The sequence below is a fragment of the Oryx dammah genome, unplaced genomic scaffold (genome assembly GCF_014754425.2).
Source record: "Oryx dammah isolate SB20612 unplaced genomic scaffold, SCBI_Odam_1.1 HiC_scaffold_17, whole genome shotgun sequence".
Taxonomy (NCBI): domain Eukaryota; kingdom Metazoa; phylum Chordata; class Mammalia; order Artiodactyla; family Bovidae; genus Oryx; species Oryx dammah.
The window spans coordinates 28,226,718-28,348,613 of record NW_024070201.1 but is presented as its reverse complement, the minus strand read 5'-3'; the positions used below and the strand labels follow the sequence as shown (position 1 = coordinate 28,348,613).

Here is a 121,896-nt window from a genome sequence, read left to right as displayed (position 1 = left end):
AATGCGCTTTAAAAAAAAAAAAAAATTTAAAAGAGCCCCTCCCATTTTCATGCTGGAGCTCTCTCCAAAATGGGTACACCGAGTGGTTCGGGCTCTCGCTACCCCCTCTTCCTACTGTGCACTCGGGGATGGGGAACGTCTGGTTTTGGTGCCTTTCTGCAGAGAGTTGGACTGTTTCTGCCGCTCGGGCACTGGGGCCCCGGCGTGCTCCGCTAACGAGGCGGCGTTACAACGAAGCTGAAACTGGGTGGCTAACGGGGCCTGGAGGGAAGAGGCGGGCAAAAGCGCCCCCGCCCCTTCTTCCTCCGTTCTCTGCCTGCCGCTGCATGCAAAGCAGACCCTAATATATGCACGCGGAGGGAGGGGGGCTCGCGAGCACGTTTCTGATTAAGAGAGGGGGAGGAGAAGAGCGTTGGGCATTATGATACACTGGGTGGAAAGGGGCCCGCCGGCGGCGAGCTCTGTGCGCGGGGTTAGTGGGCAGAGGGGGGAGGGGGAAGGAGGAGGGTTAGGGCGGGGGATGCATATCCACCCCGTTTACTTTATTGCGGGAAAGAGGGGAGGGCGCCTCAAGCTAGGCGTTAGAAGCCTGCGAGGCTGGGAAAGCACAGAAGGGAGGGAGGGGTTTGTACTGGGAGAACTTGCGTTGGCTGAGGCTGGGGGATCGATACACAGCCTGCAGGCCCCGGGGCAGCCTCCATCCACCACCCCCCCCAACCCCCCGGCCGAGGTGGAGTTCGCTGGAAGGTCACGCAGCCTTCCCGGACTCCCGCACCCGTACGGCGCCCGGCCAGTAATATAACAGCCTGGGGCGGTGAATTTGGGGAGGAGGGGGAGGGTCGTGGTGAGCAGGTTGCAATCAGCTCTGGCCCTCTGGAGGGTGCTCTGCACGCCTCCAGAGAAGGTCCACGGCCTCCTGGTGCTGAAAACCTACGTCCCTCCACCCGCGAAACGTTTGTGCTGAGCGAACGATGGGGTGGGGGCCTAGAAGAGCGGAGAAAGGGAGGAGACACAGGCAAGCTTCAACTCCCCCAACTCGTCCCGGATCGATCGTGGTTCCAACCGCGCAGGATGGAGCCCAGATGGTTTGCAAAGCGCGCACACACAGAGCACACACACAGAACCAGATTCCGTTGTTACATCGCGTGGTTTACTAGGTGCAAAAAGGGTGGGAGTAGGGGAAGAGCCTCTTAAACGGCAGCCCCAGGACTCTGCTAAAGGGCATAGACACCCCATTGTGGACTGTTTCTCCATTGCAATATATTTAGCGTTAGGCGCTGGGGGTTTTGCTTCAGTATCGCTGCTCTGATCAGTTACAGATTGGCGACCACGTGGATTCCCGCAAGCATCCTGATTTGTTCCCCCTCTCACTCTCTCTCGCTTATTTTTCTTTTGTATTTGTCGTCCCCCCCCCTTCTTTAATATGCATAACGGTCTACAGAGGTAATAGGCAGGGGACTGACTGACAGGCTTTACAAAACTGTGTCAACAGGATTTCTTCCCGTCCCCCACCTCTGAGAATACATAAACCTGCTGGGTTCTGAGTAACCTCTTCATTTCAAACATACTTCTTGGGGCACAGGTGGGAGGTCTGCAGGTTCAGTGGGGACAGCAGGAAGGAAGAATGTCCCTGAAGATTGTGTTAAGTCCTCAGACTCAAGCCTCCAAGTAGAAAACTCCTTGATAAAATCATTGATTTGTCTCTTTGCCTCCTGACTAGTCCAAAAGGAGCACGAGCAAGTCAGAATTTGGTTTATTGTTGGAGCTCTTAAGGCAGAAAGAATAACATCTGTTGAGTGCTTTCTGTGAGCCTGAGTGCTTTATGCACGTTCAGTTCTCACCAACCCTCCGAGATAATTCTGATTTGATGAACGTGGAAACTGATATATTGTCCAAAATCACAGGGCTAGTAAGTAAGTGCAAGACCAAATCTCACTGGGGTCTAACCATACTGCTGATTCCCCGAAAGACATACTATGCCACCTCACACTCATTAGGATGACTTTTTTTTTTTTTTTAATGGAAAACAAATGTTGGTGAAGATGTGGAGAAATTGGAACCTTTGTGCACTGTAAGCAGGAGTATAAAATGGTGCCACCATTGTGGAAAACAGTATGGTGGTTCCTCAGAAAAAAAAGAATTACTCCAGCAATTCCACTTCTGGGTATATAACCCCCTAAATCTTGAAACCACAGTCTTGAGATATTTGTATACCCATGTTCATGGCAGCATTATTCACAACAGCCAAAACATGGACACAAACCCAATATTCATCAACCAATTAATGGATTACCAAAATGTGGTATGCTCATACAATAGAATATTATTTGGCCTTAAAAAAGGAAGGGAATTCTGAAATATGTTACAAGATGGATGAATCTTGAGGACATTATGCTAAGTAAAATCAATCAATCATAAAAAGATAAATATTGTGTGATTCCATTTATATGGAGCTTCCCAGGTGGCTTCCCTGATAGCTCAGCTGGTAAAGAATCTGCCTGCAATGCAGGAGACCTGGGTTTGATTCCTGGATTGGGAAGATCCACTAGAGAAGGGATAGGCTACCTACCCACTCCAGTATTCTTGAGCTTCCCTGGTGACTCAGCTGGTAAAGAATCTGCCTACAATGTGGGAGACCTGGGTTCGATCCCTGGGTTGGGAAGATCCTCTGGAGAAGGGAAAGACTACCCACTCCAGTATTCTGGCCTGGAGAATTCCATGGACTTTATAGTCCATGGGGTTACAAAGAGTTGGACACAACTGAGCAACTTTCACTTCACTCCCAGGTGGCACTAGTGGTAAAGAACCTGCCTGCCAATGCAGGAGACATAAGAGATGTGGGTTTGATCCCCGGGTCAGGAAGATCCCCTGGAAAAGGGCATGGCAACCCATTCCAGTATTTTTGCCTGGAGAATCGCATGGACAGAGGAGCTTGATGGGCTACAGTCCACAGGGTCACACAGAGTCAGACACGACTGAAATGACTTAGCAGCAGGGTAGTAAAAAATGTAAAGACAAAGTATAATGGTTGCCAGAGGATGGAGTGAGAGGAGAATGGGGTGTTATTGTTTAATTGGTAGACTTTCAGATTTATAACATGAAACGAGTTACGGTGATGGATGTGGTAATAGCTGCACAACAATGTGAATGTGTATATATATATATATATATTTTTTTTTGGCTGTACCAGGTCTTAGTTGTGGCACACAGGATCTTAGTTGTAGCATGTGAAATCTAGTTCCCTGCCCAGGGATCAAACCCAGGCCCCCTGCATTGGGAGAACAGAATCTTAGCCACTGGACTACGAGGGAAGTCCCAACAATGTGAATATATTTTTTAAAAGAAAATATTCTATGCTTTACTCATAAGTTACTGTAAACTGCATGTGCTTTATTATTTTTTATTTTAAATTTTAATTCAATTTATTTTTCTTGAATACCTAATATATACATATGGTTACAAATTTAAAGAAATAAAATTTTCACTCTACTCTTAACTTCCCTCCCCTTCCCTCCCATAGTTATACCTTATCCTTTCTTAGTGGCAACTAAGGTTATCAGTCTCTTGTATATTCTTCAAAAGATAGTCTATACCTATGCAAGCAAATACAAACAGATGTTTTCCCACAAATGAAAGACTATCAAACACATTTCCTGGATTCTGCTTATAAACCTATCTTAGAAATCATTCCGATCAGTAGACAGCATTTCCTTATTCTTGAAGGGGGCTGTGAATAGATGAAGCATAATTTATTTAACTAGTTCTCTGTTAGTGCACACAAGTTATTTCCAAACTTTCAAACAATCCTGCAGTGTACAACCTTGAACATATCTTATTTTGCAAATGTGTAACTATATCTGTAGTATAATTTCTAGAAGTGGAATTGCTAGGTCAAAAGGTATGTACACTTATAATTTTGATAAACGTTGCCACATTGTCCCCTGTAAAGACTGAGTTGCCCCCTTGTTAAGATTGTACTAATTCATACTCCCAGGGTTCCCAGGATGCTCTAGTGGTAAAGAACTCACCTGCTAAGGCAGTAGACTTAAGAGACATGGGTTCAATCCCTGGGTTGAAGATCCCCTGGAGGAGGCATGGCAACCCACTCCAGTGTTCTTGCCTGGAGAATCCCATGGACAGAGGATACTGGCAGGTTGCAGTCCATGGTGTCCCGAAGAGTCGGACATGACTCAATCAACTTAAAGTGAAAAGTGAAAGTGAAGTTGCTCAGTCGTGTCCGACTCTTTGTGGCCCCATGGACTGTAGCCTACCAGGCTTCTCCCTCCGTGGGATTCTCCAGGCAAGAGTACTGGAGTGGGTTGCCATTTCCTTCTCCAGGGGACCCAGGGATCGAACCCTGGTCTCCTGCATTCCAGGCAGACACTTTAACCTCTGAGCCACCAGGGAAATCAGCATGCATGCTATTCTTACTCCTACCACTCTAATGGCAGAAAGTGAAGAGTAACTCTTGATGAGGATGAAAGCGGAGAGTGAAAAACCTGGCTTAAAACTCAACATTCAAAAAACAAAGAACATAGCATCCAGTCCCATGGCAAATGGATGGGAGAAAAGTAGAAACAGTGGCAGATTTTATTTTCTTGAGCTCCAAAATCACTGCAGACGGTGACTGCAGACATGAAATTAAAAGACGCTTGCTCCTTGGAAGAAAAGCCATGACAAACCTAGACAGCATATTAAAAAGAAGACACGTTACATTGCTGACAAAGGTCCTTATAGTCAAAGCTATAGTTTTTCCAGTACTCATGTATGGATATGAGAGTTGGACCATAGAGAAGGCTGAGCACCAAAGAACTGATGCTTTCGAGTTGTGGTGCTAGAGAAGATTCTTGAGAGTCCCTTGGACAGTGAGGAGATCAAACAAGTCAGTCTTAAAAGGAAATCAACCTGGAATATTCATTGGAAGAACTGGTGCTGAAACTGAAGCTCCAATGCTTTGGCCACATGATTCTAAGAGCCGACTAATTGGAAAAGACCCTGATACTGGGAAAGATTGAATGCAGGAGGAGAAGGGGGGTGATAGAAAGTGAGGTGGTAGGATGGCATCACCGATTCAACGGACATGACTTTAAGCAAACTCTGGGGGACAGTGAAGGACAGGGAAGCCTGGCGTATTGCAGTGCATGAGGTCGAAAACAGACATGACTGAGTGACTGAACAACAATCGTATGCTCAGATTCAGTATTTGTAGTTATGTGATCTTGAACCAGGCACCTAAGCTCATGATGCCTCAGTTTCCTAATCTGCAAAATAAGAATATCAATGAAGACTGAATGACCTAATCCAAGTAAAGTGTATTCTCTCTCACTCAGATAAAAACACTTTCTTAGTCACTGGTGAATATATGTCCCCTCAAATAAGCAATTTCCTTTCTCCAAACAGGTCCCCAATGGAAAACATTGTGTTAGTTGTCCCCAAAGTCCTGGAACTAAGAAAAGAATGGTAGCTGGGTCATTTAAACTTGCCCATAGGAAGACTTAATCATCACCAAATGGCGGACAGTTCAGAATCCTTGGATGTTGCTTTCTTTGGTGAAGGAAGGGCCAAGTCCGTTACTCTTCTGTGGGTTGCCATTCCCTTCTCCAGGGAATCTTCTGGACTCAGGGATAGAACTCAGGTCTCCTGCATTGCAGGCAGATTCTTTACAGTTTGAGCCACCACGGAAGCCTTCTGTGAAGGCACCTATTCCATTAAGGAAGCAGTGGTTACATTTTGCTACTGCCCCTTTCATGAATTTCCATTCCAAAAGAATTAGGTATAGCTATGTCTATAACTAAAAGGACTTTAAATAATTGCCCCAGCATGAGCAGTTAGCTTTCTTTAAAGGATTAGGCTGTAGTCTTGGCCAAAGGCAAAGACTGGATAATTCGGGGGCCTTGAGCTCTTTGGGAACAGGCACTGCATATTGCTTTGCTTGGTATCCCCTATGCTGAGTAGTGTCTGCTGCTGCTGCTGCTGCTGCTGGTGCTAAGTTGCTTCAGTCATGTCTGACTCTGTACGACCCCATAGACGGCAGCCCCATCCCAGGCTCCCCCGTCCCTGGGATTCTCCAGGCAAGAACACTGGAGTGGGTTGCCATTTCCTTCTCCAATGCATGAAAGTGAAAAGTGAAAGTGAAGTCGCTCAGTCATGTCCGACTCTTAGCAACCCCATGGACTGCAGCCTACCAGTCTCCTCCGTTCATGGGATTTTACAGGCAAGAGTACTGGAGTGGGGTGCCATTGCCTTCTCTGTGAGTAGTGTCTATATCGGCTCAATTAATGTTTGTGGAATAAATGACCCTTCCCAGCTTCACTCTTGGACCTTGGGATTTATACCCAAAGGGTTTTATTTTGTCAGAGTTGCATGTGCTGGCTTTTCATTAAAATACATTTTATTTAAAATCAGCTACATTGTCTCCATTGGAAATTGTACAAAGTGAGTATCAAAGAGTGCATCTCTCAAAGAGAGAAAGATGATAGGAATAATTCCTATTTGATTATTACCGCGTCACCTTGTTGAAGCTTGAAGGAAATGTTGCACTAAAGCGTTTCCTTTCCCTTTCTTCCTGGTCACCTCTAACTTGTACTCTTATATAGTACTCTTCTGGCTACTTTGACCACCTGATGAGAAGAACTGACTCAATGGAAAAGACCCTGATGCTGGGAGAGATTGAGGGCAAAAGAAGAAGGGAGGTGGCAGAGGATGAGATGGCTAGATAGCATTACTGACTCAGTGAACATGAATTCGAGCAAACTCGGGGAGACAGTGGAGGACAGAGGAACCTGGCGTGCTGCAGTCCCTGGGACTGCAAAGAGTGGGACAAGATCTGGCAACTGAACAACAACAACAAAGTAGTCTTCTGAGTGGTTTCTCACCTTCAACCTCTGTGTGCATCTTTATTCAGTGAGCATGTACTGAACATCTATTTTGTAACAGCGATTATGTTAGATCTGGAGGTACAAAGATGCTATGTTACAAAACTTCCACAGAAACATGAAAAGGAAAGAGGCCTTTGAGAACCAAGGCTTCAGTATTGCCCAAACATTAGGTACAGGAGGCAAAGTGTCAAAAAATGACTGGCCAGGGAATTACCTGGCGGTCCAGTGGGTAGGACTCCACCCTTTCACTGCTGAGGGCCTAGGTTCAATCCTTGGTTGGGGAAATAAGATCCCACAAGCCATGAGGCATGGCCAAAAAAAAAACCAAAAAATGACTGGTAAGATCATATTAAGGAGTTTGGAATTTATTCTAGAAAGATTAGGGGGAAATGGATAGATTTCAAACAGGGACTGACATGATGGAATTTATGCCACATCACTTGGCAACTGGGTGTAAGGAAGCAGGCTGATGTTTAAACTAGAGGTAGAAAATGAAGTGACGATATTTCTGACCTCTTCCCATGGCTTCAGACTCATCTGTCCACACGTAGTAGTCCAGACGAAGCGTGCATGGGTAGTGAACATAACAGGAACGAGCACAGCTTCTGGAGCTACTTAGCAGATACAATGACTTTTGGTGTCCATTTTGATCTAGAGGATGAAAAAGGGATTTGTCTCAGGTTGTCAGCTGGGTCAATCCAGCAGGTGGTGATACCACCAACTAAGAGAAGGACAACAGGAGGAGGAAGGTATTTTTGCTTGGAGATGATGAGCTTGGTTTTATTTATTTATTTTTAAAATAAATTTATTTACTTTTATTTTGGGTTGTGCTGGATCTTTGTCGCTGTGCGGGCTTTTCTCTCATTGCGGTGAGGAGAGGGCTACTCTTCTTTGTAGCTCACAGACTTAGTTGCTCCGCTCCAAGTGGGATCCTCCCAGATCAGGGACTGAACCCATGTCTCCTGCATTGGCGGGTGGATTCTTGACCACTGAGCCACCAGAGAAGCTTGGTTTTAGAACAGTGGAGTCTGATATCCTGTGAGATCTGCAGGTGGAGTTGTCTAATAGGCAGTTGGAGTCGTAGACTAGAGCTCAGGAGAAAAATCTAAACTTACAGATTTGGGACTTGGAAGTATAAAGAGCGTTGCTGAAACTATGGGCAGAAATGAGACCACACAGAAGGGTGTGTGTGGCACACAATGGCAAATGGGTCAAGAATAGAATCAGAAGAAACCTATCTTCCTATTGGATAAGCTAACAAAGAGTAGCCAGTGGAACGAGACTAAGAAAGGATTCTCAGGGTGGGACTTCCCTGGAGGTGCAGCGGTTGACTCCATGCTTCCACTACAGGGGGAACTAAGATCCCACATGTTGTACAGCAGAGCCAAATATATATATTCAAAAATGAATTATATATAAAAAAAGAATGATCCGTGAGTAAAAGAGGGAAGCCAAGGGAGAAAGAGCTTCAAATGGAGGAGCTATAAACAATGTCAAACATAGCAGAGGTGCCCAAAAGCAAAAGGACTGTAGAGTGTTCCTTGTGGCCCCAGGGAAGTCACAGGTGAGCCCTGTGCGTGCAGTGCCAAGGAAGATGAGAGTCTGGAGTCGGATGTGTTTGGCTGAAGAGAACAGGGAGAGGGCAAGAAGCTGGTGGAGGCAACTTTGGAGAGGCTCAGCCATCAAGGGAAAGAGGATTTTAGCTGGATCCCCTTAACACCTGGTTAAGAGTTTATTTCTTTTTTAGCTATTATTTTGGTTATTATAAAAGTAACATACACATAGTAAAATTTTTCAAACAATAGGAAAGAATAGAAAATAAGAAGTGTAAATATACTTTCCTTTCCTTTCCTCAGAAAGGAATCACCCTTTTAAGTTTGTCTATTACTTCAGAATATAAACAAATATATATTTATTCATTTATCTGTATGGGTGTACACACGGACACACTCACATTCTTTTTTACTCAATGTGGTTGATTATACCATACAAACTACTTACTATGCCTTATCCCCTAATCTTTTTCACTTAACCATACGTCCTGGAAGCCTTTCTGTATCTTTCCAACCTTATCTCCCACTCTCTCTCTAGTTCACTCTGCTCCTGCTGCTCTGACCTCCTTGCAGTTCCTGGAACACACCGGCACACTCACACCTTAATGCTTCTGCACTGGCTGTTCCCTCTGCCTGGAATGTTCTTCCCCCAGATATCCTCTTGGCTCACTTGCTCACTTCCTCGGATCTCTACTTAAATGTCACCTTCTCAGAGAGGCTACCACTGTCATTCATGATACCTTACCCTGTTTTGTGTTTCTTCACAGCACTTGCATCTCCGGACTTGTTTCACACCAGTCTCCCCCACAAGGACATGCACTCCATGAAGGGAGGGACCTGGTCCACTTCACTGCTCTGTATCCACAGCCTAGAACAATGAAAAGTCACTCAGTCATGTCCGACTCTTTGTGACCCCATGGACTGTATGTAGCCCGCCAGGCTCCTCTGTCCATGGGATTTCCCAGGCAAGGATACTGGAGTGGGCTGCCATTTCCTTCTCTAGGGGATCTTGCTGACCCATGGATCGAACGTGCGTCTCCATGTAGGCAGATTCTTTATCGTCTGAGCCACCAGGGAAGCCCATGCTTAGAACAGTACCTGACCTTTAATATGTACTCAATAAAGTAGGAAAAGGCATATACACCTGGCATAGTATCATATTATGGATAACAACATAGTGATTAAGAGTGCAAGCTCAGAATTTCCCTGGTGGTCCAGTGGCTAAGCCTCTGCACTCCCAATGTAGGGGGTCAGGGTTCCGTTCCTGGTCAGGGAACTAGATCCCACATGCCCCCAACTAAGACCTGGGGCATCCAAATAAATTTTAAAATAAACAAATATTTTGTTTTTTAAAATAGAGTATGAGCTCAAACAATTTGGGCTCTAATCTTTATTTCTCAGTAGGAGGGTACCCTTGGGTAAGTGAAAATGTTCCCTCCTTGTAAAACAGGACCATACTAGTGCCTAACTTCCTGGATTGTTGTGAGGTTTAATGTGTGAAGATATGGAACATGCTTAGAACAGGAATGGCATGTAGCAATTTTTTTTTTTTTTTGCCACACTGCTTGGCTTGTGGGATCTTAGTTCCCTGACCAGGGAATTGAACCTGGGCCCCAGCAATGAAAGTGCCAAGTCCTAACCATTGAACCACCAGGAAGTTCCCAGCAAATTGTTAGTAAATGTTCACTGTTCACTGCTATAATTGTTAGTAATATTCTAGAAAGATAAAATATTAATAGTAGCTGCAACCTCAGTGAGCTCCTCTTCTTGTCTTTCTTCCATTCTTCCAGCCTGTCTTCACATCTTCTTCATGGCTGCTTCCTCTGTCCTTCACCCGTTAGATGCTGATGTCTCCTGAGTGCTTTTCGTTTCTCACATTCTCTTAGAGTGAACTCATGGTTGTAACTACTACCCCGGCGGGAGAGCGCCCGAACTGCTACCCCAAACCGCACTGCTCCCCGAGGCCTAACTCTGGCATCCAGACTGCTTTGAGTATTTCCATTCTAATTACTCGTTAGGTTGGATGACTCACTGAAGTGTGGGTTCCTCAAGGGCAGGAATAGTTCCTTGGTTATCTTTGTCTCCGCTTCTCTAAGGGAGGTGCTCTTGGTAGGGACAGTTTGTAGGTGCTCAGAGTCTAGTGGAGAGAAACAGACAACAAACAAGTCACCATCGTAAGTCAACTGGTGACAAGTGCTATGTAAGAAGGATGAAGAGGGTGGAGAACTGGGAGAGACTAAGGTGCAATTGTGTATGAAGGCTGGCCAGTGGAGACCTTTGGGTTAAGGGGCTATTTGAACAGTGTGCTGGGGAAGTGAGAGGGTAAACTAAATGATGTCTGTGGGAAGAGTGTTCTGAGTATAAACTGAAAAATGCAGATGGCCTGAGGTGAAGTGAGTTTGGGACAACAAAGAGGCCATTGTGGCTGGAGTAAGGTCAATGACAGGAACAGTGGGAGAAACGAGTTGTGCCAAGTAATGGGCAAGGGGGTGCTTCAGATCCCACAGAGAAGAAAATGAGATGATGTGCTACCGGAGGATTCTTAACAGTAGACTGACAAAATAGTCAATTTATACTTGAAAGGATCACTTTGGTTGTTGGTATAAGAATAGACAATAGAGAGGCAAGGGTGAAGGTGGGGAGGTCTGGTAGCAGGTGACTGCTATGGTCCAAGTGAGAGGTGATGGAGTCTTGGCCTTGGGAGGTAATGTGGAGGTGATGAGAAATGAGCAGACTCCAGATATATTTTGAAGACTAGAGTAAGGGTTTGTTGGGGGCTTCCCAGGTGACACTAGTGGTAAAGAACCTACCTGCCAATGCAGGAGATATAAGAAATGTGGGTTCAGTTCCTGGGTCAGGAAGGTCCCCTGGGAAGGCATGGCATCCTACTCCAGTGTTCTTGCCTGGAGAATCCCATGAACAGAGGAGCCTGGCAGACCACAGTCCATAGGGCCGCAAAGAGTAAGACACAACTAAAGCAACTTACCATGTACACAGGATTTCTTGATGTATTAAATGTAGGGAGTGAGAGAAAGAGGAGAAGCAAGGATGAATAGATAAGTAAATGAATAAACAAATTATATATGTATATTCATTATAGAGTGATACACTATAAGGGCTGCCTAGGTCAGAAAATAAAGAAAGGGGAAATGCTAGGAGAATTAACAGAAGAAAGAGGATTCAAGATACAGTCACATACTTCCATTCACTTGAGAAGAAGTGTAAAGAAAGATAGGTCAATAAGTTGAGAATGATTAAAGGGAAAGTATTTTTTCTTTTTTTTGTTTGTTTTTAAGATCTGTAGCTTGAGGAGTAGTATCAATGAAAAAGGAAAGAAAAACTGCTTAATGAAGATGCTGCCAAGTTTCTGAAAAGAATCACCTACATTCACACCCTCACTTCCTTCCTATCTTCCACATACTCTACAAACATCATCATCTGCCCACTCACCACCTGCATTGAAACCACTGCCATCATAAACTCCCATGGCCTTCTAGTTGCTTAAACTGATGGAGACTTTGTAGTTCTTGTTGTACCTGGTCTGTTGGAGCATTGCTGAACTTCTGGAAGCTCGCTTCCTCTTACACTCTGCTTCTCCTTTTCCTCCTACCTCTCTAAGCTCGCTATCTCAGATCCCTTCGGTGGCTTCTTTTCTCTGTCCATCCCTAAATGTTGACGTTTCTCAGAGTTATGTTCTCAATCCTCTTTTCATTATTTCATTCGTTTATTCAAATACTGAATGCTGACTACATACCTGGCGCAAGTTGTGGATGCTGGGGATATGGCAATAAACAAAAGCTACAGAATCATCTGCCTTCAACTTCTGGAGCTTACCCAGTCTTCCTAAGCAATCTCATCTCATTAGCCAGGCCCCAGGCCCCCTTGACCCCCGTGCTTGTCACTTCCAAATTTACATCTCCAGCACTAATAACTCTTTTTAATTTCAGACACACAGAACCAACACTTGGTCAGGCATCTTCACTTGTATGTCCTTAAACTAAATTTCTGTTTACCCCGAAGTTTGCCTCTTTCTGTATAGCCTCCACTAATTACACCACTGTGTACTCCCAATTGCTCATTTCTCTTCAGGATAACTGCAATTAGTTCCCAGTCTAATCACCCTCTGATAGAAGACTGATCTTTGTATTATTTGTAATATAAGTCTTTGAGGTCTTTAGGTAAGTCAGTGGACCTACTGAGTCTCACTTAAAATGACTTTAAATCCATGCAGTTGAATGCTGCTAAATTCCAAAACCCTTCTCATTTTATCATTTCTTTTAATATCTCCTGTATATTATCAAGGCTGAAGTTCCTAGTATTAAAAACATTTTGCTTCTCTCCAGAACTACTTTGAAAAAATTCACTAGACTTAACATTACCATATAATTTTTGTTTTATTTTTTTAACTACAGGCAGAAAGAGGGTAAAACTGAACAATGTTCTCCTCCCACTGAGATGTCTATCTTTTCTTGAGACATGCTTAAAACCTAACTAAATGGTCTGAAATTGGTTTGGGATTCCTTTCAGTCACCAATGCTAACCCACCTTAACAAACAAGACTAGAATTCAGTTGGTCTAAATAAGAACAAATTTTATCCATAGATGGGATGGAAACTTTAGGTGAGGATTAAGGTCATGGCCAAGGTACAAGAGGAGGAAGTCTGAGTTAATTATAACCTAGGTTCTTCAGTCTTAATTCTAGGAAGCTGTCCCTTAGCTAGATGGACAACTTGTTGATTGAGAGATATTCTCAGAGGAGGTGGAAGCTACCAATTCCTGTATTCTGAGATCAATTTCCACAATTGAAGATATTAGCATTGAAAGACTAAAATTTATTGTCACTTGAAGAAGCCCTTTGAGTCACAAGCATTTGGTTATTTTCTCTCCAGCAATCATGACTGTCCTGGAAAATGTCCCAAAGGTAATTTTTTTCAAGGCAGGTTGTGTAAGGCTGTTTTGATATGTTTTTTACTCTATAGTACAATGCATGCATTATGCTTAATTTATTCTTACACTTAAAAAAATACCCACTGTATATCTTTTGGTAGATAATTAAGGTAAAAAAACCAAACAAACAAAAGCATGAGAACACAGCCATCACTGCACAAGGCAAAGAATTCATAACCTGTGACACAAAAATGTAAGTCTGCTTTAAAAGGTGCATTTATTAATATCTCTAATGGGTGCAGTTATACACCAAGTTTAAAAACTGGAAATTTATTTTGAAACATGGGTAGAGACCTGGTAGTTAAAGGATCACTGGTTAATTTGACTTTTAAAATAATTAGGATTAGCATTTAGCATTTTCTTTTTAGCCCTATTCTCTTCTCTGAGTTCTGTCTAATAACATCTAGAAAATCCTATTGCTTAAGACCCAGGAAAAATTATGGGACTCTAAAACAAATGATACATTATGAATCATCACTTGTTCCTGCTGAAGTTTGAAGTGTCTCCCATATGAGTTAGAGTTCAGATGTAAGTTTGTGAATAAACACATAAAAAGCAAACCATCCCCCTCTCCCATTCCTGCCCTCTCGGTGCAATAACCAGTTTAAATATCCGAGCATAGAGAGGATGTAGTTAAGAGTTAGGAAACCAGGAATCAGGTCCTGCATTCCAGTTCTCTAACCCTGATTCACTCATCTCTGGCCAACGTTCCACTTCATTTCATTCTGCGCTGAAAAGTGAGGAGAGTAAAATTTTAAAAATTTCTAAGCTAAGGGGCTTCTGCTAACTTGCATCAGGCCTTTGCCTTGGGGGAGACTGGCAAATAAGGAAAACGTAGCAATAGATGCCATTTTAAGAGAAAAGAAAAAGAGTTGTGCTGCTGTGTCCTTTATGTAGGCCTTCCCATAGACAGCTTTGAGAGCCTTGCTTCTCTTCCCAGTCTTCAGAGGCAGCTTTCTTCTGGGATGGGTGGATGGGGGGCCAGATGGTGATGGTGGAGTAAACAGACTCCAGGGTCTCAAATCCAGGGCCATTTGGCTTGAGTGTTTACCGTCAGTGCAGTGGGGTGAAATTTGGAGCCTCCAGTGAAGTGGAAATTAGTTTCCTTCATGTAGCAGTAACGTGGCTATCATGCAATAAGGCATCCTTCTACTAGCAATATTCAATATTCAGATGACGTCATAACAGGATTCAAAGGCAATGATGGTCAAAATATCACTGTTGATAATATTTACTTGGCTAACATTACCTTAAAAACAAAAACAAAAATCCTGGGCTTATATGGCTTTCTTTCTATGCCTCCGCCTGAAAGGTCATTAAAAACGGTAACCATTTTTCTACCATCATGTTGGAATTCACTGTTATCTCAGAACTATATTTATTCACTTGTTCTATTAACTTCCTTACCCTCTTGAGATCTAAAGTGAGATGACGTCAAGGTAAAAACGTAAGTGATCCTTAGGGGAAACAATAGCCATTTTAACAAGGAGGCTGTAATTCAAAAACCATACAACAGTGTTTTAATCGCTTTTGGATTTGACAGCACTGATTGAATGTATCACAACTTCGAGGCTCTAAAGATAACCTTTTTTACTTTGTGCCATAAGTTCAACATATAATTCCTATAAAAGTCCTTTCATAGTTTGCATGTGTAAATCCTACCAGGAAGAGCGTGGTGCTACAAACTTAGGTATGATGTGCTTCTTTCAGCTCTATGAAGGATATAAATCCTGAAAGGCAGGTGTGGCAGAGAAAGAGGGAGTTAAGATGATCAGTGCCTAAGGAATTTCTAGGATTTTCAGATTTCAGGCTAGGTCTTCTATAAAGGAGCTTCTGCTGCCACGCTCTCACTCTTCCCTCTGAGGCCTTATGAGAAGGCAGTCCTGGGTTAAATTAACCTTGCTTGGTAGTGAAGGTCTGCTAATCAGAGGTCCAAATCTCTGAGGTTCAGAGTTAGAGGTTGAGATGCAGGAGTGACTCAGCTGGCATCAGCTTTGTAGCAGTCTGAGCCTGCAGCCTTTCAGGAAATGAGTCCCCCAGGCCTGCATCTCCCTCTGTGGCAAACTGCCACTAAACTCTGCTGTTTATCAACCTAGCACCAAACACGGTAAGTTAGAGTTTGCTGATTTACTGTTTGAAAACCTATGATATACAAGCCAGATAGATAATGTGACAGGCTAGGATTACAAAGCTGAAATAGACACTGTACCTTCCTTAAAAAGCTTATAGTTTAGCAATGGGAATAACAAATGTTAAATGTGTCATTAGGGTACAATGCTATAAGAGGCCCAACAGGAGGGCAAAGGGAAGCCGTTTACGAAAATCAGACGACTTCTCAAAGTATGACAGAGATATACAGGTAAAAAGAGGATAAAGGCAGAGGGAATAGCATTTATAAAGGTACATATTCATTAATGGATAAATTAACTTATTAATCACATCTGTATTGAGTGACTATGTACTTAAAACTTGGGATGTATCAGTGAACAAAATAGATTTTTAAAAATTTCTGCCCTTTTGGGGTTTGCATTTTTTAGCCAGGTAAATCAATAAACATAACAAACCGGTAAATCATGTGGAATGTTAGAAGTTGAAATTTTTGGAAAAAGGCAGGGCAGGAGAGGGGTATTTGGAGGGAGGTTTCTGGCAATTTTAATTAGGATGTTTGGGGAAGCTCACACTGAAAATACTGAGTGAGGTGAGGAAGCCAGCCCTGGGAATACCTTGAGGGGGAGCATTTCAAGCTAAGTAATCAGTAGTACTAAGGCAGGAGTTGCCTGGTGTGTTTAAAGAAGTGCAAGGGGGCCAGTGGAGCAACATGAGAAAGAAGGTGGAGGGAGGTGAAAGCCAGATCTTGTTGGGCCTTGTAGCCTACTGTAAGCCTACTCAGATTTAGTTTTGAATCTGAGCAAGGCAGGAACCACTGAAGTGTTCTGAGCAGAGGAGTGACATAATCTGACTTACCTTTTGATAAGATCACTTTGACTGAAGTAAAGAATGGACCACAGACAGGAATCTTGGAAGTGGGAGGCCATGTATAAGGGCATTTCAGCAATCCCTGTGAGAGGACAGCACTTTGGTGTTAGCAGTGGAGGTTGTAAGAGATAGACATATTTTGAAGGTAGGACTTCTTGAATAGGACTTCTTGAAGGATTGATGTGGGACATCAAAGACAGGAATCAGGGATGACTCCAAAGGTCTTTAGCCTGGGCAACCAGGACAGAGCTGCCATCAGCTAAGAGGGAGAAAACTGTGGAGCTGGTTTGGGGTGGGAATGGGGAAGAAAATCAGTTCAGTTTGGATATATTGAGTGTCTATTAAATACCAAGTGGAGGTGGAGAGGCATATAAGCCTAGAGTTCAGAGGAGAGGTATAGGCTAGAGCTATAAATTGGGGAGTTGTCAGTTAATATGTGTCAAACCCTAAGCCTAAATGAGATCTCCCTTTAAGGGAAGTTTTTAATGGAATGATTGCCGGGGGCGGGGGGGCCAGAACTGAGCCTTATGTTTGGAATAGTTCAAAGGAAAGGAGACCAGAAAAGGAACCTAAGAAGTGAACAAAAAGCAAGGAAGGAGGAAGGCCAAAGGAAAGCTCTGGAAGTCTATCAGAGAGTACATCAAGTAGGAGGAAATAGCTGAGGCCAATTTTACTGAAAGATCAAATGAAATGAGTATTGAGAAGTGACCCATTTAATGTGTCAGAGCTGTTTCAGTGGAGTGGTAGGAATGAGTGCTGGATTGGAATGGGTTGAAGGGAGAAAAGGATTTGGAGACATTGAATACTGATATCTTTTGAGGTGTTTTGCTGCAAAAGGGGGCTAATTTTGTTAAAAAAAAATGGGTTAGATAATACGTATATACACTCTTAGGAACAACAGAAGGGGGAGAAACTAATGATGTAGGAAAAGGGCAGACATGATAGCAGCACAGACCTTGAATAGAGGGAATAGCTTTAAAAAGGAGCATGATCTAGGCAAGGTGAATATTTATGAGTGCAGATAGCAGTAAGTGAGATGATGCTGTGGGAGTCAATGGAAGTTCTCCAGTTGTTTCGGTTTTCTTAGTTAAGTAGCAAGCCAGGTCATCAGCTGACACAAATCGTAACCCAGAGAAACAGTGTGGTTGTCAGGTAGTGCTTAGCACTAAGCGCCTTCTTAAGGTTTTGATCATGAATATAGTGAGACTAGCCACCTTGGCTGTTTCCTCCAGCTGCACTCAGCTACATGGGTGCAAGTACAGACTAAGACTAAGCGGATTTGGCCAAGGATGTGGTTTTGGCAAATGAATACAACAAAATGAGAGGCAAAGCAGTTCAGGGTTTAAGACAGTGATCCTGATAGACTATGGAATATAAATAAACTGGGTAAGGAAGGAAAAGAGGACATCAGGTGTGAGGGAGGTGTCAATTTACTGATGGTCATGGTGACTCCAAATTAATAGTTGGGCTATTAGAGGGAATGGGCTGGAAAGATAAGTAACAGGTGATCAGAGAAAGGGATGTGTGAAACTGGAACTATGGAGTGGTTGAATTTCTTGGTAATGACAGGAATGAGTGCCCAAGGAAGGTGAAGACATAACCGTTGGACTTTTGGAAGCATCAGTTGTGTCAACAGTTCTCAAACTTCAGCATGCATCAGAAATTAGAGAGCCAATTGAAACAGACTGCCAGATCCCACACCTAGGTTCTAGGTAGGGCCTGAGAATTTTAAATGTTTCCTTTCTCTGAAAACTACTGTTCCATGTATATGTTGAAATTAAGCAGAATTAAGACAGAAATAGTTTTGTAGAGTGACATAAAGTCAGGAGAAAAAACTTACCAAGAAATATAGAGCAGCCTGGTGAGTGGTAGAAAACTGACCATCAGGGGCAGTGGGTACATAATCTGAAAATTAAAGCTTCGAGCCTTATGGGGACTGGTTAGAAACTGTGGCTGAAACCCTGATTGGTGCCAGAATGAGATTAAAGCAAGGCTAAGGCATATTGTCAAGGCTAAAGGCCTGGCATGTATTTTATCAGTATTTTAATAGTATCAGGGCCTTTCATTTGGCAAACAGGCCTGGTAAGGGAATCTCTGGTGGAATTGGCTATTGTATTCATCTGAAAAGTGATCATGGTCATACCAATTTATATTTCAGTAGAAATGAAAACCACACTAATTAGGAAATATTAAGTCTCACAAAACTAGGTATCACTTTACCTAAGATTAGGTAGCCTGGTATCTAATGGGACAAGAAAGCTTAAGAGCTTGATAGCAGGGCAAAGGACTGGGAATATACAATATAGAATGGAACTGTGATTCAATGGAGGGAAGTATATAAGGAGTAAAGGAGGGGCAGAGACTATGTGGGATCACCCCTGGAGCCCAACTGTGGTCCCACTGATTATGGGATCCTAGTCAAATCACCAAGTGTTTCTGATGCTTAGTTCCTAACTTCTTAAGTGGGTCTACCATTTATGCCACGTGCCTCAGAGGAAAGCTGAGGGCTAAATGAGATAGTGCTGTACAAATATGAAATATTTAAAAAAGGCAAGCTATACTGAGCTATCCTTAGAAATTTGGGAAGCATATATACATCCTTCAATGCGTTTTCATTTCCTGTCCTTAACACAGCCCAATCCTTAATGTGGCACAAAGACACTTTTTGATCTGGTCCCCACTATCTCTGGTCTCACTTCACTACTCTCCTCTGTAATTGGAGTCAGCTGTACTGTGATCTCAGAACAACCTCAAATGCACCAGATCTTCTCACTCACTAGTTTTGCAAGACTGTTTTACCTGCTCAGTATACTTGTTCCATTCTTCTTGGTTCTTACTCTTCTGGTTTACTTTTTTTTAAAATTTTAACTTCACATCTTTTTCTTTCTGGGTTGTTTTATCTTGAAGTCGCACAGTCGTGTCTGACTCTTTGTGACCCCATGGACTGTAGCCTATTGGGCTCCTCCGTCCATGGGATTTTCCAAGCAAGAGTACTGGAGTGGGTTGCCATTTCCTTCTCCTGGTTTACTTTAGATATTAGGTCCTCTGACAGCCTCCCTTTGCTTGGGACTCTGGGTTGAACTCTTCCATTCACACCTTGTACTTTCTTCATTACAGAACACCACGTTACCCCAACTGTATGCTTAGAGTAACCAGACCAAGCTCTGTGAAAGTTAAGTCTTGTTCATGAATGTTTCTACCATTTAGCATACCTGGATTTAGGAAGTGCACCATAAATATCTGAGGTACACTGAAGTTGCCAATGGCAAAAACCTGACACAAAAAACTTCAGTCAAAGACAGCCTGAACAGCTCTGTGCTAGGAGGGAAGACATTTGGGGTTTAGGAGGTCAAAATTAACAGGCCTGCAGAAATGGCTGCTTCATGGAGTCCACTGCTATTTTAACACAAGAGAATGCTCTACATACACTGTTAGCCACCATACACCAGAGGTGTGCCAGATGGCAGAGGAGGAGGAAGTAGCAGTGAAGTGAGTAGTAAATACTTATTTTGAGGACTTTCTGGTGTGACCATGTGGTCAAAATAAAATCACGTTACATACCATGAATCAACTATGCTCTGTATGTTCTTACTAGTGCCAGTGGACCACATAATACCTTCAAATTAAAAAAAAATTAATTGCACTACTCACTCACACATGCAATAGAGAAACTCATGAAAATCACCGTTATTGTAGTAGGGTTTTCTCAGTCTTCTGCTATGCATATTTTAAGTTACTGAATGCTTTTGAAAAGAGGTAGTTTCAGTTTTGACCACCTGCAGTAAGCTAGGCATTATCTCACAGTTCAGAGTAGCAGTGTCTCCGTGGAGAGTTCTTGCCTATTATGAAGAAAAGCTCTGCCCTTTACTGGCCGAAGCAGCAGTGTTCTGAACTAGCTGGTGAATTTGGGATTGACTGGATAAAGGTTCAATACTGTTAAAGGATTAATACTATATTGTGAGCCATGCTTTTCCAACATGCAATCACTTTTTGGTTATCAACAGCTGCGATTCCATGTTGTGCAGTGGCTGCAAGAGAGTCACCACAGATGCAGAAATGTGCCAGTGAGCTATTCATAGATGGTAAGAACCCCAGGAAATGCCAATGAATGATTAAATCACCCCCAATCCTCAAAAAAATGGCTCAAAATAACAGACTTATACCAATCACTTATATTTATTTCAGGACATAATATACGATTTAGACCCAAGGACAGTACTAAATCATAACCCTGTTAAATATCTACAGGATATTTTATTTTTGCGAAGATAGGTCCTTAAAAACTGGACAGATTAATAATACAACAAATATCAAAATCAGATGAAAAATACGTTATTGCTTTCATTCCCTCTGTCCTAATGTTAAAGATGTTACAAAGATACACAGATTATCATCATGCTGTTCTTTTGGGAGGCTATATTCAAGCTGACAATAAGGTGTGGTCAAAGGGATCTTTCTCTGATTTTTGCAAAGAAAAACAGCCCCAAATGTATTCTTAATGCTACGTGATTTAACTGTATCATGCTTGGCACACGGTATTATTATTTCTCCTACTGGAGCAAGTTTTCATTTTCTCAAAGCCTCCCCCCACCCAGCTTTTCTAGAAACAAAGCTTAATATCATTTATTTCAAGCTTTCAGAATAAAGTTAACCTCATTTATACAGGTACCAGGTTGGTATACTCATATATATCTTTTCCAATTGCAGGCTAAGCAAAGGCATGCATTTAGAACTGTATTAATACATTAAAGCAAAAGGCAACCGACTTAATTCAAGAGAAATTGTGACCTTCCATGTCATGTTTGATAGAGAAAACACTGATTCTGACACATTGTCTTATTTTATTCAAATAGCAGTCTGTTCACACATGGTCCAAGAACACTTGAATAATAAAGCAAATATAATCACATGTTAAAAACTGGTCTTCAAACATCATAGCCAATGATGCCACGCTTGCCTATGATCTCGCCAACATAAAACCACATCCACACCTCAGTGGCCACCAAACCATTCAGTAGAGCTTCCTGAAAAAAGAAGCACAAGTTTTAATGTACTTTTTTTTTCTTATATATTTAAAACTATTCTTTTCCAGGATTAAGTGACAGAGAATATAAGGATGCTACTCAAATTAGAGGGCAGTTTTAGTCAAAGTCAAAAATTATTGATGTTAACTTTAACTGCTGAGAACCCTTGAACTTTCAATTATGTAAGGTAAGTAGTCCAGAGCTTATAAATTCTTTCAAAGCATTCTTTGAAGACCTGAACTGACTTAACCCTTTCATTATTAGTTTATGAGACACTTTATGAGCCCTGAAACAACCCACATCCTGGAAATAGCTGCCACATTTAGAAAGGGCATTCATATGAAAGGATGGCTATAGGAAGGCAAGTCTCTGAATAGACATTTCTGTCTGGCCAAAGAAAATCTGTTGCAAGATGAAGTATTCTATCTTTCCCTTTAGACATCATTTTTATTCATTTATTATTTGGTTTAATTCTTTCCAAGTATTCAGCAGTTACTCACACAGATGAGTATTTTATTGCCCTAAAAGAAAATGTACAGAGTTACAGAAAACAGTGTTTCATACAAGCACATCTTGAAACTCGTTGAAAAACAAAACCTTTCCACAACAAAATTGGGCCTTTTTCTTTTAGCACCTGGAAGTGAATTTTCCCCTTCAAATGAAACCAGAAATACTGGAAATCTCTTGAAAAACAAATATATTTTCTAGAACGCAGGTTCTAAAGCCAGCAATAATTTATTTAGGCTTTTTGTATCCTGTGCTTAGATCAAGCAAACATAAAATCCAAGTTCTAATTCTCTTTTGGGGCGGGGGGTCGTGGTGGGGGGGGAGTATGCCGAGAGGCATATGGGATTTTAGTTCCCTGATCAGGAATCGAACCTGTGCATCCGACACTGGGAGTATGGAGTTTTAACCACCAGTCTGCCAGGGAAGTCTGCAGATTCTAATTTTATAGTCTTTAGGTTTTATCTCCACCCTTCATATCATATTATATGCTTCTAGGTTTTGGTGTTTTTATGTCCCATGAGTGTTAGTTACCTGATTGTGAAATAGTCCAAGAAATCTTTTGGCCAAATTGGGGGAAGTTTTAGGACTACAGACAAAAAAGTACAGAATCAACAAAGCAAGTCATCCTATTTTAATGCACCAACCCCAAATAGGAAACAAAAAAAAGCTACCCAGTAAAAAAACCACTTCTTCATTATAAAATTATTAAGAATATAAGACATACAACAGTCCAATTATTTCAACCCAGATGACAAAGTTAGAAAGGTAAATATCTTTCTCCGCAGTCAAAAAAGAGATCATCTCTCATTATGCTGGTTCCAGCCTCACTCAAAAATACATATATTAATCAAAACAATCAGAGAAATCCCAAGGGAAGACATTTTCTGTATGCACATACGTTTTCATTTAGCCCATAGTTACCTTAACAGTGAGCTGTTTGAAGCTACCAGTTTTAGCACTGTTGATAATTTTTTTCAAGCTCTGAATTGCTGTAGGGATCTCAGCAGGGGTTGGAGGAACCAGCTCAACCTTGGCATAGTACCAAAACGTGGCCAATCGAGGCTTCGAGTAAGTCACAGCAGCTGGAAAACAAAACAAAACAAAAAACTAGGATGAACTCACTAGAGACCGAAAGAAGCAGATGTGTGGGCTGGACACAAATATTTATTCATGCATCACATTCATTCACCACTTATACCAAATGTGCACCCGGTGTGAAAAGTCAAAGCTGCTCCCTGGTAACCAGAGGCTTTTAAAGATACAGAACACCTGTGTCACAAGCCAGTTCAGTCAGGCAGGAAGCTATAAGTACATCCAATTATGCCAGGACCTCACCAGTGGCCAGCACCAGAGTACTGGTACTTCATCTATTAATGGCAAATCTAGTTAACTACAAAGTTACTAGAAGTTGGATTCAAAAACAAAAGAGCAGCAATGTAACCCTATTTTCCTGTAGAGACAAGAAACTGGGGGGCGGGGGGGGGGGGGAGTGGTGAAGGGGAGGGAAGAAACTAAGTAGAATGGCATCCTTAGGAATAAGATTAAAACTTGTCACAATATTGGCCACAAATCCAGATGGAATTATACCAATTAGTACCCATTTTGGGTATCCTCATCAATATGTGCTGGATTAACAAAAGCACAGCTGCTCTTCCTTCAAAATACCACAAATAATAAAAATAAAACCTACATGTATTGTTAGGAGCAGCCAAAACTTGAATCTGTTATTAAGCTGAAATTCCCCAGTAATAGTAAACAGTATTTATTATTGCAGGAAAAAAAAGATTTTTAATGAGGTTAGATGGGAGACTATGGTAGTGATTCAGCAGGAGAAAGGTATTTTACATAAAAAATTACAAGACAGCATAATAAAAATTGCACAAATACATAAGCATCCATCAAGTGTCTGCTGTTCAAAGACTGATAATCCAAAGCTCCTGGCACTTCCCCTATAATTAACTGCCTGTATTTAGGTATTTCACTACTCTTAAAATTACTATCTCCATCATCCCCTGGCTTAGGGCCATGGGTAAATCTTTAAACAGACACAAAGCTCTAATAGAGAATTCTAAATAGAACTGCCAATGCCAGTAAGATGGTGTTATCAAGGAAAACAAAGTCTTAACAGTCAACAAACTGTCTTTAAAATTATCTTCAACACACAGATATAATACTCTTAAAAAATACAAACAAATCAGTACAATATATAGAAATGCTGTACTTAAGTCAGTAAATTTGCTTCTCAGGGAGCACAGGTTAAAAAGTTTGAGACTGCTTTTATATGTATACAAGGGATGAACAAAGAATAAGTGAATGAATGGTGGATGATGGCAGCTAGGTTTCTTACTAAAATAGAGGGGTTTTAGATGGGGGGAAAAACATATCCAGTGGTTCTGGATTAGAGTTGGAGATATTCAGTATGAATTCATGTTTAGTTGACATACAGGTGGATCGATATAGAAGCAATTACAGTAAACCCTTCAACAACATGTGTTTGAACTGTGTGGGTCCACTTATATGTGGATGTTTTTCAATAAATATGTACTACGGTACTTCATAATCTGAGGTTAGTTGAATGAATGGATGTGCAACTGTGGATATGGAGGGCCAACTGTAAAGTTATATTAGGATTTTCAATTGCATGGGGGTCAGTGTCCCTAACCCCCACATTGTTCAATGATCAACTGGCGTGTCTACACACCCATGGGTGAGTATACAGATGGTCCCCAATTTCCAATGGTTCAATTTACAATGAAAGTGATACACAATCAGTAAAAATGAATCTTGAATTTTGATCTTTTCCCAGGCTAGCCACAGTGGGTACCATACTTTCTTGTAATGCTATTTCAATGGTGGGTACTGGTAGCAAGCTGCAGTTGACAGGCAGTCATGTGTTATAAGGGTAAACAACCAACACACAACCATTCTGTTTTTTCACTTTCAACACAGTGCTCAATAAATTACATGAGATAATCAGATTAAAAAAATAATAATAAAAACAGGCCTTATGGTAGGGGATTCTGCTTAACCGTGGGCTAATGTAAGTATTCTGAGATCAAGGTAGGCTAGGCTAAGTTATGATGTTTGGTGGAATAGGTGTAACACATGCATTTTCAACTTACAATATTCTGAACTTGGTGATAATTTTACTGGCATGTAATTTTATTACTAGAGGAATACCTATATACAAATACCTCCTTGTCCACTGTCAGGGCCTACAGGCAATGATATTCTAGTACAGCCATCCCCCCTTATCTGTGATTTTGCTTTCTAGTTTTACAGTCTGTAAATATTACATGGAAAATTTCAGAAATAATCTCTAAGTTTCAAATTGTATGCCTTAGTAGTATGATGAAATCTCATGCTGTCCCTGCTCCATTCTAATGTGACATCACAATGCCTACATCATGTTCCCCACCTCATTCCATCACATACACATTATAACATCTCACTCACAAGAAGGGTGAGTACAGCACAGAAGGATTATTTTGAGAGAGAGAGAGCCCATGTCCACACTTTTATGGCAGTGTTAGTCGCTCAGTCACATTTGACTCTTTTGCGACCCCATGCACTGTAGCCCGCCATGCTCCTCTGTCCATGCGATTTCCCAGCAATACTGGAATGGATTGCCATTTCCTTCTCCAGGGGATAATCCCGATCTAGGGATCGAACCCAGGTCTCCCACATTGCAGGTGGATTCTTTATCTCCGGAGCCACGAGGGAATTCCTGTGGCTTGAAGCCCTGAAACCCTTTATCAGAGTATTTTATTATAATTGTTCTAGTTTATTATTGCTGTTAATCTCTTACTGTGCCTAATTTATAGATTAAAATTTATCATAGGTATTCTGTGAGTAAAGGGTGATTAACACAGTCGAGTAGCAAGGAACATACCCAGTATCTAGATCTTAGCCTCAAAATGCAATTGTCCAATAAAAGGAACTAGGGGTCCTTGGAGAAAGGGCAAATTCTAAGGCTGGGGCAGGAAATACACGAGTCTGGGAAATTTCCTGGCAATCCAGATGTTAGGACCCAGTGCTTGATGGGGCCCAGGTTCAATCCCTGCAGGGGAATTAAGATCCTGCAGGTCATTTGGCATGGCAGGAGAAAAAGTCACAATTATCTCACAATACTGGAAAAGTACAGGGGGATGTCAAAGGGGCAGAGGTGCCAAACTGACAGGGTTCTCAATGGCCAAAGCTGGAACAATCTGAGCAACAAAATAAATAATGTACTACTGGAGATACAAGGTATGAAATAAATGTACATGAGTCCATACAGTATGGACTGAACAAATATTAACAAATGGGGAACAGACATATCTTTCTCATAGAAGAAATTCTATTTAAATATATGTAGATATTCCCTCCTATAGGAGAAAGAATCCTGACTCTGCCTCCCCCAATTTAGTTACTTTCTTCTAAAGAACAGAGTATGGAAAGGAAAAAATAGTATCTTTAGGAGAAACCTAGTGAAACTGCCTTAAGTGATGAGAGCTAACTGTACTAGTGAGCACGTATGGATATCACTTGTTGATGCATCCTGACATGTGATTAGGGGGCTTCATGTCTGTGGTATTCTTTCTTAAAATCCATAGCTCCATGGAGCTTCCCTGGGGGCTCAGTGATCAAGATGCCATGTTTCCTCTGCAGGGGGCACAGGTCTCCCTGGTCTTGGAACTAAGATTCCCCCAGGCCACCAGGTACAGCCAAAAAAAGAAAAAAGAGAAAAAAGAAAAAAAAGTCCATAGCTCCAGACTCATCATGACCAAAACACCAGACAAATCCAAATCGCGGAACATCCTTATAGGATAGATACCTAGACAAAGACCTACATAAATACCTTGAGACTGTCAAGGTCATGAAAGGTAAGGAAAGACCGGGAAAGTGTCACATACACAGGAGACTAGGGAGACTGACAACTCATTGCACTATAGTACCCTGGACTGGCTCCTCCTGGAACATAAAGAGATTAACTGGAAAAGCTGGTGAAATCCAAATAAAGTCTCCAGTTTAGTTAAGTAGGAAAAAAAATAAAAACAAAAACCCCCCAACTCTATGATCTTTCTTGGGGAAGTCTGATGAAAAAAATCACTTATTTTTGTAAGCTTCTTTGTCCTCCAGGAGAATTAACAGATAAAATCAGTAATTTTTTTTAGATATTTAACATTGATACCACAGAGTTAAGTGACAAAGCAAAATGCAGCTCCACTTTAACATTCTGGCCCAGCTGAGTTCTCCTGAGTACTTCTGAAAGGATAACAACGTTTATCTTTAAATTATTCATAATAATAGAGGAAATGGTTGATATAGTTCACAATTAAAATTATCTTCACATTACTTTTCTTTTTGTAAATTATTATTAAAATTAGTTTGCAATTCCCCAAGACGCTCCACCAAAAAGATGTGAAAGCCATGGAAAGTGCAAGTGAAGTCGCTCAGTCCTGTCCGACTCTTTGGGACACCGTGGACTGTAGCTTACCAGGCTCCTCCGTCCATGGGATTCTCCAGGCAAGAATACTGGAGTGGGTTGCCATTTCCTCCTCCAGTGAAAGCCATGGAAGGAGGGTAAAAAATCCATCTGAAATTTGTGATTATAAATATTAGCCTCAAATCCATAAAGTCCAAATAATGAAGCCACTACTACTTCTTGTATTATGTAAAAAAGTAGAGCTTTATGTTAGTCAAGTTGCAAACGTAAGTCCTTTGGTAAAGTGTGTAAAATGATAGTAATAGTAGTGGACCATGGGTTTCTGTAGGAGAGGATCAAGTATTTATAGTATCTGACACTGTCAGGCCTTCAGTAACTCATTGTTCCACTGCTGATGAAGAAAAGGGAGGAGACAATGAATAAGAAAATACCGACCGCAGTAAAATAGGTTCAAAAATTTACACGTATTAAAAAATTCATTCTATTCACTTTCATAATCAAATCTGAGCGAAGCCATTCAGAGATGTGCTTCAACCGCTTACTAGAATACAGCACTTACAGCACATCTAGGGAAGAAGCTTCTGTCTACTTAACTGATCTCATTTGGGGGATAAAATGAATAGCTTACAGACAAAAGAAACATTTACTGAGAAGACTACTACTCTGGGCTGTGACTATTCAGGGTTGTTCTCCAATACAGCGTTCCACCAGTGAAGGACGCATTCAGCTTTTTCAGAGTATCCCCACGAACGCTAAGCAGCGATAATAAACATTACTGTTTACACATATCCCTTTCTGTGTTTACCGGAGCAGGAATACTCGACCGTAATGCTCAGTTCCACCTAAAAATTGCCTTAAAGGGGAAGCATTTCAGTATCTGGTCAAAATAAAAAGCAAAGGCAAATGTTTCGAAGGTCATCCACCCTTAGAAATTCTGCAGCCTTCTAAATACTCCAATGAGAAGCAGACAAGCGGATGGGACCGTATTTCCATGCTTTCACGTGTTTCTGCCCGCCGTCTCCCTCGCTCTCGCAAAAAAAGCCATCCCTTCCGTATTCCTCCTCCTGGAGGTCGAAGGGCGTCATGGCGGCTGCAACCGGGCAACTCCGGCTGTCTGCACATTCCCTCCCCTCACGGTCGCGGTCAGAGTTCAGAACCTCTGGGTAGCAGAGAGAACCCAAGCCGCAGGCCTGGCCAGCGGGAGTAGAAAAGAACCGCAAATCTGTCTTCTCCCTCACCCCGCCGCCCCCCACCCGCCAACCCCTCCACTTCGGGCCCGGCCAGCGGCAGCTCCCTCCAGTCGCTTGAGTCCTCTCCTCGGGCACTCGCAGGCCTCCCCGCCCGCCCGGCTACCCGCGCCGGCCGGCTGACGTCTCGCTCACCGTTGACCAGCGCCGGGGCCTTCTCCGCGAGGTTACGGACAAACTGGGCCATGGTCCTAGGACGGAGAGCCCGTCACCCCGACTGGCCGGCTGAATGTCACCCGCCTGGAAGGACCTGCCGCAGGACCCCGGTCCGCTTCCAAGGTCAGGCCTCCCCTTTCCGCGCCGGTCCGAGATATGTAGGTGTCCCACTGTCTTTCCGGCGCCCAGTGGGCCAGTTTCTTTTCTTTAGTCACAGAGGAGAAAGTGGGTACGAAAAGATGAGATCAGAGAGCACGTAAAATACAACGGAATTCCGCGGAAAAGCAGGCATTTCTCTGGGCAGCCGCTCGCAGAGGTCCGGAAGGCCGGCGTGAGCAGGGAATGCGCATGCGCCATGCGCCTCCCGGGCAGCCCGAGGCGCAGACCTTGGGTTTTGGGGGTGGGTTTGCAGCTTTTTTGAGAGAACGAGAAGAGTTAGGACCGGAAGGCACAGCTGCAGTTTTTCTAGGCCAACGTACTCGTCTTACAAAGGCAGAGAGGGTCCTAAACCAGACACGTAAAGTTAGGGGCGGAGCAGGCGCCACAAACTTGCCACCTCAGCCCATTTTTAATTGACCTTTTGTAATCCCTGTCTCCCTTGATTCAGGATTGGAATCCAGTTCCCCTCATTCCCTAACCAGCCGCAAGGAACTGTGCAGATACAAGGGACAAAATCACATTTACTGAGGGCCTCCAATCTGTCAGCCTTTTTGGAATTTAAAGAAAGCCTGTGTGTTAGGTAGTGACCTCACTTAAGACGGGCATTGGTAAATAAATGGCTACAGAGCCAGTGAGTGGCAGCGTTGGGATTTGAAAAGGTGGCAATGGAAACAGAAGAGGCATTAGTACAGGATTATGTGTGGTGCTGATGTGGGAAGGTTTCTTAGAGAAGGGGATCCTTGGGTTGATATACAATGGAACAGCTATGTACTACAGAGCTGAACTTTGTGGTTAATATGACTGGAAGAAAAGATATACGTAGGGATGTGGCCTTCGATGAAGAAAACAGAATAAGTAATATACCCGGGGAAGCGTAAATAGAAGTAAAACTCTGATTGATGGAATAGTTAGAGGTGAAATGAAAAATCAGACTGCTATCAATGAGTCAGGACAGTGCTTCAGCAAAGGAGTGATTCAGTTGCCTGGTACTCCAGAGAGGTAAAATTAAGAATTAGAAAATTAATGTAGCTATATAGAAACATTAACTAAAGCAGGTTCAAACAATTAGGACAGAAGCCAGAGTGAATGAGTGAAGAAATATGGCTATAAAAGGATAATGGTCAGAAAACCAAATATGAGTGATAGGAAAATCAATGGAGATTAAAGATGGAGAAGTGGGATTGACAAGATTCTGAATGAGACCGGAAGTTGGAGTGATTAGTCTTGGAGTCTTGGGGCCTTTTCCACAGATGGGATGATGGAAGTTTGAAAGTGGAAATTCTGCAGGCTGTGAAGTAGAAGGCAAGGTCATCTGAGTGTGAAGGGCAAGTGGGAGGGTGGGAGAAAATTTACGAGGTTGAAATTTGGACTAGCTGTTGAAGTTAAGGACACATAGAAGGGTTGTTAGGGAACATTAGGGACAAGTCTGCAGTTGTACCACTCTAAAGATGGTGTTACTTTTCTCCAATAGTAGTCTGTGGCTGGGATACTGGAGCAGAGGGGAATGCTTGGGTTAATCTGGGCTGAGGTTTTACATAGCAGGGGTACAGAAACAAGGGGCAAGAAAGCGGAACTTGATAGTGAATGATTAGAATGAAGGACCTGGGGGACTTCCGTGGTAGTCCAGTGGTTAAGACTCTGAGCTTCCAATCCAAGGGGCAAGGGTTCAATCCCTGGTTAGGGAACCGAGATCCCACATGCTGCAGTGTGGCCAAGGCAAAAAAAAAAAAAAGACCTGGGCTTTGGGCCAGATGAAAAAAAGTGAAGCCAAAAGTGATCTGCTTAGGAAAAAACATGCCCCAAGACTCATCTGAAGATAACTCCAAGGTCCAGAGGCCTGGTAAGGCAGGTTAGGTCAGCCAGCCAGACATTTGCTACCACCTTTTTAAAAAAAGTGATGTTCAGAGCCCTGTAAGTTTTCAGAGGGATTTCTGAAACTGCTCCTAGGTTTTTAATACTATAATAAAGGAAATGATAACCAAGGTTTTAAGTCAGATGTTCATTTATTAAATACAGGCTTTGAACAAACACCCCCAGGCAAGTTTGACAAGAAGTAACCTTCCTGGAATGTTTCAAAATAGTTATGTTGATCAAGTTTTATTTCAATCAATCTTTTTGTCATTTTGTTCATTTTCTTTGTTTCCAGGTTCTTTTTCTTTTCCTGTTTACCAGTTAGAGCATGTGCATTATTTCCTCACATGACATCAACAGTGCAGCATCAGCCTCTGGCTTGTAAAGGCACCCAGTAGACTTATGCTCTGTGCAATGGCTGCTTAGCAACCAGCATCAAATAAAGTAATGAAGCTTTTGTAGAGTGTAATACCAAATAGCAACTGGCACCTTCACCTGCACCATTAAAAAAAAAAAAACCTTTGAAGTTTCTTTCGGTTTTCACATATCCATTAAAAACTATATTAAAAACAAACAAATCCAGATTGCTTGATAAAGCCTACTTAAATAATTTTCCAAGTTTAGTATTACCCTCTTAGTAAGCAATACTAGAGCTTCTTAAAGTCTTCATTTTTCTATCATACTCTAGCAAAGTCAACACACAAAGCCAGGTATGTCAAAAAGTCTGCTCTAATAGATTTAGAGCTTGCTTCTGAGTTCTAGACAACACCACCCCTCTTTAAGCTTCCAAGTGTCCATATGCACCATGTTGTACCAAGAGGAGAATTTTTTATAAAGTCTCATTTTTGGGATGTTCTTGAATTATGTCAAGGAAAGGAAAAAGGCAGAGGACACTTGGTTTCCTTACCCATAGTGGCCTTAAGCTATGCACTTGCCTTTGTGATGAGTCAAAGATATTCAGCAGCATTCATGGTGCTATAGCCACTCATAAAAAGTTTCAGGAAAAGAGCTTTAAAAAAAAAAATTGCCAGAAAAGACTTAGAATCTGAAGACTTAATACAGAAGTGGAATACAGACACAGATACAAGAGGCAGCATAAGGTTGTTAACTAGAAAGCTGCTGGGAACAGCTGCCTTCTGAGGTTTTGTGCCCGCTTTTTCCTTCCTTTCTCCTATAAAACTCTGGTCTTTTCCTCACTTCTTTTAAAAGTAAAAATATCCTATTTGATTGGGTTTGGAAGATAAATGCAAGCAGATTGAAGCTTATTTTATACAGTTCATTCTCAGAGAAGTAGAAGATAATAAATAGGAAATGAAGCTCATTTTCAGAAAATAAACAAATCCTGTCAACCTGTGCCTTAGAGGCCCAGGGAACACACTGAATTACTGTCATACGTTCTGGTATTTGTGAGAGTCCTGGACTGCCTTTTTCACTTATAAGCACAATGACAGGCAACATCTACTTTTTATCTAGTGTGGGATGCCCTCTAACTTCAGAGTTTCCTGCTGGAACCATCAAAAACACATCAAGGACTGCTTGTAACAACTTGAATTGGATTACCATAAAACTACTGTCTTACTTCAAAGAGGCTATGGTTAACAATAATGTCCTTGAAGTGAAGCAATGACCTCTACTTCTAGATCATATCACTCTTGTTGTATTTTTGAGTTTAGAGGGATACTGGTATAGACAGTCCATAGGGGAATGAGACTTACTCAGCATGTTAAGCTGCATGATTTAGTATGGAGCTCAAGCTCAACTTGTAAAGTGAGGGGCCCATCCACCTGCTAAATAATTATATAGGGCTAAGTGGATATTTAAAATGGCTTGTGGACACGGTTGTGCTCAAATTCCTGTTCTGTTAATTGATGACCTAAGGCTGAGTTAGAAGCAGCTCTTATCAGGTCATAAGCCCAAATGAACATGAACTATATACATTTTACAGTCTCAGAATTTTGTCTAGAGTAAGTGTTAGTAAACACGGCCACATACTGCATACATCTTACCACAGAAGAGACAATATAAAGTGGTTCTCTGTATTACACTAGGCCAATATAAAAAAGTACATGGTATATATATATATATATATATATATATACACACACACACACACACACTGAGATACACTGCTGATATTAGTGTCTTGAAATGACATGTCTCATGGTTACAATATTTGTTGCCTAACTTTTCTACACAAGCCTGGTCCTTGATTTCCAGTAGATAAAAAGGGCCCCAACAGCCTTTTTTCACCTTGGAGTTTTCTGAATAAAGTGTCAAAACTGCAAATTTGTTCTACCAATCCTCCTAAAAATATTATAGGGCTAAGTTTTCTGTGTAATGACAACTCCATGGAGGAGTGTTTGCCCTCCAAGGTGTATCTGAGTTACAAGAGAACACAAAACTGACAGCTACCCACCGAAGTTGCATAAGATTCCTATTTTCATCTCATCGGTCATCTTATTAAAAAAATCTACTCAAACATCAAGGTATCTGCTTTTATATAAAAAGTTATTCTGTAACAGTGTAGAGCTGTAACAAGGAGAAGGGCTGGGTCATGAAGACTAACTAGTAAAAGTACCTTGATAACACAGGACTTTCTGATATCAGCTGTCACTGAAATATGTGATATCATATACTTAAAAGCAGTGCTCACCAAAGATGTTTGAGCAGTTCTTGGAGAAGAAATAGTAAGGAGGCAGGAGGTTTTAATAGCTGAAGTTAATATAATTTAAGGTAGGAAAAGGGAGAAGGAACAGGAAAAGAGGAAAAAAAGGTAAAAATTAGTGATGATTTCTAAGTGTGGTGATGCTATAAGAAGTATAATTTCCTGTAAGCTAGGTGCGTTGTAAAGTTCTTAGGAATTTTAATTATCATAATTTGAGCAAGAGCAGTTCTCTAATTCAGTAAAGGGAAAAAAAAATAAAAGGCAAGAAAAAGGAAAGGAACAGAACCAGAAAGAGAGAAACCACAATTGTTTATCTACACTCTGGGGTTGGTTTTTGGTTTGCTTAGGTCACAGTATTTATTCAAGTTGCTCCTTCTGTTGTTGTTTCCTCTCTGCGAGCCACCGTTGGATTTTTTCTTTCAGTTCTGTGTTTGGCCGGATCTGGTCCATGGTGAGGGGACTACGGTTAAAGGGATCTGTTTGGTCACTGGGACAAAGAGAAAAAGGGAGACGGGGTTATTTCTGTAAGTTCTCACGTCCTCAGCCAAAAACAGAACACCTGGGCATCTCACCCTGAGACTGAAGCTAGAGGGTATTACTATGATTCTGAATCGAGTGCTAGCTTGAGGTTAGAAAGAATGAGATAAGAGAGAGAGTGATTTGGGAGAGGTTTCTTTGCAGATTATTTACTTACTTTGTCTCTCTGCTTAACAAACATTATCTCAACATTGCTCTTCAGATGGTGTGTATGTGTGAATGTTAGCTGCTCAGTTGTGTCTGACTCTTTGTGACCCCATGAACTGTAGCTTGCCAGGCTCCTTTGTCCATGGAATTCTCCAGGCAAGAATACTGGAGTGGGTAGCCATTCCCTTCTCCAGGGGATCTTCCTGACCCAGGGATCGAATTTGTGGCTCCTGCATTATAGGCAAATGCTTTACCATCTGAGCCACCAGGGAAGCCCTGCTCTTCAGATGGTATTTGATTCCATTTCCCTAAGAGAGAGGCCCTGGACAATCATGTCAGCATAAAGAGCTGTTTGGAGTTTTAGTGACAGACTCCTGAAACAGTATAAGATGTTAAAGGATAAAGCTTTGTAGACTGACACTTGGTTTAGTTAACTAACTGCTCTTCAACTAATGCAGATTATGGCTTCCTCCCAGGTAAGATGATTTATAACATTTTAAAGGCTAATATATCTTCTTTCTGTATTCTGAAGCCACACTAAAAATATAAATTCTCAGTGACACTTTGGAAAAGACATACTGCCTAGCACAGCATCATGCATACAGTGAGTGCTTAATCACAAACCATCAAGCAAAACATCCTTTTTTCCAATATTTAAAAAATATTATTTCCCTAGATCTGGGTCAGCTAATATAACTTCATTTTAAATAGGCAGAGTCTCCCAGTACCCATTTCTATCTAATGTTGTACTTAGAGGAGATACTGAGGAAAACTTGAAGTCACCATGGCTGAGTCTTAACAGCTGGAGCAGAATGTCCGTAAACCCATATGATGAGTGTAAAACCTGAATTTAAAAAAAAAAAAAAAAAAAAAAAAAAACCAACCCCAAAAACCTGTCTTTTATATTTTTACAACTAAAAGTGAAAGTGAAAGTTGCTCAGTCGTGCCTGACTCTTTGCAATCCCATGGGCTATGTAGTCCATGGAATTCTCCAGGCCAGAATACTGGAGTGGGTAGCCTTTCCCTTCTCCAGGGGATCGTCCCAATCCAGGGATTGAACCCAGGTCTCCCACATTGCAGGTGGATTCTTACTAGCTGAGCCACAATTTCAAGTTAACTTATACTCTAGGTTGACATATTTTATAATAAATATTGACAGGAATTATTTCCTTGAGGAAGAAGAGGTTAAGGTTAGCACCAGCATTTAACAGAGTGTCTTATATCAGATGTTGACATCTTTAACAATTACGTGATATACTTCTACCAAAATGCTTCCTCCACACAGCACATTAATAAACTAACAATCTGGGGTACCTACTGGGCGCACAGTACTGCAGTAGGAGAAAAAGATGACAGCAGACAAAGGTACATGTGTACTCCTGAGGCTGCTTTTGGGGGCTGGCTCACCTGAGCAAATGTCTGGCAATGGTGGATCTGTCCACAGTCACTCTGGAGGACGGCAGCACCACAGGGTCAGACATCAGTGTGCTCATGATGGGGTCCAGGAACTCATCGCAGGCATCAGCATAGGTCTCCTCTTCCTGCTGTTGGAGGTCTGCTAGGGACTGAGCATAAGAACCAGCCAGTTAGGGGGAATTAACAGAAGCAGCTAAGTTCAAAATGCTCCGTGATGATTCCCTAGTCTTAAGGGGTCATTAATAACCCTGTACAGAGACAGGACTAATTTTTAGCTTTATGGTCTAAACAAGCCAAGATGGATATTACAGGAGCAAATTTAACATAATTTAGCCCCAACTCTGAAACTTCAGTCAGTTTGGCTCAGCTGCTAGTGGTCATGACTGGAAATGAGTTTAAGTGTTAACACGGAACAAAACAAAACAAAACACCACAGACAACATCCATACTTCTGACAACAGCTCTGTTTTAAGGGGATGCGAGGTTGCAGGAGTTCTTATTTGCATAATTACAGAGTCATTCATGCAGTCTGTGTATGAAAAGCAGTTTCCGGTTTTAGGTACAAACAGGTATAGGAATTTAAAAGTGGCTTCAGCATTTGATTCCTTCATGACTCTAGCTCCTCAGGGATCCATCTGCCTAAGCTCTAGACAAAGATGAAGCCCAATTCAATAAAAAAGTAACTCAATGAAGGGAAGACTGTTATCAATTAGGAAGGTTTTCCATTAGACTCTGCCATAATTTTTCCTTTTTCATAATTGTTAATGAAGCTGCTCCCACCAAAGGGATTAGCTGAGTACAATATAAGTATTTTAATCTTTAAAATGTATGACTATTCTTATATAAGCCAATTACGGAGAACAGAGAAAAAATCAACAAAAATCAATGACTAGAAGCTACTAATCTTGAATTCTACTCTAAAAAGTTCTGCGTTAATATCACAGATTTTCAAATCTATTGGTAACCCTGTACAGAGTTTTCATAAAAACAACCTATTAAAAATCTGTTAATTCTTTTAGCAGAAGCTTCTTATTTTTCTTTTCTCACCTTCATATTGAAAAGAATAATACTATTAAAGAATGTGGTCGTTTTACTTATCGACTGGCCAGGAGGATTCATTCATTTATTTATATTTTCTCAACACAATGCACTTCCCCCCATGCTGCTGCTGCTAAGTCGCTTCAGTCATGTCCGACTCTGTGTGACCCCAGAGATGGCAGCCACCAGGCTCCCCCGTCCCTGGGATTCTCCAGGCAAGAACACTGGAGTGGGTTGCCATTTCCTTCTCCAATGCATGAAAGTGAAAAGTGAAAGTGAAGTCGCTCAGTCCTGCCCGACTCTTAGCTACCCCATGGACTGCAGCCTACCAGGCTCCTCCGTCCATGGGATTTTCCAGGCAAGAGTACTGGAGTGGGTTGCCACTGCCTTCTCCATTTCCCCCATAAAGTTGGGTAAAAAAGCAAAACAGCTGAGTTGACAATATGATTTTTATTGAACATGTTAATAAGCAAATTATCGTCCTCACCTTGATTCTCTCTGCTAAGTTGCTGAAAGCCACAATCATATTCCCAGGCTTATTTATTTTCTTCAGGACTCGAACTGTCTGTGCAAAGAGAGTTGGGGAGTAGGAACGGCCATCCTTGGGAACAGTGGCACAGAAATTTTCCTCGTCCCTGGAAGGTCAGCATCAGAAAGAAACTAAGCATCACAGGGTAGATCAAAGAGGGCAATAACAGAGGGCTTGAGGAACAAAGTACCCCATCACTTAGGTATCATGAATGTTCTTTTGTAATAGAATGATCTCTTCTAATTTTTAGGAAGGAAGTCTTATCAAGTATCTGGTGACCATAAAAATATACTGGTTTAAAAAAAAAAGTACTGCTTTTCCAAACAATGAAACAATTAGTAAAGTTTACCTTTGAACAGATCAAGGCAGAATGCTGGAAATTCTAAATAACATCCCACAGGTCATACGAAATCTCATGATTTAAAACTGCAGAAGACTACTTCGTCAGCCAACTTGAAACAAATCTTTTCTACTTCCACATAATCACCAGCTAGTTATTTCATTCTATTAGCAAAACCCTCAGTTAAAACATGAGCAACCCCTCTGGCCTGCCCCATTTAAATCTCAGGTACCCAAGATTTAAGTAGATGGTGCAGATATCTGAAACGAGCTGCTGGGGTTTGAAGTCAAATTCACTGAAATCCTTGACTTTTAAGGCCCCCATCTTGGGGCCAACCAGGTGCTGCAGGAAGTAGTTCAGCATGGAGATGATGCGCTCGGCCAGGAAAGGATGCACAAAGAGGGACTTGATCTCTGGAAAAAAGCCAAAGCCTGTGAAAACCCAATCCACTAGAAATCTTCAACTTACTGTGTCCTAAAGTTTTACTTAGAGACCTCTGGGGACTGCCTTCTTTGAAATACGTTTTCACTGCAGTAATACTAGAAAATATTACATAAGCAAAGCAAACAAAATACAAAAACAACCACTCAGAGTAAACACTAGTTACATTTTGCTAATATGTCCTAGCTTTTCTGTCCATATTTACACACACATACATTTTTAAAACACAGTGATTATCACAGTATATATACTCTGTAACTTTTTCGTTAACAGTATCATAAATATCTTACCATTTATAGGTTCCAGTGCTGCCCAACATGGCAACCACGGGCCACATGTGGCTATTTAAATTAACTAAAATTAAGTAGAAGACTCCAGTCTCTCGGGTACACTAGCCACACAGCAACTGTTCAATGGCCACGTGTGGCCAGCAGTGATAGTACTGGACAGTACAGATTTACATATTTCTGTCCCATAAAGTGGGCTTCCCAGGTGGCTCAGTGGAAAAGAATCTGCCTCCTAAGCAGGAGAGGTGAGTTTGATCCCTGGGTTGGGAAGATCCCCTGAAAAAGGAAATGGCAACCCACTCTAGTATTCTTGGCTGGGAAATTCCATGGACAGAGGAGCCTTGTTGGCTACATTGGGGGTAAAGAGTTGGACATGACATAGCAAATAAACAACAATCATATAAAGTACTATAGGACAGTGATGATTTATACCCTTTTTAACAACCACATATGACTGCACCATGAATTATTTATTTCCTCTATCTTTGTTGTTGGATATTATGATTGTTTTAAATTTTTTCCTGTTAAAAGTATTATACTAATTGATGAACTTCAATGTGTATACATACATCTTTTAGACTTATTATATCCTATAACAAATTTGTAAGAAACTGACTGCTAGGTCACTAATTCCAAAATAATTACACACATACATGCCAAGTGCAACAAGCCAAGTAGAGTACAGCTTGGTTAGCATTGCTGGTTCTTAATTTTTCCATTTTAGTCATTATATATTGACTCTACTACTGGTGAAAGTTTAGTTCATATTCTTGTCCTTCTTCTCCTAATATGAATTTCTCTAATATATAAGCAGATCTTTGGAGAAATAATTTAGATTTTTTATTAACAGCATGAAAATATCACTTACAGCAGAGCCACACAGTATTCTAAAAATTATATAAAGTAATAGTAATAATTATATATATACACACACACATATACCTTTTTTTGGCTGACATAGCAAGATACTTTATTGAAAAGGGGTGCACGGGAGGAGAGCAGGAGGGTAAGGGAACCCAGGATGACTGCTCTGCCATGTGGCTCAGTCTCAGGTTTTATGGTGATAAGATTAGTTCCTGGGTTTTCTCTGGCCCATCATTCTAACTCAGGGTCCTTCCTGGTGGCACATGCACTGCTGAGCCAAGATGGATGCCAGGGAGAAGGATTCTTGGAGGGGGTAGAGCAAGTGGCATCTCCTTTTGACCTTTCTCAAATTCTTCCGATTGGTGGTAGTTTAGTTCCGTGCTCCTTACCAGGACCTCCTGTCATAAAATAACTCACGCCAATTCCTACTATGGTGCCTAGACAGGGTAGGCAGATTCAGTCAATGTGTTTCCCCTAAGAACTCCCAACTCAGAGACTTCATGCTCAAGATACTTCTTGGGAATTGGGGCAGAAGTCTCTTTGTTCTGTAACTAGTTTCAGCTGACTGCTGCTGCTGCTAAGTCGCTGGAGTTGTGTCCGAAGCTGTGCGACCCCATAGATGGCAGCCCACCAGGCTCCTCTGTCCACAGGATTCTCTAGGAAAGAATACTGGAGTGGAGTGGGTTGCCATTTCCTTCTCCAGTGAGCTGAGAGTGGGTATACTTTTAATAAAAATTTTAAATCATTTTTTTGCTTACTTTCAGAGTACCTGTCATTAAATCTTTCTAAATTCTCCACCAGAAATGTAGAACTCTCAAAAACAGTTTTTAGAGATGTTTTTTGGAAGTTTCCATTCATCACTCCAATCTGGACTCCAATTTTATAGGCCTATAGTGTGGTGGTCACACAAGCTACCTCCACCATCAGCCTGGGAACTACCTTTGCATCTCTCTTATGGGATTCCACTTTCCTCCTTCATTTTGACGGAGTGTTTCTCTCTCTGTAGCTTCTCAAGAAAGCGTAAATTGGAAGTAAATTTGACACTGTCACCTCTGAAAATTTCCTTACACTTACCCTCAAACTGGATTGAGAGTTTGGCTGGCTGTAGAATTCTAGGCTGAAAAGATAATTTTCCATCAGAACTGTGTTACAGCTTCAAATGTCACTGTTGTGACATTTTGATGCTTAAACCATTGCACATTACCTGATTTTTCTTGGGGACCTTTTAAGATCTCCTCTTTACCCTGATTTTCTAAATACCTCAATGATATACCTTAGTGTGGGGGTCTTGAAGATTCCCTGTGCTGGGCACTTGGGGGCTCCTTTTGATTTAGAACCTCTTAGTTTTGGGGAATTTGGAGGGTTTTATTTCTTTGTTCCCTTTCATTGTTCTGAGACTTTCTAGATTGATATTTTCTTCTTCTTTCTCTTCTAATTTCCATCTTTTCTGTTCTGCTTTCGTTGAAGAGTTCCTTGAATTTATTTTCTAACTGTCCTACTGACTTTTCAAAATTTCTGAAGTTGTATTTTCAATATTCAAGAGCTCTTGTTCTTTGGATAATCTCTGGTATTGCCTCTTTGTTCTTGTCTTATGTATGCTGTATTTTTTTTCATCCCTCTGAGACTTATAAAGACATTTGAAGGCGTTTTCGGCTATTATTTGTGTTAAGAGGATTTTCTCAAATTCCTGGTGATCCTTGGTTGTTATTTCATGTATGTGTGTGTGCGCTTAGTCACTCAGTTGTGTCTAACTCTGTTGACCTCATGGACTGTAGCACGCCAGGCTCCTCTGTCCACAATTTTCCAGGCAAGAATACTGGAGTGGGATTCTCCAGGGGATATTCCCAACCCAGGTCTCCTGCATTGCAGGGAGATTCTTTACCATCAGAGCCACCAGGGACGCCCCCATTTCATATATAACCAATATAAATTATTAATGGAAGTTTTTACTTTTAGATACAAAGTCTTGCAGTGTGTATTTTCTACTTACAGCACATCTCATTTCTGACTAGTTGCAGTTTAAATGCTTGACAGACTCATGTTGTGAGTGGCTACTGAACTGGACAGTGGAGCTTCAGAGGGAGTAGAGATAAATGTCTCTGATCTACCACATTTAATCAGAGATCAAGGATATTTGTTCAAGTCAACACAAACACCCCCAAATATATTTATATGGCTATGTTGTCCTCAAGAAAAATGACACTAACTTATGCTTTCTGGCAGCTGTGTGAGGGTGACCATTTCCTCATTTCCATGTCAACAATGGGCAACATTCTTTCTGAAGCTTCTCTAGTGATTCACTTCTTCTCAGACTGTGGAGGAGGATACTGTCACCAGAGCCTTAGTGGGGCTGATCCCTCAACTGAAGCATATCTTAACCACCGCATTTTTGGGGAAAGTAGTGTGTTGTGTCTTTACCTGATGTCAGAAACGCAAGGGTACCGATTGTTTCATTGGACATGATGTTATGGAAACGTGCTAACTGTCCAAACATCTGTAGGCCAGCCTCTTTCTCTCGGCGGGCTTCTGGAGTCAGACTATCCCATTCACCTCGGTCCTTCTCAATTTGCTGAATCTTTATCTTGCTCAAATACTACAGAAAGCAGAGGTGGAATGGATCAGAGGACAAAGTGTATTGAAAGGAAGATGATATTTAAGAGGTCCTATTTAAAATCTAGTCCACTAAGCTGGGAAAGCCAAGGACTACATAAGAGACAGGAGGCTTTATTAAGTTTAAAAAGAAATTGTAGAGAGATTTCCCTGGTGGTCCATTGTTTAAGGCTCTGTGCTTCCAATGCAGGGGGCATGGGTTCCTGGTTTGGGAACTAAGATCCTACATGCGCATGGTACAGCCTTTAAATAACTTTTTTTTTTAAAAAACTGTGGAAACATTGTTTCAGTCTGGGGAGAGTAATGGGCTATTCCCCTGGAAATATTATAGTCTATGAAACAGAAAGGAGGATAAACAGTATATGAAACATTGATAAAAGCAAATAGGCTACAGGGAAAAAAGGCTGACCCCTTCCTGAAAGAAGGAAAACAAAACCACCCTCCAAAACTGCTTATCAAAAAACAAAGCTCTATCAAATATGCAAGATGTCTGGAAGGAGAACCATAAATATTTAAAGCCCTCTATTTCTCATTACTCTTGCTGTTGCAGCAAGCATGTTATGCTTATAGCCCATGGAGATGCCATCTGTGTCATTCATTCTGTCATACAGCTTTTGCTGAGAAAGGTCTGTTTATTACAGGACTTGTTTTCTAAGGTAACAGATCTAAAAATCTTCAAGTATGGGATTATGATCAAAGCAGAAGCATTTTTTTACAAATTAAATACAAGTTACTGGGAGACTGCTAATCAACACGAGGTGTGTGTGGGCTATCTGACAGGCTACCCTCATGACTTAACTGCTCTGTCTCCCTCTGGGTCACTGCCCTGTCTTACATCTGTTGCAGATAAAGGGAATTTTTATAGGAGCAAGCAGCAGCTCCACAAGAGATGGTTAAGCTGAAGGAGCTGAGTGGCCTCTGGTGTATGTAGTAAAACTCATGTTTCAGATAGAGCTAAAGATTTGCGAAGCAGTGCACAAACGAAAAATACTGATGATTTGGAGTCTCTATGTGAAAAAAATTACCCAAACCAGAGACTTTCTTCAAATAGTGGCATAAAAGTCAGAGTCTTTTAGGAAAGAGGGATAAGGATCATTGCTTTGGTTGGTCACTGTTACCAGTGTCTTGCAATGGAAGAAAGCTGAAAGTCACTAACTGAATAACAATTCTCTGATTTCTTTTTGTAGTGCTAGACTGATTAGTTGGGCCAGTCTGACCTTTCTTTCACACTTTCTTTTCCACTCTGCCAAAATCTCATCCTAGCTCATAAGGCTTCAGTGACCCTTGATCTTAGTCTCTAATGGAAGAATATCTATCAAATTAAAACAGCAACGTTGGCAGTACATTACTACTTGCAAAATTTTGGTGTCTAAGACAGGTACTTGGGGCATAAGGATTGCTCTGTCATGACTAAGAGGTAAGAAGTATGTATGATGGTATAAGAGCAGTTAAATCTGTTTGTTTTACCTGTATGGCTTCATCCAGAAGGAAAATGGCATCATTCATTAGCAGGTTAAGAAAACGGAGGAAAAGTGGGGGATTCATGGCTTCTAAATTCTTAGAGGCATAGTCAGCCAAATCCTGTAAGACCCAGCCCAAGAGAAAACCAGTTTAGTCTTGAATCACAACTCACTGGGGCTTATCTGCAGCAAAGATAACTCAGTTTTGGTTTCACCAAAAACACTCTCACCTTAATGCTCTCTCGATAGGTATCTGTTCCCCACATGTACTTGAGGATGGGATACATGGGGCGGCGGTAATTAAACTTCTGCTCAAACTGATGGGGGTCTCCTGGAGTAAGGCAGAGCAAAACATCAGCAAAGCCAGTGGCGTTAGAGAAAGAATACGAGCTTATGTCTATCTACAGACAGATGGCTATCAATCCTGTCTCTTTGTGACCCCACAGACTGTAGCCCACCAGGCTCTTCTGTCCATGGGATTTCCCAGGCAAGAAAGATGGAGTGGGTTGACATTTTTCTCTCCAAGGGATCTTCCTGACCCAGGGATTGAACCTGTGTATCCTGCATTGGCAGGTGGATTCTTTATCTCTGAGCCACTGGGGAAGCCCAATGTCTATGTGTAGCCATTTTTAGAAAATTCTGAATATGTTAAGGATACTGGTAAAGCCAGTCCTGGGAGTTTATAAAGATCTAGAGTTGTAGCCAAGTGTTTACTTATTTCCTTATTGACAGAACAAGAAGGAGACAGATATAAAGGATACAGACCTCAGAAAACGATGAGGTCTGAGCTGCAAAATAAAAGCCAAGGGAAACAAATGCTTTCACATCCAAACACAGAGTGCTTATCTGACTCTGAATGAGGCCTCTGAGCTAGCCATTGTGGCAGTGACAGCCACGTGCAGCATCGGCCACCAAGTAATCCCCACATTCTTCACGGATAACATCCCAACCGTGGGGCCAACTGGGTCCTGATTACTCTGAAAAATCAGGCCAGGAGCTGAAAATCTGAGGCTTGTATAGCTTTTGACATGCCAAAGGTACCACTAGAGCTTTATAGGCTGGGTCATATAATAAAGGAGGAGTGTGGGATTTGGAGTCAGAAGACTTTGGTTTTCCTTCTGGGTCCATTTAATGCAAGTCTCTTAAATCTTTTTCAACTTCTACTTTCTCAGAAAATAAAAATTATTATAATTCACCCTTGGGACTTCCCTGGTGGCTCACTGCTAAGACTCTGCATTCCCAAGGCAGGGGAACCAGGTTCACCCCCTGGTCAGGGAACTAGATCCCACATGTCTCGATTAAGAGTTTGCATGCTGCAACTAGATTCCACACATCACAACAAAGACTGAAGATCCTGCAAGCCACAACTAAGACCCTGAGCAGCCAAATAAATAATTATTTTATAATTCATCCTCCAGTATTACCACCAGAGTTGTAGTGGCCATAAAATGAGAAAAGTGAAGCGTGTATTGTACAGCTTCCTATATATATATGTGCATATATAATAATTAAAATTTACATATACTATCTCAATCATCACTTCAACCCCATTTTACAAATGAGAAAATAAAGTCTCAGAGGTGAGCAAGTAATGAAGTCCAAATTCTAATATAGAAAAGCAGTCAGTAAAATGCTAAATATCTCTTTAATGTTAACTGTATTTATCAACGGATGGTAGGACACTCCCTTTAAAGGGGTCTTAAATAACTGCTTTGCTATCTTGTTTACTGGTTGAGATGGGATAATGCTTAACAGCATCTCAGGGTTAGAGCTCAAAAGGCCATGAGAGAAATTAGGGAATGTTTTCTGCTGTTATTCTTAATCTAACAAACTGTAGGAGAGTTAAGACTGTCTGGACAAGATAAAAGAATATGTCAATCAGCACACTGTCTTACTCTTCACCATTCTTTAATTTTGAGGCAAGAAAAATATAAAGACTCAGGTTTTAATTGGACAGCCTAATTTATTTGAATATGAGTCTATCAAAAAATACAGTAAAGTTATTAAGAGTATATGTCTTTCTTTCTTAAAGTGAGATAGATCTGATTCTACCACTTAGTTGTATGACATAAATAATCTCTTTTGAGCATCCATGTCTTCACAGGGAAACGGGAATAATACAGTAAAACTTTCCTGTATTTTTGGAAATTTTTACAAGGTGGTGACCAGGAAACAATGTGAAAAAAGCACTTAGCATCAAGGTAGCACATGGTAGATATTCAGTAAATGATGGCTTATGGTATTTTCCATTTAAAAATTGATTAAGCGATGCATTAACTTCTTGGTTCTAGACTGCTTTACCTGTAAACTCAATGTCCACAAAGACCTTGATGAGAGCTTCTGCAAGGTGGGATGCATAGGGAAAGTTGCAGAACACACGTTTCCGGTGGAAGACACTGGATACTAAAGGATTTGTGGTCTGATCCATGTGGGGCATCACTGCTTCCAACACCTCAGCCAGTTTGGCCCTTAGGTGGGGATTCTTCATCCTATGAACAGGGCAGAAAGCAAACTGAGCACGCAGAAAACTTTACTCCCAAATTTATAACTGTTTTTCTCCACATGAGGAATCAAAACAGCATATCATCAATAATATATGTACAGAGAGTTATAGGAGAAAACAGTACTAAGCAGTTTTGAGTCTGTCAATTTCTTGGGGATATGCAGAGTATATCATTCAGTTCTTAAGATCACAGCTTACCAATAATGAGGGTGAGTTTGTAAGTTTCCATTTAATGCTCTGCCATTCTGTTTATTTCTCTTTAATGCATCCCAGGTGTGCCTAACACTTGTTGGTTCAGAACGTCTCACTAGGCCCATGCAGTTCAGTGGAGGAGTGGGTTCTGTCTACGTCTCAATGACATATCTCAGGGGACCATGGCTCTGCAGAAAATTCTCACTTACGTACACATTGTTTCCTTTGGTCTACCACCACCAGGAAATCAGAGAAGCAAGGCTACAGGTCAGTGAGCATCTTCCTCTGGGAAAGAGGACTAGAAGCTGTGACTGGGAAGTCTTGAGATCATAGAGCGTTTACCCAAGTTTACTGCTCATCCAATTCAGGACCGCAGAGCAAACTTCGTTATCAGACATTAGAAGATCATTAGCACCTGGCAAGTTCTCTGGCATGAAGGTTAAGTATTTTAACCAGGGACTAGCAGGGGAATTCCCATCTGGTACCTTATATGCAGGTTCAAATTCTCTGTGGGCAAAGTCCTTTGTTTATTATGCCTCTCAAGTATGGGATTTTGGGCTACTCATAAGGATAGTCAGGTGATTCATTAATGTTAACATAACTTCTGAAGGCAACCCCTTATGATTCAGGCTTGTTTATTTCTTGGCTTAGAAGTCTTCTGAATGTTTCACAGCTCTACACTGTGACAGAACCACGCTTTCAGCACATCACCTTTCTATGCTTCCAGTGAAAATGGTGATAAAATGAAGGACATGTTCCAAGGAATCTGCTGATGTCTCCAAGATGTCATCGGCAAAGCGACGGAGAAAAATGAGGAAATCGCCCAAGTTATCTGCAAAAAATTCTGAGAAAGAAAATTTTCACTGGAATTAGCCAAACATCTGACTCTCTGTATTAAGCAATATTTAAATTCTTCTATTTTTCTCTACTTAGTGAAGGTTTACAAGAACCCCAAATGTCTTGCAGGTACTAGGAAGGATGATAAGTTTAAAAAATGCAGAACCTCCTTTGAATGTAAGGCAATTTTTAGTTTTATCCAAGTAAATGGAAGAACAGTAGAGATATAAAACGCTGTTAACACACCAGTGCAGTTTAAGAAAGTACACCGATGGATATAGATTCCACACTCAAGGTTAACTGTGAGTTAAAATAACCCTTTAGGTGAAGAATCTTGAATAAAGATGAAAACATTAGATGACTATGGTCATCAGTCTCTGGGGTGCTCCACTGATCCTAGCCCTCTTGTATTTATGCCTTTGTATATCTCCTCCTCCACTACTCCAGAGATGATGGCATGTCATTTCCATAATTAGGTTATAAAAGTCTACAGCTTCCATTTTTGTCCCCTGATCTGAGAGACGCCAGCTGCCATACCATGAATAGTTACTAAAGAGAGTCCTGTGTGGCCTGGAAAAGAAGCCAGCAAGCAACTGCGATCTGCCAGCAACCACATGACTAGGCTTGTAAGCAGATCCTCCAGCCCTGGTCGAGTCTTCAGATTCCTATGGCCCTGGTGGATAGCCTGGCTGCAACTTCATGAGAGACCAAAGTCAGGACCATGCAGCTAAGCTGATCCTGGATTGCTGACCTGAGGGAACTGTGTGTAATAATGTTTGTTGTTTGAAGTTGCTATGTTTGGGGTAATCTGTTACTCAGCAATCAATGAGTAGTACAGGGATTAAGAGCATGTAACCTGTACCAAGGGGAAAAGAAGTGCAGGGGGATAAATTAGGAGTTTGGGATTAACACATACATACTACTATATATAAAATAGGTAATCAACAAGGACCTATTGTATAGCACAGGAAATTTCTCAAATTTCCCAATTATATGGAAAAAAAAATCTGAAAAAGAATGTATGTACATATATATAACTGAATCACTTTGCTGTACACCTGGAACCAACACAATATTGTAAATCAACTATATTCCAAGATAAAATAAAAATTAAAGAAAAAAAATGTAACCTAAATTTGATGGACAATATCTGCTGACCCCTCAACCAATATAACAGACATACACACTCTCCGTTCTGGGTTAACCAAGAGGAGATGACTTTTTTTCCCTAAAGACTAGCACAGGCGGGAGGGTTAGACAGATAAATTTATAAGTTGAATGACAAACTATATTAATGATAGAAACTAACAGCTCTGAAAACCCTGACTGCACTTCACCCTCTGAAGACTATTTTCTGATCTGCAGAGCAGTGGCAACATAACTGAGGAACCAGCTGTCAGTTCTCCCAGGCTCTGACCAACAGACATTATCTACGAGTTTGAGTTGTTTCTCCAAAAACAGCTGAATGATAGCTAAGGTAGGATAGTTTGTGTATTATACTTCCAGAGTGACCCAGTTAAACTCAGATGCCTATAAATAGGAAGTTCCTAAGGGAGAGCCAGCTCACCTGGCACGTAAGCCAAAGAACTGTAGCCATCTGGCAAAGGAAAAGTCAGCTCCATCAGCTGTGAGCCCTCGTTGCCTATGGCCAGCTGAACCAGGAGAACAGCCATGGACACCTGCAAGTTTAGGCAGTTTTGTAGCATCTGCGGCTCACTCATGGCCGTCTTGGTAGAAAGATAGATGGTCATCAGTCGTTCAAACTGCTCCCGGAGGTTGTCAGCAGCAGGGCTGGAACTTTGCTGAGCGTCCCGCCAGGCTACCTGCAGCCGATGCAGATTCTGGTTGATTTTTACCATCTGATCATGCAACCTGCCCTCAAGAAAGCAGAAGAGACTGGGTCAGAAGGCTCACATACAGATGGTTGAGTACAGACTGTTTCTGAAAAACAAATCCTCATATATTTAGGATGTAGGGCTGCAGTTATGATGACACAGGTCTCACAAAAGTTACTGACAGGATGGGGCTGGGAGCAGAGCACTGGGAAAATGTTACTCAACATATAGTTAGTTGCCTTTGGCTGAAATGCACTATCCAAAGAACAATGGCTTGGCTGAGCAGGGTGTAGACTGGGCTTTTATTATGTACGCTATATAATGATTAGGCAAAGTACAAGACAGTTTGACACCACCCAAGGGCAATGATTGTACTTGGATGTGGGTATATGGACAGTCTTTTCATGGTTAGTAGAGAACTAAAGCTGGTGAGAATGGAGTCCAGATTTAGCAATGGTGGTGATGGTAGTGGTGGTTTAGTCACCAAGTTGTGTCCGACTTCTGCAACCCCATGGAATGAGGCCTGCAGGGCTTCTCGGTCCTTGGCATTTCCCAGGCAAGAATACTGGAGCGGGTTACCATTTCCTTCTCCAGGGGATCTTCCTGACCCAGGGATCAAACCCAGGTCTCCTGCACTGCAGGCAAATTCTTTACAGAATCTGGACACTTCCCATATTAGCAATGACCACATATAAACCAGAAGCCACCTGGAATGCAACCTAACAGCAGCTTCCAGTCCTCAGATGGTCAATAAAAACTAAATGATTCTTCAAAAACGGTCATCCAAATGTTCTCTAATGAAAGGAAGACCCAGAGTTCAATGTCATGGAGAGTTGTGTCTGCACGTACAGTCCAAACTCATTCTCTCTGGCCCTGTGGACGTGTCTAGTGTTAGCTAGCCAATGAGAAACTAGATGACTTTCATTTTGTGTTTTAATAGGTTAATAAATACATTGTAAGTTGTTATCTACTGTCTCATTTAAAATATCAATAACAGAGAGAGAAAGTATCTCTAGTAAAGACATAATTTCATTTTTTGAAAAATCTGATGAGCTTTGAAAAATGCTGTTTCATTTTAAGTTTCCCAAAAAGGCATTAAAAATTGCTGTCCTCAATATGCCTTCCTATAGACTATCACTATGAGTGAGTAGCTATTTTCCCCCTTATTTATAAAATGCTTGTCACAATCAGCTAAATCAGAGGGGGAAAAAAATCATAGAATGACATGCGGTTAGCCAGAACCAAAACATTTTTGGAAGTTACACACCTTAACTTTCAAATTTTCACACATCCAGAATCCTCTTTGATACACAGATTTTTATGATTGTTCTGAAATCTCTTAAAACATTTCTTTTTGTCAATTTTGTCTCTCTATACCATAGAATAAAGCTTTCTCTTTTTTCATTAGGCATAATAAGTAATGAAAATTGAAGAGCAGAATGTGAAATACTAAATGAAAATTCCACTTGTGTGGAAGACAAAAGGAAGATAGTGATTTAAAAAATGTGCAGATCAAGAGAAATATATAGTGTATCTTTACACTATATTTATATAATATAGTGTATCTTTAATTTTTAAAAAAGTTTAACAGGTCAAAAATGCAAAATAAATTCAAGGTACATGGATAAAGCCAGTTGATCTAGACACAAATTAATGTGTATAATGCCCTTTTCCTATTAGATCCTAATGTAAGCCTTCAGAATAAAGTGAGATTGTTAATGCTACAAAGTCGCTTCAGTCATGTTCGACTCTGTTCGACCCCAGAGATGGCAGTCCACCAGGCTCCCCCATCCCTGGGATTCTCCAGGCAAGAACACTGGAGTGGGTTGCCATTTCCTTCTCCAATGAGATTGTTATAATACTCACTTTTAACCTTCTGATATCAACACAACCAAACAGTTCTTTCCTAATGACATCAGAGGAGCTACCTGTGAAATCCCAAGTACAAGGTGTACTCTGTCAGGACAAGGTTCTCTGTTACAAGGTTGTAGTTCTGGGGAAACTTTGGCTCCTGTACAGCTGGAATCAAACAGGTCTCTTTGTCCAAACCTCAAAGAAATGAAAAGGAAGAGTAAATGTCTTGCCATAGACATCTATCTTGGCTCCAGTGTCCCCTTATTCTAGTTCAACTTCCATCCTGCTTCCAGTGAATTGAGTAATATCTTCTTAAAAACAGATCTTGTAACATTCCTACTCTATTGGTCTAAAAATGTCTTTTAGCTTCTGTCTATAGAAATGCAGTTACATCTCTTTAGCTTTGTCATGAAATCACCAAAAATGAAAAGGAATGATAGACAGCACTGCAGATTTTTCCAGGAGATAGGTAATCATTTGTTACTATTCTGTGCTTTTCTGTATATAAGATTATTTGCTTTTGAGCATGTTACTTTTATAATTAGAAGAGTTAAAAAACTGGAAGTACATAATAATTAAGACTGATTCATTTTGAGTGGTAGAACTAAGAGTGGTTTATTACCTTCTTTTCACTTCTCTGTATTATTTTTCTCCAATCTGGCTTCAACACTCTTCCTCCCTAGGTTTATTTCCTGCCAGTTTCCATACCCCTTCCCCCAGGTACCCCATGTTCTAGCCATGTGGAGCTTCCCATGTTCTAGCCATGTGGAGCTTCCCACTGCTCCTTAGTTGTTACACAGCTCTGTACCTTCATAGTTGTTTCCTCTATAAAAGGGACTCCTTTGCTTGATAAACCCAACACGTTTTTCAAGACTCAGCTATGAAGACCTCCACCTTCTGGAGATTTCATCATTTACTCACTTCTCTGGATTCCTATAGCTTAGCCCTAGACTGTATTATGATGATCTGTTACCATATCTGCCTCCTTTTGGAGCCTTTGAGTTCAAAAAGGACAGGGACTGTCCTTTATTCATTTTCCTAAGAATGAATGAATGAGTGAATATCCAAGTCTGCCAAATTCAGAGAGAAGGTCTCAGTAAAGCATAACATCTAAAACTATCAGTTTTTAAAAGTCTATCTTTTAAAAATTTATAATAGCTTTTCTCTTTGCCTTATCTTCTTTGAGAAAGAGGGACCTTTGTGGAACAGGATATGGAAGTGAAGACCTTATGTTACACACACAGTTTTGAGAAGACCAGCTCCCCCCTACCTCTCATGTGTACATTTTTTATTTTTCGTTCTTCATCATTCAACTCCTTCAGGGCACAGTAAGTAGGATTAAAGGTGAGGATCCGAGAGGATCTGGGTTTGCAAAATGGCTGGCATAGCTTCAGGAGAGCAGCACCCAGATTCAGAAAGAAGGCATCCGAGGCATACATTTGGAAGAAGATTTCTGGCATCTGATTGGCCCAAATCTTGGTGCGGCCTGCGTTTGCATGCAAACAGTTTCCAAGCCAGGACAAGATACAGTGTTTGGTTTCTGGAGAGAGCTGGAGTAGGTTCTTCAGCATCTGGTAGATCTTTTCATGGAACCGAGCCATGAACTGTTTAACCAGAAAACACAACCACAGAACATTCCAGTTGCACAATCCTAATATTTGTTACTCTCAAACCTTAGCCACTGGTGATTTCCAAAAATACATGAATCCTGATCTTTCCCTTACTCTCCCTGTGCCTTACCCTGCCCCTCCCATTTCTGATTAAAAAAAAATAATAATAATACTTGTGGGCACGTGTAAGTCTTCCTGATGAGCTGCCAAACTACAGCTAGCATTTACATAGCTTTGGAGTAGGGGCAGTAGCAGCAGCAGAGTAGGGGCTGGTAAAGTTTCTCTTCTGAAGGCCAGATGATAATTATTTTTGGCTTTGTGTGCCATATGGTCTCTGTAGCACCTATTCAGCTCTACCACTCTGGCATAAAGTCAAGCCATAAACAACACACCGAAGTATGGCTAGGTTCAGTACAACTACTTATAAAAAAGGCAGCAGGCTGGATTTGACCACTGCTATAATTTGCCAACCTCTGCTTTAGAAAGGTGTGATGACGGGAGATTTAAACTGCCCCCAATTCAACCACTGATTGCCGTATGTTGGCCAGACTTCTACCATATAATTTATGCTAGGAAGCCCAAACAGAGATGACATAGGGGAAAGGAGGAAAAGGAAAACAATTTGGCTTTTAAGCTGGAGTTCATTCAGAAGATTTTAGGAGCTGAAGTTTTAAGAAATACCTTGGTGAGGAAAATGAGAATTGAGAGCAGGAGACTGTGCTACAACATGGGGCAAAGAATAGTAGCAGCTTATTCTGAACCAAACAAGGGTCTGTCCTCTGCTCTTAGCGTGTAAATCGTTACACGATTATGGTAGAGAGTCACCCAGATCAATCTGCTTTCCCAAAAGGCTCAAGCAGCCTTGTCTGCATTTGCTTCCTGAGGAAACAATACTTAAGAGATTGGGGAATGGAATGCACCAGGAAACAGCTCCACCTGATGAATGTTGGCCTCTTGTACTTTGATCTCCTGGGGACTGGAACGAGATGGGTTCAGGAAGTAGCCATGATTTTCTATGACTCCCGGTGTCTTTAATAAGCAGGAGATATTCAAGATTACTCCTAGCAAGGTCTTTTGGTACATCTGTCCATTACTTGGATCCTTGGGCTGAATGTAGTCTACAAAAACCTGTAGGAAAAGACAAGTCCTAGTCAATTGTCTATATGATGAGGTAAGTGATGGGGTGAGAGAGCTTCAAAGAGTTAAGACTATACAACAACCAGGACTTCCCTAGTGGTCCAGTGGTTAAGGATCCACCAATGCAGGGGATGGGGGTTCGATCCCTGATTGGGGAACTAAGATCCCACAAGCCACACAGCATAGTCAAAAAAACAAAACAAAACAAAAAAAGACTATGTAACAACCAATGTACCTTTCTTATACAATAGGTAATATTACACTGCCCTCAGGACAGGGAAGCATAAGCTTCCAACTCAGCTGAACACATGTGAACTTTCAGACCTACCTTGGCCATATCCTTCTGCTTAGTGAAATAGAGAAGAATGTCCAGATACGCGTACAGCAGAATCTGGCAGAGTTCTAGATCTTTGATTCGGCCCAATAAAATGTCAAACACTGGAATCATGACTTCTGGAAATGTTCGAACTTCCTCATCTAATATCAAGGCTCCAATGACCTCATCCAGAAACTCAGCTACACCTTCAAAATCTGATGGAAGACAAACGAGAGAAGGCCAAAGGAATTTCTATATGCCTTTACACACAGCTCTTTATTTTGCTGAACTTTTGATAATTCTACTGGTATTGAAACCCATTTTATTCATTTATGCTGGAACCATAGTGGCTCTGAGGCCTTTTAATGCAATCAGAGGAATGTTACAGAAATCAAATGCAGACGCTCACAGATCTTGCTTATATACTCACGGCCTCCTAGGGTGGCTTCTACCATCAAATCTACCAGCTGCTCATGGATGTTTTGGTCAACATAGATCTCTGGGGTGAGAAGGACTGTTCGGGTATTGGACACAGTGAGGTTCCTGCACTGTACTGCAAAGGGTAGTAGGTTCTCTGGAACTTTGGTAATCTGGAAACAGCAAGAGAGGGAAGATGCTAGCTCTGTGACCTGGCACAAGGGCAGATACAGCAAACAGAAGGGGAAAGACACTGTGTCTCAAAACAATAGGGCTTTGCTATGGATGCTTGAAAAGCCATGAGAGTTCATTCCTTGGATTAAGGAATCACCTCTTGGAAATTCTATTGCTGGAAGTGATCAAGCTTAGTCTACTCTGTTATACACACCTCAGTAGAAATGAATTTATCAGATTTTTTTTTTATAAAGGTGTGATTTTTTTTTTTAAAGACGTTTGTAGAAAGAATAATAAGAGGCATTTGTTAACTGGGGAAGGGGAAGACCCCAAGCCACAGAAAAGGAGAGATTAAAACTTCAGAAAACAAACTAACAGGACCTCTGATATCCAGTTCCAGATACACTATGATGTATACAGATTAATATAAGAGACACTGATCCAATCCTCTGGGTTACGCCATACCCAAGAGTACTTAATGGCAATGATTTCTTTACCTCTTCCTTGGCTCTTTGAAAGCAGGAATAAAGGTAACAAAAACTGTGCCTCTCCCCTGCATCTCGATCAGCAGAGAGATTCAATGTTGTAGAAGAAGTCATGTTAATCAAGTGGTTGCCTGGATCTTGAAGTAATAAGCGAGTGAAGACAGCCTATTAGGAAAAACAAACAAACAAGAATACTAAATCACTGCAAAGTTAATGTAACTTTGCATTACATTTTTATTTATTTTACATAAATAAATACATTTAAAATTTTTTATTTATTTTTACATTTTATTTTTTTACTGAAGTATAGTTGATTTACAATGTTGTGTTAGTTTCAGGTGTACAGGAAAGTGATTTAGGTACACACACATATCTATTCTTTTTCAGATTCTTTTCTATTATAGGTATTATAAGATATTGAATGTAGTTCCCTGTGCTATACAGTTGGTCTCTGTTGTTTATCTATTTTGTACACAGTAGTGTGTATCTGTTAATTCTAAACTCCTGATTTATCTACCTCCATCCCTGTCCACTGCAAAGTTAGTTTTAGAGTATCAAGACATAAAAGATAATTTTGACACAGGTAATTATGAGAATCACAGAATGTAAAAGGGAAAAAAGGGCAGGAATATAGATGCAGACATAGAGAAGGAACTTGTGGATACAGAGAAGGGAAGGGGAAAGTGGGGTGAATTGAGAGAGTAGCACTGACATACATACTACCATGTGAGAAATAAAACACTAGTGGGAAGTTGCTGTATAACACAGGGATTTCAGCTCAGTTTCAGAGAGGTGGGATGGGGAGGGTTGGTGAGAAGGCTCAAGAGGAAGGGGATTTATGTATATTAATACTTACAGATGATTCATACTGTTGTATAGCAGAAACCAACACAACATTGTAAGGCAATTATCCCTCAATTAAAAAAAATTATGTATACAAATTTAATTGTTTATATTGTTATCCTAAAGCAAGCTTAAGTGTCTAGCATAGTCCCAAGCACAGAGTAAGCATTAAAAGAATATTTGTTGAATAGTGTGGAGAATGAGAGATTAAACTTATATGTGAAATCTACTACTCTTCATGATTGCTGATATCACTCAGACTTTATATAGACAGTTTAAATGTATGAAGTTAAACTACAAGTTGTCAAGTGTCTTCCCTACCAAACTTTCATCCGTTTAATATTAATTAAGCACTTGTAAGGTAGAATGTAGTTTTGATTTTGAAAAAGATATAAAGAAAGAGAGGGGCCTTGGCCTCACTAAGTTAAATGTCTATGGGAGAGAGAAGAGAGGTACATAGAAAAGCCACTACATGGGATGGAAAGAGACAACTCTTGTAAGAGATGCAAGAGATTACTGTAAGTGCCCAGAGAGAAAATAACAACTTATACCTGGTGAAACTTTGTAAACAGGATGACTTGTTAACTGTGTCTTGCAGGATGGGTAGATTTGGATATGGGACCGTGGGTAGATGAACAGACCCAAAAGAGGGACAACCCAGACGGTTTAAGAGACAGAGCTAAGAAAGCCATGGTGGGAGAATGGGGAGCAGAATTCAGCTGCATGGCTGACTTTTACTGAAGGCACATGAAAGGAATGGAAGAATGGTACCTGCTCTACGTTGTCCATATCAAGCCAGTCTTGATCTTCCAGGTCTCCTGCCATTTCTTCCAAATACACACACCGGCTGGGGATGCCATTCCCACTTTTCAGGCTCGGGTCACCTGAGAAATGGTTTTAGTCTGATAGGTTAAGAATAATGCTTCTGCCTTACACAGACAACTGATCTTGACAGCATTTCTCTAGAATCCGAAGTTTGACTCAGGTAATATCAGACTGATCTTGACACACAGAACAGTATCTACAGATTTAACCCCCCCACCCCCACCCCAAAGAGCACGTGCTTTGTTATAAACCTAACATCATGACATTTAAAGAGTGAATCCCAGACATCAGCAGTAGTTTGGGGGTTTAACTACAGATAGGGCACAGAGGGGAAACACTATCTAATTTTTCTTGGGGCTTGCATCAAAATGCTTAGATCACCTCTGAGAAGAAAACAGACTTGGCTACCACTCCCATAGCCCTTTCAAAGTAGAAAAGGCAGCAGAAGCTACACAGTCCAGTCAGAATCAAAACAGAAATGAAAGTTGTATGTGTGTCAAAATACTGCTTTAACAAAAGCTTCCTTGAAAATATAAATAAACCCTGTGTTCCTGGGAGTTTGGTGGGTTTGTTTAACCATCAGATACAGTAAGTTTCTAAGAGTGAATCCTTAGCCCAAGCAGGAAAGGCAGAGTAGTGAATCCATTTGGCTACAAATCTGTAACTCACTGTTGTCCAGAGTGATGAGGAAGATCCTTTGGATCATGTGATTGATGTTGAGTTGCTCACATATTTCCTGCTGTGAACGGAATGAGCGGCTGATCTCAGCCACAGAGTAATCAAATTCATCCAGGCTCTCTGACACACTATTATCCGAGTCATCTGGGCTGGCTGGGAGTTCATCTGCCAGAAAATGTAAGTCATTAACAGTTACAATCCTCTCTTTAAGAGAAAACCAAGTATACATGATAAATGTCACCAAGTGGGGGAGGTTAATTTTGGATGTTAACTTATTAGTGAACATCTCAAGTCAGTCAACATCTTGTTTTCTTTTAATTAAGGTATCATTGGCATATATTTGTTTCAGGTGTACAACACGACGATCTTTGTATATATTGTTAAATGATCACCACAATAAGTCAGGTTAACATCTGTCACGGTACGTGCATGTGTGCTAAGTCACGTCAGTTGTGTCCAACTCTTTGCGACCCCATGGACTGTGCAGCCCATCAGGCTCCTCTGTCCATGCAATTCTGCAGACAAGAATACTGGAGTGGGTTGCCATGCCCTCCCTCAGGAGATCTTCCCAACCCAGGGACTGAACCCACGTCCTCTTCTATCTCCTGCGTTGGCAGGTAGATTTTTTACCACTAGCGCCACCTGGGAAGCCCCTATGTCACCATAAATAGCTACAATTTTTTTTCTTGTGGTAAGAACTTTTACGGTCTACTTTCTTAGCAACGCTCAACTACAAGTGCAATACAGTGTTGTTAACTGCAGTCCCCGTGCTGTTCACTGCATCCTTATGCCTATTACTGGGAGTTGGTACCTTTTGGAACTCTTCACCCATTTTGTCACCCCCAACCCCTGCCTCTGGCAACCCCAAATCTAGTCTTTTTTTTTTTTTTAATATTCCAGTGTAAGTGAGATCATATGGTATTTGTCTTTCTCTGACTTATTTGCCTCAGCACAATGCCCTCAAGGCCCATCTACTGTCCATCTGAATAATGCTGCAATGAACATTGGGGTGCATATATCTTCTCCAATTAGTGTTTCTGTTTTCTTTGGATAAACACCCAGAGGTAGAATTGCTGGATCATATGGTTACATTTAATTTTTTTAGGAACCTCCATGCTGATATTTTCCACAGTGGCTGAACCAACTTACAATCCCACCAACAGTGCACAAGGATGCCCTTTGCTCCACATCCCTGCCAACACTTATTATTTCTTGTCTTTTTGATAATAACCATTCTAACAAGCATGTAGTGGTTTTGATTTACATTGCTCCAATTTATGATGTTGAGCACTTTTTCATGCAGATGTTGACCATCTATATGTCATCTTTGGAAAAATATTCATTCAGATCCTCTGCCCATTTTTAAATTGGATTGTTTGGGGTTTTTTGTTATTGAGTTATATCAGGAAACATCTTAAGTACAGAATTCTGAAATCCCTGGTTATAAAATCTACCATATTTCAAAAACGAAGTTTTATTTTTTTCTACTCATAGTTAATTGTATTCCACAATGCCAAAAGTAGCAACACTATCTTCCCTACAGAATCCTAGTGAGCAAAGAATTATCTAATAGATCAACAGGCCTTTAATTATATTAAATACATGGCTTTTCCCTGATTTTTAAGAGAACACATTTTTGTTACCTTACAATTTTTATTTATTTATTTTTGGCTGTGATGCTTGGGCAAAATTCTCAGATGCAGAGTTGCTTCAGTGTGGTGAACTGAGCAAAAGTGAAGCTCAATACAGGAGGTCAAAGGTTTTGTGAGAGTACTAACTGCTGGAGGAAAACAGGTTAGACCTGGTGACCTGGCAAACTCAGTGTAAACAAACTAAGACGATGAGGTGCCAAAACAGTAACAGAAGGGCATGCACCTGACATGCTCCCACTGCAATGCCCCCAGTCCTAGCCAGCCTTATGTCTGCTTATGGCCAGAAGGATGAGTGTTCAGTTGCTCTATTCCTATACCATTAAGGTCTCCTCTGAATTCCAAGAGTGACAGGTGCTGATTAGCAAAATTTCCCTCAACCACATACTTAAAATCTTTTTCTCATTTCCTTATTTTTCCAATTCCACACTCTTCAATCTCCTACAATCTCCTAATCCAAGGGTTCCCATTCTGAGCCTATATTTTAGAAATCTGGGAAAGTTTTCAGAGACTGAGACGCAGAGCTTCCTCTTTCCATCATGTTAAGAAGGTCAGCATTACATGTATTTCTTCTCTGTTTCATCTGTCTCTGTCTACTACTCATCTGTCTTGCTCTCGCTTTTTTATTCAATCTTAATCAGAGAGTAAGGCCATATGTACACAGAAGTGTACATATCTGAACACTTCTGAAATAAACAAAATAAAGGCAAAGTATAAATGTTTCTCCTTTCCTAAAAATAAAAACACATTTTTTTTGGAGGGAGGAGAAAGGGAGCAATTTCTGGCCTGAAAGTTTGTGCATATGCTTAGAAAACTAATATATTTGGGAAACAGCATCCTAATTCTTCTAGTTCATATATTACGTATAGGGAGGAAGCTAGGCTTGATCTTTACTTTGGTCCCAGATGAGGAAAGTCACTTTTCTAATTAGTAGGATGTCCTAATTTTTTTCACATGAAGGGTAAGGGTCAGATTTTCCTAGAACTCTGTTCTAAAAGCAGTAAGCTACGAAAGTGTAATGAAAGAAGCATTTTGCTTGAGATAAGGCTCTGAAGCACTGGGCTTAAGAACAAATCTCATTTCTCTATAGGCTGGAAGGCTCTAAGTCTTCCTTTAACACACCTGCTCTCTACAGTTGCATGTGACTTGTTTCCCACACCTACCACTATAACCTCAGTTTCCTATGTTTTTAGCATCTTTATTAAGTATCTTTCGATAGATGATTTGTAAAACAAGAAAGCTTGACAGCTTTGGGAGCATGATGGGCATCTGTTACTCCAGAACCACCTGTTCTCTGGTCTTTTTAAGCCAGGGATAGGACAAGGAGAAGTCCCCCAAACCAAACAAACAACAAATACGAACAAAATACCAACTTCTGCCCTAAACAGAAATTCCAGTTGCAATTAAGGACCCAAAGAATACTTAATTTGGGAAGACCCCATTCTAGGTCATCTCATCCGCTGCTCTTGGCTCCTCCACTTACCAGATTGCTGCTTCAGCTGCTCTTTTTGGATTGCTGCAAACTGTTTGGCATCAGCCAAGGAGCCAAAGAGAGCAGCAAAGGGGTTACTTGAGATGTTGTTGTTATTCTCCTGGTCTGTCATTTCACTTTAAAGTATCCTCCATCCAGACCTAGGGGGAGGGGCTACAGAAAGGACAGGTATTAAGACGTGGAAGGGCAGATAACACAACAGTTGTGATAAAATCATAGTTGTTTCTTTTCCCATTTCTTGACTATGGTATATTTTAAAAGGCTTTGGGTAAGACTTGCCAACTTTTGTTCCAAGATTCAAGGCGTTTTTGGCAAAATGGTTACAAACTGACCAACTGGACAAGCTGACCTGATTTGGGGGGGTGGCTAAAACCAAGAAACTTAAAAGATGCTCAGGAATGCATTTATCTATTGACATGTTCTATTTGCTATACCTTTTAAAAAAAATAGGTTAAATAGAGAGGATTATTAAAGTCAAAGAGGAAACGGAGCTACTAGTTGTAACAACAATGTGGCACTTAAACATGACAAAAACTATGGATTTCTCATAAATCTCTAGGCTGGTTGACTAGTTCTCATTCAGGATGAGCATACAGTGGTGCTTGTGCTTGCTCAGGCTTCTGTGACTTATGGGTTGGAGCCAGGAACTCTTCAGCTACACACAAACTAAATGGAAGCCTATATGTCAGAGGTGGAATTGCCAACCAGGATAGGAATCAGATTAGGAGCATACCATGGGTTTTAAATCTATATTAAGCAATCCATCTCTACTTCCTGGCTTATGACTACTGATGTTTCTTCCTCCAAGAACGAAATGGTCTTTGCTTAATTCTACATTTAATCTTCCCTGTTTATCTGGTTTTTACAATATTGAAGAAACACAATTCCTGGTGTGTAATATGAAATAGATATATACCTCAAAGGTATTTAGAGGAGCTGACTGAGCCTGCATTTGCACTCTTCTGATAACATTTCCTCATCCAAGCGCCAAGGGGGCTCAGGGGTATAGCGGGATGAGCAGAGCTCCCTGAAAGGCTTTCTCCCCCTTTGAAATTTTAAGGCCACAGCATAGAAATACAACCCTGAAAAGGGTGAGAAGAGACAAAGGGTATGAATATTCTGCTTACGAGGATGCCGAACTGCTACAAGGACAGAGGTTCTTAGAAGCAGTGGGGTCAGGGATACAAGGCAGGAGGAAAAAAGAACATTTGGTTTACCTTTAATTGAGGTAAGACTCCTTACGGTATCACACTAACAAAAGCTAATACAAGTCAGAAAAGTTACTCTTTTTTGGAGAGAGACTATAACACTTCTTGACAGTTCTGAGGCATCTCTACCTGTTGCTTCGTGCTCCTCTGTTGAGCTTTCTGCCTAAAAGCTAATGATTACTGAGCTGTAATGACAGTCTAGTCTCGTCTCAGCATGCTGCTGGCCTTGACTACTTCAAAGAACTGAAAGGTTAGATGTTGCTCTATGTATTTTACTTTTTATTATGTATAGTTTAGTTGAGCTTAATCATGCAAAAAAGAAAGATAGCATACTTAAAGTTGGAATTAACAATCCTTGCGAGGTCTTTCCTTCCCTTTAAACATTGCACTGTTGTTCAGTCGCTAGGTTGTGTCTGATTCTGTGACTCCAGGGACTGCAGCATACCAGGCTTCCCTGTCCATCACTATCTCCTGGTGTTTACTCAAACTCATGTCCATTGATTCCATGATGCCATCCATCCAGATCGTCCTCTGTTGCCCCCTTATCCTCCTGTTCTTAATCGTTCCCAGCAACAGAGTGTTTTCCAATGAGTTGATTCTTTCCATCAGGTGGCCAAAGTGTCGGAGTTTCAGCTTCAGCATCAGCCCTTCCAATGAAAATTCAGGGATGAACTCCTTTAAGATTGCCTGGTTTATCTCCCTGCTATCCAAGAGACCCTCAAGAGTATTCTCCAGCACCACAGTTTGAAAACATCAATTCTTTGGTGCTCAGCCTTCTTTATAGTCTAACTCTCACATCCATACATTGCTACTGGAATAATCACTGCTTTGAATATATGGACCTTTGTCAGCAAAGTGATATCTCTGCTTTTTAATATGCTGTCTAGGTTTGTCATAGCTTTTCTTCCAAGGAGCAAGTGTCATTTAATTTCATGGCTGCAGTCACCATCCACAGTGATTTTGGAGCCCAGGAAAATAAAATCTGTCACTGTTTCCAATTTTCCCTCATCTATTTGCCATGAAGTAATGGGATCAGATGCCATGATCTTCGTTTTTTGAATGCTGAGTTTTAAGCCAGATTTTTTACCCTCCTTGTTCACCTTAATCAAGACATTCTTCAATTTCCCTTTGCTTTCTGCCATTAGGGTGGTGTCATCTGCATATCTGAGGTTCCTGATATTTCTCCCGGCAATCTTGATTCCAGCTTGTGGTTCATCCAGCATGATGTACTCTGCATAGCAGTAAAATAAGCAGGGTGACAATATACAGCTTTTATGTACTCCTTTCCCAATTTTGAACATCCTTTGTTCCACGTCCAGTTCTAACTGTTGCTTCTTGACCTGCACACAGGTTTTGCAGGAGACAGGTAAGGTCGTCTGGTATTCCCATCTCTTGAAGAGTTTTCCACAGTTTGTTGTGATCCACACAGTCAAAGGCTTTAGTATAGTCAATGAAACAGATGTTTTTCTGGAATTCCCTTGCTTCTTCTATGATCCAAAGCAAGTTGGCAATTTGATCTCTGTTTCCTCTGCCTTTTCTAAATCCAGCTTGTACTTCTGGAAGTTCTCGGTTCATGTACTGTTGAAGCCTAGCTTGAAGGATTTGAGTATTACCTTAGTAGCATGTGAAATGAGCGCAACTGTATGACAGTTTGAACATTCTTTGGCATTGCTCTTACTTACTTCCCTTAATTCATGTAGAAGCACCAAGAATTGTGTCACTGTTAGCTGACCACCACCCTACCTCTATCCTGAGGTACCCAGAGGAATGCAAAAAGTGTAGTGAGCTCTTTTTATTTTTCTGTCTCCAAAATATCAATTTCTTTTTTCAACATGACACCCCCAGTTTTCCTTTGAGGATCCACTCTGCTCCCAGTCCATGTGTTCAGAAGGGATGACCTCACCCACTAGCTCTAGGAATGGGCATATGAATCTGGCTTGGCCAAAAAGAATACAGCAGTCTCTAGCCAAAGGGACTGATTCAGGAGTGGGCACTGATTCTCTAGCAGGGCCTGTTATTAGATTGGTGCAAACGTAATTGCGGTTTCAGACCATGGATTTTCTATCATTATAACTAGTCTCTAATACATCTTTATTAATTAAAATAGGAACCATTACAATCAACACATTTTTGCCAACAAGAAATAAATGTTTGTTCCTGTGGCATAAATGCTTCAGGATTCGATGAACTCTTGGAAAGCATTTTCTGCATCCTGCAGGTTGTGGAAGTATTTTCCTTGCAAAAAGTTGTCGAGATGCTTGAAGAAGTGCTAGTAGGTTGGTGTGAGGTCAGGTGAGTATGGTGGATGAGGCAAAACTTCTTGCACTGTTGATGGGAATGTAAACTGATACAGCTACTACAGAAGACAGTATGGGGATTCCTTAAAAAGCTAGGAATAAAACCACCCTATGACCCAGCAATCCCACTCCTAGGCATATACCCCGAGAAAACCAAAACTGAAAAAGACACATGTACCCCAATGTTCACTGCAGCACTATTTACAATAGCTAGAGCATGGAAGCAACCTAGATGTCCACTGACAGATGAATAGATAAAGAAGTTGTTATACATATACACAATGGACTATTACTCAGCCATAAAAAAGAATACATTCGAGTCAGTTCTAATGAGGTGAATGAACCTAGAGCCTATTATACACAGTGAAGTAAATCAGAAAAAGAAAGATAAATATTGTATACTAATACATATATATGGAATCTAGAAGGATGGTCGGAGAAGGCAATGGCACCCCACTCCAGTACTCTTGCCTGGAAAATTCCATGGATGGAGGAGCCTGGTAGGCTGCAGTCCGTGAGGCTGCTAAGAGTCGGACATGACTGAGCAACTTCACTTTCCCTTTTATGCACTGGAGAAGAAAATGGCAACCCACTCCAGTGTTCTTGCCTGGAGAGTCCCAGGGACGGGGGAGCCTGATGGGAGGCCGTCTATGGGGTCGCAGAGTCGGACATGACTGAAGTGACTTAGCAGCAGCAGCAGCAGCGGGATGGTACCGAAGAATTTATTTGCAGGGCAGCAATGGAGAAACAGACATAGAGAACAGACTTATGGACATGGGGAGAGGGGAGGAGAGAGTAACGTGGAAACTTACATTACCATATGTAAAATAAGATAGCCAATGGGAATTTGCTGTATGTCTCAGGGAACTCAAACAGGGGCTCTGCATCAACCTAGAAGGGTGGGATAGGAAGGGAGATGCGAGGGAGGTTCAAGAGGGAGGGGACATATATATACCTATGGCTGATTCATGTTAAGGTTTGACAGAAAACAACAAAATTCTGTAAGGCAATTATCATTCAATTAAAAAAAACAAAACAAAAACTTCATAGCCCAGTTCATTTAACTTTCGAATCGTTGGTTGTGTGATGTGTTGTTGGGAGCTGTTGTGGAGAATTGGGCCGTTTTTGTTGACCAATGCCAGCTGCAGGCATTGCAGGTTTTGGTGTATCTCATCGATCTGCTGAGCATACTTCTCAGATGTAATGGTTTCTCTGGAATTCAGAAAGCTGTAGTGGATCAGGCTGGCAGCAGACCACCGAACAGTGACCATGACCTTTTTTTGGGTGCAGGTATGGCTTTGGGAAGTGCTTTGGAGCTTCTTCTCAGTGCAACCCGAGTTGGATGTCACTGGCTGTCATATAAAATCCACTTTTTGTTGCATGTCACAATCTGATCGAGAAATGGTTCGTTGTTGTTGCATAGAATAAGAGAAGATGACATTCCAAAAGGACGACTTTTTTGGTTTGCGGTCAGTGCATGAGACACCTACTTATTGAGCCTTTTCAACTTTCCAATTTGTTTCAAATGCCGAATGAAAATGGTCAGCACTGAGCTCTTTGGCAACTTCTTAAAACATGTAGTTGTAAGAGGATCAGCCTTGATGATCCTCTCAGTAGGTTGCTGTCAACTTCTGATGGCTGGCCACTACGCTCATCTTCAAGGCTCTCAATTCCTTTGCAAAACTTGAACCACCACTGCATTGTACATTCATTAGTTCCTGGGCCAAATGAGTTTGATGTTTTGAGTTGTCTCCACTGCTTTACTACCCATTTTGAACTTGCATAAGAAAATCGCTCAAATTTGCTTTTGTCTAACATCATTTACATAGTCTAAAATAAATATAAAATAAATAGCAAGTAATAAGTCATTAGCAGAAAAAATTAAGGGAGAAATGCACATTAAAATGATGTATAACATAACCATATTTAAGAATGTATTCCAACATCAAATGGTAAACTTCAACAATGCAGAAACCGCAATTACTTTTGCACCAACCTAAAAGAATCAATGAACACTAGCTTCAGGCCTTTGGCTAAACCAACAGAAAAGGAAACTCTTTTTTTTCCCCCTGCTTAGGTTGCTAGGCTGGTAAGACAGGAACCTGGAGTTGCTGTCTTTCCACCATCTAGTGAAGGTCTAGCCTAAAACTAAACCAACATGTAGGAAAAGACATGTGAGATGGAAAGAGAGCCTTCTCAGGTATAAAAAAGCCAATAGATTTCCCTACACTGTGGGAGCTGGTTCAAATGAGTTTTTAAAAATACAACTGAAAAGAGTTCAGATTAGTACAAAGCAGATGCATCACTTGCACCATCTATGCAGAAAGGAAGGAAATAAAAAGCCAAGAATTAGAACATAGGACATATACGGGCTCTAAGACTATCCAGAGACATAAAGAGGATTCATCATCATAAATGGCATTATTTCCTCCTTTCTCAATAATACACTGTCACATTACATAAAGCTAGCTTAAGACTTCCCTGGTAACCCAGTGGTTAGGACTTCACCTCCCAGTGCAGGGGGTGTAGGTTCAATTCCTTGTCCTCCCTGGTCCGGGAGCTAAGACCCCACATGCCTCACAGTAAAACACAAAAAACAAAATATAAAACAGAAGCAATATTGCAATAAATTCCATAAAGACTTAAAAAGTCCACAAAAAGTTAGCTTCCCATGACATTTTATCTATATCAACAGGACTTATAACTTTCTACACTGTATTCCTAATGTAGATCTTCTTTCTTACTAGAAGGTAAGCAATATGAGTACAGGCTCATACCTAATTTTTTTTTTTCTTGTGTCTGGTATATTCCATAAACACAAAATCCAAAACATGCATCAAATGAGTCAATCTTATATGTAATTACTCCTGACCTTCTTGTAATCAATAGTAGCACCCACAATCCTACTTTAAGGTAAGGGTTTTACTGTTTGTCTTGGGTTGCAGTGGAAGGTCAAGGTATCAGGCCAGACACTTGTGGCTCTTTAGTATCTCAGCATGTGTAGTACAGAGAATGGAAACAAAACTCTGTTGTCATCCATGATGAAAGACAAAAAGGGTTTTGCCTACTTCATTAAGCTCATCTTTCTCATATGTACTTCAAATCTGTGCAACAACTATTTTCATGGAAAAAGAGCTAACTGTGTAACCAGGAAAGTTTTACATGAAAAGGGAGGATCATCTGATGAAACCTTTGTAGGGATGTCAGTTTAGATTTGGTCAAGGATCTCACAAATGTAAAAAGAGCACCCAGATATGACCCACTCCAAAAGAAAGGTCTGATAAAATGGAACCTTGATATTGTTTAATATTCAATATCACTGGGAATTTATAATCTCCTTTCAAATACCATACCATAAAGCACTATCCTGTTGTCAGCCTTTGGCATGACACATCTACCAATTCTTAGAAGTTTTTGGATTTGATTTTAAAAATGCATCCTCTTTATTTATTTATTTACTTTTGGCTGTGAGGCTTGCAGGATCTTAATTCTCCAACCAGGGATTGAATCTGGGCCCTTGGCAATGAAAGTGCAGAGTCCTAACCACGGGACTGCCAGGGAATACCCCCAATACATCCCCTTTAAAAACACATTTCTGATAGATGTGCTGCAAGGCTCTACATTTATAAAAGTTGTCTACCTCCAATCCTATACAATCTTCTTGCCCTCCCCTGAGTTAATCTTTTGTTTATAAAGAATATGGCTAATCCTCTTAAGGGGGCACTTTCAGCCTTTAAAGACATGACCACATAAATGTTTTAACATCAAACTTGGTATTGCTTTTAAACAGAAATACTTGGAATACTTCACAAAAATGAGATTGTCATAATCAAGCTTTATTAAACATACTCCACAAGGTTTCTTTCCTGGAGAGTAATACGTGTGTGTGCATGCACCCGCACGGCTGCCCAGCTGTGTCTCACTCTGGGACCGCGTGGCCTGTAGCCCACCCAGATCCTCTGTCCATGGAATTTTCCAGGCAAGAATACTGGAGTGGGTTGCCATTTCCTACTCCAGAGGACCTTCCCAAGGCACGGATGGAACCTGAGTCTTCTGAGCCTGCCTGCATTAGCAGGTGGGTTCTTTACCACAGCACCACTTGGAAAGCCCCGAGTAATACATAGATCAAAGGGAAAAAGAAATTTAAAAAATGATTTCACTGTTACATGCTCCACCCAATAATCCTTTCAGGCCTCTAAGTGCCAACAGATCCTTCCAGTACATCAAACTAGAAGGATCTCATCAAGTCGCAAAGTAGACAGCATTCCTTCCTGCGTCCCATTTTATATGAGGGCTCCCATGTGAGACCAAAACAGCCTATGGCAGTGAGACTAAACGTACATGTCCTTGTTCTTGGAGTGAAAAGCTGATTCCAAAGAGAATACCCATCAAATGTAAGCTTCTGAGCTCGGTTACTTAATTTTAGAAGTGCTGTCTAAACCCAAATGCTGAGGGAGCAAGAAGCAGAGTAACAGGAGAGTTTTGAGGGGTGAATGATCACTTGCCTTAACAAATGTCAACACCTTGCCATGTGGATTCAACTGGTTTGACTACAGGGACCCAAGTTTAATTTTCTCTTCTTTGGCACCAGGGTATCTGTTGTCTACTCTTTATATTTTATCACCCCAGGTTCCATAAGGGATTCGCGGCACACAGGGAGACCTACCCACTAGGGGCACGTTCTAGAGAAGGAAAGCCAAAGATAATGCAAGGCCAGGATTCTGGCCTTTTCCAGGAGCGGAACGGCAACGAGGGGCAGAAATGCCAGAAACAGGAGCACTGTAAGGGGTTCCCAAACCAGAGAGGGTCGAAGTTCTTGAAGGAGAGCCAGTGTTCAGGAAAGGACAGGAGAATTTGGAGGAGGTAAGCGTGCAAAGATTTGGACTGGCATCCGACTAGGAGAAAAAAAAAAACAAAACAAAACTGCAGACTCAACGATCCCCTCCCCTCCAGCCATATCCTCTCTTACCAGAGCCTGAAAGTCCAGCAGCGACGACACTACAGAGTCTCAGTGGCCGAAGAGCTCCCACTTCCGATTCAGCAAGGCAACCGGAACTGACGTCACGACTAGGCGCCAAACCTTGTGCAGTTTCATCCGGGCGCCGGAAGCTGGGTGTGTCGCCCTGTGCTTGGAGCGGGCGCGCCAACATTCCCACAGCGCATGCACTAACCGGAAGCGGCCTTGGGGTTGGTTGTGTTGGAAGCGGGTCGCGTTGAGCTTGGGAGAGCGGTGTTTCGGAGGTCGGTAGGAGTAAACGGACCTGGGAAACCCATGTATCGGCAATAGCTATGAGGTGGTGAACCCTGGCGCTGCTTAGGCATCTACGGACTTATGCTCTCTATTTTTCCCACCGATGTGCCTCACTGAAACAGCTTCTATGATTCTTCATAGATCATTTTTGTCTGTGAATCAACAGTAGCATTAACAATAACTGAAACTGGTGAGCTCTTATTAGGTGCCAGGCAGTGTGTTCAAATATGCTGTCTTTGATTGGGTTGCAGTTTTCTTGTCAGGTGAAGAGGATGCGTATCCTCAAGGGTACTCTGAAGTTACACAGAGGGGAAAAATGGAGCGTACTTTTCAAGTGCAAGTGAAAAGACAATACCTAGAGTGATGGAAAGTATTTGTAAATCACATTACTGATTTTAAAAATTATATCCAGTTATATTAAAAAAGTTTATAACTCAACAATAAAACCTCAAACAACTTGATTAAAGAATGGACAATGGGCTTGAATAGTGTTCTATAGAAGATATGCAGATAGCCAATTAAGCGCATGAAGAGGTGCTCAATGTCACTAATCATTAGCGAAGTGCAAGTCAAGACTACGATGAAGTACCACCTCATCCCTCTTAGGAAGGTGATTATGAAAAAGTAAAAAGAAAATAAGTCTTCGTGAGGTCGTGGTGAGATAGGGACCCTTGTGAATGTAAACTACTGGAGTACTTCAGAAAAAGTTTGGTGTTCCTTAAAGAGTTAAACAGAATTATCATATGATGCTGCAATTCTACTTCTGGCTAAATACGTCAAAGAAATTGTTATTTGTACAGCACTGTTCATAGCAACATCATTTGTAGTAGGCAGAAGGTACCGCTGCTGCTGCTGCTGCTGCTAAGTCGCTTCAGTTGTGTCCGATTCTGTGTGACACCCATAGACGGCAGCCCACCAGGCTCCGCCTTCCCTGGGATTCTCCAGGCAAGAACACTGGAGTGGGTGGCAGAAGGTGGAAACAACCCAAATGTCCATTGACAGATGAATGGACATACAGAATGTGGCATATACATACAGAAGGTTATTATTAAACCTTAAAAGGGAAGGAAATTTTGATACATGCTACAACATGAATGAACCTTGAGAACATCATGCTAAGTGAAATAAGCCAGACACAAAAGGACAAATACTATATGCCTCTACTTACATGTGGTACCTAGAGTAGGCAAATTCGTAAAGACAGAAAGTTAAATAGAGGTTACCAGGGACTGGGGTGGAGAAGGCAATGGCACCCCACTCCAGTACTCTTGCCTGGAAAATCCCATGGACGGAGGAGCCTGGAAGGCTGTAGTCCATGGGGTCACTGAGGGTTGGACACAACCGAGCGACTTCACTTTCACTTTTCACTTTCATTCATTGGAGAAGGAAATGGCAACCCACTCCAGTGTTCTTGCCTGGAGAATCTCAGGGACGGGGGAGCCTGGTGGGCTGCCATCTCTGGGGTCACACAGAGTCGGACACGACTGACGTGACTTAGCAGCAGCAGCAGGAGCAGGGACTGGGCAGACGGAGGAATAGGGAATTATCTTTTAATAGGTAGAGTGTTTCTTCAGTATAATGAAAAAGTTATGCAAATGAGAGTGCTGATGGTTGCACAACATTGTGGATGTATTTAATGCCACTGAATAGTACACTTAAAATGGTTAAAATGGTGTTTTACTTTATTTTAACACACACACATACAGACATGAATATGTACATACCAAATGTTGAGCAATCTTAGAGTGCCTATTATGTTCTAGCATTGTTTTAGCTCCTCAAGCTACAGTAGTGGGAAAAAAAAATACAAGTCTTTCTTTTTGGAGCTTACAATCTGGTAAGAGTGGAGCATTTAAAATCAATGTGCATAAGGTGGATTTTTCAATAAATAGTTGCAGATTAAGTGGGTAGCTGTGTGATTTAAAAGTTAGCCAATATATTAGACCTTTACACCTTGGATTAAATTAGTCTAAGATGGATCAGAGATTTAAATATATAAACCAGGAAAATGCTAGAGGAATTAATGGAAGAAAAGTTTTAAAAGAATAATCTTAGAATGGGAGAAGGCATTTTAAAATATGAAACAACCTAGAAGCCATAAAAGAACAGTGAATTTCACTACATGCAAATGTTTGTAAAATGTGTGTAGAAAACCAACCGTAAGTAAAGTCAAAACCCAAATAACAACACTGTGAAAATATTTGCAACTAATGTTGTAAACAAAAGATCTAGTTTCCCAAATATGTAGAGGATTGTTGCAAGTCAATAAGACAATCAAAGGATATGAGCCTATATTTCATGAGCAGGAAAAGCAAATGATTCACTCCCATTTTTAATTAGGAAAATGCAAATTAAAATTAAGCCAAGATGCCATTTTAACTTATCTGATTTACAAAGTTGAAAAAGCTTAGTAGTGCACTTTTGGATTGTGTATGAAACAATAGGCACTCATTAGAATTATGTATTGGTCCAAGCTCTATGAAGTGCAATTTGGCAATATTTCATTAAATGACAGGTGAAAATACATTATGGTCATGCAATTGCATTTATTTGTATTTGTTACAAATAGTCTTAATGTTCAAAATAACATTTTTCGTTAGAACTAAAACTATAAAAACATCTTTGTGATCTTGGGTTTGGCAAGGATTTCTTAGACATGACACCAAGCGCACAATCCATAAAAGAAAAAAAAAGGGTAAAACAGATTTCAGCAAAATTAAAAACCTTTGCATTTCAAAAGACACCATTAAGAAAATGAAAAGGCAAATCACAGACTGGTAGATATATTTGCAAATCATATATCTGCTAAAAGACTTGTATTTGAAAATATATAAAAACGTTTACAATTCAATAGAAGAAAAACAAATAATTGAATTTTAAAAGTTGTGAATACGCACTTCACTAAAGATATGATGAGAATAGCCAATAAGCACATGAAAAGATGTTCAACATCGTTAGTCATTAGAGAATGCAAATTAAAGCCATAATAAGATACTGTTTTACATCCCCTAGAATGGCTATACTAAAAAAGATAGTAACGAACTTTTGTGAGGATGAGGAGAAAGAGGAACCCCAATCACTTATCACTGCTGGGAATGTAAAATGGAACAGCCAGTTTGGCAAACACTTTGGCAGTTTCTTAAACTGATATAGATAAATTTACCATACCACCCAGCAATCCTTCACTCCTAGGTAGCAACCCAGAGAAATGAAAACATATGTCCACATGAAGACTTGGCATGAGAATGTCCAGAACATCCATATGATTCCATTTTTCCAGAAAAGGCAAATCTAAAGGGACAGAAAAGAGATTAGTGATTGCTGACTGAGCTATGAGGGAAGCCCACAAAAACAGCACAAGAAACTTTAAGAGACTGATGGAAGTAGTCTAAATCTGGATTATGGTGATGGTTGTACAACTGGGAAAATTTGATAAAAATTACTGAGAACAGGTGAACTCCTGTAAGGTGAGTGATTTTATAGCATGTAAATTATACCTTAATACAATTTTTAAGAGCTTCCTTGGTGGCTCAGATGGTAAAGAATCTGCCTGCAAAGCAGGAGACCCTATTTGATCTCTGAGTCTGGAAGATACCCTGGAGAAGGGAATGGCTACCCACTCCAGTATTCTTGCCTGGAGAATTCCATGGACAGAGGAGCCTGGAGGGCTGGAGTCTATGGGATCACAAAGAGTTGGACATGACTGAGCAACTACGACTACTACAATTAAAAAAAATGACATTTCTACAGTCATTGTGTCATTGTAAGAGCAAAAGAACCAGCTTAAACATCCATTAGTAGAGGACTAGTTGAAAAAATTATAGGTGATCTGTACAAAGTGGCTATATTTTTTAAAAAGGAGCTCCTTTATATGTTGGTATGAAGTAGTCTTCAGATTTTATTGAATAGAATAAAATCTTGAAAAGTGCAAGATGTATAAGACAACATTTGTGTGAAAAATATGGGGAGAATAATGCGCACTTGGAATTTGCTTATATATGCCTAGAATATCTCCAACATAGAGTATTTTATATATCTTGTAAGACTGTATTGTTATTGTTCAGATGCTCAGTCACATCTGACTCTTTGCAACTCCATGGACTGCAGCACGCCAGGCTTCCCTGTCCTTCACCATCTCTCAGAGCTTGTTCAAAATCATGTCTGTTGATTCCATGATGCCATCCAACCATCTCATCCTCTGTCGTCTCATTCTCCTCCTGCCTTCAATCTTTCCGAGCATAGGGTCTTTTCTAATGAGTCGGCTCTTTGCATCAGGTGCCAAACTGTTGGAACTTCAGCTTCAGCATCAGTCCTTCCAATGGATATTCAGGATTGATTTCCTTTAAGATTGACTGATTTGATCTCCATGCAGGCTAAGGGACTCTCAAAGTCTTCTCCAACATCACAGTTCAAAAACATCAATTCTTTGGTGCTCAGCCTTCTTTATGGTCCAATTCTCACATCCATACTTGACTACTGGAAAAACCATAGCTTTGCTGGACCTTTGTTGGTAAAGGTCTTTGCTTTGTCTCTGCTTTTTAATATGCTGTCTAGGTTTGTCATAGCTTTCCTTCTAAGGAGCTGGTGTCTTAATTTCATGGCCTCAGTCAACATCTACAGTGATTTTGGAGCCCAAGAAAATACAGTCTATCACTGTTTCCATTCTTTCTCCATCTATTTGCCACGAAGTGATGGGATTGGATGCCATGATCTTAATTTTTTGAATGTTGAGTTCTGAGCCAGTTTTTTTGCTCTCTTCTTTCACTTTCATCAAGAGGCTCTTCAATTCCTCATGCTTTCTGCCACAAGGGTGGTGTCATCTGCATATCTGAGGTTATTGATATCTCCTTGAAATTATGATTCCAGCTTGTACTTCATCCAGCCCAGCTTTTCATATGATGTACTCTGCATAGAAGTTAAATAAGCAGGGTGACAATATTCAGCCTTGACGTACTCCTTCCTAATTTTGAACCAGTCCTTTGTTCCATGTCTGGTTCTAACTGTTGCTTCTTGACCTGCATACAGGTTTTGCAGGAGGCAGGTAAGGTTGTCTGGTATTCCCATCTCTTGAAGAGTTTTCCACAGTTTGTTGTGATCCACACAGTCAAAGGCTTTAGCAAAGTCAATGAAACAGAAGTAGATGTTTTTTTTCTGGAACTCTCTTGCTTTTTCTATGATCTACTGGAAGCTGGCAATTTGATCTCTGTTTCCTCTGCCTTTTCTAAATCCAGCTTGAACATCTGGAAGTTCTCAGTTCATGTACAGTTGAAGCCTTGCTTGGAGAATTTTGAGCATTACTTCAATAGCATATGAAATGAGTGCAGTTGTGCTGTATTTTGAACATTCTTTGGCATTACCTTTCTTTGGGATTGGAATGAACACTGATCTTTTCCAGTCCTGTGACCACTGCTGAGTTTTCCATATTTTCTGGCATATTGAGTGCAGTACTTTCACAGCATCATCTTCTAGGATTTGAAATAGCTCAACTGGAATTCCATCACCTCCACTAGCTTTGTTCATAGTGATGCTTCCTTAGGACCACTTGACTTCACATTCCAAGATGTCTGGCTCTAGGTGAGTGATCACACCATCGTGATTATCTGAATCATGAAGATCTTTTTTGTATAGTTCTTCTGCGTATTCTTGCCACCTCTTCTTAATATCTTCTGCTTCTGTTAGGTCCACACTAATTTCTGGAAACTAGTATTATTGTTTGCCTCTGAAGAACGCATCTGGGTGGCTGGGTAGGGAGTGAGAGGGAGACCTTTCACTGCGTATTTAAACTATGTGAATTATGACTTACACCGAAAATAAATAGGTAAAAAAAGATATTCAAATAAAGGAAGTTGTTTGCCCTTTCCATTTTTCTTTTCTAGAAAAATTACTTCCAATAGGTGGCGCTCCTGAAACACCATACGAGTTTTGTTGTTCAGTTGCTGAGTTGTGTCCGACTCTATGGACTGCAGCAAGGCAGGCTTCCCTGTCCTCCACCATCTCCCAGAGTTTGCTCAAGTTCATGTCCATTGAGTTGGAGATACTATCTAACCATCTCATCCTCTGCTGCCTTCTCCAGGCACCCAGTTACGCAGTTAATACAAGTTTTGCTTTTATTTTGAGAGAAACCCAAATTTGCTCTGATGGCCTTTCTTCTCCATTTGTCACCTTTGTGAAGTCTAGATTTAGGGCTGAAAATTTCTCTGCTAGGTTTGCTCCAAAATGTATTGCTTTGTTTCTGAGAACTGGATAGAAGGGAAAGCACCTGGATTTTAAAAAATGCAACTGGTTCAGAAAATCAAATATTGCTTGGGCCCTGTTTCCCTGATTGGAGTTTCTGTTTGATTGAATCAGAACTTCAGATCGATTGGAAGATTAATATAGGTCAGTGATTCTTTTTTTTCCCCTAACATATATATATATTTCATTGAAGTATAGTTGCCTTGCAATGTTTCAGGTGCACAGCAAGGTGATTCAGTTATACATATACACAAACATTACTTTTGAAATTATTTTCCTTTATAAGTTATTACTATTACTTGGGCTTCCCTGGTGGCTCAGACAGTAAAGAATCTGCCTGCAATGTGGGAGACCTGGGTTCAATCCCTGGGTTGGGAAGATCCCCTGGAGGAGGGCATGGCAACCCACTCCAGTATTTTTGTCTGGAGAATCCGTTGGACAGAGAAGCCAGGTGGGCTATAGTCTACGGGGTTGCAAAGAGTTGGACACGACTGAGCAACTAAGCACCTACAGCACAAACATATTATTTATATATATGTATACAAAAGTTTTCTACTATGCTTAATAAAGGCTTGAGAATTATAGATCAGTGATTCTTAACTAAGGGTGACTTGGCTCCCGAGGGGATATTTGCAGTTTGTGGAGATATTTTTGTTGTCAGAACTTGGGGGTGCTACTGGTATCTGGTGGAGAGAGACCAGGGATGCTGCTATAAATCCTACAATGCTCAGGAGAGTCATCCCCCTCCCCCTACGGAATGGTCAATCAACTCTCCCTACCCTCCCGTCCTTATAGCTGCTTGGGGAAAGGAGATAGGCTTGGCAGTAGTTGGGAGGGCAGGTAGTGCAAAGGCACTTCCTTAGAATTAGTGTGGAAAGACATACCTACTCTGAGTCTTGGGTTCAGTTCTTCCTCAGGTGGCTGTATTGGTCATCTTCCCGTTCCTTAAGGGGCTACAAAGGACATTTTATCATCACCCTCTATGAATTAATTTATATGTATGTATTTTTTAACTTAAAAAAATTATAAAATTATTTAGCTTTTACTTCCAATGTCTTTAATTTTTTTCACCTTTCTTCAGGTATATATATTTATGCTTTTGTCATTTCTTTATATTTAAGTTTTATTGGAGTATAGTTGATTTACAATGTTGTGTTAGTTTCAGGCATCAGCAAAGTGAGTCAGTTATGCATATATCCACTTTTCTTTTTTTAAGATTCTTTCCCATTTGGCCATCACAGAGTACTGAGTAGAGTTCCCTGTGCTATACAGGAAGTTCTTATTAGTTGTCTATTTTAGATATAGCAGTGTGTAAATATCAATCCCAATATTCCAGTTTATTCCGCCCCACTTTACTCCCTGGTAACCATAAGTTTGTTTTCTACTGATGCATACTTATTGAGTGCTTTTTATATTCAAGGTTTTGGAGTGGTTTCCTCATGGTCCTGGGGGCAGAAGATGACAAGGATGGAGGAAGGCGCTGCGTCTAGTTTCTCTGTGTGGCCCTTTCAATATGTTCTTCAGCTTTTCTTACTATATCCTTACCTCAGTCTCTCTCGACCGTTCTCTGTTTCATCCATTCTACCCAAGGGATAACGATGCCACTGTCTGTTATGTCCTAAGCAGTTTTTGTGTACATAGTAACTTCCAAATAACTTGCCCACACCCGACCCCCATTTTAAAATTTTACCACTACTAACTAGCAGTGTCTCTTTGATTTCATATTCACTTACCTGGTAGAGCTGGTCATTGTTCAACAGCGTCTGCTTGTCTGAAGCTGCACAAAAAAATACACAAAATGTACACATAAACAAGACAGAATGAATAATAAACTGGGTTATATTCTCGCAATGGAGTATTGAGTACCAATAAGAATTAGTGAAATACATCTACATACAACATTATGGATGGATCTCACAAGCATATTGTTGAGTGAAAGAAGCCACACACAAGAGTACTTAATGTGTGAGTCTATTTACATAAGGATCAAAACCAGGGAGAATGAATCAATGTTGTTAGAAATTAGGAGAATGGTTGCTTTGGGGACTAGGTAGAGGCTGGAAGTGACCCCAAGGATTAATTTACTTTCTTTAACTGGGTGCTGAATGCATGTGTGTGTTTGTTTCGTTAAAAATTTTTTTTGAGCTGTATATATGTGATTCATGCACTTTTGTGAATGCAGGTTTTATTTATATAAAGAGATTTTTTTTTAAAGTACAGAGGACAGGGACTTCCCTGGTCGTCCTGTGGTTAAGAATCCATCTGTAAGTGCAGGGGACACAGTTTTGATCCCTGCTCTGGGAAGGTCACGCATGCCACTGATCAACTAAGCCTGCGAGCAGCAGCTACTGAGCCTCTGTGCCCAGAGCCCAGGCTCTGCAACTAGAGAAGCCACCGCAATGAGAAGCCCTGCACTGCATCAAAGAGTAGCCCTGCTTGCCACAACTACCAAAAGCCTGCGTGCATCAGTGAAGACCCACAGCCAAAAATAAACAAACAGATAAAATTAAATAAACAGTGAGTGATTTTTTTAAAAAGTACAGAGGACAAGTCAGAGAAAGTTGTATCTTGAAACAGGCAAATATGCTATGAAAACACCAAATGTCCTTTTCCTCCTGCCTTCAGAGTCAGAGCCTCACTGGACCATGCTCATCAGCAACACTTGCTAACCCAGCCTCTTCTATTGGGTCTCTTTTGGTACAAAGGAGGCTGAGGGTCCCAGATAGCCTCAGCTCTCATCTAAGAACATTATTTTGTTTTGTTTCTTGATTTATTTGGCTGCGCCGGGTCTTACTTGTGGCATACGGGATCTAGTTGCCTGACTGTGGATCAAACTCTGGCCGCCTATACTGGGAGCTAGGAGTCTTAGCTACTGGACCACCAGGGAAGTCCCTAAGAACATTCTTTTACCTCTTGACTGGCGAACTCCTTCCTGTCCAGCAATGAAGTAGACCCCAACAGCAAGGAGGAAAATGCTGACGATTTCAGTGAAGATAAAGCCAGCCACAGTGGCTGGATTCAGTTCAATGCAGTTCTGACACACTGTGGGGAGAGGGAAGGACAAGAATTCCTTCAACCCTGGATTTTTTTCTCTTGAGATAATATTTCTGTCCAGGGCAGCAGGCCTCTCTGTGGGTGGTATGGCTAGGGAATTGCCTGGAAGATCCTTGGACTAAGAACTCAATGCTTTTTGATGTTCCTTTATTGTGCAGGAGTCCGGGGGAAATCCATGTGGTTTTACTACCAGCAACTATTGAAATAAACTGCTAAGTCACTTCAGTCATGTCCGACTCTTAGTGACCCCATGGACTGTAGCCCACCAGGCTCCTCTGTCCATGGGATTTTCCAGGCAAGAGTACTGGAGTGGGGTGCCATTGCCTTCTCCGTTTGAAATAAAAGAAAGACCATATCCCATTCTCCATGCTACAGTCGCTCAATTTGTAATCTCCCCTGTCTCCTTTACCTGTCTTAACTTGGTTTGTATAAACTGCTGACTCCTCCAAGCAGTGGGGCCTACCCAAAGGTGAGCCAGGCTTTATAAGACAGGCTATGCTTTTTCAAAATGTTGGGGGAACTACTTTGTTAAATTTAAAAAAATGTAAGCTGAGATTAAGAAAGCTGACTCTTACATTACTGTTTAGCATCTATGTTTACACCCACCCCAGACAAGAAGCTCACCAGAGCAGCCAGTACTGCTTAATTTCACATAAGCAAACCAAAAGGGAATACGCACTTCGATAATATATTTGGAGTGATTTTGATTCGTTACTTGATCCTTTACATTCATATATTCCTCGAGGGTCTTTGGTACTACTTCCAAGATTCCATGTAAGTTTATTTGTGTCTCCAGAACCGATTTCTTCCCTATCTTTAAGCCATGTGATCTTTGTTTCATCCGTGACACAAATCAGAATTACAGAACCATCTTCTCGATTGTCATCCACTTTTACTGAAAAAGGAAATGCATGTTAAGATCTTGCCTCTGAAATTCTCCCTGTCTCGGGGCACACGTGATTCATCGGGGAATCTGTTTAGAATTCCAGGTTCTATTCAATAGTTCTGGGGCAGCACTGAGAGTTGGCATTTCTAACACACTCCCAGGTGAAGCCAGTGCTGTTGATTCATAGGTGGTGCTTTGAGTAATGCCTAGCTGCTAGGGCCCAGTTTCTCCTAGCACCAGACAATTAATTGTTTAGCTCCAGGAAACCCAGGGAGGTCAAGACTGGCCACTGATTTGGTTAACAATGGAAGGGTTTGCTCTCTATCCTTTATCATCCCATCCCTTCTAAGCTGTTCACTTGCTCCTATAGGACTGCCGTTGTGAGAGGCCATATTTCCATGAATTTCCCCAGTTTGATGATAGAAAGAAGCATTTCCCTTACCTTCTCTCACAGAGGCCATAGTACCTGTAGAGACAGAAGACAGAGGATCAGCTGAGCATGGAGTCCTTCAGATCTCCTGATGTATCATTTCCACAGTCATTTGAGGCCAAGATGAAGAGAGAGAGCCTAATCCATGTGAGTGACAGTATCTGTACTTATTTCCCTGGATGGTAGCCTAAACCACCAAACTGAATTTAGGGTGTTGTATAATAAAAATTTGTCTAGTCTTTGTTCTGGGCTTCTGGGAGGGAGTTTCTCAACACTTGGAATTTTATGAATGATAGGATTGCCTTTGTGTTTCTTGGTGGACCCTTGGATCATACATGAATTTATGTTAAAGAGATGACTCAGGATGGGACAGGTCAAGACTAAACATGTGATTAGAGAATCAGGGCTTTGAGCTCTCGGAGGTGGAGGAGGGACTGGATATTGAGTTCAGTCACATGATCAATGATTCAATCAATCATGCCTATGTGATGAAATCCCAAGAAAAACTCAGTGGCACTTCCTAGTTGGTAAACATATCAACATGCCAGGAGGTTGATGTATTTTAATTCTGAAAGGAAAAAGCACGGAACCTCTGTTTTCAGGACCCTCCCAGACTTCACTCTATGTGTCTCTTCATTTGTCTAGATCTAATTTTTTTTTTTTAATAATGAAACTGTACTAGTAGTACAGGGCTTTCCTGAGTTCTGTGAGCTGTTCTAGCAAATTCTGAGGGGGTTCTTGGGAACTCTCCAGATTTGTAGGCAGTTCATCAGAAGTGTGGGTGGTCTGGGGATCCCTGAACCAGTGCCTCCCTTTTTAAGTGAGGGTAGTCTTTTTGGGGACTGTGCCCTTCACCTTTGGGGTCTGATCCCAACTCTGGATGGTTAGCACTGAGCAATTGTATTGCACTGTATATAAGGGTATTGCCTGTACAGTGTGGAATGCTCTGCTCCTTTAGCAGCTAAAGCCTTGGAAAAGATTGGGTGTGTATTAGCTAAAGTCTTTTAGAGCAGAATTACTTCTATAATGTTCAGCTTTGGTGACCCACTTCTGTGTGTGTGTGTAAATCCTGAATGTCCCGAAGGAGTTAGCCACTAAATAGCCCTCAAATCTGTCTCAAAACTCAGAGTAGTAGAGTTGCATGCTAGACATACTGTAGAGAACCAACACTGGAGTTCAATTCAATTGGATTTAATCCAAACACTTACCGATCACTACTATGTGCCTGACATGAAGAAGGAGTATGGAAGAAAAGGGTGGTGATACAAATAACTAGTTGTTGCTTCTGAAGAGTTTACAATGAAGTGGAAAATAACCCACAAATGTAATAAATGTAATAGTACTTATAAATTATCATTTAGTACTTGCATAAATGCATATGGAAAGGGGTAGAAACTATTGATTTTGGCCAAGGGTGAGGGACAGGAAAAGCTTGACAGAGAAGATAGCAGTCTTAGAACTTCACACAGAGCTGAACTGAACTGTTTATGAATACCACTTAGCACAGTGCCTGAAACATGGTAGGAGCATTATATGTTTCGAATGAAAGTATGAATGGATAAATTAAAAAAAAAAAAAGCAAGACAAAGAGTTAAGCAGATTTCTAACTAGCTCTTCTCCCCAGCAACCTGGTCACTGTGAAAGAAACAAAGAGTCCTCTCATTCTAATCCTGATACCTTAGAAAAGACAGTACCATTGATTGCTGACATTTAAAATTTTGATTATCTGAATTCTAGTTCCTTCTAGGACTTGAGAACTCATGTAGCCAAATTTCCTAGGTTGATGGCTGAGAGAACTGAACCCAGAGGGAGGAGGCATCGCCAAGTTCACCTGGCTCATTGGTGACTGAGCTGCACACAGAACTCAGGTTTCTATGGCTCAGTCCAGGGCTTTTTTTTGCTCTACAGAAATAGCTGCCACACAGGCTTTCAGCACTGCCCCTCACCCTGTGTTGTCTTCAGTTGGCTCTTTCTCTATTCCTCTCAGAAATAATTGTAAACTCCAACGTCTCTTCTAGTCCCCCACTCAGTCATCACCCAGCTCAATTTTAGCAGGCTACATTGCTGCCCACTTCAGTTCAGTTCAGTCGCTCAGACGTGTCCGACTCTGCGACCCCATGAATCGCAGCACGCCAGGCCTCCCTGTCCGTCACCATCTCCCAGAGTTCACTCAGACTCACGTCCATCGAGTCTGTGATGCCATCCAGCCATCTCATCCTCGGTCATCCCCTTCTCCTCCTGCCCCCAGTCCCTCCCAGCATCAGAGTCTTGTCCAGTGAGTCAGCTCTTCGCACTTAGTTCATTGAAAACGTGGATGCTGTAATGGCTCTTGCTTCAGCTTCTTTTCCACCCACGAGCGTCTCTAAGGCTGGAGCCATCTGCACTTCCTCTCTTCTAGTCTCAGAGTGGGAGACTGCCTTGTTCTCTGTGCCCTTGATCCCACTCGTGACTGCAACCTTCAGTATCAGTTCCAGGGCCTCCCTCTACTCACCGTCTTCTCCTTTAGCTTGGAAATGTGCTCAAGTTTCTTTCACACACAAACACATTTCTTCTTAGAGTCTGCTTCTTCTCCACTTACCACTCAACCTCTCCAGCCTTCTCATCCAAACTTCTTTAAAGAACATTTTACACTTGCTGCTCTTTTGCCCTCTTGCCCTCCACCTTCTACTCATTTCCATTTGGCTTCCACTCATACTACCTCACTTAAACTACTTTACGTCATCCATGACCTTTGTTTTGCCAAATCCCACAGACTTAAACTTTTAAATATATTCTTCTATCAGTGGATGTATCTAGCATTTCATACTCTTGGCGATTCTCTCCTGGAAGTTCTCTACTCCTTTGGTTTCTATGGAATTGCACTCACCTGATTATTTCAGCTCTTTGATCATTCCTTTATCTCTTTCCTGACATTTTTTTCCTCTAACTTTCCTTAACAGTGATATCCTCACAGTTCCATCCTCAGCCTCCTTTCCCTCACATCTCGCATAATGCTTGAATGATGTCAACAACTTTCAATGTCTAGAGTCCATATTCCAGGCATCAACCCAGTTCATCCACTTCCTACTGAATTTCCAAATGAATACTCATACAAGTACCCTATATTGTGCTTTATACTCAGTCTGGAAATGTTGAAACTTATCACTTCAATCAGACTATGAGCTCATGGCGGGCAGAAGGTTATTATTTACCTTTATATTCTCCTAGCCTGATACATACTAGGATCGACCTCACACATATTTGTTGACCAGCTGACCAACCGAGTAAGTGAATGCTCTATAAGTCTACTCCTAGCTGGAGCTCTGAGTTAAGGAATACAAACTGTTTCTTTTCAGGCTCCTGGCGTGTGCCCTTTGGGCTACATTCAAACCTAAGATGGCGGCATCTGGGTCCTCTCTCAAGTCAGTAAAGTCCTCTATTTTGATTTCTTAAGGGACAAGCACTCCACCTCTCCCATGGAACACTGTTTCTCTCTAGCACAGAAACTTCTTTTTTGCCCTTCCTTCTTTGAATTTCAGGGTGACATCTCAAGGTTAGGGGATCTCAATACTCTTGTCCCCCCCCAGTGATGGGCTTCTTCCCTTGAGCCCTTCTCCGGGCTGTCAGACCCCCTAGTGGGCCCTTACCTTGAAGAAGAGTGACAGCCAGGATGAGGCCAGCCAGACACTTCCCCTGCTCCATATCCATCTCTGTTCTCCGCAGAAGCACTGAGCAACCCGCAGCAGCCAGCCAGCCAGCCTGTGCTAGCAGCTAGCCTGGCCCCGCCCAGCATCCTTAGGGCTGGGGCCCCTGTGAGCCTCCACCCTGGGCTGCTAGTGTGGGCAGTGGGTGGGGGCAGGGCTCAGGAGGGCTGCAGGTGCAGATGTCTCTGACTTTCCGTTGGGGAGAGGAGCGTGGGAGGTGAGGGGAGGGAGCGGGACAAAGTGCTGGATTTCCATCTCAGAGACTCGGCTTATACAGAAAGCGCCCTTGGGTGCCGGGTGGGAGGTGGCCTGGGCCCCTTTCTTCATGAGGAGGATAAACACTTCCGCCATCATCTGTTACTCGGAGCTCAGCCAGTTGTTGCCTGTTGCTAGCTGTTGTTAGAACTGATGAAGTTCGCTGGGAACCCTTAGGTGCTTAGGGCTGGAGCTCTGAACAGAGAGCCACCTCAGTCCAGGGATTTTTTTTTTCACTGCTCTTTGAAGATGAGATCGTCAAAGTGGTGCCTGTCTGGAAAGGAATAGATAGGATTATTCTTCCAGGACAGGATATGCATTTCCAGGGACAGGGGCCTCAGCTGAATTCCCAGGGTCTCAGGCCCCTCAGCCAGTTAGCCAGTGAATCAACGAAAACATACAGAGCTCTCTTCAGGTGTTTGGAAAACAGAAGCCTGCAAGGCATGTACAAACTCTATCCTTGGGTAAAGTATAGTCTAACTGCAGCAGTGTAGACAGTTTTGGATCTCCATATCCCAAAGGGAAAAACTCCATTTGTCTCCTGGGGAAGCTCAATTGTGCCTGCGAGTTAATCATATTGCTATTATTATTTTTAATATTCATTTATTTATTTGGCTGTGCAGGTCTTAGTTGCAGCACATGGAATCTTTGGTCTTCTTTGTGGCATGTGAACTCTTAGCTGTGGTGTGTGGGATTTAGTTTCCTGACAAGGGGCCAAACCCAGGGCCCCTGCATTGAGAGTCTTAGCCACTGGACCATAAGGGAAGTCCCGATCATATTGTTATTAATAACTCTTACTTAGCACATGTACAGTGTCAGTATTAAGTGTTAGTTGCTCAGTCATGTCCGACCCTTTGCAACCCCATGAACTGTTGTCCTCCATGCTTCTCTGTCTATGAGGTTCTCCAAGCAAGAATACTGGAATGGATTGCCATTCTCTTCTCCGGAGGATCTTCCTGACCCAGGGATCAAACCCAGGTCTCCTGCATTGCAGGCAGATTCTTTACTGTTTGAGCTACAGGGAAGACCTATGAAGTGTCAGGCACCATACAAACATTCTGTTTGAATTCTTTTCATGATACTGAGGGAATTAGTCTCTGGAGAATTCTGTGACTGGTGCAGACCCAGCAGGTAGACAGTATTGAAGCCAGGATGCAAATCTCTCATTAGGGGGCCCCCAAAGGCCAACTTCCCACTGATAAGAAGCTACTTAGTCTGGTACCCCAGGAGGCCAAAGAAGGAGCTTGGGCAGGGTCCCAAACAAGACCAGAAAAGGAAGGAACCTAGCTGGTATGGCTTATAGAATAGGATTCACAGCTTCTATCAAGGGTTTTGAGAAGTGGCAGTTTTCAGATGGTGAGTAAATGTAATGATGTTGCTGACAGGAACTTAGTTTCTTATTTTTCATCAGCAACTCAAGAAAGGACACCCTGAATCTCCTTCTATTTCCTAGAAGTCTCGGCATCCTTTTCCATAGCCTCTGCTTCCAGCTTCTACCCCACCTCCACACTCCATACTCTGAGAGAGAGCTATTTGCAGCTGCTTCTTTCCTACCCCACCCCCAGCCTGCCTCTACCCCAGCTGCTCCTGTCACCAAGAGCAGACAGAGAAATAGGCGTTTTCTAGTTCCTCCCCCACCCTTTACTTTTTCCGGGTACCCGTGAATCAGTTGGGGAAAGGCGGCTTTAACCCCGGCTGATAGTCTGTGACCTGTGTCTGTCTCCTGGATGATTTCTGCTGGGAGATGGAGCACAGCAGGTGTCTCTCTTGCCTGATACTGGCTGCCCTTTTCTCCCAAGGTAAGGCTTTTCCGAGTGCACCGGGACGTCGTGGGGAAGGGGCCTGAGAAGGACATTACCACCTGGAATGAGGTCCATTTGAAAGTGCCTCAGTACACCAGTGTTGTCAAGGAGGATTGTGTTGGGATGTAGCACAGGGTCTGGGAAGCACAGGCTCTTGGCTCTGACTGACTCTAACTAGGGCGGCATCTTGGCCTTCAATGTCCCTCTGAAGAACTCAGGCCAGAGATCTATAGGAAGTTTTGTAGTAGATGTGCGCCTGAGCCTAGGGCTGGTACTGGGAGCTTTGTTCCATCTAGGGTAGATAGCCTCCGGGGTCCAGGACTCCAGGTCATGTGGACAGCATACATCACCACCTGGGGCCATGGCCCAGCACTCAGGGGAATGCTTTAAGAGAGAAGTTCAATCGCGGCTGAGCAAGAGCGAGGGCAGATTTGGGGTGATAGAATGACGCACTCAGCCCAGTTTGCATGGTTTTAAAACTGATAGCCTGATGTTCCAAGAATTCCCTCAGTTCCAGGCAAACTGGGATGAGTGGTTACCCTAGTAGTCAGCTTCTTTAGGAGATCCAGGATTTCCACTGGAAATGGATCCCCAAGGAAGACATGAGTGTACGAGGCAGAGCATCTGATGTACGTGTGTCTCCCTGAGAATATACGCATGCTTTCTTGACAGGCACAAGGAATGGCTCTGTGGAGGATTTTCTAAAAGATGCTCTTCTATCCAAATTGGTAACTGGCTATGAATCTCAGGGACAATGTAGATTCCACTTTTCCCTGGGATTGGAGATATACATTCCAGTGCTTCTGTGGGCTGTGGAGGTGCTCTCAGTCATAGCAATTCGGTGGTCCTAAAAAGATGCTGTGCATACATCCAGCCCTTAAACTCCCCACAAGCCTTGACTTGTGTGCAGACCCAAGAAAGAATTCAATAAAAAAAAATTTTTTTTCTGACCCTCTCCCCCAAGCATGGGTAGAACAACTAAAAATCTTTACATGGGATTTGCCTTAGGTCCCCTTTCGGACCACTGGAATGGTAATTCATATTAGCTTCCCTCCTACCCCCAGCCATCACTGGCCCTGGGAAAGGCTTTGGTAGTACCATTCCCTGGGCAGTGGTTGACCATGAGTGAGGAGGAGGGAAAGAGGATGAGAAGTTGATGTTGGAGTGTGGCAGGTGACTGGGAAGTAGAATTAGATGTTTTGTTGGAGAAAAAAATATGTGGACATCTCCAATTGAGAAGCATTCTTCTGCCTTTCAATATCTCTTGGGTGTTTTAGCATTCTGGGCTCCCTTCCTACTTCTATTCAATGATCTGAACACATTTCCATGAAGGTTTTAGATTAACCCAACTCCATGATTTCCTTTTTTGCTCTGTGTTCATCAGGGCCTGTCCTCTGTTTGGATTACATCATCATGTCCTTCTCTCTTTTTTTAAATGGAGTATAATTTCTTTACAATGCTGTGTTAGTTTCTGTTGTACGATGAAGTGAATCAGCTATATGCATATATGTCCCCTCCCTCTTGGACCTCCCTACCACCCCCTTCTGTGTCCTTCTTGGCCTCTGCAGTTTGTGGGGTGCCTGCTGAAGCCTTTCTCTTGTGACTTCTGTCTCTCTCAGCAGAAACCTCGAACTGTTCTAGACTTGGATAGTGGTCCTTCTTAAGTAATGAGCCTCAGCAGAACAGTGGTCTGGTGCAGACTAAAGAGCTGGCTCCAATCGTGGTGTGTTGTTTTTTTTTTTTTTTTTTCCTTAGTGAATCCCCGTGCTCTAGAAGTGCTGGAAGCTGAGGACAAAGTAATTTTGAAATGCAATTCCAGCATCACATTGCTACAAGGAACAGCAGGAAAAGAAGTGTCAGACAATAAAACTCTGGATTTAGGAAAACGTATTGAGGACCCAAGAGGAATGTATCAGTGCGGTGAAAACGCCAAATCATTTACTCTGCAAGTATACTATCGAAGTATGTGCTTCCAGGATCCTTTGGGGGTGGAATAGGTGGGGCCTTCTGGACATGAGAACTTCCTAGCTGGAGAGAGCTCCAGTGTACCAATCTGTGCTCTCAACAAACTGGCTTGCTCTTGTAAAGATATGAACCAGATTTTGAAGCCTTAAGTGGGAAAGAGCTTAATGGTAAAAGAGCAATAGTAGTCTTGTGACCCAAGCAGTAGGGGCTTGGTCTGGAGCATGGTTGGCCTACTGCCTTTTTTAAGGCAGTAAAAAAGGAACTTTTTGAGTTCCTACAAACCTGAGACTACTTCTTGGACTGAAGGTTAAAGTTGGATGTAGCAAGGCTCTTGGCAGGCCTTTTTCCAAGTTTGGTCTTGACCTGTGAGTTCCTGTGGCTGCCCTAAGAGGCATGGTTCCCTGATCTTGAAGACCCTCCCCTTCTCTTCCGGCCTCCCTTCCCCCACAGTGTGCCAGAACTGTGTGGAGCTGGACTCAGCCACCCTGGCAGGCCTCATCATCACTGACATCATTGCCACTGTGCTCCTTGCTTTGGGTGTCTACTGCTTTGCTGGACATGAGACTGGAAGATTCTCTAGGGGTAGGTAGAAGGGACAGAGCATGTGCATGTTGTGGCTGTGTGTGCATACCGGCTAAGGAATGGGGCTGGCATTGGGTTGTGCCTCATCTGGGTGTCACCATTGCAATCTCCTAAGGACTCCTACAACTGGTTACTGACATAACTTGGGTGCCCACAAAGCTCATGCAAACTTCTGAGGGTGTTTGTAGCTGTGGTCCCCTGACAGCGTTCATGGGCCTCCCTGTGCCACCTCCTTGGCCGTTGCTGACCCTCTTTCTCCGGTTCTTCTAGCTGCTGACACTCAAGTTCTGATGGGGAACGACCAGCTCTATCAGGTGAGCCCTGAGGGGAGAAAGATGAAAATGGGGGGAGGAGTGAGTGGGGATGGAGAGCCTGACACTAAGTTTAATGTGTGTGTGTGTGTGAGAAGGTCCTAGTGGGGAATTCATCACTGGGGAGTCCCATGAACTCTCATCTCTGGGGTCTGCTGGGGTTCCCCATGGGAGAGTTCTGACCCTGCCTCCCTGTTCCCCCCTTCTCATCTCTTAGCCCCTTCGAGAGCGCAATGATGCTCAGTACAGTCGTCTTGGTGATAAGTGGGCTCGGAACAAGTGAACCCAATGCTGGTGGCTTCTAGGCCCATCAGTTATCAACTGGATCTTCTCTCCTTGCTCAGCCAAGAAAGATGTCCTCCTCTGCTTAGCAGGCGCCTGGATTTTTGAAGGTTCCTGGGCATGCCATGGGAGCGGCCCTGCCTGGCTGGGCCCTTGCCCTTACTGCCCACCTGTGTCCTTCCTTCATGACTTCCGTCCTCTGCCCCCATGAACTGTGTGATGGGTGACCTCTCACCATATCCTGGCCCACAGGTGTTTCTGTCCCACTGGTGGGCTCCCTGGATGCAGGACCGGCCCTGCTGCACTCTCTTGGCTCCAGTCCCCTGTTACAATCCTTCTACAGCTTTGACTTCCTCACCACAGGCGAGGATGGGCTGCTGTCTTTATGTACACAGGCCACATAGAAGTTTCCATGACATCACAAGCAGAGGTAGCAGACACCAAGGGCCCTGGGGAATCACGTCTAATCAAGGCTCTGAGAATGTGTATGATAAAGTCCCACTTCTGCTAAGGGGCTGGCCCTGGCTTTATGACCCCTGTGGACTGGTAGCCACCAACTATGAGGGAGTTTCAGTCAAGGCCTCTTTAGTACCCATTTCCCTGTATAGAAGGTACCATTCTGTTTTCTTTCCCCAGAACCTGTCCCTGCTCCACCCTGCCTTCTGCATAATAAACTGGCATTAGAAACTCTTCATCAGTTAAAACATATGATCTTTTTCCACCCACTTGGAAAGCTGGAGTCTGAGACTGGGTGGGGAATCGGGAAATTTTCAATAGATGTCATCTTTAGCCATTGGGTTAGTAGTTGTTCTGAAACTTTGGGATTTATTTTAAAAATACAGTGACTTCCCTGGTAGTCCAGTGGTTAAGATTCTGCACTTCCAATGCAGGGGGCCTGGGTTCAATCCCTGGTTGGGAACTAAGATCCTGCATACTGCAAAGCCAAAAAAAAAAAAAAAAAGTAAGCACAACTTGGAAAAAAAAATAAAAAATACGCACTTGGGTCCCATTTGGGAACATGCATGGATCTCCAGGTAATTCTGAAGCAGCTCCAATTCAAAGACTCTCTGGTTTAGGGAAGAATTGAAGCTACTTCTTCTTTTGTGTCCTTTATGCCCATTCCTGTCTACCATGGGTGGGAAACCCCTCTTTCTATTCTCTGTGTAAGAGTAATTCAAGGAACTTCAGGGCAGTTTAATGAGAGTGGGAGTTTCTTAGGCCAGGGTTCCCAAAAGAGAAAATTATTAACAACCACATAGCTAGAGATCTGGATAATTCTTCCCTATCTCCTTGAGATACATACAGACTCTGATTTTGTTAGAGACAGAATGAACTTCCCATTTACAATGCTTCATTCATGGTTATGAATTATTCCTCCCTTTTACGCCCTCTGCTGCAGTCCTAGCCCTAGATCCCTCTTTTACACAGGATCCATCCTCCCTGGGCAAGGCTTCCATGGCTCACACTGCACCGATGCTCATGTCCTTACCATGTGCTACACACCTCCTTTGACCCTATGCGCCTCATATACCCTTACATCTCCCTCTATTACTCACCAGTTCTCAACATTTGCTGTACATTGGATCTCCTGGGGAGCTTTCGAAGTCCTGATGCCTGTGTGCCACCCTCAGAGAGTCTGATTATATTGTGTCTCAGGTGATTCAAATGTGAAGTCAGGGTTGAGAAACACTGACCTTCACCTGAGCCCTTCTGGAAACTTGGGTCCCTTCAGCTCCCTCCCTTTTTTTGTGCTTTTAAAACATAGCTTTATTGAAGTAAAGTGTGATGAATAAACTACATATATTTAAACTGTGAAATTTCCTAAGCTTTGGCATATGTATACATCTGTGAAACATCATCACGCTTGCTAAGCATGAACCTACCCAACACTCCAGACAGTTTTCTTGTGACCTTTTGCTCAGATTTTCCCTTAGCTGTTTATCCTCCAGGCAACTACTGAATAGCTTTCTATCATTATAAATCAGTTTCCAATTTTCTAGAGTTTTATGTTAAGTGAAATAATATAATATATACCCCTTTTTGGTCTGGCTCCTTACATTCGGCATAATTATTTTGAGGTTCATCATCTTGTTGCATTTATTAATAGCTCATTCCTTTCTAATGTCAGTAGTATTCCATTGAATGGATATACCACAAGCTGTTTATCCATTCACCCCTTGATTGTCTTTTGAGTGGTTCTTTGTTTTGGCTATTACAAATTAATTTTCTATGAACATTCATATATAAGTCATTATATAGGTCATACATACAAGGACATACACTCTTATTTCTATTGGATAAGTACTCAGGAGTGGAATGGTTGGGATAAAATTTTTAAAGAAAATGGTCTAACTCTTCTTTTTCCAGTCCCATATGAATTGGCTTCTCAGTTACTACAAAATGCCTACTGAGAATTTGATTGGGATTGGTTTGAATTTATTGATCAGTTTGGTGCAAACAGATATCCTAGTGATATGGAGTCTTCCAATCCATGAACACATCTGTTTTATAAATTAGAAGGCAGATCTCCTTTTTAAAAATATATATATTTTTGGCTGTCCTGGGTCTTTGTTGCTGCAGGGGTTTTTCTCTAGTTCTCTAGTGATGTTGAGCAGGGGCTACTCTAGTTGCAGCGGCTTCTCTTGGTGCAGAGCACAGGCTGTAGGGCGCGAAGACTGCAGTAGCTGCGGCTCCTGGGCTCTAAAGCACAGGCTAAAGAGTTGTGGTGGACGGGCTTTGTTGCTCCGAGGCACATGGAATCTTCCTGGATCAGGGACCGAAGCCCTGTCTCCTGCACTGGCAGGCTGATTCTTTACCACTGAGCCACAGGGGAAGCCCCCATGAACACATTTTTTTGGTCAGATTTATCCCTAAGTGTTTTAATCTAAATTCAATTTATTTGCTAGCTAAAGGGCTATTTCGGTTCTCTATTTCATCCTCAGTGGGTGGAATGCCTTCTCTTTTGTCTTCAGATTCTATCTATCCTTCCCTTCAAGACCCAGCTCAAGTCTCCCCTTCTCTGTGGAGCTTTCGCTGACCCCCTCAATTCTCCTAGTACCTCTTAGGAACACTGATAATACCATCTATAGGACTCCTATGCGTACTCAGATTTGTTCTGTTGCTTTTTGCATAGTTGGGCCTCTCTTACATAATTGTAAGCTCCCTAAAAACAGAATCTGTTTGTTTCCTTTTAGTACTTAGCAGAGTGCTGGTCTGTCACATGAATGATTAGAAAAGCACTCATAGGAGGAATACCTAAGCAATTCAATACAGAATTTTTAAGTCAGGAAAATGGAGAGTGTTTCTAATGATCACAGTCAGCACTGGGTACCTGTTCAGAGCAAAGGAGTCGGACAGCCTGGGTTGCTAATTTCCAGCTTTGTCCCTGACTATGCACTTTGGGTGAGTAACTTCACCTTTTTGAGCCCCATATCCCCATCTGTAAAATAAGGACAACATCTATCTTCTCAGTTGTCACAGGATGAAACGAGGTAACTCTTGTAAAGTGCTAAGCACGATTTCTGTTGTTGTTGTTTTGTCACTAAGTTGTGCCCAACTCTTTCGTGACCCCATGGACTGTAGCTCGTCAAGCTCATCTGTCCATGGGATTTTCCAGGCAAGAATACCTGAGTGGGTTGCCATTTCCTTCTCCAGCGGATCTTCCTGACCCAGGGATCGAACCTAGGTCTCCCACATTGGCAGGTGGATTCTTTACCACTGAGACGCCAGAGAAGCCCTCAAGCACAATTTCTGCTGCTGCTGCTGCTAAGTCGCTTCAGTCCTGTCCGACTCTGTGCGACCCCATAGACGGCAGCCCACCAGGCTCCCCCATCCCTGGGATTCTCCAGGCAAGAACACTGGAGTGGGTTGCCATTTCCTTCTCCAATGCATGAAAGTGAAAAGTGAAAGTGAAGTTGCTCAGTCGTGTTCGACTCGTTGCGACCTCATGGACTGCAGCCTACCATGGGATTTTCCAGGCGAGTACTGGAGTAGGGTGCCATTGCCTTCTAGAGCAGAGTAAATGCTTCCTAAATGTTCGCTATTATTGTATTCATTATGCTGAGCCACACCTCCCTTGCCTGGGCACCATCATATACACCTGGGACAGAACTGCCACCCTTGGACCAGCTGCTGATCAGCAGCTAGTCATGGTCAACGTCATGGAGATTCCTTTTGAGCCTAAGTGCTGCTTGCAGGGACAGAAGTAACTTCAATGCAGGCCAGTAAACAGAATCAGCAGCCACAAGACCGAGGCTGAATGTGTACAGTATATGGGGGGCTGCAAACCACAGAGGACTTCTCTGAGTCGTGGTCACACTCTTAAATAGTCCTGTGGTCAGCAGGGTTTTCTGAGCGCAGAAAGCCGGCTGATTTGAACTCGGTTGAGAGAGCCTCAGGGCTCCTGTGAAGGCTCTCTGCAAGCTGAGCATGTGCCCTGGGAGGCCGAGAAGGAAGCCCTCCCAACACGGGCCCTGCTGCTCTGCGCCCATCACCCTCACTCAGAGTGCAGCCCACATCCGGGCGGCTAAACCACAGCCGGCTTCTGGCGGCCTTGCGCTACCTCTCGCAGCAGAGGCTGAGATCCCTGCTCTGCGGCACCTCCACCTCCTCCCTCCCCTCCCCCAGCCCCGGCGGCTCCGCCTCTCCTCGGAGGGGCTTCCTTCTCGAGGCAGCGTGGAAATCTGTATCCCTCCCTCCCCCACATCCCAACCGCTACCGACACACACCCCTTCACCTCCTCTTTTCTTTCCGCTGCCTTCATCTGCCTTTTAAGACCTCTATTTCTGTCTCACCCATTTTCTGAACGGACCATTCATCAGGCACTCTTTGTCATCCTTGCTGTTTTTCTCCAAAAGGGGTTAGTTAAATGATTCTTTTTCTCCCTATCTTTCTTTCTTTCTCTCTTCCCTCCTTCCTTTCCCTTCCTCCCTTCTTTTTCTTTTCCTTCTTCATTCCTTTCCTCTCTCCCTCCTTCCCTTTCTCTATATCCACCCCCAACTCCCTGCCCCTCTTTGATTTATTCCCCGATGCCCTTTTCAAAGAGAGCTTCAGGTAAAGCCTGTTCCAGTTGTGGAAACAGGTAGTACTTGCATTTGAGGTCATAGCTGGGAATACAGTCAAAGGTAGGGAGGACCTGTGTTGTCCAGGAAACAAGACAGCCTCTGAGGGCTTCCCAGAAAAGAGGGACAGCAACTCTTTCAGCCAAATACACTTTATTTCTTTTCTTTCTCAGCTGACAAGGAATTTAGCACATGCATGGAGCTACAAATGACCATCTAGGAGTCTGCAGTGGAGACAGGGAGGGAGGGGGCACAGAACGAGCTCTGGGTTGGGGTCTGTGAACAGGGCAGGACTTCTGCCAGCATTTACCCAGTCCATCCCCACCAAGGCTTTCCAAAGAGAGAGCTAGAAACAGAAAGGTAGGTGGAGTAGTTAGGGATGGGGCAATTTCTCTGCAGGAGAAAGAGGGAACCAAGGGGAATAGTAATATCCACTGGGGAAGGAACGGATGGGGGCAAGGTGGCGTGAAAAACAGAAATAAATATCTTGACAAGGCCAGCCAGGTGTGAAGGGGTGAGTGGCTGTGATGTTTCAAAGGATAATAAGGCAGCAATATCCTTGGACTGGGTGCCAGCAGAGAAGGCAGGAAGGAGGCCGTGGGGACAAGGCTGAGGGTGGAAGCTCCCCACAAGGCAGAGGAACTTCGCCTGTGGGTCCAAGATTTGCCCAGGTAACAAACAGGCAGTGGCAGGCCTGCAGAGGAGTCAGACTCGGGTCAGTGGGAGATGGTGTCAGTTGTCAGACGCCTCTCTGATTCAAGCCAGCGTACAGGTCCCGCTGGCCTTTCCGGATGGGCTAGGGGTGGAATAGAGAGCGGGTGGTCAGCAGGGTGGGAGGAAGTCATTCCTGAGAAAGAAGGGCTTCTGCAGAATTAGCTTTAGAGCAATGGGAAGATCCTAGGCTAGGAGGCAGGAGGTGGGCTCAACTGGTCACCTCCTGTGAACCTTAGTTTTCCCATCTCAAAAATGGGAAACTAAAGGACCATTTCTCAGGGCTTTTGTCAGAATTAAGTGAAGTCACTCATGCAAAAGTAAATGCCACATGCTTAACTGGTGCTCAGTAAATATTTGTTGAGTTTGTCCAGGTGTGATATGCAAAATATTTAACCATTGGTGGTGCATACACACCAATCAATCAGAACAGTCCTGGTGATTCTCTGCCATGCCAGTCAGTAACTCTTTACTTGCCAAATCAGCTGGTAGGTACATGCTGGTGGGATGGCAGTCATGAGTTTATGGTGTTTGAGTTTGAGTGTATGGTATTCCCCATGGCTGCTCCTGAGCTAATTAATGAATAAACCAGAGAAAGAGGAGTGACACCGCCACCCCCACTGCTTGTGGTTGTGGGAACCCTGCAGCCTTTGAGATGACCGCATTCTACCATGATAGGTGCAGAGGTGGGCACATGGTGGGTTGTCCTGGAGCCCTGAAGGAGGGGCTTTGAAGTGTCTGACAGGCCAGGTGGACAGTCCCACCTGTCCCCTTCCCCCCTAGAAAGACCCCTCCCCCCACTCTGTCCCTCATTACCTCATAGTCTGGGTTGGGTACAGGGGGTGGCCTCTCCCTGTTTTGTCCTGCAAAGGAGGAAAGGGAAAATGATTCATTTCCAAGAGGACACACCAATCTCATGAAAATGAGACCCAAATCTAGGATGGCGAACTCCCCTCTACTTCTCAGTTTTTTCTGTTCCAGCTGCTATTTTTCTTTGCCTTTTTTTCACCCCATCTCTAATGACCCTACACAGTTCTTATCATTTTGTGACCTCAGCTCAAGGTCCTTCCATGGTTTCTGAATAATCTGAGATGGGACATTCTGTGTCAAGATCTCAGCCATACCATGACTGTTCTAGAGAAGCTGTCTTGACCTGGTCCAGGCCGGACACCCCCCCCCCTTGGTGGGCATCTCCTCCGTGATCTTACCCCGGGGCCTGCCGCCAGCACCCGCTCCTCTCGTCATAGGCGTGGCCTTGGCCTTTCGGCTCTTGCTCCAGTAATACACCAGCAGCAGCAAGCCCAGAGTGACACAGATGTCAACCACGATGATTGTGGCCACCTCCAAAAGATTCACCTCTATGCAGTTCTCACATACTGTGAGGCAGGGGTCGGGGGAGAAGAAGAGAAATCCCCCAGAAAAGAAGACACAGGACACGGGATGAGGAAGGAACAAATGAAGCTCGTTTTCCCTTTAGTACTCACGTACCTGCCATGGCCAGACACCCCTCCCTCTGCCCCCAGGCTGTTTCAGCACCTTTATAACAACAAACGAAGAGTGGTGTTCATGGGTAGAGACTCTGGAGTCAGTCAGACAGTCCTGGGTTCAAATCCCAGCTACATGACTCACTAGTTGTGAGAATTCAGAAATGTGTGTTGAACCCTCAAAGCTTCTGTTTCCTCATATATAAAATGGAAGTAAGATAGCACTGAACCAACATAGTTGGTAAGAGAATGATACGAAACGCCCGGGCAAGTGTTTGGTATAGTGCTTGAAACTCACTAAGCACTCATTGATTGTGAGCTGTCATTATTGTTTATGATTATGCCTTAGTTTATGACATTTTCATAGAGTAGCTTTGAGTCCTTTTTGCAAATTCTGAAGAATTCATGTCTGGATAAAGCATCAGATAAACTAATATTGGGGCTCCATATTTTCTGGACAGGATATAATGCAGACAGGATACCCAGTCCTGTCTCTTGGGAAGTTGTTTTGGATCTAGTGCTAAGGTTACCCTAACAGCCCTATATTGATGTTTAATCTATATTTCAGAAAATACTGATGATGTGTGGCCCCAGATAGTCTCCGATTGAGTGTAGGAGAAGCACAGAATTGCCAGGGAACTGTAAGTTGGGTACGGGGAAATCCTGAGAATGCTCTTTTAAAACATCCTCCCTAAAGAGCCTGGTAGTGCTTGCTCTGAAGACCTGTATTACCTCTTGCTTTCAGGTACAGCGTATGTGCCGCCTCTGTGTTGCCTTGGGTTGCGAGGCACTGATAATAACCACTGTTCTCCATTTCTGAAAAATTATCCAGTAACAGTTGTTTCTCATTTTGACCTTTCATTTGTTCATTGTTTTTTTTCCATTGCATTCCATTTTCAAACTCTCTAGGGCACATCAGCTCAACAGAGTTTCCAGAGATGGAGACTTCATATGCTGGGGAATGGGAGAGAAGAGAAGGAAAATTTGAAAAGAGAAACCAGTAAGATTTAAGGCAAGTTAGTAGCCAAAGAACCAACCCAATGCAGAAAGTCATCTGGCATCCTAGATCTCAGATTTTCTTGTCAAAAGGTGACTCTGTTGGCTAAAGGGTATGAAAGAGGAGAGACACAGGAGAAGGGGCCCTAGAGAACCTCTTGAAGATGACTTCAGAGTTTAGGCATGGACATGGGGACTTAGAAGGAGAGGGTGAAAATAAAGAAAATCTATAGACATCCTTATTTGTAATGTTTCTAAAATGGGGAGTTAGAAATGTTGGGAGGACCTCAGTTCTTAAGGTTAATCTCCCTCAATCAGGTGCTTTTTCCCAACCACAGATCTGCATCGTTGATAGGGCAGGTAAAAAAGACTGATAAACTTACGTTTCTGTTCAGTATCATCTGAAAATGCAAAAAGGGAAGAATGGTAAGAAAATAACCATGGTTGACATTTAAACTGTAGGTAAAAAATTTCAAGTGGAGCTAGACACTGTCCCTAAGAATTCCCAGAGAATTCTTGACGATGAGTTATGTACCTGGCCTAAGAGATATGCTCATAGACACAACTCAGGTATATCAAACTGAGAATATATCAGCATGTACTTCTAGACTGAGATCCACTAAAGCTCAAAAAGTCTTAGAATCCTAAAGCTGAAAAATTCTAGACGTCTTCAAACTTTTTCTCTTGCATTAGCAAGAGCCATATTCCAGATAGATATGAAAGGGATATCATATCCTTCTGAGAGATAAACACCTTCATTTCTTTGAATCACTGATTCTTATGCTCATCTGTTTTTCATTATTCAGAAGTTCTTTCTTATAACTAACAGAAACCCTCATAGTAGATATCAAATATCTTTCTTCTTATTCCATGCCACTTTTATGTTATTACCCTTAAATTATGTGAAGTTCTATGTACATTTTAAAGAAATAATTCTTCTAATAAAAAGCGACATTATTTTAAATTATATCTCAGTGCAATCAACTCTTAATTATATATGTTGGAACTATTGGTGCAGACAACTGAAATCCACTAATAAAATTTGGGGATTCAGCCAAATTCCCCAGAGTAGGTAATTTTGCCCTAGGAAATAGGGATGGGGAGCACCCTGGTTTCCTGGAAGACCTGTGGCTGGGACCATAGGCAGCACTGGGCTATGCTTGAGCCTGAATATATAACAGCTGGAAGAGCAGAGCGTGATGCTCAGAGAAACCCCTCTCGCTACTGGGGGTGTTTTGCTACAGTGTGCTATGGAGACAGAACACTGGACTGAGTCAGAAACCCTGTGTTTGAATCCCAGATCTGCTTTAGGCTGTGTGACCAAGGGAAAATCGTTTAGCTTCTCTGAGCTTCAGTTTCTTCATCTGGGAAACAGATGAAACATCCACCTCACAAGGTACTTGTGAGAACTAAATGGATTATGAAACTGAAAATGGATGGTGCATTGCAGATGCTCAAGAAAAGTGTTTTTTACTTTCTTTCTTTCCTTCTGGGGGTCCTGTTAATGGAGAACAGAGCAGAGTACTGACCCAGTTGCTTAGTCAGCACTCCAGCTGAGATCATACAGAATGTAAACAAGTCATTCTGCAGGTTTACCTATCTACTAATAATGGGGAGCTGAGTATAATGACAGTAGATCATCTGTAATATTTTGACTTGGAAATAATTTTTCAGCATTTATATTTCTTAGAAATATTAAACTAGAAATCATAAATAAAATAATTTAGAACTAAATCGAAGTTTCACACTGCATGATATGTTTGTTTGGAAAAGCAATGTGAAAGAAATTTCTCACAACTCTTTTTGGCATAAGTTCAGTAGTGAAGTGCAGACCAATACATTCTCATACGAGGGCCTAGATGTCTATGCTTAGAAGCACTTGTTTTATTATTATTATTTGGCTGTGCTCCATGGCATGTGGGATTTCAGTTCCTCAACCAGGGATCGAACCCAGGGTCCCTGCAGTGGAAGCAAAGAGTCTTAACCACTGGACCAACAGGAAATTCCCTTAGATGTCTATACTTAGAAACAGGACATATGCTCACAAAACTTTTGTACATGTTCATAATGATTTAAAAAATGAGTTTCAGGGACTTTCCTGGTGGTCCAGTGGCTAAGACTCTGTGCTCCCTATGCAGGGGGCTGGGTTAGACCCCTGGTCAGGGAACTAGATCCCACAAGCCACAACTAAGACCTGGTGAAGCCAAATAAATATTTTTAAAAAAATGAGTTTCAGCATCAGATAAATATGCATTTATATTTTTATCCCTGATTGGACTATATATTTATTTTCTAAGTCTTGGTTTTCTTATCTGTAGAGTGGGGATGTTAGGAGAATTATGTGACGAAATTCAGGTAGAATATTAAGGGCAATACCTAGAACATGTATGCTCAGTAAACTATAATGCTTATTATTTAGTCTGCATATTTCCCATATAATGATAGCTAAACTCTACCAACTGCTTTCCGCCCATCAGATGATATTCTAAGTAAATCAATCAATCCTCATAACAACTCTAGAAGCTAGGTATCATTATTATTTATATTTCACATGTAATAATGCTTTGGCACAGAGAAGTTAAGAAAATTATTCAGACACTCAGCAAGTAAGAAGTTGAGCCAGGATACGATGGTCTAGTTTCAGAGTTAGACTCTTAGCCTCACACTCCACAACCTTCTCCACTGCCTGAGATATTGTTCCTTCTAATATAAGGTCACTCTTTAAAACTCAACTCAAGAATCACCTCCCCTGGGGAGCTTTCCCCAACTATATCCTTTGTAGAGTTGGCCGCTCTTCGCTTTATATTTTATTTTACTCTTTACTCATAGCAGGAAACAGACTATATTATCAATTATTTGTCTTTCAAATAAGACCATCAGCTTTTTTTTTTTTTTGCTGAACCATGTGGCTTGTGGGATCTTAGTTCCTTGACCAGGGATTGAACCCAGGCCCTCAGCAGTGAAAGTAAGAAGTTCTAACTGCTGGGCTTCCAGGGAATTCCGAAGACCTTCAGCTTCTTGAGGGGGAGGAACTAGTGATGCAGTCATATGCATGATCATTTATTCATTTAAAAACAGGTATTGAGCACCTGTTCACACACACACACACACACACACACACATTGAGCACCTACCATGTGTATTAGAAGTAAAAGCAAAGTGTTAGTGGCTCAGTAGTGTCCGACTCTGTGATCCCATGGACTGTAGCCCACTGGGTTCCTCTGTCCATGGGATTCTCCAGGCAAGAATACTGGAGTGGGTTACCATGCCCTTCTCCAGGGGATCTTCCTGACCCAGGGATCAAAACCAGGTCTCCTGCATTGCGGGTGGATTCTTTACCATTTGAGCCACCTGGAAAGCCCATGTGTATTTGGCCAAGTAAATAAGTTGTTGTTTTGGCCTTCAATGAATTCATAATATACACAAAAATTCCAACCCACACCCACATATATATTCTTTCCTGAAAGGATGCTCAGGAATACACATCACTCAGCTATAATCGGATCTGACAGTTAGCAACAAACATAGGCACATCTCATACAGATTCTATTGAAAGATAATTATATTTTCTCTCTAATGGTTCTGGTTCTTAGTATATATTACTGTGATATGTCATGATCATTTTGATCCACATTTGAAAGGAAGTCGTACAGAGTGAAAATCTTCTTACCAATTTCTTCTGAATCTGAAAAAGAAACTATTCGAAACACTTCTATCAGCTAATAAGATCAGACCCTTCCACCCTGGGTTAGGACTCTTCCCTCTATCTTCAGAAAACAATGGATATTTAAATTTCCCATGGCTGCATATGAAAAACTCTTTTGTATTCTACATTAAAGAAACTGGTGGCTAATTAGTTATAAAAAAAAGGGTCATAAGTAATCATTTTGAATATAATGTCTATTTGATACATAAATATAAAATATATTTATAAAATTAATATAATTGGCACTAGTGGTAAAGAACCCGCCTGCCAATACAAGAGACATAAGAGATATGGGTTCCGATCCTGGGTCGGGAAGATCCCCTTGAGGAGGAAATGGCAACTCACTCCAGTATTCTTGCTTGGAGAATCCCATGGATAGAGGAGCCTGGCAGGCTACAGTCCATAGGGTTGCAAAGAGTTGGACATGACTGAAGTGACTTAGCAGGCAGGCATAAAATTATTACATTGTACACCTTAAACTTATACCATGTTATATGTCAACTATATTCCAGTAAAGCTGGCAAAAAAGGAAGATCTGTATTGGGCATAAATTAAACAATAAACAAAAACCAACCCCAAATGACCAACAGCATGCAGAAGAGATTAGTTTTTCTGGAGTTTATCAGGGCTCTCAACATATCCCATCTGTCAGTAAGGTAACATTAACACATTCTCCATGATATATTTCTTAAAAAGGATTCTAAGGACACTACAATTTAGGCAGATTAAAGGTACGTAATGGAGACCGGCCCAGTGTCTGCCTTTTAACACAAAATTGGTTCACTCAATTTGGAGGAGCTGACTGAAGAGAAAGCCTTCAATATTGGGATATTCCTGCCTCTCTGCTATGACTGGGGAGGTAAGTCCAGGCCAGGCACACTCATATGCATGTGCACACATGAACACACATGCACGTACACACACACTTTCAGAGTATTTGGACATGTAATTCTTCTTCTTCTTTTTTCTTTTTTTTTTTTTACTTTTTGGTCATACCCCACAGCATGTGGACTCTTATTGCCCTGACCAGGAATGGAACCTATGCCCCCACACATTGAAAGTGCAGAGTCTTAACCATTGGACCACCAGGGAAGTCCCTGGACATGTAATACTGAATGTGGACTCAAATACTGCCCCAGAGGCCTATTTAGTGCATCTCTAGGCATGCATTCAAGCCACAAATCCTCTACAAAAAACTCACGTCAAATAGGAAATGAAAACTTGGCATTGTTTTAGTTGGCTCAATTCTTTTCTTCTGAATAGTTAACACTCATTATTTCCTATGATCTCTGTTGCATTCCTCTTCTTGGCTAGAACTATCCCTAGACTTATGAGGAAAAGGCAAAGGAGAAGATGAGAGAAACCCCTTTTATTGGTCTCTGTAGGAGGTCTAGTGAAAACATTCATAAATATAAAACAGATGGGCTGATTTGATAACAAGGAAAGAAAAAGCATAACTCACCTTGTGCCCAGGCACCAACTAGAAAATAAATAAGAAGAAAAGAGTTAGTAAATGTTGTGAGTGACTGAAATTCCAAGCAGAGAAAGTTCTATAGTCTAGTCTGACCATTTCTGAGCATCTGTGGTCCTTCCCACCCATTTCTGGATCACAGTTAACCCTATACCCAGTGAGTGATATGGACTTCTGGGTACTGACCCGGGGTTTCTGGTCCGTTTGGGATGAGACAGAAGAAGGAAGCATTAAACATGAACACACAGCATTTGACAAACAGACGTTAGAAAATGTTGACCGGTGCTTCTGGGGAGATGGAGAAATAGCGAGAGAGTTTTGCAGCCCAGCCTCCATTTTAAAAAGAAATCTCTTGACTGTGGAAGAAAACAAGCTCTGGGTTAGGTACAAAGATTGAGATTCTTGTTCTGTCTCTGACTCCTGCTGGTCTGATGGTTCGGTTTTTCCATTTGTTTTCTACTTGAGACAGAGATGGGAATACTTGAAACCAATTACTCATTAGCTAGAGCCTGTGCATTGAAGTGTCCGATCATACTTCCACTGGGTCCTGTAAAGTCCCTGCACTCAGCAGTAATCCAGATTCTCTGTAATGACCAGTTTCCCTGACATCGCCTTCAAGTTTCTTGTGTACCTATTTTATCAACAGCCTCTATATTGGATGAGACACCCCTCCCAATCACCATAACCAGAGTAGCCTGGGCACATTCTCATGAGGCCAAACCTCTCGGGGTGTTTGGGTCTTTGGTATTCCCTCTCTCTCCCTCTGCAGAGTACAATTTATACTATGGGGCTGTAACCCAATGCCTTGAGGAATCACACTCTGCCCCTTGACACTCCAAACATGTTCCCTGGACTAGTAGGAGACAAATGAGCCAGAGAGCTCATTATAAAGGCAGAAGAGCAGTCCCACCCCAGACCCACTGAAGCAGAAGTTGAAATTTAACAAGATTCCCCGGTGACTTGTGTGCACGCTCAAGCTAGAGAAACCCAAGATGAAGCAGGAAGTGGAGACGCCATGGCTGTAGCTCTGAGATGCAAGCCCCAGCTGTGATAATGTTTTCTAGATTTCTAAAATAAAACCCTCATGAACTATCTGACCTCACATCGTGCCATCATTAAGAGCACAGGCTGTAGGCAGTTCTGAGTTCCCAGATCAGCTTCAGCACTTACTAACTGTGGTTTTAAACAAGCTGTTGAACTTCTTTGAGTACTAGTTTTTTACATCTGTAAAATAGGGCGGAGGTCCCCAACCTCTGGACCACAGATGGGTACCTTCTGTCAGATCAGTGGCAGCATTAGATTAGAAACAAAGTACACAATAAATGGGATGTGCTTGTAACATCCTGAAATGAACCCCCCACCCCAGTCTGTGGCAAAATCGTCTTCTACGAGACTGGTCCCTGGTGCCAAAAAGGCCGGGGACCGCTGAAACGGGATACATATAACGTTTACCTTCCAAGGTGGAGGTAAAGATTAAATTAGTTAACACAGGTAAAGACCTTTTTGTAGCACAGTATCTGGCACTCTTACTGAGTGCTGTTTACTACAGCAACCTTAAAAAAAAAATCTTTGTCTGATATGAGCTATGGAAAGCCTCTTAGTTATTTATCAATTTATATTCCACCTTCCTTCCAACAGGACTAAAGTAATTGAGAGCACTTGGTCAACTGAAAAGGACTAGAAATTATGAGGTGCTTCATTGTCTCAGATACTAAGCTTGCTGTATACTTGGTGCAGAGTTTGGGATCAACCATCTACTCTCCTTGCAATAAACAGCGAAAGTTAACTCCTCTAATCTCCTTTGTGTTAGTTCATAAGGGCTGGGCTGTTCACTGACAGAACGAGGTTTTTCTCGGAGGCACAAAGATCTTACTTTCAGTAGACATGATCACCTCAACTGCTTTCCTTTAGCTGTTCTCTGAAAGGTCTTCTGGGAACATGCTAGCCTAGCCCTAGTTCCCTGTGCTAACACCGCACAAACACTTCCTTACATTTTCTAGAAAATGAGGCTCCTTGATACCCTGGGCAGTACCAGGTTAGGCAGTGAGCCTTCTATGGTCTGGAGAAACACCCATCTTTTCATCCCATCGTACTCACCTAATAAGAGGCAGAGTCCCAGAACTCGCCAGAGATTCCCCGACTGCATCCTTCCCTCACTGGACGTTCACTCTACCTAAGATGGCGGAGGCCAGTTGGCTCACAACTTCTGAAAAAGAAACCAGAGGACTTTTTCAAAACCCCTGCTGGAGTTGAGGACCCTGGGGCCATTGCTCCCAATGCTGGGATGAAAAGGGGGGCTTTGTAAGAGAGAGACTCACCATTTTCCGAAGCAGGCACCTACGGCTGGGAGGGGAGGCGGGTTTCTGAACCCCACACAGGAAGTGTGAAGGGGCCTCTGGGCCTGAAGGGTTCTACGTTTGAGACGGAGGCAGCCACCTGGGTTGGCTGGGGAGAGTTGGGCCCCGTGTCCTCCCATTGGATGAGGGAGACCTGAGGTGCTGTGAAAAAATACCTGCAACTTAGCTGCCCAGGCCTTACACCAGGCACCCCCTACGTTGGGGGCTCCCTTCTCAGATACCCGTCCTCACCACACAAGCTGTGATAGGAAGAAAGAGGAGCAGCAAAGAGTTGCCTTCTTTATGTCATACGTGGCTTGGGGCAAGGTGTTGGTTTGAAAATATATGTTGATTTAAAACCATGAGATGCCATTCTTTTTTGCCTATAATATTTACAAAAATATTTTTTAAATGTAATATTCAGCATTGGAAAGGGTAAAGAGTGACAGTCTTAGAATCTGCTGATGTGAGTGTAAACGGTTATGGTCTTTCTTAATTTTTGAACATGCATCAATCAAATGCTTACCCAGTGCCAGGCACTGTGCTAAGGGCTTTAACCAATGGTTCTCTAAGGCCTTTCTTGGCAGTCCAGTGCTTAAGACTCTGTACTCCCAATACAAGGGCACAGGATTGATCCCTGGTCAGGAGCTAAGATTCCACATCCTGAGTGAAATGGCCCCCAAGCAAACTAAAACAAAGAAACAAAAAACAAACTTCTACAGTAGATATTAGGGTTTCCCTGATGGCTCAGTGGTAAAGAATCTGCTTGCCAGTACAGAAGATGTGGGTTCCATCCCTGGGTAGGAAAGAACTCTTGAAGAAAGAATTGGCAACCCATTCTAGTATTCTTGCCTGGGAATTCCCATGGACAGAGGAGCCTGGCCAGCTATAGTCCATGGGGTCGCCAAGAGTCGGATGTGACTTATCAAATAAACAACAACAAGGTAGACATTAGGGTTAGGGTGTGGCCTCAACACAAGCAAAAAATGACCCTCTAAGACAGGTATTATTTTCATCCTCATTTTATGCTTGAGTAAACTGAGGCTCGGATAGGTTATCTAAGTTGTCACAGATTACAGAGCTGGGATCCTCAAAAATATTTTGGTGAAATTCATTGATTTAGTAAATATTTGGAGGGAATGATGCTGAAGCTGAAACTCCAGTACTTTGGCCACCTCATGTGAAGAGTTGACTCATTGGAAAACATTCTGATGCTGGGAGGGATTGGGGGCAGGAGGAGAAGGGAATGACAGAGGATGAGATGGCTGGATGGCACCACTGACTCGATGGATGATGAGTCTGAGTGAACTCCAGGAGTTAGTGATGGACAGGGAGGCCTGGCGTGCTGTGATTCATGGGGTCACAAAGAGTCAGACACGACTGAGCAACTGAACTGAACTGAACTGATATCTACTTGGCTGTAGTATGTGCTGGGTGCTAGTAATAGAGCAGTCACAAGATAGATAGTGCTCATGGAGGAAGGAAATGTGAACTTAAGCTGATTATTTCAGGAGATTGATGCTGAGAAAGAGGAAATACAGGGGCTGTGGGAGTGATAGAAGGAAGGCCTAATGTAGTCTCGGGGTAGGGAAGGTCTCCCTTCTGCGGGTGGCATCTAAGCTGAAACCTGCTGGAGGCCTGGAGTGAACCAGGAGTTGGGGAGGACAAGGAAAGTATTCCAGACAGAGGGAGCAGCATGTTTGGGACCTGGAGATGAGGAAGAGAGACCCATTCAAGAAACCGGAAACTCAGAAAGGCAAGTAGCAGAGGTAAGAAATGGAACTGGAAACTCAGCAGGGGCCAGATGGAGAGGGATTTGCAAGCCTTGTTAAAGATTCTTTTTTAAAAAAATTTTAATTGGAGGATGATCGCTTACAATGTTGTGTTAGTTTCTGCTTTACAATGAAGTGAATCAGCTATATGTATACAAATAGCCCCTCCCTCTGGGACCTCCCTCCCACCTCCCATCCCACTAGGTCATCACAGAGTGCCAGGCTGCCCTGTGCTCTACAGCAGCTTCCCACTAGCTATCTATTTTACATATAGAATCCCACAGGTGGAGGAGCCTGGTAGGCTGCAGCCCATGGGGTCGCTGAGGGTCGGACACGACTGAACGACTTCACTTTCACTTTTCACTTTCATGCATTGGAGAAGGAAATGGCAACCCACTCCAGTGTTCTTGCCTGGAGAATCCCAGGGACGGGGGAGCCTGGTGGGCTGCCGTCTCTGGGGTCGCACAGAGTCGGACACGACTGACGTGACTTAGCAGCAGCAGCAACAGCAGTGTATACATGCCAATGCTACTCTCCCAATTCATCCCAATAGATTCTTAAGGATTATTTTAAGGGTAATGGGAAGTGATTGAAGAGTTTAAAACAAGAGGATGACAGCATCAAATTCTTTAAACATTTTTAAATGAAAAAGTTAATTGTGGAAGTAATATATGCACGTTATGAACAAAGGAAGAGCACAGAAGAGTACATACAACCGTCTCCTGACTCACCTTGCCGTGGCCCTATTCCTCTCCCTAGAGAAAACCACTTTCAACTTTGTAAACTGTTTTTCTGGTGGTTACCTTCTTATCTCTAAATATGAGTTGTCATCATTCGGGTTCTCTGGGAAACAAACTGAGATAGAGATTTGTGTGCAGGTGGCTCACAGAGGGAAGCACAGGAACAGCTCTGGTCAGAGAAGGAAGTGGGATTGGCCAAGGGAGAAGGGAAGCTACAATGAGAGCTCAGCCTAACCAAGGGGAGATACCAGGCTAGGATTGTGTTGTAATAGGGAAGAGCCTCATATTCTATAATGACTTAATCACTAAAGGGATGTTAACCTATAAGTTAAACTATACATAATGGCTCATCGTCGGGAACCCTGCCTCCCAAGTAATGAGAGTTAACATGAAATACCTTTGTTCAGCTCATAGGAAACATCCTGACCAGGTTCACCTGTGAATGACTGCAGGAAGGAAGAAATTAACACAATCTCTCCCAACTCTGGCTGGAACCAGGACTTTACACCCTCCCCTTTCAGTATAAAAGAAGCCTGAATTCTAACTTTGGGAAGATGGTTCTTTGGGACGCTGACCCACCATCTTCTCAGTCTTATGGCTTTTCCAATGAAATAGCTATTCCTTGCCTCCATAACTCCTCTCTTGATTTATTGGTCTGTCATGAGGTGGCTTTCTGATATCCCTCTGGTGACTCAGAATCTGCCTGCAATGCACGAGAACCAGGTTCAATCCCTGGGTTGGGAAGTTCCCTTGGAGAAATAAATGGCAACCCACTCCAGTAGTCTTGCCTGGAGAATTTCATGGACAGACACACCTGGCAGCTACAGTCCATGGAGTCGCAAAGAGTTGGACACAACTAAGCAACTAACACACTCACACACGAGGTGGCACTAGTGGTAAAGAACCTGCTTGCCAATGTAGGAGACTTAAGAGATGTGGGTTCAATCCCTGGGTCAGGAAGATCCCTTGGAGGAGGGCATGGCAACCCACTCTGTATTCTTGCCTGGAGAAGCCCATGGACAGAGAAACCTACAGTCCATAGTGTTGCAGAGAGTTGGAAGTGACTTAGCATGCATGCATGAGAGGTACAAGCTTGGACTTGTTAACAGGGTGACCCATCAGAGCAGTCCTGAATTAAGGCCATAGGCATATCATCTAGTTTTCAGTATGAACTGTTTCCAGAGAGGTGTGAACTCGGGTGTTGCAGCTGCTTCCGCTGAGAACAAGGCCTGTGAGAGGGCTCCACTGTGAGCTCTCAGAGGACACAATCCCAGCAGATGGGTGAGTAAGTGGTGCTCAAGGGGGAACGTGGGCAGCATCACATGGCATCCATGCAGGTCACCCCTTGGCCTTCTTATCCACTTTTTGTATAATAATTTCATGCCATTCTTTAATCAACCTTTTCAGGATTCTGGTTGATATCTTTTTCTGGAGAAGCTTATGAAAGAAGAGTTATGGCAGCACTACAGCTGTTCTGGGGGCCCCATCTGATCATCATAATCTCCCCTCTTTGTTACTCATTCTAGACTGCTCCTGGCCTTATATGTTAACAGCACTTTTGCTGACCTAAGGGAAGACATAGCTTGGGGAGCCTGAACCCTTTGTTGGCATGGCCTTCTCAGGCTGTGAGCCCTTGGTTTCTTCATGTATTCTCCCTACTCCCTGCAGCCCTGACTCCTCCTGATGGTAAGGAGAGATTCATCCTGCTGGGAGAGTGAATTATTTTTTTGCCTACTGCCAACTGCTACATCCCTTGGGCCACTGGAAAGTCATATGTAGGACAGTTTTTTTGTTTTGCTGACCTGTTCTCTGCACAGCAAGATGCCAGCCTTTGGTTGGCTAAAGGCCTCTAGCATCCCACACAAACAACCACACACATTTCCAAAATACCTTCTAAAGAACAGTACCATCTTAATTGAGAATTACAATTTAAGAGCTTTCTTCCATCTGTGTTTATAGAACCCCAGTCTCCAGTTCCCTCTCAAACTGAACAGAAGGCAGCAGTTGACCAGGAAATCAGCAAGGTGGTCACATGAATGCTCCAAAATCACTGCAGATGGTGACTGCAGCCATGAAGTTAAAAGACGCTTACTCCTTGGAAGAAAGTTATGACCAACTTAGACAGCATATTAAAAAGCAGAGACATTACTTTGCCAACAAAGGTCTGTCTAGTCAAGGCTATTGTTTTTCCAGTAGTAATGTATGGGTGTGAGAGTTGGACTATAAAGAAAGCTGAGCACCAAAGAACTGATACTTTTGAACTGTGGTGTTGGAGAAGACTCTTGAGAGTCCCTTGGACTGCAAGGAGATCCAACCAGTCCATCGTAAAGGAGATCAGTCCTGGGTGTTCATTGGAAGGACTGATGCTGAAGCTGAAACTCCAATACTTTGGCCACCTGATGCGAAGAGCTGACTCATTTGAAAAGACCCTGATGCTGGGAAAGATGGAAGGTGGGAGGAGAAGGAGAAGGGGATGACAGAGGATGAGATGGCTGAATGGCATCACCAACTCAATGGTCATGAGTCTGTGTAAACTCTGGGAGTTGGTGATGGACAGGGAGGCCTGGAGTGTGCAGTCCATGTAGTTGCAAAGAGTCGGGCACGACTGAGTGACTGAACTGAACTGAATGCTCGGTATGAAATGTCTCGACTTTTCTGAACTTTGCCCTCACTCAGCCTGCGCTACAGCCACTAGACTGGCCTAGGACTCCACTCTGTTTCCTGGGAGTCTCTTAGGTCTGTTCTTCCCTCTGGCTTCCCAAATGGTCTCCATCTCTGTTCTAGCCAATTTGCAGTCCCTAAGCAGTGTTCTCATTTTTTATTTTTGAGGATTAATTTTAAAATTTATGGCAAACACACATAACATAAAATTTACCATCTTAACTTTTTTTGGGGGGTTGAGGACGAGGCATGCAGGATCTTAGTTCCCTGACCAGAGATTGAATCTATACCCCTTTCAGTGGAAGCACTGAAATGGAGTTGTAACCTACTGGACTACCAGGGAAGTCCCCATCTTAGCTACTTTTAAGTGAACAGTTCACTAGTGTTAAGTACATTTGTATTGTACAGCCAGTCCCCAAAGTCTTTTCATCTTGTAAAACAGAAACTCTATATTCATTAAACAACAACACCCCATTTCCTCCTCTCTTCAGCCCATGACAACCACCATTCTGTTGTCTGTCTCTATGAATTTGACTTTCTCATTTAGATGAAATCACATAGTATTTGCTTCTTTGGAACTAGCTTAATTCATTAGCATAATGTCCTCAAAATTTAGACTGAATAATTATTCTATGTATATACTATGCTTTGTGTTTTATATCTATTCATCTGCTGATGTTCTTTGGGTTGCTTTCACCCTTTTGGCTACTACGAATAATGCTGCTATGAACATGGGTATTCAAATCTCTCTTCAAGACACTGCTTTCAATTCTTTTGTGTCTGTACCTAGAAGTGGAATCGATGGATCATATGGTAATTATATATTTAATTTTTTTGATGACCTCATATATTATTTTTCCCAGCAATTGCACCATTTTACATTCTCTTCAACAGTGTATAAGGTTCCAATTTCTCCACATCTTTATAAGCACTTGCTTTCCGTTCTTTTTATAATAGTCATCCTAATGTCTATTGTAGTAGGAATTCCTAATAATGTACTTTCTCAGCCTTGAGAAATTCCATAGAAGTAGAATCTGGAAAAACAGCGTACATTAAGAAACTATGGTAATGATTATCTTTCATGTTTTTCTTAGAATAATAGCCTTGTTACAAACCCCAAGGCCAGATCCAGAAGGGAGTATGACTGGGATCATGAAAGTATGGACTTTGGAACACCAGGTCAGTGACAGGCAGGAATGCTGCCTACACACTTGCTGATTGCTCCTGAGACTAGCCTGGAAGGGAACATGAGTCTGTGTAAACTCTGGGAGTTGGTGATGGACAGGGAGGCCTGGAGTGTGCAGTCCATGTAGTTGCAGGAAAACCAAGGAGATCTGGACTATGTCAGTGTAATCCATGACATTTAGGAGTACATGATTAAAACAGCGTATGTCTTGAGAAAGATAAGATTAAAGAAATTCTTGTAGTCTGCACTTAGGAATAAAAGCTGGACTCAGAGTGGGCTCTGCACCTCTGTCCAAGAGAGGCTGCAGGTCCCCTGAACCATTGCACCAAATTTCATGTTTTGTCTTCATTCTCGTCACTTGCTCCCAGACCACTAAGGCAATAGGGTATGAAGTGGTATCTCCTTGTAGTTTTGATTTACCTTTCCTTGACAATTAGTGATGTTGAGTATCTTTTGACTCATTTTGTTGGCCATTTTATATCTTCTTGGGAGAAATGTCTATTCAAGTCCTTTGCTCATTTTTAAAAAGCTATTTTATTATAAATTTTATTCATTTATTTTTGGCTGTGCTGGGTCTTTGTTGCTGTGCAGGCTTTCTCTAGCTGTGGCGAGTGGGGGCTACTCTGTAGTTTTGGGGCTCCGGCTTCTCATTGCTGTGGGTTCTCTTGCTGCAGAGCACTGGCTCTAGGGCATGCAGGCTTCAGTAGCTGTGACATGTGGGCTCAGCAGTTGAAGCTCCCAGGCTCTAGAGCACAAGTTCAATAGTTGTGGTGCGTGGGCTTAGTTACTGTGTGACATATGGGATCTTCCTGGACTAGCAATTGAAACCGTGTTCCCTGTATTGCCAGGCAATTCTTAACCAATGGACCACCAGGGAAGTCTGTTTGCTCATTTTTTTATTGGGCTTTTTAAAAAAGCTATAGTTGTTTACATATTCTAGATGTTAAGCCCTTATCAGACATAGGATTTGCAAATATCTTCTCCCATTCCATAGGCTGCCTTTTCGTGCTATTGTGCAACTGGATGCACAGTTTAAATTTTGATATAGTCCAATTTATCTATTTTTTACTTTTATTGTCTATGTTTTTGAAGTCATTCAGACTTCACTTTCACTTTTCACTTTCTTGCACTGGAGAAGGAAATGGCAACCCACTCCAGTGTTCTTGCCTGGAGAGTCCCAGGGACGGTGGAGCCTGGTGGGCTGCCGTCTATGGGGTTGCACAGAGTCGGACACGACTGACACGACTTAGCAGCAGCAGCAGCAGTGGCCTCCTTTCATTGCCAGTCTAGAGAACCCTTCAGGCTGGGGAACAGGAGGAGGAGGATTGGATTAATCTTTTGAGTTTTCACTCAGTTATTGCAATGGTGGTCTTTCTGCCTCCATGCTTGATCCCACCAATCCATTCTCTGTAAGACGGTGAGAGTGAAGTTAAAATATACTAAAAAGTGTGATTTTGTCACACTGCTTCTTGAAGTTTGAAACACCTATCATTCTCAGGATAATTATAAAGCCCAGGGATGGTGGTGGAAGTGGGGAAGGAATTTTGTCCCTGATTCTCTTTCCAGCTTTATCTAGCCCTCTTATTTCTTTCTCCTCCTTTTTCATGCTTTTGCTGTACTAAATTATTAATAGATGCCTAACCACTTCATGCCTTTTATTTTTCTTACTTCCAAGCCACTATGTACTCTTGCGTTTTCTGCCTAGAAAATTCACCCTCATCTAAGTCAGCTCATACTCAGGCTTCAGATTTCAACAAGATGCATCAGCCTCTGGGAAGTGTGCCCTGAACCCCAAACAAAAAATTAGATTAGACAATACTCCTCAACACAGCACTCATTATAATTGCCATTTACTTGTCTTATCTCCTCTAGACCACTGTAAAATTCTGTGTCCTGTAAAATAGTGTTTCCCTGTCCAACACTTTGCTGAAGGAATAGGTAGGCAGCTGGTGTAACAAAGGTTACTGAATCAAACTTGTGTCTGCTCACCCATGCTGAGTGGAGCCAGCCTACTGACACTGAGTTGTGGTGAAGTAAAGTACAGTGTTTGTTGCCCAGGGTCAAGCAAGAAGTCAGGCAGCTAATGCTTAAAAGACCTGAACTCCCTGATGGCTTTCATGGACAGGCTGTAAAAGACAAGGTGAAGGAGAGAGATTGTGGGGTATGTGATCAGGTTGTGGACATTCTCCTGTTTCACTGGTGGTGAAGTTACTGGGAGTCAACATCATCAACCTTCTGGTTTCAACCAGTCTGGGTCTACGTGCTGTGGGTAATATACGGTTAACTCTTTCCACCTGGTGGGGGTTTCAGTATCTGCAAAACAGCTCAAAGGATATGGTACAGAATATTATCTATAGCCCTTGAAGAGGAACTAAAGGTCCTTGACTTTGTTTAGTGGCTAAACTATCATTGCTTTGCTTGACTATTTTCCTTTATTTCTGAATATTCTGACTTCTCTGATTGAACCCCAGTCCTCTGCATTAGAATTACCAAGTCTTAGCACTGGACCACCAGTGAAGTCCCAAGCTCCATATTTTAAAAAAATGTATTGATTGATTTATTTTGGCTGCGCTGGGTTGCCATTGCTGCATGTAGGCTTTCTCTAGTTGTGGTGAGTGGGGGCTACTCTCTAGTTGCGGTGCTCAGGCTTCTCAATGTGGTGGCTTCTCTTATTGCAGAGCACAGGTTCTAGGGCCCATAGGCTCAGTAGTTGTGGTGCATGGGCTTAGTTGCCCTGCATCAGTGTGAGATCTTCCCAGACCAGGGATTGAACTGGTGTCCCTTGCGTTGAAAGGCAGATTCTTAACCACTGGACCACCAGAGAAGCCCAAGCTCCACGTTTTTAATAATCTGTCCTTTCCCCACTTTTTTGGCATGTTACCTGTATTATATACCAAAGTTTCATATGTGAAAGGTCTAACTAATGGGCTATGATTGTTTCACTGGTTAATTTTTCCATCCTTACATTAATACCACATCATCTTTATTGTTTTCTCTCTTTTTTTAAAATTGAGATAGAGTTGACTAACAATAGTACATAAATTTTAGCTGGGCAACTTAGTGATTCACAATTTTTAAAGGTTATATTCCATTTGCAGTTATTACAAAATATCGGCTATATGCCCTACGTTATGCGGTATATCCTTGTGGCTTATTTACTTTACACGTAGTAGTTTGCACTGCTTTATCTGTATCATGCCTTTCTACCCTTCCCCTTCCTCACTAGTAGCCACTAGTTTGTTTTCTATATCTGTGAACCTGCTTCTTGTTTGTTATATTCACTAGTTTTAGTTTTTAGATTCCACGTGTAAGTGATAACATATTATTTGTCTTTCTCTGACTTTTTCCACCGAGCATAATACCCTCCATGTCCATCCATGTTGTTGCAAATGGCAAAATTTCATCCTGGTTTCTGTCTGAGCAGTATTCCATTGCATACGTATGTCACGTCTCTTTTATCCATTCATCCATTGACAGACACTTAGGTTGCTTATCTTGGCTATTGTAAATAATGGTGCTATGAACACTGGGGTGCGTGTATCTTTTCAAATGAATGTTTTCATTTTCTTCAGTATATACCCAGGAGTGGAATTTCTGGATTATATTGTAGTTTTATTTTTAGTTTTTTGAGGAACCTCCATACTTTTCCCCACAGTGGCTGCACCAATATGTATTCCCACCAACAGTGTAAAAGAGTTCTTTTTTCTCCACATCCTCTCCAACATTTGTCACCTGTGGTCTTTCTGATGATAGCCATCCTGACGGATGTGAGGTGATATCTCATTGTGGTTTTGACATTTCTCCAACCACATTATCTTACTTTTTATAACTTTATTACAAATCCTGGCATCTGATAGAGTAAGTTCTAAGCACTGTTCTTTTCAAGTGTCCCGTTTGGGGCCTTTTACTTTTTCATATAAATTTGGAGTCATTAATAGTTTCATGAAAAACTCTTCCAGAATTTTGTTAGAAAATGAAATAGATTTGTAGATCAGTTTGGGGAGAATTGGTATTTTTATAATATTAAGGCTTTGAATACATGAACATGGTATAGCTTTCCATTTATTTATTTTGAAATGTCTCTTGGTGGTGGTGGTTTAGTCGCTAAGGCATGTCCAACTCTTACAACCCCATAGACTGTAGCCCACCAGTCTCACTTGTCCATGGGATTTCCCAGGCAAGAATACTGAAGTGAATGAGTGAATACATTTCCTTCTCTAGGGATTCTTCCCAACCTAGGGATCAAAAACCCAGGTCTCCTGTGTTGCAGGCGTATTCTTTACTGCTGAGCCACCAAGAAAGCCCCAAACTGCCTCTTAAGAATGTTTTATAATTTCCTCTATCTAGGTTATATTTTTTGGGGAGTTATATTTTTGTTGAATATACTCTGAGACTATGGTAAGTGGTATCTTTTTTTAAATTGAAGTATAGTTGATTTAAAATACTAGTTTCAGGTGTATGATATAGTATTCAATTCAATATTTTTAGAGATTATACTCTAAAGTCTTGTTTAAGCTGTTTTTAGTTAATTGTTGGGGTATATAAGTATTTCCTAATAGTATGTATATTAATCTTATATCTGTTTCATTGCTAAATTCTGTTATTCCTAATCATCTGTTTCTATTTTGTTTTGGTATTGTGGAAAATTGTGTCATCTTCAAACAATCACAGCTTTAGTTCTTTTTTTTTTGCTCTGTAAGCTTCTAATTTGTTTTCCTTTTTGTACTCTGCTGGGTAGGGTCTCTGATACAACATGGAATAAAAATAGGGACACTGGGCATTCTTCTCAGTTCTTAATTTGGAAATGAATCTGCTGTTAGGATAATATTTGTTGAAGGATTTTAGTAGTTATTGTTTATCAGGTTAAGGAATTCCTATCTTGTTCCAATTTACAAAGAGTTTTTATCCTGCATAGGCATGGGATTTTATTCATGCTTTTTCTGCTTCTATTGAGCTGCTCATGTGGTTTTTCTCTTAACCTGTTTTTGTGGTGAATTACATTTGTAGATTTTCTAATATTAAGCCATTGTTAAATAACTGATGTTGGGCTGCACCCCACAGGCCGGTAAACCTTGTAGTTGCCTGGCCTTGAGACCAAAGAAACAGCCTGGAGACAGTGACAGAGACATCAGGGGTTTATTGGACAGGGGATCTTATGAAAACAGACTTGGAGCCACACCCACCATGTGCGGCAAACGGTGAGAACACAGCCATTTTTACTGCTTGCAGGGGTGAGGGGGGTGGTGGGAGAAGGAGGCTAACATTTATAGGGAAACTGACACTAGGTGGCCTCAGTTACCAGGGACTAATTAAGCCTTATAAGTAAGAGGATTGGATAGTCATGACGGTGAAGCAGGGACTGGTCGAACAGATGGACAGAGAGCAAGAGAACAACCATCTTGAATGGTCTGCCATATGACGAGATAAATCCTATTTTGTAGTGGTTCCCTCCTTCCTCCTTTCCTCCCTCTTTCTCTCTCTTCTTCTGTTTTTAAACTTGATTGGATTCAATTTGCCAATATTTTGTTTAGGATTTTTCCTCTATTTTCATTAGTGAATTAGTCTTGAAGTTTCTTTGTTGTAGTGTCTTTGATTTTTGTATGGGGGTTATGCTGGCCTCAGTGAATGACTTAAGTAGTATTTTATTTCTTCAATACTCTGGAAGAAATTTAATTCTGGGGGGGGCATAATAAGTGATTTGCCACCCATTTACTGGTTTTTCAGCTTCTAAACTTTTTTTCCACTTCCTATCTGGTGTTATCTTCATATCCTCCTTGTCTTTTATGGGCATATGCCATTTTAGTAGGGTTTCAGAAGTTAAAGGGGATAAGTACCACATATGTGTTAAGTTTGTCATGTTTAACCCCATTTATTTGTAAAATTGAACTAATTGAGAGTTGATGGTATAAAAAGTAGACTCAGATATGAGCTTGCATATTTAACTTTAAATTATTCATTTTAATGGAAGGACTGAGAAGGCTATATAACATAAAACAGAACATAATTCAAAACAATTTACTAATCCAGTAGCAATAAGTACCCTTAATGCCTAGGTTCAGTTCAGTTGAGTTTAGTTGCTCAGTTGTGTCCGACCACCTGCGAGCCCATGAATTGCAGCACGCCAGGCCTCCCTGTCCAACACCAACTCCCGGAGTTTACCCAAACTCATGTCCATTGAGTTGGTGATGCCATCTAGCCATCTCATCCTCTGTCGTCCCCTTCCCCTCCTGCCCTCAATCGTTCCCAGCATCAGGGTCTTTTCCAATGAGTCAAATCTTCCCATGAGGTGGCCAAAGTACTGGAGTTTCAGCTTTAGCATCAGTCCTTCCAATGAACACCCAGGACTGATCTCCTTTACGATGGACTAGTTGGATCTCCTTGCAGTTCAAGGGACTCTCAAGAGTCTTCTCCAACACCACAGTTCAAAACCATCAATTCTTCAGCACTCAGCTTTCTTCACAGTCCAACTCTCGTATCCATACATGACCACTGGAAAAATCATAGCCTTGACCTTTGTTGGCAAAGTAATGTCTCTGCTTTTGAATATGCTCTCTATGTTGGTCATAACTTTCCTTCCAAGGAGTAAGCGTCTTTTAATTTCATGGCTGTAGTCACCATCTGCAGTGATTTTGGAGCCAAAAAAATAAAGTCTGACACTCTTTCCACTGTTTCCCCATCTATTTCCCATGAAGTGATGGGACCAGGTGCCATGATCTTAGTTTTCTGAATGTTGAGCTTTAAGCCAACTTTTTCACTCTCCTCTTTTACTTTCATCAAGAAGCTCTTTAGTTCCTCTTCACTTTCTGCCATAAGGGTGGTGTCATCTGCATATCTGAGGTTATTGATATTTCTCCCAGCAATCTTGATTCCAGCTTGAGCTTCTTCCAGCCCAGCACTTCTCATGATGTAATCTGCATATGTTAAATAAGCAGGATGACAATATACAGCCTTGACGTACTCCTTTTCCTATTTGGAACCAGTCTGTTCGTCCATGTCCAGTTCTTCCTGACCTGTATATAGGTTTCTCAAGAGGCAGGTCAGGTGGTCTGGTATTCTCATCTCTTTCAGAATTTTCCACAGTTCATTGTGATCCACACAGTCAAAGGCTTTGGCATAGTCAATAAAGCAGAAATAGATGTTTTTCTGGAACTGTCTTGCTTTTTCGATGGTCCAGTGGATGTTGGCAATTTGATTTCTGGTTCCTCTTCCTTTTCTAAAAGCAGCTTGAACATCTGGAAGTTCACTGTTTACGTATTGCTGAAGCCTGGCTTGGAGAACTTTGAGCATTATTTTATTAGTGTGAATCCCAGGGATGGGGGAGCCTGGTGGGCTGCCGTCTGTGGCGTTGAACAGAGTTGGACACGACTGAAGCAACTTAGCAGCAGCAGCAGCAGGCCTAAAAAATGATTTCCCACTAGATGTAATCAAGGATACTTGAAGATTTGTGGATGATTTCAGATTTGGGCAAGAAATAGACAAGATGAGGCTGGAACATCTTGTCATATGTGTCAAAAAGAGTGCCATGTAAGAAATTACTCTAATGTTATCATGGCCTCCTGATACGTGCGTGCTCTGTCTCTCAGTCGTGTCCGACTCTGCAATTCCTTGGACTGTAGCTGGCCAGGCTCCTCTGTCCATGGGACTCTCCAGGCAAGAATACTGGAGTGAGTTTCCATTTCCTCCTCCAGGAGATCTTCTGGACCCAGGGATTAAACCTGCATCTCCCGTGTCTCCTGCATTGGCAGGCAGATTCTTTACCGTGAGCGCCACCTAGGAAGTCCTAATATACGATATACAAACAATCCCAGAGATCACAGAGCAGAATGGCTTACAGATGAAACGAATACCCTTGATTCATTTGGTGTATTAAATCATTCAAAAACATTTCATGGAAAAGAATCTACAAAAGAGTAGATATACATACATGTATAACTGATTCACTTTGCTGTACAGTAGAAACTAATACTTTTTTTTTTTTTTGAGAGAACAATTTCTTGTTATAATGAACCAGAAACAAAAGATTCTACTGAAACTGAAGAGTTGACAGACTGTGGTTGAAATTAAACCTTCAAGGGGAATAAGAAGAGGGTCAACAAAGTCAGTGAATGGAGAAGCCCAAGACTAGTCTAGGGTAAATAAAAGGAAAACAGCACTTCAGCAAGGTTATCTTCTGACCCCTCCCACCAGGTATCTGTCATCAATTTTCAGCCCTTTTCCTTCTGAGGCATCTGCCAAACCAAAAGGCTTTCTCCTCTTTTGTAGGGTGTTTAGCCAACCCAAAAACATCCCTTAGAGCATGATGCAAAACCAAGAAGAAAAGTTTATAAATCTCATTCCAGGGTAGAAAGTGCACATATCCAACCCAGCACAATGGTTATGTGGTGCAAATGTACACGGTAATAACTTGAATCAAATCAGAGCTGCTACCATGTGTGACATGTTAGGTGGCCCAGTAGATATGTCAATGCTCCCAATTTACTAAAACATCAGTGTGGCAGAATGCATTTATGAGCTCCAGATTTTCTGAGGCTATTAAAAATGACGTAAAACAGAATTCTATCTCAGAAACCTAGACATTAAGGTGGAACACTGGCAGGCTATTTCTGGGTGCCCGCCCACTGCCTGGAGGAAAGGAACATTCTTATCTCCAAAGATCCAGAAAGTTTCCCCCAGTGTAGTATACAATAACCTTATACTCCTCAAAATATTATTCTCCCACAATGGTCCACTCTTTCCTTTAATATTAAAAATTTTACTTATTTAGCTGCTTCAAGTCTTAGTTGCGGCATGAGAGATCTTTCATTGAGGCAGGTGAACTCTCTAATTATGGGGTGCAGGCTTAGTTGCTCTGTAGCATATGGGAGCTTAGATTTCCAATCAGAGATTGAACCCACGCCCCTTGCACTACAAGGTGGTTTCTTAACCACTGAACCAATAGCGAAGTCCCCACAATGGACCACTCTTCATCAAACTCAGCAAAAAATACACAGGTCTATTTCTTTGAGTCTTCATTTCCTTATGAAATCTCCCATGTACTGCAAAAGTTGCATTAAATCAATATGTAGGTTTTCTTCCTATGAGTCTTTGTTAATTTTCAGACCTAGCTAGGGAACCTAAGAGCATCAGGAAGACGTTGTTGTTGTTGTTGTTCAGTCGCTCAGTCCTGTCCGACTCTGCAGCCCCATGGACTGCAGCATGCCAATCTTCCCTGTCCTTTATCATCTCCCAGAGTTTGCTCAAATTCATGTCCATTGAATTGATGATGCCACCCAACCGTCTTGTCCTCTGTTGTCCCCTTCCCCTCCTGCCTTCAATCTTTCCCAGCATCAGGGTCTTTTCCAATGAGTCAGTTCTTTGCATCAGGTGGCCAAAGTATTGGACTTTCAGCTTCAGCATTAGTCCTTCAGCAATACTCCCATGAATATTCAGGGTTGATTTCTTTCAGGATTGACTGGTTTGATCTCCAAGCTGTCCAAGTGACTCTAAAGTTTTTTCCAGCACCACAGTTTGAAGGTGTCAATTCTCTGGCACTTAGCCTTTTTTATTGTCCAGCTCTCACATTCCCATATGACTGCTAGAAAAACCATAGCTTTGACTATACAGACCTTTGTTGGCAAAGTAATGTCGCTGCTTTTTAATACACTGTCTAAATTTGTTTGTTTCCAAGGCAAACCATTCAATATCATAGTAATCCAAGTCTATGCCCCGACCAATAATGCTGAAGAAGCTGAAGTTGAATGGTTCTATGAATACCTACAAGACCTTCCAGAACTAACACCCAAAAAAGATGTCCTTTTCGTTATAGGGGACTAGAATGCAAAAGTAGGAACTCAAGAAATACCTGGAGTAACAGGCAAATTTGGCCTTGGAGTACAGAATGAAGCAGGGCAAAAGCTAACAGAGTTTTGCCAAGAGAACACACTGGTCATAGCAAACACCCTCTTAAATATAAGAGAAGACTCTACACATGGACATCACTAGGTGGTCAATACTGAAATCAGATTGATTATATTCTTTGCAGCCAAAGATGGACTGTTTATACAGTCAGCAAAAACAAGACTGGGAGGTAATTGTGGCTCAGATCATGAACTCTTTATTGCTAAATTCAGACTTAAATTGAAGAAAGTATGGAAAAACCCACTAGCCCATTCAGGTATGATCTAAATCAAATCCCTTACGACTATACAGTGAAAGTGACAAATAGATTCAAAGGATTAGATCTGATAGACTGCCTGAAGAACTATGGATGGAGGTTCGTGACATTGTACAGGGGGCAGGGATCAAGACGACTCCCAAGAAAAAAATATGCAAAAAGGCAAAATGGTTGTCTGAGGAGGCCTTACAAACACCTATGAAAAGAGAAGCGAAAGGCAAAGGAAAAAAGGAAAGATATACCCATTTGAATGCAGAGTTCCAAAGAACAAGGAGAGATAAGAAAGCCTTCCTTAGTGATCAGTGGAAAGAAATACAAGAAAACAATAGAATGGAAAAGCCTAGAGATCTCTTCAAGAAAATTAGAGATACCAAGGGAACATTTCAGGCAAAGATGGCACAATAAAGGACAGAAATGGTAGGGACCTAACAGAAGCAGAAGATATTAAGAAGAGGTGGCAAGAATACACAGAAGAACTATACAAAAAAGATCTTCATGACCCAGATAATCATGATGGTGTGATCACTCACCTAGAGCCAGACATCCTGGAATGGGAAGTCAAGTGGGCCTTAGGAAGCATCACTACGAACAAAGCTAATGGAGGTGATGGAATTTCAGTTGAGCTCTTTCAAATCCTAAAAGATGATGCTGTGAAAGTGCTGCACTCAATATGCCAGCAAATCTGGAAAACTCAGCAGTGGCCACAGGACTGGAAAAGGTCAGTTTTCATTCCAATCCCCAAAAAATGCAATGCCAGAGAATTCTCAAAGTACCACACAACCGCACTCATCTCACATGCTAGTAAAGTAATGCTCAAAATTCTCCAAGCCAGGCTTCAACAATATGTGAACCGTGAACTTCCTGATGTTCAAGCTGGTTTTAGAAAAGGCAGAGGAACCAGAGATCAAATTGCCAACATCTGCTGGATCATGGAAAAAGCAAGAGAGTTCCAGAAAAACATCTACTTCTGCTTTATTGACTATGCCAAAGCCTTTGACTATGTGGATCACAACAAACTGTGGAAAATTCTTCCAGAGATGGGAATACCAGACCACCCGACCTGCTTCTGAGAAATCTGTATGCAGGCCAGGAAACAGCAGTTAGAACTGAACATGGAACAACAGACTGGTTCCAAATAGGAAAAGGAGGACGTCAAGGCTGTATATTGTCACCCTGCTTATTTAACTTATATGCAGAGTACATCATGAGAAACACTGGGCTGGAGGAAACACAAGCTGGAATCAAGATTGCCTGGAGAAATATCAATAACCTCAGATATGCAGATGACACCACGCTTATGGCAGAAAGTGAAGAGGAACTAAAGAGCCTCTTGATGAAAGTGAAAGAGGAGAGTGAAAAAGTTGGCTTAAAGCTCAACATCCAGAAAATGAAGATCATGGCATCTGGACCCATCACTTCATGGAAAATAGATGGGGAAACAGTGGAAACAGTTTATTTTGGGGGTTCCAAAAT

General features: G+C 42.0%; 5 protein-coding genes and 1 long non-coding RNA gene across 7 annotated transcripts; 1 reads left to right on the top strand and 5 right to left on the bottom strand.

The window, feature by feature from the left end:
• Window positions 1–7,222: 7,222 nt before the first annotated feature.
• Window positions 7,223–10,756, bottom strand: LOC120876323. Its single transcript, XR_005724152.1, has 3 exons — window positions 10,181–10,756; window positions 9,177–9,299; window positions 7,223–7,529 (listed from the first exon to the last, which is right to left on the bottom strand). It is a non-coding gene; the product is annotated as an uncharacterized LOC120876323 (long non-coding RNA).
• Window positions 10,757–20,503: 9,747 nt separating this feature from the next.
• On the bottom strand, window positions 20,504–29,044 carry ATP5MG (ATP synthase membrane subunit g). The gene is made up of 3 exons (XM_040258106.1): window positions 28,696–29,044; window positions 22,807–22,967; window positions 20,504–21,378 (listed from the first exon to the last, which is right to left on the bottom strand). The coding sequence occupies exons 1-3, from the start codon at window positions 28,745–28,747 to the stop codon at window positions 21,280–21,282; spliced, it is 312 nt and encodes a 103-aa protein (XP_040114040.1). The 5' UTR covers window positions 28,748–29,044; the 3' UTR covers window positions 20,504–21,279.
• A 1,815-nt stretch (window positions 29,045–30,859) lies between these two features.
• Window positions 30,860–68,475, bottom strand: UBE4A (ubiquitination factor E4A). Of its 2 annotated transcripts, XM_040258105.1 has the most exons (21): window positions 68,382–68,475; window positions 60,824–60,989; window positions 59,899–60,060; window positions 56,758–56,931; window positions 56,035–56,147; window positions 54,433–54,585; window positions 53,775–53,934; window positions 53,357–53,559; window positions 52,828–53,019; window positions 51,552–51,885; window positions 50,356–50,476; window positions 48,160–48,464; window positions 46,467–46,599; window positions 45,362–45,549; window positions 43,291–43,391; window positions 43,068–43,181; window positions 41,409–41,583; window positions 37,631–37,811; window positions 37,017–37,164; window positions 35,483–35,640; window positions 31,562–33,878 (listed from the first exon to the last, which is right to left on the bottom strand). In XM_040258105.1, the coding sequence occupies exons 3-21, from the start codon at window positions 60,017–60,019 to the stop codon at window positions 33,749–33,751; spliced, it is 3,204 nt and encodes a 1,067-aa protein (XP_040114039.1). In that variant the 5' UTR covers window positions 60,020–60,060; window positions 60,824–60,989; window positions 68,382–68,475; the 3' UTR covers window positions 31,562–33,748. The 2 variants fall into 2 exon arrangements, with proteins under 2 accessions (XP_040114038.1, XP_040114039.1); XM_040258104.1 differs by lacking the exon at window positions 60,824–60,989 and having other exon boundaries at window positions 30,860–33,878; window positions 68,382–68,469.
• Window positions 68,476–70,274: 1,799 nt separating this feature from the next.
• Window positions 70,275–83,104, bottom strand: CD3G (CD3g molecule). The gene is made up of 7 exons (XM_040258102.1): window positions 82,894–83,104; window positions 79,280–79,303; window positions 78,631–78,846; window positions 77,808–77,939; window positions 76,631–76,674; window positions 75,782–75,850; window positions 70,275–71,954 (listed from the first exon to the last, which is right to left on the bottom strand). Exons 1-6 carry the CDS (start codon window positions 82,952–82,954, stop codon window positions 75,800–75,802), a joined length of 528 nt encoding a protein of 175 aa, XP_040114036.1. The 5' UTR covers window positions 82,955–83,104; the 3' UTR covers window positions 70,275–71,954; window positions 75,782–75,799.
• Window positions 83,105–84,853: 1,749 nt separating this feature from the next.
• CD3D (CD3d molecule) lies at window positions 84,854–88,851 on the top strand. The gene is made up of 5 exons (XM_040258103.1): window positions 84,854–85,004; window positions 86,763–86,969; window positions 87,423–87,554; window positions 87,825–87,868; window positions 88,083–88,851. Exons 1-5 carry the CDS (start codon window positions 84,950–84,952, stop codon window positions 88,146–88,148), a joined length of 504 nt encoding a protein of 167 aa, XP_040114037.1. The 5' UTR covers window positions 84,854–84,949; the 3' UTR covers window positions 88,149–88,851.
• Window positions 88,852–93,343: 4,492 nt separating this feature from the next.
• CD3E (CD3e molecule) lies at window positions 93,344–104,000 on the bottom strand. Its single transcript, XM_040258101.1, has 8 exons — window positions 103,894–104,000; window positions 103,673–103,781; window positions 101,567–101,584; window positions 96,782–96,799; window positions 96,135–96,356; window positions 95,127–95,294; window positions 94,735–94,781; window positions 93,344–94,003 (listed from the first exon to the last, which is right to left on the bottom strand). Exons 2-8 carry the CDS (start codon window positions 103,719–103,721, stop codon window positions 93,947–93,949), a joined length of 579 nt encoding a protein of 192 aa, XP_040114035.1. The 5' UTR covers window positions 103,722–103,781; window positions 103,894–104,000; the 3' UTR covers window positions 93,344–93,946.
• Window positions 104,001–121,896: the final 17,896 nt, after the last annotated feature.

Coding starts and splice junctions, on each gene's coding strand:
- ATP5MG (XM_040258106.1), bottom strand. CDS start 28,747: ATGGCCCAGTTTGTCCGTAACCTCGCGGAGAAGGCCCCGGCGCTGGTC. Junction 22,968..28,695: donor GGCCCCGGCGCTGGTCAACG/GTGAGCGAGACG, acceptor TTTGTTTTCCAG/CTGCTGTGACTTACTCGAAG. Junction 21,379..22,806: donor TCAAACAGCTCACTGTTAAG/GTAACTATGGGC, acceptor TTCTTTTTTCAG/GAAGCTCTACTGAATGGTTT.
- UBE4A (XM_040258105.1), bottom strand. CDS start 60,019: ATGACAGACCAGGAGAATAACAACAACATCTCAAGTAACCCCTTTGCT. Junction 53,560..53,774: donor AGAAGCCACCCTAGGAGGCC/GTGAGTATATAA, acceptor GTCTTCCATCAG/ATTTTGAAGGTGTAGCTGAG. Junction 43,392..45,361: donor TGTGGACATTGAGTTTACAG/GTAAAGCAGTCT, acceptor GCCTTACTCCAG/GAGACCCCCATCAGTTTGAG.
- CD3G (XM_040258102.1), bottom strand. CDS start 82,954: ATGGATATGGAGCAGGGGAAGTGTCTGGCTGGCCTCATCCTGGCTGTC. Junction 79,304..82,893: donor GGCTGTCACTCTTCTTCAAG/GTAAGGGCCCAC, acceptor CTGTCTCTACAG/GTACTATGGCCTCTGTGAGA. Junction 78,847..79,279: donor TATGGCCTCTGTGAGAGAAG/GTAAGGGAAATG, acceptor TTCCTTTTTCAG/TAAAAGTGGATGACAATCGA.
- CD3D (XM_040258103.1), top strand. CDS start 84,950: ATGGAGCACAGCAGGTGTCTCTCTTGCCTGATACTGGCTGCCCTTTTC. Junction 86,970..87,422: donor TCTGCAAGTATACTATCGAA/GTATGTGCTTCC, acceptor CTTCCCCCACAG/TGTGCCAGAACTGTGTGGAG. Junction 87,869..88,082: donor GGAACGACCAGCTCTATCAG/GTGAGCCCTGAG, acceptor CTCATCTCTTAG/CCCCTTCGAGAGCGCAATGA.
- CD3E (XM_040258101.1), bottom strand. CDS start 103,721: ATGCAGTCGGGGAATCTCTGGCGAGTTCTGGGACTCTGCCTCTTATTA. Junction 95,295..96,134: donor GCTGTACCTGAAAGCAAGAG/GTAATACAGGTC, acceptor CCTGCCTCACAG/TATGTGAGAACTGCATAGAG. Junction 94,004..94,734: donor TACCCAACCCAGACTATGAG/GTAATGAGGGAC, acceptor TTCCACCCCTAG/CCCATCCGGAAAGGCCAGCG.